This window comes from Halichoeres trimaculatus, unplaced genomic scaffold (assembly GCF_033239565.1).
Source record: "Halichoeres trimaculatus isolate MK-OKI-2021-1 unplaced genomic scaffold, fHalTri1.1 fHalTri1_scaffold_5, whole genome shotgun sequence".
Classification (NCBI taxonomy): domain Eukaryota; kingdom Metazoa; phylum Chordata; class Actinopteri; order Labriformes; family Labridae; genus Halichoeres; species Halichoeres trimaculatus.
The window spans coordinates 37,295,501-37,420,508 of NW_027437183.1; the positions used below are offsets into that span (position 1 = coordinate 37,295,501).

At 42.4% G+C, this 125,008-nt stretch overlaps 3 protein-coding genes across 4 annotated transcripts; 1 reads left to right on the plus strand and 2 right to left on the minus strand.

Moving 5' to 3' along the window:
* The first annotated feature begins 8,964 nt into the window (after window positions 1-8,964).
* pias2 (protein inhibitor of activated STAT, 2) lies at window positions 8,965-23,611 on the plus strand. 2 transcript variants are annotated; one of them, XM_074671063.1, is made up of 14 exons: window positions 8,965-9,067; window positions 9,822-10,003; window positions 11,316-11,403; window positions 11,479-11,529; window positions 12,330-12,420; window positions 12,493-12,627; window positions 12,715-12,820; window positions 14,070-14,143; window positions 15,284-15,444; window positions 18,768-18,901; window positions 19,043-19,232; window positions 19,317-19,453; window positions 19,533-19,570; window positions 21,336-23,611. In XM_074671063.1, the coding sequence occupies exons 1-14, from the start codon at window positions 9,027-9,029 to the stop codon at window positions 21,549-21,551; spliced, it is 1,644 nt and encodes a 547-aa protein (XP_074527164.1). In that variant the 5' UTR covers window positions 8,965-9,026; the 3' UTR covers window positions 21,552-23,611. The 2 variants fall into 2 exon arrangements, with proteins under 2 accessions (XP_074527164.1, XP_074527165.1); XM_074671064.1 differs by lacking the exon at window positions 8,965-9,067 and adding an exon at window positions 9,081-9,255.
* Window positions 23,612-40,585: 16,974 nt separating this feature from the next.
* Window positions 40,586-77,228, minus strand: arid3c (AT rich interactive domain 3C (BRIGHT-like)). The gene is made up of 7 exons (XM_074670609.1): window positions 76,689-77,228; window positions 68,501-68,573; window positions 60,092-60,275; window positions 57,425-57,669; window positions 48,832-49,101; window positions 45,244-45,333; window positions 40,586-42,720 (listed from the first exon to the last, which is right to left on the minus strand). Exons 1-7 carry the CDS (start codon window positions 77,211-77,213, stop codon window positions 42,554-42,556), a joined length of 1,554 nt encoding a protein of 517 aa, XP_074526710.1. The 5' UTR covers window positions 77,214-77,228; the 3' UTR covers window positions 40,586-42,553.
* Window positions 77,229-89,430: 12,202 nt separating this feature from the next.
* Window positions 89,431-119,104, minus strand: mamdc2a (MAM domain containing 2a). Its single transcript, XM_074670632.1, has 14 exons — window positions 118,811-119,104; window positions 117,846-117,971; window positions 102,716-102,966; window positions 100,162-100,246; window positions 99,721-99,840; window positions 96,001-96,257; window positions 94,485-94,578; window positions 94,050-94,196; window positions 93,694-93,959; window positions 93,411-93,507; window positions 93,177-93,323; window positions 92,851-93,104; window positions 89,990-90,074; window positions 89,431-89,844 (listed from the first exon to the last, which is right to left on the minus strand). Exons 1-14 carry the CDS (start codon window positions 118,836-118,838, stop codon window positions 89,783-89,785), a joined length of 2,019 nt encoding a protein of 672 aa, XP_074526733.1. The 5' UTR covers window positions 118,839-119,104; the 3' UTR covers window positions 89,431-89,782.
* Between the last annotated feature and the right edge of the window lie 5,904 nt (window positions 119,105-125,008).

Genomic DNA, 125,008 nt, shown 5'->3' on the forward strand with positions numbered 1-125,008 from the left:
CTGGGGAAGCTGAAGGTGCAACTTTCATGTATGAAGATGCAGAACTGTGTCATTGAGAGCAGTTTGCAAATGAGGGAAATTCTACTGATCTTTGAGAAAACTCCTCAGGAATTAACATTGGAGGAGATGGCTTGAGGGTGTAAAAACTTCATGACAGCTGGTCATTTTGTGATAAAGTGCTTGATGTTTTTGCTTTAAAAACCACTTTGTCAGAAGCAGGACAAGATTAGCTACCGTTTGATGTATTTTTTAAGATTCTACTGTGAATATTTCAGAAGTTATGACAATTCTTCCAGAGACAGCAGCAACCTGTCATCAGGAGTCGGTCGAGCTCTAGCTAACGATGATTGCACTCTAGGAAGCTGAGATTTTAGGGCAAAGTGGGAAAAGTTTATGTTGCTTAAATAGTGAAATCTCAAAAACAGTAAAAGATATTAAAGAGCAGACAAAAACCTAAAGAGTGGAAAGATAGCTGAATATTTTAAAGTTTAAATGAAATCTGTAAGAGGAAGTATGAGGAGGCTAGAACTTCTGAAAGTTGAAGGAGATTTTTCAAGAGAAGCTGAAGTTTCCAATGCATTTCAGATGGAGTATAATTTTCATAAAAAGCTGAATAATTCAAAAAGTTTAAGGGTTAAATACCACAAAAGTCATAGCATAAATCTCCAAAAGAAGCTGAATAGTTTGAAATTTGAATGGTGAAAATCAGACAAAATTTGAAGGAGTTTTAGCGAACCAAAAAACGTACGGAAGAATAAGAAGAAGAAAAAAAAGAAGAACTAGAGAAGTTGCATTTCCTTGCAGGAAATGCGTTGAAATGCTGAAGCTGAAGAAATGAAAATACTAGTGGAAAAAGCTGAAAATGTGAAACAAAACAGCTAAATACTGGAAAAAAGGATGAACGGAAAATTTGGAGTGTAGGAGGGAAGAGGAAGGGAACAAATAGTGAAGACAGAGTAAAGAAGGAGTAAAGAAAAAAGTTGAGGTAAAAGTGATGAAGAAGTAAAGAAGAAAGGCAGAAGAGAAAAAGTGAGAAAAGAGTAAAAGAAAAGTTGAGAGAAAGTGAAGAAAAAATAGCTAAGGAAAATGAAGTGAACACAAAGTGGATAAAGACAGTGGATACAGTGGAAAATATAAATAAGCCTATAAAAGTTAAAATTAATAAAAAAAATAAAAAAGAGAGAAAGATCAAACAGTGAAATCTCCAATAATGTAGAAGAAAGCAGAAATCCATGACTAATGTGTAAATAGCATAAAGGATAACAGGGCCAGTTTAATGTGTGAACAGAGTCTTAAGTCAAGGTCTGCAAAAGGTAGAAGCAGTTGAAGTTGAAGGAGTTTTAGTGGATCAGCAGATTATTTTAGTGTCTGCCTTTGCTGGTAAAATTGTTTCAATAAAGTTTAATGATTTAAAAGTTAAAAACGGCTATAGATGTGATGCAGAGCTGACAATGTGGAATTCAGAGAAGAAGGAGTGGCAGAAAAAAAGCACAGAGGTTAATGAAGCACTAATATTAGAAGAAGAAGTAGTAATTCAAAAAGAGAAATCAGGAATCTATGACTAATGTGTAAATAGCATAAAGGATAATAGGACCAGTTTAATGTGTAAACAGAATCTCAAATCAAAGTCTGCAGAGGGTGGCAGCAGTTGAAGTTGAAGGAGTTGCAGTGGACCAGAAGATTATTTTAGTGTCTGTCTTTGTTTGTAAAATTGTTTAAATAAAGTTTAAAAAGGGCTATAGATGTGAAGCAGAGCTGGAAATGTGGAATGGACAGAATAAGAATTACCAGAAATAGGAAAAAATACAGAGGTTTATGTAGCACTAATATTAGGAGAAGTAGTAGTAGTTTGACAAGTAAAAGCTGTGGAATAAATTGTATGAATAGTGGAGCATGAGGATTAAGTCAAAGGGGGAGGTATGGTATTTTAACTAACTGAAGTTGTGATGGAAATGTCACTGCATGTAAAGGTCTGGGATGTGTGAGGGACAGAAAGAGCACACACACACATGTGTGTCTTTGTTCCTGAATTTTTTGATGAGTTAGTATAAACAGCTGCATGAGATGAAAGGTTTAATAGATATAGTGGATGTAAATCATCCTAACAAAGTTGAAATAAAGGAATAAAAATAAGAGAAAGATCAAAAAGTGAAATCTTCAAAAATGTAGAAGAAAGCAGAAATCTATGACTAATGTGTAAATATGATTAAGGGTAATAGGACCAGTTTAATGTGTGAATGAGGTCTTTAGGTCAAAGTCTGCAGAAGGTTGAAGCAGTTGAAGTTGAAGGAGTTGCAGTGGATCAGAAGATTATTTCAGTCTCTGTTTTTGATGGTAAAACGTTTTTTAATAAAGTTGAATCATTTAAATGTAAAGAAAAAGGGTTAAGATGTGAACCAGAGCTGAAAATGTGGAATGGAGGGAAGAAGTAGGAGAAATAGGGGGGAAAAAAGTACAGAGATTAATGTAGCACTAGTAATAGAAGAAAAAGTAGCAGTTTTAGAATCATAAGGTGTGGGAAAAAGTTGTATGAATAGTGGAGCATGTAGATTAAGTCAAAGGGGGAGGTATGGTGTTATAAGTAACTGAAGTGCATGTGTGTCTTTGTTCCAGGATGTGTTGATGAGCTAGTATAAACAGCTGCATGAGATCAAAAGTTGTCAAGGAGACATGCTCGTTAGTCTGCAGCTGCAGAACTTTGCCCTGCTCATGTGTTACTCTGGGCATTTTGTGGTGAAGCAAGAGTCTGAATCTTCTGTCATCTTGCCAAAACCTTGAGGGCTAGAATAAAAATAAACACACCATAAGAACCACAAGATCCTGGGGAAGCTGAAGGTGCAACTTTCATGTATGAAGATGCAGAACTGTGTCATTGAGAGCAGTTTGCAAATGAGGGAAATTCCACTGATCTTTGAGAAAACTCCTCAGGAATTAACATTGGAGCAGATGGCTTCAGGGTGTAAAAACTTCATGACAGCTGGTCATTTTGTGATAAAGTGCTTGTTGTTTTTGCTTTAAAAGCCACTTTGTCAGAAGCAGCACAAGATAATGTACTGTTTGATGTATTTTTTAAGTTTCTACTGTAAATATTTCAGAAGTTATGACAATTTATTCAAAGACAGCAGCAACCTTTCTGCAAGAGTGTGTCGCACTCTAGCTAACGATGATTGCACTCTAGGAAGCTGAGATTTTAGGGTAAAGTGGGAAAAGTTTATGTTGCTCAAACAGTGAAATCTCAAAAACAGTAAAAGATATTAAAGAGCAGACAAAAACCTGAAGAGTGGAAAGATAGCTGAATATTTTAAAGTTTAAATGAAGTCTGTAAGAGGAAGTATGAGGAGGCTAGAACTTCTGAAAGTTGAAGGAAATTTTTCAAGAGAAGCTGAAGTTTCCAATGCATTTCAGATGGAGTATAATTTTCATAAAAAGCTGAATAATTCAAAAAGTTTATGGGTTAAATACCACAAGAGTCATAGCACGCTTCTCCAGAAGAAGCTGAATAGTTTAAAAGTTGAATGGTGAAAATCGGATAAAATTTGAAGGAGTTTTAGCGAACCAAAAAACGTACGGAAGAATAAGAAGAAGAAGAAAAAAAAGAATAAATTCACAGGAGAACAATATGTTGAAATGCTGAGTCAGCATTTCAACATAACTAGAGAAATTGCATTTCCTTGCAGGAAATGCGTTGAAATGCTGAGGCTGAAGAAGTGAAAATACTAGCGGAAAAAGCTGAAAATGTAAAAGAAAATAGCTAAATAGCTGAACAAAGTATGAACTTAAAATTTGGAGTGTAGAAGGAGAGAAGAGGAAGGGAGCAATAGTGAAGACAGAGTAAAGAAGGAGTTAAGAAAAACGGTGAGGTAAAAGTGATGTAGAAGTGAAGAAGAAAGGCAGAAGAGAAAAAATGAAATAGAAAGTAAAAGAAAAGTTGAGAGAAAGTGAAGAAAGAATAGGTAAGGAAAATGACAAAGCGAAGACAAAGTGGATAAAGACAGTGGATACAGTGGAAAATATAAATAAGCCTATAGAAGTTAAAAAATAAATAAAAAAAGAGAGAAAGATCAAACAGTGAAATCTCCAAAAACGTAGATGAAATCAGAAATCTATGACTAATGTGTAAATAGCATAAAGGATAATGGGGCCAGTTTAATGTGTGAACAGTCTAAGGTCAAAGTCTGCAGAAGGTAGAAGCAGTTAAAGTTGAAGGAGTTTTAGTGGATCAGCAGATTATTCAAGTGTCTGTCATTGCTGGTAAAATTGTTTAAATAAAGTTTAATGATTTAAAAGTTTAAAAAAGGCTATAGATGTGAAGCAGAGCTGAAAATGTGGAATGGACAGGATAACAATTAGCAGAAATAGGAAAAAAACAGAGGTTTATGCAGTACTAATAGTAGGAGAAGAAGCAGTAAAAGCTGTGGAATAAATTGTATGAATAGTGGAGCATGAGGATTAAGTCAAAGGGGGAGGTATGGTATTTTAAGTAACTGAAGTAGTGATGGAAATGTCACTGCATGCAAAGGTCTGGGATGTGTGAGGGACAGAAAGAGCACACTCACATGTGTGTCTTTGTTCCTGAATGTTTTGATGAGTTAGTATAAACAGCTGCATGAGATGAAAGGTTTAATAGATATAGTGGAAATGTAAATTATCCTAAAAGAGTTCAAATAAAATAATAAAAATAAGAGAAAGATCAAAAAGTGAAATCTTCAAAAATGTAGAAGAAAGCAGAAATCGATGACTAATGTGTTAATAGGATTAAGGGTAATAGGACCAGTTTAATGTGTGAATGAGGTCTTTAAGTCAAAGTCTGCAGAAGGTAGAAGCAGTTGAAGTTGAAGGAGTTGCAGTGGATCAGAAGATTTTTTCAGTCTCTGTTTTTGTTGGTAAAATGTTTTAAATAAAGTTTAATCATTTAAAAGTTTTTAAAAAAGGGGGTTAAGATGTGAACCAGAGCTGAAAATGTGGAATGGAGAGAAGAAGTAGGAGAAGTAGGGGACAAAACAGTACAGAGATTAATGTAGCACTAGTAATAGAAGAAAAAGTAGCAGTTTGAGAATAATAGGGTGTGGGAAAAGTTGTATGAATAGTGGAGCATGTAGATTTAGTCAAAGGGGGAGGTATGGTGTTATAAATAACTTTAGTACATGTGTGTCTTTGTTCCTGACTGTTTTGATGAGCTAGTACATACAGCTGTGTGAGATGACAGACTGTCAAGGAGACGAATGCTCGTTAAGTTGCAGCTGCAGAACTTTGCCCTGCTCATGTGTTACTCTGGGCATTTTGTGGTGAAGCAAGAGTCTGAATCTTCTGTCATCTTGCCAAAACCGTGAGGGCTACAATAAAAATAAACACATCATAAGAACCACAAGATCCCGGGGAAGCTGAAGGTGCAACTTTCATGTATGGAGATGCAGAACTGTGTCATTGAGAGCAGTTTGCAAATGAGGGAAATTCCACTGATCTTTGAGAAAACTCCTCAGGAATTAACATTGGAGGAGATGGCGTGAGGGTGTAAAAACTTCATGATAGCTGGTCATTTTGTGATAAAGTGCTTGATGTTTTTGCTTTAAAAACCACTTTGTCAGAAGCAGCACACGATTAGGTACCGTGTGATGTATTTTTTAAGTTTCTACTGTAAATATTTCAGAAGTTATGACAATTCTTTCAAAGACAGCAGCAACCCTTCTGCAAGAGTGTGTCGCACTCTAGCTAACGATGATTGCACTCTAGGAAGCTAAGATTTTAGGGCAAAGTGGGAAAAGTTTATGTTGCTTGAACATTGAAATCTCAAAAACAGTTAAAGATATTAAAGAGCAGACAAAGTCCTGAAGAGTGGAAAGATAGCTGAATATTTTAAAGTTTAAATGAAGTCTGTAAGTGGAAGTATGAGGAGGCTAGAACTTCTGAAAGTTGAAGGACATTTTTCAAGAGAAGCAGAAGTTTCCAATGCATTTCAGATGGAGAATAATTTTCATAAAAAGCTGAATAATTCAAAAAGTTTAAGGGTTACATATGAGAAGAGTCATAGCACGCATCTCCAGAAGAAGCTGAATAGTTTAAAATTTGAATGGTGAAAATCGGACAAAATTTGAAGGAGTTTTAGCGAACCAAAAAACGTACGGAAGAATAAGAAGAAGAAGAAGAAGAAAAAGAAGAATAAAGTCACAGGAGAACAATATGTTGAAATGCTGAGTCAGCATTTCAACATAACTAGAGAAATTGCATTTCCTTGCAGGAAATGCGTTGAAATGCTGAGGCTGAAGAAGTGAAAATACTAGTGGAAAAAGCTGAAAATGTGAAAGAAAACAGCTAAATAGTTGAACAAAGTATGAACTGAAAATTTGGAGTGTAGAAGGAGAGAAGAGGAAGGGAGAAATAGTGAAGACAGAGTAAAGAAGGAGTTAAGAAAAACGGTGAGGTAAAAGTGATGTAGAAGTGAAGAAGAAAGGCAGAAGAGAAAAAATGAAATAGAAAGTAAAAGAAAAGTTGAGAGAAAGAAAAGAAAGAATAGGTCAGGAAAATGATAAAGCGAAGACAAAGTGGATAAAGACAGTGGATACAGTGGAAAATATAAATAAGCCTATAGAAGTTAAAAAATAAAAATAAAAAAGAGAGAAAGATCAAACAGTGAAATCTCCAAAAACGTAGATGAAATCAGAAATCTATGACTAATGTGTAAATAGTATAAAGGATAATGGGGCCAGTTTAATGTGTGAACAGAGTCTCTAGTCAAAGTCTGCAAAATGTAGAAGCAGTTAAAGTTGAAGGAGTTTTAGTGGATCAGCAGATTATTCAAGTGTCTGTCATTGCTGGTAAAATTGTTTAAATAAAGTTTAATGATTTAAAAGTTTAAAAAAGGCTATAGATGTGAAGCAGAGCTGAAAATGTGGAATTGAGAGAATAAGAAGTAGCAGAAAAAAAAGTACAGAGGTTAATGTAGCACTAATATTAGGAGAAGAAGCAGTAAAAGCTGTGGAATAAATTGTATGAATAGCGGAGCATGAGGATTAAGTCAAAGGGGGAGGTATGGTATTTTAAGTAACTGAAGTAGTGATGGAAATGTCACTGCATGTAAAGGTCTGGGATGTGTGAGGGACAGAAAGAGCACACACACATGTGTGTCTTTGTTCCTGAATGTTTTGATGAGTTAGTATAAACAGCTGCATGAGATGAGAGGTTTAATAGATATAGTGGAAATGTAAATTATCCTAAAAGAGTTCAAATAAAAGAATAAATATAAGAGAAAGATCAAACAGTGAAAGCTTCAAAAATGTAGAAGAAAGCAGAAATCTATGACTAATGTGTAAATAGGATAAAGGATAATAGGACCAGTTTAATATGTGAATGAGGTCTTTAAGTCAAAGTCTGCAAAATGTAGAAGCAGTTGAAGTTGAAGGAGTTGCAGGGGATCCGAAGATTATTTCAGTCTCTGTTTTTGTTGGTAAAATGTTTTAAATAAAGTTTAATCATTTAAAAGTTTTTAAAAAAGGGGGTTAAGATGTGAGCCAGAGCTGAAAATGTGGAATGGAGAGAAGAAGTAGGAGAAATAGGGGAACAAACAGTACAGAGATTAATGTAGCACTAGTAATAGAAGAAAAAGTAGCAGTTTGAGAATTATAAGGTGTGGGAAAAAGTTGTATGAATAGTGGAGCATGTAGATTAATTCAAAGGGGGAGGTATGGTGTTATAAGTAACTGAAGTGCATGTGTGTCTTTGTTCCTGGATGTTTTGATTACTTAGTAAAAAACAGCTGCATGAGATCAAAGGTTGTCAAGGAGACAAATGCTCGTTAGTCTGCAGCTGCAGAACTTTGCCCTGCTCATGTGTTACTCTGGGCATTTTGTGGTGAAGCAAGAGTCTGAATCTTCTGTCATCTTGCCAAAACCGTGAGGGCTACAATAAAAATAAACACACCATAAGAACCACAAGATCCTGGGGAAGCTGAAGGTGCAACTTTCATGTATGAAGATGATGAACTGTGTCATTGAGAGCAGTTTGCAAATGAGGGGAATTCCACTGATCTTTGAGAAAACTCCTCAGGAATTAACATTGGAGCAGATGGCTTGAAGGTGTAAAAACCTCATGACAGCTGGTCATTTTGTGATAAAGTGCTTGATGTTTTTTGCTTTAAAAACCACTTTGTCAGAAGCAGGACAAGATTAGGTACAGTGTGATGTATTTTTTAAGATACTACTGTGAATATTTCAGAAGTTATGACAATTCTTCCAGAGACAGCAGCAACCTTTCTGCAAGAGTGTGTCGAGCTCTAGCTAACGATGATTGCACTCTAGGAAGCTGAGATTTTAGGGCAAAGTGGGAAAAGTTTATGTTGCTTGAACAGTGAAATCTCAAAAACAGTAAAAGATATTAAAGAGCAGATAAAAACCTGAAGAGTGGAAAGATAGCTGAATATTTTAAAGTTTAAATGAAGTCTGTAAGTGGAAGTATGAGGAGGCTAGAACTTCTGGAAGTTGAAGGAGATTTTTCAAGAGAAGCTGAAGTTTCCAATGCATTTCAGATGGGGAATAATTTTCATAAAAAGCTGAATAATTCAAAAAGTTTAAGGGTTATATACCACAAGAGTCATAGCACGCTTCTCCAGAAGAAGCTGAATAGTTTAAAATTTGAATGGTGAAAATCGGACAAAATTTGAAGGAGTTTTAGCGAACCAAAAAACGTACGGAAGAAGAAGAAGAAGAAGAAGAAGAAAAAGAAGAATAAAGTCACAGGAGAACAATATGTTGAAATGCTGAGTCAGCATTTCAACATAAAAAGGCGAAACGGGAGAGCATTAGGGGCTCGTGGCTTCGCCACGAGCCCCTCTCCTGCATAGCTTGCTATGCAGGAGAGGGGCTCGTTCGAAGCCCGAGCCCCTAATAAATTTTTTTGACACAGAAGAACATATGCTGTGAATGCATTACTGCATTCACAGCAACAAACCCATTCAACTGGAACCCCGTCTAGCTGTGCATAGATCACGTGATCTGAGGCAGCCGAGTGACCCGGATGTACTGTTCCTGGGCGGGATGATCGGAACACCAAGATGGCGGACAGAGAGGAGTTTAAGGTAGGAGGAATAAAAACAGATGTCAGACTGGCTTTAGCCACCGCGTAGACTGAAAGAGACACCTGTTAGAGAACAAACCGAAGAACTTGTGTATGTTAATGACCACAAAGCTCAGCCAGACATCTGCAGAACACAGGCTGAGAGTTTACTGGCGTTTGTTAGCTTCAGCGGCTAACAGCTAACAACAGGTCTGTGTCTGTCACTGACGGTCTGTGTTTCTGACATTAAATTAAAATAAGACTGCTTCTTCTAACACTTCACTGACATTCGTTTTGATTTAGAATGTTAGTGGGGTTCGCGTACCTCACAGCATCTGTGAGAGGCAGTAGACTTTATCAGCAGACAGAAGTTATTGCTCTGATATCACAACAACACTGTAAACACAGAGACCAGAGGAGGAGGAAGCAGAGTGAGAGAAGCTCCGAGAGCAGGTTCAGCCCGTCAGTCAGTGAGGGAGTGAGTGGTGTTCAGTGATGGGGACGTTTCGTCAAGTGTTCTCCTGGAAGATGATTTTTAGGGTCCTGCTTCTTCTCAGTCTGGCTGTCAGTTTGTGTTTATACAAACTGTTGGTGTAGGCAGTGCTTCCTGGCTGTTTGTTCCTGTTGGTATGATATGAGACCAGGTTTTTCTCTGAGCCTTAGGTGTCTGTGCTGAGAAGGCTCTGCAGGGGGTCCAGAGTCCCAGCTGTATGACAGTAAGCACATGAACCCTGTCCCCCTCTTTTCTGACCTCTGACCTCTGCTTTTGTGTACAGGAGTCAGCCGTGTAACTCTGCAGCCAGTGGACCCACGAAACAACCCCCCCGGTGCTACAGCAGACCCAGCATGAATCTCCAGCAGCCCACTCCCCTCATCCCCCCTGTCCACCCGGATGTGCAGATGAAGCCCCTCCCCTTCTATGATGTACTGGACGTCCTCATCAAGCCTTCCAGTCTGGGTCTGTGATGCTCTCTGTTTCTGCTGGTGTATATGTGGCTTAGACATGGACATGAGCCATGGAAAAAACAGAACCTGACATTATCACATCATGTTCTCCAAACCAAGACTCTTCATTAGTAGAGCTGTCAGGCAATTAAAAAAAATTAATCTAATTAATTACAGGATTTGTAATTAATTAATCTAATTAATCACATTTTAATCTCATATCTGCTTAAGGTCCCAAAATAAAGAATTTGAATTCCAGGACATTAAAATTACATTAAAAGACATTAAAAAACATTTAGAAATAAGGTGGGAATATATACAACACAATTTGAGGTACCCTGAGGCATAAGGAACACATTAAAAAGTGTTATGGTTCTATCTTTACAAAATCTACACAGTCCTGCACCTAAGATAAGCTGATTTGATTTTTAGGACGGTTTTTGCTTCTGTCACATTTTTACTCGATGTGGACTCAATTTTCAGTGCAATATGAACTTCTATACTTCTATGAGGTCAGGAGAACCAGGGCTAAAGGCTAAAAACTGTGAGGAACTATGTACAAAACACTTTTTTCAAGTCTTGGATCAAAGAAAAGTGAAGTATTTTCAGTTTTACATGCTCTGAACACACAAACTGTTGCTCATTGGTGCAGAGCAGCCCCAAGCTGAAACATGACACCAGGAAGATGGAAGGAAATTTCCAAAGAATTCTTTAGATTTAAATACAGGACAAATATGGACCATTCAGGGCTTGTTTGATGCAGTAAAAAGTGTAGAATTATCAGTTTTTTACAGAATTGAGCTAGAGCAAACGGTTGATTTTCCACAGATTTTCAAAAAGGACGTGTGAATAAACGAGATGTGGACGGCAGTCCCCCAAAAATCACTCTCGCTTCCCCCCCGGTTTAAAGCATGTTGCTGACGTCATGTGTGGTACATTCAGAGACCTTTGACGAGAGCACCACTTTTTCCTAACGGTTTGTAAATGCCATACATTTGAAAACAAGTGTGTCTTTGAACGCCCCGCGCGTGTGGATCCAGAACAATCTGCGTTATTTTTTATAACACGTTAATTTGCGGTGTGATTAATTAATCTAATTAACGCATTAAAATGACAGCCCTATTCATTAGTGTTCCTACACATTTCATTGGATTTAACAGCAGAACCAAAAAATGAACTTGTAGAGTTAGTTATGTACGAGTTTGTGTGTGTGTCAGAGGAATGGTGTTCCCAAACCAATACTGGACCCAGATATTTGTCAGTTAGTGCTCTGTATAATTGTCTTATGTCACTCTCAGCATGTGTGTTGTCGTGTTTTTTTTCAGGAGCGAGCACTGCACAAAGATACCACCAAGAAAAATACTTCATCTTTGCCTTGACGCCACAGCAAGTTCGAGAAGTCTGCATATCCAGGTAAGACTGGTTGGTCTCAGGCAAAGCACCTGTGTCTGTACTGATGGGGGAAATAAAAGAGGTTTCTGTTTACAGAGACTTCCTCCCAGGAGGCAGGAGGGACTACATGGTCCAGATCCAGCTCAGGTGAGTTTTCTGACCTGCTGAAAAGATAACAACCTGAAGAAGTTAAAACAAAGCTTTAAGTTCACACACAGGTATTTCTTCCTGTGTTTAAAGGGGCTGTGAGGAGTTCTAAGTGAACTCGAAAAAGTCTCCCTTCTAGATATATACCTGATGGTAATCCTCACTTTAACATGAGATTATCAGCACCAATATTAAAGGTCTAAGTCTCTATGAACACACCAAGCCAGCTGATAAAGTTTAGTGGTGAGAAGAGAGATATGTGTTTATCTCTACTGAAAATGATTTCTGTGATTAATTTTGTAGTGATGGTGGACACTGGAGCCTAACTGTTAGAAAAAGGACAGAAGAGCTGAAGAAAGAGAAACAGGAGAGAGATTTAAAAAATGTATAGACCGCTACTTAACTACATAAGAACTGACAGTGTTTACTTGTTGTCACATTAGTGTACAGATACGTTGAAGCACCGGCCTGCCGATAGCGCTACATAGAGCCATCTACTGCAATGTGTTTGCTTAATGTCACGTTTCAAATGGTAGGGCTATGTAACTGTACTGATAAATACCTTACCTTGAAGTGTGATCTGATCTCCATTTAATTCCAAAAAAACGCACGCCTCACTAAACGTAATTTATGACAGTGTGTGGGAGACTCGGGGCAAGAAGGTGGCAAGGCAGTCCAATTAAAATAGATCTTCCTCATAGTGTCCTGTCATGTTTTCAAAATCATCTGGTAAGGCATTTATAAGGTTTGATGGGATGATTCCTCTAAGGTTTTGAACAGCCTGTCTCTGTGTTGTCCAGGTTCTGTTTGTCAGAAACCAGCTGCCCTCAGGAGGACAACTACCCCAACAGTCTGTGTATAAAGGTCAATGGGAAGCTGTTTCCTTTACCAGTAAGTTCTTCAGTCCTCATGTCAAACACATGTCGAATGGCACAGACACTGATGGAGCTGTCACTCCCACAGGGTTACGCACCTCCACCTAAAAACGGCGTGGAGCAGAAGAGACCGGGTCGGCCTCTGAACATCACCTCGCTGGTCAGACTCTCCTCCGCCGTGCCAAACCAGATCTCAGTCACATGGGCTCCAGAGATCGGGAAAGTAAGGGCGAGTGTTTGATGAAATCCTTCTGTTTCCTCATGACGTCGCCCCTTCAGACTGAATTAGTGAGCTGTTCCATCTTTTCAGACCTACTCCATGTCAGTGTACCTGGTGAGGCAGCTGACGTCTCCTCTGCTCCTCCAGAGGCTGAGGATGAAGGGCATTAGGAACCCAGACCACTCCAGGGCTCTCAGTAAGTACACATACTCAGTGACCACACACAATGTTTCTCTGGGTGTGGATGTAATGACTGAATCACAGACTGTAGATTTGAGTAGAAATAACTGCTGTTTTCAGAAAGTGTTTAGAGGTCCTGCACAGAAGTCCTATTTACCACAGCAGGTGAGCTCACCTGGAGTACAAACTGGAGACTGTCCTTCATCTCAGAGGAAGTCCTCAGTGAATGGTGTCATATTTATCCTTTTACTCCTGATTCAACTTGAGACTGAGTTTTTCATGTGATCCCTTTAATTGTTTCAGAGACTCAACAGAAGACTTTAAGGAATGAGAATGTCTATTACAAAGATTCTCTTCAGCACTCAGCACATGTGAACAAAACTGTACCAAAGGCATCAACAAAAAGCTTCACAGAGAAAAGATGCACAGACCATGTAACAAACAAGTGTTGGCCATGAACTGAATAATTAATGGATACAGTCTGTACAATTTCATCTCTCAGTTCCTAAAACAGATTTTTGAAGCAAATCAGCTAGGACAGCCATATTGGAAGTGGCACAGGCTTTGAGTCTCCAGGCTAACAGCTATAGGGTGCCCTTCAGTCACATGAGCTGAGCTGTGCCTCTAATTTGGCAAACTAGGGATCGTAATATCCTCTTCTCCAGGGCTATTCAGTTAAAAATTTGGTTTGGTCAGATTTTCAGACAAAGATCATTAGCTGGGCTGCGCATTATTAGCAGCTAAGTTTAGCTGTTGTGGTCCTCTCCTGAAATGTGAAAGTCCTCTTAATGTAGTACAGCTCCGGTTGTAAGGCTCAGTCAAACTCTGAATTTTTAGCCGCCTCCTCATGAGATCCCACCGGGAAAATTTGTCTGAGACGTGCCATGTTTATCAGTGTGGTGTCCACGGAAATTATAATCTTTCAGTACTCACTCATTAGAGAGTTGGTTGTCAGACTTGGTGATAAAATAGATAAATACTTTTCAATCCATGCAGAATAAAAACTGATTTTCCTTGCTGGTTTTGGTTTTGGGGTTGAAGGTGACGTGCTGTTTTCACCTGTGTTGGCAGCTGCTTTCAGGCCGCATGTGGCCCGTCCACTTGAAAGTGGGCTGACGTGAGTGATAACAGGTTACTAAGATTAGAGAGGTCCCTGTGGTGTCTGTGCTCTGTGGTGCAGGTGTATGAAGGTGTGCTGATGTTTCTTTTCCTGTGTTTTTCATCAGAAAAGTCTGTAATCTTTGCTCTGCTCTCTGTGTTTACAGTCAAAGAGAAGCTGACAGCAGATCCAGACAGTGAGATCGCCACAACCAGCCTCAGAGTCTCCCTCATGTGTCCGGTAAGAGAACTGCAGTGTAGTTTGTGATGTTTGTGACTGTCTGATTCATAGACTGTATATAGAGTGGACAGCATCCGCCATTTATCATTGTATGGTTTTGAAGCCAAAATACCGCCGTCTCAGGCGCCACCATTGTAGCAGTTTGCAGCCAGAGTCTGCGCAGTTGAGACGATGAGGGATTCTGGGAGAATCTGAGTGGAGCTGAGTCACAAAAATAATAATAATAATTATTTTTTGTTTCAAGGGTCTAATCACTTCTTGACTCTACCTCCCGACATATTTTACAAACCCCGAAAAAAATACACGAGAACAGCAGCTGTCAGTCATCGTTAAACGTCATGTTAAGCCTCGTTTTTTAATCTTGAATAACTAATGAAAATGAAGCTTTTCAGAAGAAAAGAGGACCTTAATACAAGACAGCCAAATGATATCTTCAAATCACCACAACAATCAGACGTGAGAAACGTTTCTACGAGGTGTAATAATTTTTTAAAGTTTGACCACAGCCCATCTGGAATGGCTGGAGAGCCAGATTTTTTAACCTATACTGCAGCCAGCCACCAGGGGGAGCAGTTTTTGTGGGGACCTCACTTCGAGCCGAGCAAGCGGACGTCCATTTTTTTACAGTCTATGGTGTGATTGTATAGCATTTTCAGTCCAGTCAAAGTGTTTTACAAAGTTAGACACATTCATCCATTCACACCATGTTCTCACACTGACTGGTGACAGAGCTCTGACCACCGTTCAGGGCTCAGTGTCATGCTCAAAGGCACCCCTACATGTGGAACCCCAACCTTCTGAATGTGAGATTACCCACTGTGCTACTAAACCACAGTCACACTATTGTTGATTCTTTTCATAATGGCCACTGGGGGGCACCAGAGCCTAATAATAAACATCATCAGAGGACTGGAGAGTGGGAGCATCCAGCGCACAGCTCTTTGTCTGAGATAAATGACCTCACAAACAAGTCCAGATTGATATTTCACTTTCGCTAAGTGTGAGCCTTCATCACTAAGAGACTGACTGACTAAGTGTGGGTGTGTGTGTGTGTGTGTGTGTGTGTGTGTGTGTGTGTGTGTGTGTGTGTGTGTGTGTGTGTGTGTGTGTGTGTGTATGTGTGTATGTTTTGTCCTGCAGCTGGGTAAGATGAGGCTCACAGTGCCGTGCCGGGCGGTCACCTGCTCCCACCTGCAGTGCTTTGACGCTGCACTCTACCTGCAGATGAACGAGAAGAAGCCCACCTGGATCTGTCCTGTGTGTGACAAGAAGGCGGCGTACGAGAGCCTCATCATCGACGGGTCAGTTTCAAACTCAGACATGACTGAGATGATGAACCCTAAAACTGTGTTTCTGAGAAACCGATCCATTCTTATTGAACTGATGTCAACCTGACAGTCGTAAAGTGCAGGGACAACAGAGGAATGCAGGGCTTGAAGACCTCAGGCATAGTGCCGGAAATCCGGTGTAGACAAACCTGCCAGATTGTGAAATCCTGCAAGTCGGTCTGGCTGCCCTCCGTTGATTTCACTCGATCGAGTTCCGACTGAACCAGTCAGGAAAGAGAGGCGGGAGCTGCAGAGAGCAGCTCCCGCCTCTCTTTCACAAACAAGCAGCAGCGGCCCAAATCCGCTACGTCATACCGTGGCTTGATGCGTATTGGTCTATGATGAGTGTGACTGGCAGAACGATCGTCCAATATGGCACTGTCCGTCTAATTTGTCAGATAAATATGCTTCGTGAAGAGAGTAATTAATGACGGAGGCGGAGAGCAGAAGCGGAGTAGCAACCCCTTATAATGAAGCAGTGATATTGAGAGATGTTTTTGGACAACAAAGAAGCTTGGCTTCAGAGAGCAAGTTTACCACGTAATCGGGATACCCGCTCGAAAACTGCGCCGCCAGCGAGTCTGTAATCACGCAATCGGGCGCGCATGGATGTATTTTTCATCCATGCGAATTTCAGTAAAACCGTCACTCCTACTAGCGACTTCGGCGGGTTGAATTATTTAATTGTAGTTTTCTGAAACGGCATCTGAAATACTAAACCCATTGCAGTATGAGACTACGACACCACAACTCCCACGAGCACCGCCTGCACACAGTGTTTGCTCACTGGTCCCTTCGCAAAGTCTTCTACTGAGAGGCGCCCCAGACGCGCTGGTCTTCAGCCTTCGTCTCGGACACTGTGACAGCTCCCGGTGTTTAGCGCCTGATAACGTGTTTTAAAACTTCCTCGCGTCTTATTTGCTCTCTATGGTAAACGGATTCCGGGATTTAAGTCACAATCTAGCGCCAAATATTCCGTAACTTGTTAAAAGTGAGGACATTTATCAGACGGAGCTCATTTAAGCTCACAGTGCACCGTTCTCACCAGCAACACTCACCTTGAGCAGGGGAGGAGGAGAAGACAGGAGGACACGTAGAGAAGTGAAACTGATCATAGATATGAGAAGCCGTAGGAACAGTATTTAAACCTCCTAATAAACAAACATTTTAAAAGTTATATGTAAAAAGTTCACTCTGGAAATACTGTAAACAAACCAAATCATTCTAAATAAATGAAACTTATGGTCCAGTGTGACTTATGTAAGCCTACGTTATTTTCGTCTTCATGACGCATTTTTTTGACTGATACGACCTCAAAAAATGTATGATAGTACTACGAAGTGACTTGTAGTCCAGAAAGTATGGTACTAGTTTATTAGTGAAAAATTGCTGTTGTAAATAAATATTAAAGTAGACAGTGTTTCTAGAAAGCTTTTTCAGTTTAGTTTTTATTTTTTCAATTAATCTTCAACCTTCACAACTTTCATTGAATGCAATATTATGCTCCTCCTTTAATTACTTTGTTTCAATAGTCTGCATATTTTCATATTTAAGGAGCACAACCATTTCAAGCTGAATACCTGATTTAGGTAGTCTTTATTTGAGTGTGCACAGGGGTCATTTATATTTAAAAAGGTTTTAAATCTATTTCAGGTAAACTTTAGCATTTCATCATCCGCCTTGATCATATCAAACATAATTATCCAACAACAAAATTGTGGACCCTACCAGAAGCGATGGCCACAGGTACTTATGCTGTATCGCTGACTGACCGTTTGTGTGAACAAAAAAATTAGTGTTACTGTGTTAAATGTTGTTTTTATTATTATTATTATTATTATTATTATTATTATTATTATTATTATTATTATTATTAATAATAAAAACAATATTAAACGCAGTAAATACCCCCCCCCCGCTTTCAGGCACAGGATTTTTTCCTGCTTCAAGCCCTGGGAATGTAACCAAACAGTGGTGTGTGGTCAGAGGAGGCAGGGGAGGCAGTGCCTCCCCTAGGCTAACAAGAAAAAAAAAAAATATATATTTTTTTTTTTATAGAAAATGTTTTTTTTCCAGTTGTTCGTCTACAATTTGTCATAATTAAAAAATAAAAAAAGGAAATTTCTGATTTGTCAATAAGAGGGAGGCTAACAGAGGGGACAGACAGCGTCTCGGGCTGGCTTCATGCTTGTAATGTGCGTCGGAGGCAGAGACTCTGAGAGGGAGAGAGAGAGACTGTTTACTTGAAATCACAACGTTTTGCAGGTTCGCGCATGCGTACTAAGGTCTAACGCTGATTAACGTGGGCATCGATGAGGCACAGCGCTTCTCTGCCTCTGCAGGTTGTAATACCCCACCCTCTTTGAGGTCTCGCGATAGTTTGTTAGTGCAGACGTTTAATAGAGTATACCGAAAGTGCCTGGCCTGTGTTCTTGTGTTGTTGAGATACGGGTTATTTTTGTTCATATTTTGCTCTTTCTCCTGTGATGTAAATCCTGTAGAAATGCAGGTGAACATATGTTTTGGGTTTTAATTGGCATTTCGTCTTGTTGACTCCGGGACTTCAGTCTGTCTCCGAACCGTAGATGGGAAAGCTGAGTAACATTTATTTGCTTGCTGGTAACCGGTGTCTAGGAGTCCGGGCCAAAGTGAGGGAAAAGACTAAAGAGGAGGAAAAAAAGGTGCTCCTTGTGCACAACCGCACATTTATTGAGGAAACAAAGACCAAAATAATGTACTCCTGCCCCACACACACCATATTCACTCAGACCGTCTCTCACACACACACACACACACAAAAACACACGCGCGCACACACACACACTGTTCTACCGATGACCGTGTAGAATTCCAGTGACGTTTATCTTTTTTGATCACACTTTTTTCGCATACTGTCTTTTCAGTTTCAACTTTCGGTCACTTTTTTGGCGTGGAGGGGAGCATCTGGGGGGGAGGGGCTGGGTGTGTGATTTGCATATTATTTGCATTAGATTAATAATTAAATCTGCTCATCTTTAAAGTTTTGAACCAAGAACTTCAGAATTGTAATCCAGTTGCTAAATTTGTTCATCCTGTGGCAGTTGCATGTGATCTTTGGATGCTGAGGGTGTTTGTTCATTTGTTGTGTTCATGCATGTTAACATTGACATGAGAGGTTAAAATCTCTAAAGACTGATGGTCCTGAGAGCCTGTAAGAAGCTCAGTAGCACAGAGACAGGTCCACAGAGCTGGTCAGTGTTGACTCAGGGAGCTGGTCTGTTGCTGTGAAGGGGTTCATTGTTATTATTTTACTTCAGTTTGTTCCTGGAGATCCTGAACGACTGCTCGGACGTAGACGAAATAAAGTTCCAGGAGGACGGGACCTGGTGCCCCATGAGACCAAAGAAAGAGGCTGTGAAGGTGTCCTCTCAGTCCATCCCAAAAATAGAGAGTGAGTCAATCATTTGTCTCTCATACCTGCTGAGGAGTCGGCAGGTGTCGGTGGAGGCAGATTCTCCCTCCTTCAGTCAGGTGCTGACTGGGTATGGACAGGGCTAAGATCCAGCTCAGTGTTTTATCTTTTCTCTCTCAGCGTCTCCTCCTGTGCGTCAGTCCTCCATTGCCCCTCCTTCTGCTGAGCCCAGCTCCGCCAAGAAGGCTGACGTGATCGACCTGACCCTGGAGAGCTCGGACGATGACGACGATGAAGAGGGGGCTGACCCCCCGCTGAAGAAGCAGCGCTGCGTTTACATCTCCAAAACCGAAGAGATGCCCTCCAAGGGGTGAGTGGTCTTCACACACGATAGTGTACAGTCCCAGTGCTTTCAGAGACACCTTTCAGAACAGGGTTTGCTGTGTCCCTTCAGCGTGCTGACCTATCAGCCCACCGTGCGGGTCCCAAACGTCCAGGCTCTGGACCCATCCTACCTGACATCCACTCTTGCTGACTATGCAGTCCCCTTCCACCCATCCACATTGGCCACCATCCCAACAGACATGCAGAGTAAGTAAGGACGGAAAACAATGTCTGTGCGTCACAGTGTGGAGCTGTTATAACCTGCTTCCATGTCTTCTGTCTGCAGGTCTGGATTTGTTCTCCTTAATTCAAGCAGATCCCCAGGTAAGACTGTGAGGCCTAAACCTCAGCATGTTTAATCAGGTGTCCTCAGACTGAAGCAGGGGTACCAACAGCTAACAGCCTCCAGCTGTACTTTTATGGTACAGCCACACCAAACCCGGATTTGCGGCGTGGTTAGACACAAGGTCAATGCAAAGACGCGTTTAGATGCTGATTCACCTCGGCCGGCACGTTTGGGGCGTTAGACGCGGTGTGTTTAGGGCGTTTGGAGTGTTCGCGGGTTTGGGCAGCAGATGCAAATTCGCGTGGGGCTGTGCCGAGGCATTCAATCAGCGATGACATTCCCCCACAATGTCATTGATTTGATGACGTTGGGGGGGAACCGCCACCTGCTCCGGCTCAAACTCCGCCGGAAGATGGAGGAGAAAACAATCTGTGCGGTGTGTCATCCAGAGTTATACGATACGACGTGTGTACTCTACAGAGACCAGAAAAAAAGGAGCAGGCTTGGGTGAAAGTCGCTGAGGAGACAGGTTTCGAAGGTAAGTTCTGTAAACATTCGTTCCCAGCTGGATTTGCCTGCAAGGGTCATCACTGAGTCCGACTGTGTTTTCAGAGCAGAGGACTGAGCCATCAAAGCATCTAAAAGTAACCCTGAACTCTTAGTAAGAATATTGTTAGTTTTTCTGAACTAATGGGATGTTTTACAGACCCTGGTTTTATTTTAATCTTAGAAATAAAACTCAGCCCAGCTCCCAGCTGTGATACTCACTGTTACTGATACAGACCCTTAAAACACTCAACTGTCCGTCTGTCAGTCTGTGTGAGTGAGTCTGTGTCAGTCTGTTTCTGTCTGTCTGTTTAAAGGTGTCTGTGTTTGTTTGTCTGTGTATGTTGGCTCTGTATTCAGAAGCTCTTATGCCACGACCGCACCGCACGCGAACTTACAAATTTGAACGAGCGTCACGCCTGTAACACGCCACGTGAACGCGGAAGTCTGGACGCTGGACTATTTTGACAAGCTGAGGGGCTGACGCGCGTCACTGTGCTGGCAAAGTAGAGAGCCCGTTCATATAAAGACCGAAAGCCCAAAAGAGCATCTGAAAAACAATGAGCTGTGGGTTCAAAAGCATAACAGGAGAGTGTGTGAAAGCTTTGGAGATCACAATCAAGGCCTGCTGCCTCTCCCTGGTAATCCATTTCCACTGGCCCTGCCTGGCTGTTCCCTGTGACCTCATCCTTGAACCCCCGACCCATGTTCCCGGAGGTCTCCCTGGGGATAATGAAGGGGTGGAGGAAAGAGAGGAGCACAGAGAACTTCCATCTTTTCCCTGGCTCTGCCCCTGCCCCGCTCTTTCCTCCTCTCTATCAGGCTCAAAACTCCACTGAGGAAAACACAGTCGGACTCAGTGATGACCCGTGCAGGCAAATCCAGCTGGGAACGAATATGTACAGAACTTACCTTTAAAACCTGTCTCCTCAGAGACTTTCAACCAAACCTGCTCCTTTTTCCCGGTCTCTGTAGAGTACACACGTCGTATCATAAAACTCTGGATAATGACACACCGCACAGATTATTTTCTCCTCCATCTTCAAGTGGGGTTGGAGTCTGAGCAGGTGGTTTCCTTTTTTTTTGTCTGTAGCTGTTTGTAGCTCAGGGTGGTTCTGGTTAGTCAAGGTTAGTTTACCCAAACCTAATCCAGGATCTTAGAGTCCGTTTGTTAGCAGCCAGCCCCCGCTCCAGCTGTCTGTAGGGTGTTATGGCGTTCTTGTTCTGATCCTGGTCCTGGTCTTGTCTTCTCCTCAGCACTACCGGCCTCAGATGTTCCTGGACAATCTGACGGGCAGCATGCAGAGTGCAGCCAGCACCAGCTCAGCCCTGGTCTCCTCCTCCAGTGGACACTATGAGTCCAGCTCCCACGCTGCCTCCTCCCTGCACGAGACCCGGGTCATCACTGGGGGAGGAGGACCAGCAGGGGGCGGGACTGAAGGCAGTCATTCAGACATTATTTCGCTGGACTAAAACATTGCTCACTGGACCCCTCTGGACAGACTTCTGAGGGCTCTGTTAGTTCAGATTTGACCTGCAGGATGGGTGGAGGCTCTCAGATCAGACTACAGGAGCCCGGCTGTGGGCCACGTGGTCCCTCTGTCCTCTCTGCTGTGACGGGAGGAGGAACGGTTCAATGGGTTAGAGACTGGACAGGACTCTCATCTGTTCCTCTGCTGTAAAAAGCTCCACCAAGTCTCTGCTGGTCCTCAGGAGACCTCATCTGTCAAAACTGCAGAGACTCACTGCTGTGGGCCTCTGTCACCAAGGACGCTGTGCAGGAGGACAGACTTTCACCTCTGCAGGGCTATTTGTCAGGAGATGAACTCCTCTAAACCTTTTTTATCCTGGGGTTACATTTTTAAAACATTGAACTTTCTTTTTTATAATGTGGTGTGCTCTCACCTGCAGCTGACGACGAGGAAATGAAGAGCTGATGACCAGCAGGCAGAGCTGGACCTCATTGGTCCCCGGCTGGACAGAGTCTGATATGCAGTCACATCATTGGATGGTTCAGAAGCTGGACTTACCTTCTCGGTCCTTCTTTGTCTGTGAGACTGTGTAGGTCTCTGAGCTCCTGTCACTCTGCAGCATTCATCTGTCCATCCTCTGTTGCTGGGTCAGAACTCTACAGACAGCAGGTCCTGGGCTCAGTGGGTCTCAGCCTCTGGTTGGCTCTGTTAGCTGTCCGTTACTCCTCACTGTTACCGGGCAGAGTTTGTTTGATGCCAGCCTCTCATGTTCCTGTGTCATGTAGTCAGAGCAATAATGTTTCAGCCAGTGTGGTTTCAGATGAAGCTGTAAATGTCTTTCAAATACTCAGCCATGATCCCAGAATCCTCCTCTGTGATTGGCTGATCCATCAAACTGCTGACAGGCTAGATAGAAGGCCAAGAAGTCACCATGTTCTCCTATTTCAGAGACATGTTCTGGTTCGTAAATATATATATAGAGATATATACACAAAGCGTTAGTATGGGTCTGCAGACCACTCGCAAACTTCCTCTGACACATTTGACCAGCAGGGGGTGCTCCTCTGGATCCTGAGATTATGTGACTGATGGAGACCTTCACCTTTAGTTTCATTCATGCTGCCAAACACCTGACCTTCCACCAGTATCTGTGACCTTTGACCTCGCTGCTCTGGGCCCAGAGGAGCATAATGAGAGGCTATTATGATGATGATGATGATGCTCAATGCTCAGTCTCACAGTTATAGGAAACAACACACAGGGCAGCTATTTTCACATCTGTTCTTTCACTCTGTGAATGTGTGTGTGTGTGTTTGTGTGTGTCCATCAGAGCTCCATCTCAGGGACACACACACTCTACTGAGTCTGGTGGACACAGCACACACACACACACACACACACACACACACACACACACACACACACACACACACACACAGGTTAGGTGTGTGTTTGATGCAGACAGGTGTTTCCAGCTCCTGGTGGATCTTGTTTTTGGGGACTCCTGAGTTTCTTTGGGCAGGTTTTCAGTTTTCAGTCTCCTCTGGATTCTCTCTCATCATGTTTTTAAAACAAGCCCAAATTACAGATGGGCCACAGACGGCTGTTGGTTGTTTCTCAGCAGAGTTTTTATGACCAGTAACAAAAACCATTTTCACCCTTGAGTCAGTTCATCTGAAGTTTCTGTTTTGCACCGTCTGTTAGCTGCTGACCAGAGGGATCAATGACATGATCAGCCTTATGTTGAGTTCACAGACGTTCTTTAAGTCTCTGATCTAGACCGGCGACCAGGGTCAGACACCTCTTCATCTGTATCCTGGAGACTGAGTTCTGAAAACCTGACCAGTTCAACCAGAACCGCCTGCAGAACAGAATCCTGGACAGGTGGAAGTAAAACCATGTTTTTATGTCTCGGTGTTTGTTTTTTTTCACACTAACACACACACACAGATAACATGGCACTGTGTGGAACCAATGGAGTGTGTGTTTCTCTTTCTGTAAACTTTCAGCCGTGGCTCCATGTCTGTTTTTTATCATTAAATCTTTTCCTTTCTTATTCTACTTGAACCTGTCTCTCTCTGAAGTACTTCATAGATACACTCTTTCAGAAAATGAAGGGGATGACAATGATGATGATGATGATGATGATGTGTGAACTTGTCCCTAAGTGTTGACTGAAGGCTGACCAAACATCAGTTGTGAATCAAGCAACTGAACGATCTGTGAAAAACACCCCACAACCACTAACAGGAAGGGGAAGTAGACGTTTCAGACATGTCTAAACAGTGTGCCCAGTATAACCCGTCAGGCACCTAACCGCTTTATTTATAACGTATAACATTTAACATCCATATAACGGTCAATAGCTGTCTATAACAGTTCATTAACATCTATAACAGTCCAATAACAGCCAATAGCAGTCTATAACAGTCCATAAACATTTTTAACTGTCTATAACCATCCATATAACAGTCAATAACGGTCAATTAACATTGTTTTTTACAGTCTATAACAGTCCATATAACAGCCAATAACAAGCTATATAACAGTCTTTAACAGCCAATTACAGTCCATAACAGTCCTTAAAAATCTGTAAAAGTCCATATTAGTCCATATAACAGTGTATAAACATCTGTAACAATCTATATCAATCCATATAACAACCAATAACAGTCAATATTATAGGTTATGACGGTTTAGAACAGTCTATAATAGTCTATAAAGCAGCCAATAACTATGTGGACAGTCTATGAGAGTCCGAGTCGACGACAGTAAATCAACACTTCTATTTTAAATAGTCCTTTCATGTCTGCTGTTTGGTGTTTCATCAGATGAAATGAGAGCAATGAGGAACAGTAATCCACCAGGGGGCAGTCTGACCTCAGGCAGAGACCATTACACATGAGACATGCTGTATCAGTAAAGGAGAGAAACTCTAATTCTTTTGTTCTGACTCTTTAAATCTTTGAAACTTTCAGAAACACACCATGAAGAGTTTGATTGTGTTGCTGCCTTTATGCTTTAAGGTCACAGTCCTCCTCACGCTGAAACAGGCTGGATCTGACTCTGTCTGCTTCTTCAGAGAGCCTGCTGCTGCTGTTCAGAGTCAGTACCCACTCAGAGCTCTGCTCTCTGTGACTTTCAGAGAGCGTATCCCACAGTGACTCAGCGTCAGCTGCTGTTTCCACTCCCTGAAATGACCATCAGGCCAAATTAATCATTGTTCCGTCAACCTGTTCACTCAACCTGTCCGCTCAGGTGATGGAGGGGTGGAGCCCCTGAGTGTTACTGTGCGTGTGTGCTTGTGTGCATGTTGGTAGAGCTTAAATGGGGTAAAGTGGACCCTGGGAATGAAACAGGGCTGTCAGAAAACACCAGAGGACAGCTTTGACCTCACTCAGAGTGGACCAGGAAAAAAAACAGACGGTAAACCACACTCTGACTGCAGTGTGTGTATCAAGTGTGTGTGCAGGGGTCTCCATCACGTCACTTTTAAGTAACCAGTTGCTCGTAACCTCCTTTCCCGGTAGCTTTTTGAAGGGTTAACAAAACTGCATAAATTCAAAAACTTGACAGGACAAATTTGATTAGTCATTCAAAAAACCAACCTATATGTGTATCCAATCCAATTCATAGGGAACCTGCCCCTGAATGCTTACATCAGATAATTATTTGCCAGTCAGTTGTCAATCAAACATTTGCGCTGCAGTCAAGTTTCACGGGTCATAGGTGATGTGAGATGGTAGCAACCATGGCCGCAGCAGGTCCTCACAGCACTAAGAAGCAGAAAACTTACTGTTTTCAAGAGTGTGAGACAGTTTGTTGTTGGAATAGGAGGAGAGAGCACATCTCTCCAGTGTTAGTGTCTCTACACTGGTTACCATTAAAATCTAGAATAGAGTTTAAAATTCTTCTTCCGACTTACAAAGTGCTTAATATCATTGGGTCATCCTATCTTATTCGTCTAGGTCATTGCGTTCTAAGCATGCAGGCCTGCTCGTTGTACCTGTGTTCTCTAAAAGTAGTATGGGAGGTCGAGCCTTTAGTTATCAGGCTCCTCTTCTTTGGAATAACTCACCAGTTGAGATCCGGGGAGCAGACACAGTCTCAACCTTTGAGAGTAGACTTAAAACTTTTCTTTTTGATAAAGCCTATAGTTCGAGCTGGATCAGGTCTGAACCAGCTCTTAGTCATGCTGCTATAGGTTTAGACTGCCGTGGGGAAACTGACACACAGGGCTCCTGTTTCCCTCTCTGTCTGTCAGTCTAACTTCTAGTCTTAATGTCCTGTTATAGTTACTGACCATACACCTCTCTGGGAGGCTCTGAGTTTGTCTTGCAGATCCTCTGGATCAGTGATGTGCTCCTGTCAGACTCCAGTAGCTACGGCTTTGGACTGTTGCAGGGGATGGTCAGCTGCCGTGGACCCATGGTTTCACCTTAACCATCGCCACAACGCCAAACTTAAGACTATGTCTGCGTCTGTGTGTGTGTGTGTGTGTGTGTGTGTGTGTCCCTTCTCTCTATACTTTTCTCTCCCACTCTTTCTCCTCTATCTGTCTCTCTCCAACCCCAACACAGTTTTTCCTTGCCATTGTAACCTGCTAAATGCTGCAAAGTGCTGTAAACATGGTGGGTTAAAGGGGCCATATGCTGATCCCTGATTTAATACTTACATATAATATAATAAATTTGAAAACAAGACCTTTCACCCCCTGAATTTTCAAAAAAATGAGATATTGTATTTTTTCTGATATCCTAGAACGAGATTTGATGCCTCTGAAAATAGGTCATTGCCAGTTGGCCACAAGATTTCGACCTTCGTGACGACACGAGGATCCTTTCTTTTTATTGGAGTAATCTGATAAAGCAGCTCCTCCTCTGTGATGTCAGTTAGTCACACAACGGCCACCGAGGGATACACCCACCAAGAGCCGAGTATCCCCCCTCAGATGCTGGATGCAGGGACTCTGCTCTGCTGAGCAGCTCGGCTTTACATGTTGAATTAGCAGTTAAAACACTGTAGTTTTAGCAGACGTCTTCAGTGTTGTACCCGAACGCGTTCAAAGAACGTTCGTCGGCATAAAATGAGATACAAAGATGAATATGGTTTCAGCATTAACACAATTTGGTTCTACACAGGCTCTGTCAATAATGTTGACAAATTAGCTCGTAGCTTGCGGCAACGTTAAAAGAAAGAACTAAAAAATAACTAAATAATTCATTTTGGGGAAGCATGAACTTTAGTTCACAATTTTGAATTATGAACGATGAACTGAACTAGTTCATTTTAAAAGGTTTGAACTGAACTATGAACTAGTTCATATAGAAAGTGAACTTTCCCAACACTGGACGTCGTAATACTTGTGAGACTGTGATATTTGCATGCTTGTTCTGACATGCACTGTGAACCTGGACCATAATAATGCTGCGGTAATAACATAGTGACGAACTGACGGTAGAGGTGATCTTTAGACAACACTTTCAGCATGATGGATAAAACAGACAGAGAAAAGTGAAGGAGCAGGATGGAGCCCTGTTATAGAAATAGTTTATTGGTGAAGTCTGCCTATATTTCCACGTATAAACTATACATGTTACAGAGTCCTGACATGATCTGTGTTGAGGTGGATTTCCTTCCTCCTGAGCTGCAGAACCGTCCGGGTCTGACTCGGGGTCCAATACAAAAGGACGTATCCTACACTCTGCCATTTTATTACTGCTATAAATGCTTTACGGTGAAGTTTTGGCAAACAGCAAACTCGCTCGGTCTGCCCCATTCAATATGGCGATTTTGTAAATACTGCCATGCTGCAAAAACCGCCCCCTGACTCTACCCCCTCCGCCCCTCTGATAGAACTGACCAATCAGAGCACAAAGGGCTGTGACGTTGCGAGGTTACTGGAGGTCATTCTCCAAACGGAGCGTTTCAACGAGATCTTCAGAATGGCCTAAACTGAGGATATTGAGAACACTATTGTGGGGAAATGAAGGAACTAAATGACTTGTACTGAGGGCAGAAATGCTTTACAGGCATCCTAGTCTGGCATAGTGAAAAGGAGAAACAAGCGTGATATGCCCACTTTAAGATGAGATCAGACTCCTTATCTTGTCTTGATGTTGGGTTTCTGTTAATAAAATTTATTTACATTAATGGGTCTAGATCTGTTCATGTTTTTGTCAAGTGTCTTGCGCTAACGCTTGTTCTGGTTTGGCATGATACAAATAAAGATTGATTGATTGATTAACAAATGTAAACGATAAGTGTGTCTGTCAGTGAAAAGACTACCTCAAAGCCTGTTCTCATGTTTCCTACATCATCGCTCTTCCGATCAGTCTCCTTCCACCTCCCTCCTCTGAGCACCATCATTGCTTTGGGACATCCTTCAATATGGAAACTGAAAGTTCTCCTGGTGCTGGTCCTGATCCTGATCCCTCTAACTGATTCTACTTCCTGTTGGACATGAAAATATGAACTGGTGTTTTTCTGATCCCAGTCTAAACATGAACCAGCAGAGCATCAGAGAAATACAGCTCAATATACACACACTCACTCACACACACACACACACACACACACACACACACACACACACACACACACACACACACACACACACACACACACACTATTTGAGAGGTGTAGAAGATCCCAATTAGTGTTGTATGAAGCAGCAGATGTGTGTGACAGCCTTCACACTCTGCTGAATGGACTTCTTTCCTCTACTTTCATTGTCATCGAAACATGCCAACAGAAACACGCACACGCACACACGCACACACACACACACACACACACACACACACACACACACACACACAAACACACACACACACACACACACACACACACACACACACACACACACACACACACACACTCCTGGAGGTGTTTTCTAGCTGATAAAACCTTGAACTGATCAGAGGAAAGAAAACCTGACCCAGCAGCCTCTGTCCTCAGTACACACACTTCTGTTTATAGATTTACACACTCTGCTCTGACACTGCTGTCCTCACACACTAAAACACACTGAATACTCAATGAATACACACTGGAACACACTGAATACACACTGAGGCCGTGTCCACACGTAGCCAGGTATTTTCAAAAACAAGTACCCCTCCCCTCTTTTCTTTTTTTTTTTAAAACGCTTTTGACGACATGCAGCAGGCAAATCCACTAATGCCAGACCCATATGTGTCAGTGTTTTCTTGACATAAAACCTGTACCAGCTAACCAGAATGACCCCTGTTTTTCAGCTGTGACATTTGAGAACCAAAAACTTTGTTTCCCCGTGTCAATATGAAACCATGAAACCAGAGCTTTCCAAAATCCTCACTTTGGCCAGAGTTTAAAAAAAAAATGTTTTTAGTGACGTAGAGCTGCAGTTTTGTGTGGACAACAGGTGTAGACATTTAAAAAAAAATCTGGTTTCCCAAATATCCGGCTACATGTGGACATGGCCTTGTATACACTAAATACAGACACTGAATACAAACTAGAAACATACTAAAAACACATTAAAACACACACTCACAACTACACAATACACTATCACAACTACAAATAAATAAGAAAATATAACACTGAAACAAAACACACACAAACTAAAAATACACTAAAAAAACACAAAACACAATAAAACAAAAAGTTGAAACCAGCTGTATACACACTATAACACACTATACATTTAAACTGTTAATACACACTTCAAAACACTAAATACACACTAAAAACACACTCTGTAACACACTAGATACACAAAAAAATAACACTGTAAACACACACTTCAAAACACTAAATACACACTTAAAACACACACACACAAACACACACACACACACACACACACACACACACACACACACACACACACACACACACACACACACACACACACACACACAAACACACACAGGTTCAAGAGCAATAACTTCAGTCTTCTCCGAGTTCAGCAGTAAGAAGTTTCTGCTCATCCAGGAGATTCCATCACTCTTTCGACTTCTGAGGAAGATCTCTTCGAAACCCAGGAAGACATCAATGAAACGAGGACACTGCGAAAAGACTCCATGCCTGAAGCTGATCCAGCCGTGCCAGAGACCCCGCTCTCAGCTGCGCCAGGGCCATCCAGCAACGGACATACTCCACCGACTCGTCACATTATATCCTCTGTGGTCCACATGCCGCCAGGTTCGTCTCTCAATAGGATTCAGTGTTATGGTTCTGACGAAGAATCCACACCATCTCTCAGCCCCCCTCCTTCTCCCTGTTATCAACAGTGGCTCCACCGGTTCCTCAGCCCCCAGTGCAGACAGCTTTTTCATCAGTCTTCCCCTCAAATAGTGGGTTTGACAAGAAAAGCAGACCCATAATGCGTCAAGCAGGTTGTGCCATTTGCAATAATTTTAACGAGTCAGGGTGCAGTAAGTCTCAGTGTCGTTTCCTCCATGTTTGCTCCTTTTGCGGGGGCAGCCATGCCCGCTTGGCCTGTCCTCACAACCCCCGTGACAACTCAGAAACAAGTTAAGAACCTATCCTCACCCATCAATCTTTCAGCACTAGCTACAGCACTTAAAAATCATCCAGACCAAACCCTTGTGCAGTTCTTAATCCACAATTTCAAGTTTGGCTTCCATCCAGGGCTTTCAGTTATGCCTTCCGTCTCTTATGAATGCCGCAATCTCCTTTCAGCCATCACTGATCCTGATTCCGTAGATAGCCTGCTCAAAAAAGAAATCAATAATGGTTTCATGATTGGCCCATTCTCCACCCCTCCTTTTCCAACATTCCGCATCAGTCCCATCAGCATTGCAACGAGGAAATACTCTGGGAAGAAGCGCATTATTATCGATCTATCTGCACCACACTGTACTACAGTACCTAGTATCAACAGCCTGATTCCTAGCGAGGACTACTCCTTTAACTATGCAACAATTAATCATGCCATCTCACTAATCAAACTTGCCGGGAAAGGTTCCTGGCTCTCAAAAGCAGACATCTCCAATACTTTCAAGGTTCTCCCTCTTCATCCTGATTTCTGGCCATTCTTTGGTGTCAAGTGGAGAGGCGCTTACTACTTTGCAGTGAGGCTCACTTTTGGTTGCAAGTCCAGCCCTAAGCTTTTTGATACTTTTGCAGAAGCTCTTTGCTGGATTCTGTCAAACGTTCACAAGCTACCCTTCTTAGTTCATCTCTTAGATGACTTTTTAGTCATAACCCCCCCCTCATCACCGCCCTTCCGGGCTGACCACACTGACCGCTGTCTTTTTAGGATCTCGGGGTTCCTTTGTCAGCAGAGAAGACACAGGGGCCTTCCACATTATTTGAGTTTCTAGGCATCACTCTGGACACTAACCTGTCCCAAGCCACACTCCCATCGGACAAGCTCAAACGCATCTGTCTTCTAATCTCTAACTTTCTCCTCGCATCGAGCTGCACCAAACGTCAACTCTTCTCTCTTCTTGGCCATCTCAATTTTGCCATGCGAATCATCCCCCAAGGTAGAGCTTTCATTTCCCACCTCCTGTCCATCGCCTCTTCTGTTCCGTCTCTTTTGACTTCAGTTTCTCTCGACCGTCCAAGCCGAGCAGAACTACATTTTTGGCTGATCCTACTGGCTAACTGGAATGAAATTTCCTTCTTCTATGAGACTCAACCAACCCTTTCAGCTGACATCCATCTGTTTACAGATGCGGCTCCTTCTGTCGGTTTTGGGGGTTACTATAATGGAAGATGGTTTGCAGGAGAATGGACCCCCGAGTTTAACAGCAGTTGTCAGCCAGGATCTTCTGCCTTCTTTGAAATCTATCCCATCGTCATAGCAGCCATTCTCTGGGGTCATGAATGGTCCTGCAAGTCCATCCTCATTCATTCCGACAACCTTGCAGCTGTAGACATCATAAACAAAGGTCGTTCTAATGCTCCCTCTATCATGCCCTTCATCCGTCGTCTTACTTGGCATTCATTCACACATCATTACATCCTCCAAGCAGTTCACATTCCTGGTCATTCTAATGCAATAGCTGACGCACTCTCTCGATTCTCCTTCCAGAAGTTCAGAAGCTTGGCCCCATCTGCAGACAAGCACCCAACTCCAGTTCCTCCATATTTGGCACTGATATTCACCCTTTAAATCCAGCTCTCTTTCCCCTGCTAATTGAGTACCGTAATTACATCATAAACAGTCTTTCTCAAACAACTCTGTCTTCCTACTGGTCAGCATGGACATGCTTTCGCAACTTTCATCTTCGGTACCACATACCTTTCCCGTCCTTCGACCTCATTCCCATGACCAGTTTCATAACCTTTGCACATTCCTGTCTTAAAATCACAACCCAGACCATTAAAGTCTATCTCAGCAGCATCAGTTTCTTCTCCAAACTCCTTAACCTAGGTCAAGCTCACAACCACCATCAAGTAACCTCGCTTCTTAAGGGGCTCTTGCGTCAAGAGCCTGCTCAAATGCCTCGCTGCCTCCCACTCACCTTTGATATTCTTTCCACATGCATTCATACCATTCAGTCACGTTACACTAATCGTTTCGTCACGCAAACTCTAGAAGCCATGTTCATCCTCGCAGTCTTTGGTTTCCTGAGATGCTCCTAATTCACTACTTCTACCCTCCGCTTCGATCCTCTTCGACACCCATGCATTTCAGATCTGTCTCCCTTCTCATCAGATACCATGGTTTTCTACCTTAAAAGATCAAAAACAAACCAGTTCAGTAACCCTACTCTGATCTTTTATTTCGACACCCATGCACCCGTCAATCCTGTCATTACACTCTCAAACTTCCTGCAGGTTAGGAAATCCCAATGCAAATCCCTAGAGGAACCTCTTTTTGTCTCTGAATCCGGTCAAGTCGCCACACGTTTCTGGTTTCACCTTCACCTCCGTCAGGTTCTATCTCAGTCAGGCATCTCCCCCACACACTACTCAGGACATTCTTTCAGAATCGGAGCCGCCACTTCAGCCGCACGCAGCGGCATTCCAGAACGCGTTATTCAAATCATGGGCCACTGGTCTTCACAAACATATCACCGTTACATTTGTTCCGATCTGAAAGATCTTAAATCAGCACAAGCTCGCTTCAAATGATTTATTCTCACTGTTTTGGGGGGTCTGTCATGCCCGGGAGCTACGGCGGACTACCTTTTAGAGTTTCCCCACAGCGTCACTTCATTAATTTACCCAATTCTAAATAAACCGTTTAAACACATTGTTGATGTGTGGTCCTTGCTAGTGAAGTGGAGCTCATAGCTGAGTTTCAGGAGCAGGACCACACCTCAACCTCACCCCTTCCAGTATTTAAACCCTCCTAACCTTTCATGTCCTGTTTGTTCTCGCTTCATACAGCCTCCCTCCCTCCTCTTTTCTCTTAATCATCTTCTTCTTCATTCATAGGGCCATAAAAGGGGGGTCCGTCGTGCCCGGGAGCTACAGCAGACCTCCTTTCGGAGTTTCCCCACAACGTCACTTCATTAATTTACGCAATTCTAAATAAACTGTTAAAACGCATTGTTGATGTGTGGTCCTTGCTAGTGAAAACATATTGAAAACAATGAAACACACTGAAACATATTGAAAACAATGATACACACAAGAACACATTAAAACACTGAAACACACTGAAACACTTCAAAACACATTAAAACACTGAAACACATCCAAGCACACTGAAACACGCTGGAACACACTGGGACATATTAAAAACACATTCAAACACACTGAAACACATTTAAACACACTGAAACACATTCAAACACACTGAAACACATTCAAACACACTGAAACACATTCAAACACATTTTTACATGGAAAAAGGCTTTTTGTGGAGCTGTTGTTGACTCTATTTACATATATACTGGAATCTCCTCACAGTGCACTGGCATGGTCACATGACACCCCAACTACACCTCCTGCCCCCCATAGCCCCCCATGGAAAATGTTTCAGATCTCCACTGGGCTAACCTCTGATCGGACTAAAAAGAAAGTGCTAAAAAAAACTCTGGGGATACTTTTATTGTTCGTATTTGATGACGTGAAATTGTTCTCAGTGTGAGAGAATGGGGTTTGCTCAGCCGTTAGCCGTTCTTTCATGAAAACGTCTGTGCTTCAAGTTTTCAAAAGGATCAGTGATTGGACATAAGAAGGAGAGGAGGAGCATTTCAATGAATTGGTATTTTCAGCAGATTAAACCCCAAGCTTCAGGTCTGGTATCTCAGGTGAGGGTGTTCGCTGGTAGCTTAACTTCAGAGCTTAAGCTCAGGGATCAGAGACTGGTGTTCCTACACACATCTGTCCACTGTCACAGGATGTGATCCTGTGTTTTCACATGTTCAGCCCTCAGCTTGGACTCCTCTCTGTGTTAATCTGTCTGTAGATGGAAGGTAGCGCAGCTACACAGTGAGGGAATGAGCCTCCTCCCTCTGAGTTCACGCTGACAGCAGACACAGGGAGGAATCCTTGGTAAATATTACACTCTTTCTGAATTTTCTACCAAAGATGTGTTCAGTTAGCACCATGCTAAGCTAACCTGAGGGCTCTGGCTGAATCTTCTTCTAAAGATGTGTTCAGTTAGCACCATGCTAAGCTAACCTAAGGGTTCTGTCTGAATCTTCTACTAAAGATGTGTTCAGTTAGCACCATGCTAAGCTAACTTTAGAGTTCTGTCAGCAGCTCTGAGTGTGCAGGTGTGTGTGCTGTAGTTGCTAATTGGTATTGACTGGCAGCGGTAAGTCCTTCAAATCAGTGGTGCAAATCCCCCCTGACAGATGAGGTGATTTTATCCTGGAGCTGGGGTCAAAGGTCATCACCAGATCAATGAGAGGGAGAGAGAGAGAGACTGCAGCTCTGGATGTCTGCTGAGTTAGAGAGAGAGAGCTGACAAGGACGTTCTATGTGAGGAGGATGATCTGCCTGATACCATAAACTAGAGACCGATCAGGAGTAACAAAAGTTCATGTGGCCAGCTGATTGATGGACAACACACACACACACACACACACACACACACACACACACACACACACACACACACACACACACACACACACACACACACACACACACACACACAACACACACAGGTCCAAGAGCAATAACTTCAGTCTTCTCCGAGTTCAGCAGTAAGAAGTTTCTGCTCATCCAGGTCCTCAGGTCTTTGAGGCATGCTTCAAGTTCAGATAAGTGGTTGGCTTCTTCTTCTGTGATGATCATCAGTGTTAAAGCAGCACTAAGATGGAAAAACATAGCACAGAGAGGAGACCACTGTCTGAAGACAAAAGTATATGGTTGGATTATAATCTGTCATTCTGACGAATGTATTATTAATCATAAGCTGGTGTTCTGACTCATATATAGATCACAATGTGGTGTTCTGTGTGGATCAATATCTGGCATTCTGACTGATGATTGGATCATAATTTGGGGTTGTGATAAATGTTTGAATCATTATCTGGCATTCTGACTGATGTCCAGATCATATTTTGGTGTTCTGACTGATGATTGAATTGTATTTTGGTGTCCTGACTAATGTTTGGATCATAATCTGGCATTCTGACTGATTTTTGGATCATATCTGGCGTTCTGAGTGATGATTGAATTGTATTCTGGTGTCTTGATGGCTGTTTGGATCATAATTTGGCGTTCTGACAGATGTTTGGGTTATAATCTGGCGTTCTCAACTAAATTTTAACCTTACTAGTAGAGCACATTTTAAACAACTGGAGATTACCAAAGTGCTGTTGCACAAATCAGCACAAATGACAAGATACAATACTAAGATACAACAAAACATAAAACCAGAGCAGACATCTAAATAACAAAATAGAATAAGATAAAGTAAAATTAGATTCAAATTAGGCCATATGTCTATAAACTTTGATTTAAATCCAGAGAGAACAGGTGAGTCTTGAGAGAAGTTTTAAATCCATTATTGACCCTGTGGAGTGGATATTCAAGGACAGGTTGTTCCACTGCTGGGAGACACAAAAGCTCTGTCACCTTTAGGTTTTGGATCTGGTTTTAGGGAGAGAGTTGCAATAATCCAGTCTTGTGTTGATAAAAACATGAATTACAGTCTTAAGATCTCTAAATGGCAGGTACCTCTTCACTTAAGATATAATCCTCCAAAGATAAGAGCAGGTTTTGATGACTGAGCTAACATGGCACAGCAGATGATGGAGCGAGGGGCCCCAGAAAAACCAGCTGGTGGACCTGCTGGACCACATCCAAACATTATGACTGATGTACTGATTATAATCTGGAGTTCTATCTGATGTTTGGATTATAATCTGTAGTTCTGATTGTTGTGCTGTCACACTGAGCTCAGATGAATAGGAATGGACAGTCAGGGCCCAGTCTTGGTGGTTCTCTGGGTCTGCCTCAGCTCCATCAGCCCGCTCCATCAGCCTGCTCCTGCAGATTGATGTCTCACCTTATTTTATTGTAGTGTTATTGATCAGCAGGGCGCTTGTCAGTGGTGCATAAAATTAACACAGTGTTATAGGGCCATGGATTTCTGTCAGCGCCTGACAAGATAAGCCATTATTGGACGCCTGCTGCTAATTTGTTTGTGTTTATTCAGAAGTATAAAGTAACGTTCAGCCACAAGAAGTCTATTAGCTGCAGATCCTGCACACACTAATCTCTGCTGCTGCTAATTACATCAGCTTTTCAGCCTTAATTAACCAATCTTTAGCCCATTTTACTGCTTTATGCTGCTCTTACACACTCCACCTCAGTCCCAGCGCCGCGTTCTGCTGAACTGCTTCAGCCGTCACTTTTTTACAGAGTAGATGTGCTCTCTGAAAGACCACGCTCTCTGAAAGACCAGGCTGGGCTGGTTTCATAAACTGTTTGTGATTCATGGTCTCTGACTCTGAGGGATCAGGAAAACTGCTGGTGATCAGGATTACCGTGTGGACTGTAGACACAGCCCAGGTGTTCATCATCACACTGTCATGTTAATCTGATCTGACCTATGGGCGGGGAATGCATGAATTGATGAATGAGTAATGAATAAACTTAAGGTCTCACTGTCGTCTTGTTGGTAAACACAAGCAGTAGCTACTAAAAATAAATAATAGTAAATATATACCTAATTATTGTGGTGAAGTAAACTGTCCACACTTGGTCTGAACTCTCTGTGACTGGCTCCTGGATTTCTGGACTGGCTGGTCCCAGACTGTCAGAATTAGTATCATTAGAACATTGGCACTCCACAGGGGTGCGTCCTCAGCCCCATCCTCTACACCCTGTTCACCCACGACTAAGTCTCCTCCCACAAAGTCAACTTGTTCCTGAAGTTCACGGATGACTCTGCAGTGATAGGACGGATCACTGGAGGGGACGATGCGGCCTACAGGAGGGAGGTGGCCAGCCTGGTGTCATGTTGACAACCTCACCCTCAACACGGACTGTTCACACTGCAACCCTAATCTGATTTTGTCATGTGGTCTAATCTTTTGTCTGGGGTGAAATCACATGAGACATGTGTTTATATAATAATAAAACATGAGTTTTTGAAATGAGATTTTCCAGCTGTGTTTCATTTTGTAAAGGATCTGAGGTGTTCTGCTACCTGTGTATGTGTGTGTGTGTGTGTGTGTGTGTGTGTGTGTGTGTGTGTGTGTGTGTGTGTGTGTGTGTGTGTGTGTGTGTGTGTGTGTGTGTGTGATCTGATCTGATGACCTTTGACCTTTGACCTTGTATGATTCTGCTGGCCCAGTGTTCTCTGATCATGTTTAATGTCTATGATCCATCCAAATGGTCTTTTGTTCTGTGTGGTTCTGGTTCCTGGGCTCCACCCACTGGTGCAGGGGTCAGCGCTGCTCAAGAAGGTCACCAGGTTCCAGTTCCCTCCAGGTACTCCTGCTTCCTCCAAGTCCACAAACATGCTCATTGGGTTACATGGTGATTTCAATTGCCTGTGTGTGTGTGTGTTTTTCTTTTTTCTTTTTTTTTTCTTTTTTTTTTGTGTGTGTGTATCTTAGTAGTGCCTGATTTGTTGGTCACACCTGTTAACAGGGAATGATGATGCCAGCTACTGTAACTGAATTGTAGTGTGTTCCATTTGTACTCAGAAATCGAAATTCAGAGGGAAATTTCAACTGGAACGCCCCCTGAAGACAGAATTTCCTACTGGAGAGTCAGCAAATCTACACCACCCCTAGTTTACAATCAAAGATGGCTGCCCCAGGTGTAAACAGTAATTCCGCTCCTGTTATATTCTGTTTATTCAAGAATTTCGGAGAAATCAGCTGTAAACATAGAATTATTCGATATTTATATATAGAAATATTTTCTGTTATGGCAAGTTTTCCTGACTTGGGGACTGGAACGCCTTAACTTGGAGATGACATCATTCCCGCTCCCAGGGGCGTATTTAGTTGTTTGGGGGCCCAAGGCAAACCCAGTCAATGGGGCCCTCCATGTCCATTTTACTCATCTTCCTCAGAGCTAGACTGGCCTTCCCTGGGTCCACCGTCTCTTTCCCAGAATCAAGGCATGAGACAGTGCTAATCTTGTACATGGTAACTTAACACAACTAAATGCATTTCCTCAAGTTCTGTACTTTAGTTTGATTTTGAAAAAAAGTGAATACATAATTTAGTCCACTTTGTCCTGGATTTGAAATCTTTTATGGTCAATTGACAACTTATTTGTCCCACAGTGGGGAATTTACAGAGTAACAGTAACAAACAAGAAAGTATGAAGTGAAAAACATTACAATAAGAAATATTGAAAAAAATAATTTAGTAAAGAAAAAATATGTAAATATCAAGCACAACATAAAACTGCAAAAAAAGATCTACTGAAAGAGGTGATATTTACAGTTACCATACTTTTTGTTACTTTTATTTTAAAGTTAATGTATTTTTATTTGACCCCCTGTCCAGTGAGTTATGTTTCCAAAAAAGAGATTTTGTACAATAATGTTTATCACCAACTCAAAAAGTTTGATTTTGAGAAAATGATCCTATTTCCTGGGCTAGATAAAGTCCTTAAAATCCTAAAAGTCTGATATGTTTATCTCAGATCTCAGAGCAACATTGTTTTTATTTCCCACTTGGTTGAAAATAAGAAAAAAAATGAGAAAAAAGTATTTTTTACCAATTTCTTCCTGAATCAAATTTTTAGATATGCTGTAACATGAAATAGCCCATTGAATAAGAAGGGAGGGGGGGTACCCAAAACCATCATTAAAGATTAAGCCTTTTGATGTATTTTGAACAAGGGCGTAGGTTTGCATAGGGACGGTAGGGACATAACACTACCAACTTTTCAGGAGGCACAAATTGTCCCCACCAAATTTTAAGCAACTTTTTGCATTTTATTATGAGTTCAGTTTTATAGGGAATTTAGATTGTCTTCCCATATGTTGTAAGGATAGAATTGACCCTACCGTTATTAACTTAAATTTACCCCTTTTCACTCGCTGAATGTGCCGGTCCATTTTTTTTCCTCAAACGCACGTTAGGTTGGCTATGGACTCCGCCCCCGACACACACACACGCACACTCACTCAGCCCCGACAGAAAAACGTGTCGACTCAACAACATGCCGCCTCCGAGGAGGGATATTAGAAGTTTTTTCAGCCAGCAGCAGCCACTGTAAGTAATGTAAAAAGACGTCAATGTTGTGGAGGTGGGGAACACGTACCACTAAATTTGCTATTGAAAGTCCGACCTGCATCAGAGTTAGCATACTGCGCATGCGCAGTACTCTCTGTAGAGCCGACTCCTTTCTTTGAGAGGCAAGCGTAAACAAAGTCTTCCTCAGTTCAGAGGTCAGTACAGCCACACAGCGCTGTCTGGAGTGACACAGACTTCAGCAGATCATCGATATCAACCCGGAGCGGACCATGATGGAATATTGGTGAAAAACACAAGTTTTTGGACGATTAATGCAGTTTTAGGAGCGGTGCTGTCTATGAGTTTGGCTGTGCTTGTGGACAAAAGCAGTAGTGTTTTACCTGAAGGAAGGCTCCATTTTTATCTTTTTTTGTTATTCTCTGTCTAAGACGTTTTTTCAGTTATATTTAATTTATTTATAAGACAGACAATGTTGAGTGGTCTTGAGACAAATGTTGTTGTTTTTTTTTGCATTCAGTTAAGAGATTATTAACAAGTTTGTATTGTGTATGTGAATATAATTTTGAGTTATGTTCAAATATTGCAATTTAAATTTGCTAATAAAATCCAGACATTTATTCTGGAAGTTTTCAAAATTTTTTCTTTAGTAGTTTTTGAAAATAAAGGTTTGAATCGAAAGGTGTGTCAGGTGAACCAATACACATGAAAGTTAGTATAAGTCAATATAGATTTATTTTGCATTGATCATTTAGCCTACCAATTAATTAGGTTCATATTAGTGAGAAATGTAGCCCTGACCCCTGTTCACCCAATCTGTTTGGTCTTATTAATGTCCCGTCCCCAGCAAAAAGTGTTGCATGCAGGTTATGCTGTTATATTGTCCCTACCAATGTTGAGACCAAACCTACGCCCTTGATTTTGAAGCATGTGAAGTAAAATTTAGAAAAAAGAAGTGCTTTCAGTTGAAGAGAACTTCATAAATCAGTTTTTAAGAGATGCTTTGGGGGCCCTTGGGAATCTTGGGGCCCCAGGCAACTGCCTGTGATTGCCTATTTGTAGCTACGCCCCTGCCTGCTCCCCACTTCCCTCTGATGTAAATGAAACACAGCATTATTCTATCTGTGATGCATCATGGAAGTTGTAGTTCCTGTCTCATCCTCTTTTCAGTACTTTCTGTTTTGTGTTCTACGTTTAAAGCTTCGTTTCCTGCAGAGTCATTCATTTCACACAGATTCAGCCTACGCAGAGGGAGCATGAGGAGGAAGTGGACTTTATTTCAGGATCAAAGGATCAGTGTTTGAGTTTCTCTGAGACATAGAATGGTGATGATACCAGCACAGATTTGTTACATCATGAGCCTGCTTCAGTTCACCTGTCCTCAGGTCCTCAGGTGTGGTTGGTGTTCCTCCTGCAGACTGTCTGATCACTAAAAACACATTTCAAGTACACACTGAACCAGAGAAACCAACCACCTTCAACATCTCCTCTGATTGACCAAGGATTGTCCTCTGAAGCATGATTGTGTTTTTACAAGTGTACACACCATCTATACACACAGCCACACGATATATCACCACCACCACCATCATCATTACAGGTACATCACCTGGAGGGAAAGAGGGGGAGGCATCTGACCATCAGCTGAGAACAACCTGCAGGAGAACCTGACTGAGAGCAGGCAGCAGCTCTGGCACACCTCAGAAGACAGACCAGGTGTCCACCAGGTCCACTCAGCTACAAGTGGACATCCAAACTGTCCTCTGGTTTCAGCTCCTCCACAGAGTGAACACACCCTGCAGAGCAGAGGAGCTGAACCCAGCAGCTGGTTCTCTCCAGGTCACAAAAACCTCTCCTGGCCATGGTGGTGCTGAGGTGAACCTCTGTTTGGACTCTGAACAGGTCAGGACCTGACCTGACCCCTGCAGACTGACTGGCCTCTCATCAAAGCTGTGATTGGTGTACTGAGCTGCTGTCTCCTCCAGGTGTCTGTCCCCCCTCTGATGGCTGTTCCGTTGTGCTGGCACAACACCAAACATAAAGAAGCACACTGAGTTTCTAGAATCATCCACAGGGTTGTCCCATGGAAAGCATTACAGTCTGATACAAACAAGTTATGGTAGCAAACATCACAAGCACTCTGACTTCAAGGTGGAGCATGCTGGTTGGCACAGTCTGTAAGAAATGAGGTAGATGTGTCCTTCTTTGGTAGGATCCTACGAAACATGACAAAGTAACCCACTGTCACATGACTGAACAACAAAACAATGAGCTCTTACCAGGTACACAGTGAGGTATACAATGAGGTTTAGAATGAGGTATATCTAGGTTCATACAGGGACTATATACAGGGGGCTGCTGAGGTATCTGCTCACTGCAGGCACAGGCTGGAGCTCCTGCTCTGCTCCTGCTCTGCTCCTGCTCTGCTCCTGCTCTGCTCCTGCTCTGCTCCTGCTCTGCTCCTGCTCTGCTCCTGCTCTGCTCCTGCTCTGCTCCTGCTCTTCAAGGTCACATTTGAACATAAACACTAAATAAATCTGACAGAGAGAGAAAGAGCCAACATCTTCATGCTGAATCTGTGTGTGTGTGTGTGTGTGTGTGTGTGTGTGTGTGTGTGTGTGTGTGTGTGTGTGTGTGTGTGTGTGTGTGTGTGTATTTTACCATCCTAATGCCTGATTCACACTTCCTGTCAAATGTAAATCCATGAAACTGTTTTATGACTGGGTTTGTTCTCTGTCTCTCTGTCTGTCTTCCCATTTGTCTGTGACTCTGCCTGCCTGTTAATCTGTCCATCTGCCTGCCCGCCTGTCTGTCTGTCTGTTCATCTGCCTGTCTGCCCGTCTGTCTGTCTGTCTGTCTGTCTGTGACTCTGCTTTACTGTCTGTCTGCCAGTCTGTCTGTCTGCCTGCTCGTTTTACTTGAGCGTCTTTGTCTCTTCTTATTCTGTTCTATGATCTTTGTCTCTTTGTTTCTCTCTGTCTCTGTCTCTCTGTCTCTCTGTGTCTTTGTCTGTGTTTGTGTCACTGTGTCTGTGACTCTGTGTCTCTGTGACTGTCTGTCTGTGTGTGTCTTTGTCTCTGTGACTCTGTGTTTCTGTGTCTCCTTGTCTTTTTGTCTTTGGCTTTGATTTGTGGCTTTGCTTTTGGAGCTGGGGTCTTCTTCTTTGGTCTAAGCTGTTTGAGTCTAAGGTGTGTGTCTGGGTGCCTAGAGGATCAGCGGACTCATCTTTGGATTAAACACAGAGTGGACACTCTGCGTGGACTTGTTTGAGGACTGAAACACAACACAGACACACAGTCACCCTCAAACACATGGAGATAGGGGGGCGGGGTCATTTAATCAGAGGATGGATGGAGAGGAGACCAGCAGCAGTCTGCCTCCCTACTGGATGTGGGAGGGGCGTGGGGGCTCAGGGGGAGGAGTTTCTGTGGCGTGAGGAGGAGGAAGATGATGAAGAGGAGGAAGAGGAAGGCTGGAACTGAGAGGGACTGCCCTTTCCCTGAGTGTGACAGCTGCTGTGTCTCCCACGATGTCCCGTCATAGCTGCCACTGCCGCCTGACCTGAGAACAGCACACCTGAGGAGGTCAGAGGTCAGAGTGTGAGAAAGCAGAAAAATGTGAATCAGCTTTCCCAGACATCTTTTTTATTCAGAACACTGACAGTATTTCACTTTGCACACAGAAACAAAAACAAGTAGCATTAGGATAACCAGCCCCCATGGCCATGCGTCTTCAGCACTGTATCATATCTTCTGGGTTCCTCTTCCCTCTCAGTTTCAAAACGCCATCGCAAAGAAAATAGCAGTCCATACTATGTAGAGCACAGAAAGCAGGTCCATGCAATGCAAAACACAGACAGCTGGTCAGTGCCATGTGAAGCACAGACAGCTGGTCAGTGCCATGTGAAACACAGAAAGCTAGTCAGTGCCATGTGAAGCACAGACAGCTGGTCAGTGCCATGAAGTACACAGACAGCTGGTGAATGTCATGTGGTACACAGACAGCTGGTAAGTGCCATGTGACGCACAGACAGCTGGTCAGAGCCATGAAGTACACAGACAGCTGGTCAGTGCCATGTGAAACACAGAAAGCTGGTCAGTGCCATGTGAAGCACAGACAGCTGGTCAGTGCCATGTGACGCATAGACAGCTGGACAGTGCATTGTGAATCACATACAGCTGGTGAGTGCCATGTGAAGCACAGACAGCTGGTCAGGCATGTAAAGCACAAACAGCTGGTCGGTGCCGAGTGAAGCACAGACAGCTGGTCAGTGCCATGTGAAGCACAGAAAGCTGGTCAGTGCCATGTGACACATAGACAGCTGAGCAGTGCAGTGTGAATCACATACAGCTTGTCAGTGCCGAGTGCAGCACAGACAGCTGGTAAGTGCCATGTGACGCACGGATAGCTGGTTAGTGCCAAGTGCAGCACAGAAAGCTGGTCAGTGCCATATGAAGCATAGACAGCTGGCCAGTGCTATATGAAGCACAGACAGCTGGTCAGTGCCATTTGATGCACAGACAGCTGGTAATTGCTGAGTGCAGCACAGACAGCTGGTCAGTGCCATATGAAGCACAGACAGCTGGTCAGTGCCATGTGAAGCACAGAAAGCTGGTCAGTGCCATGTGAAGCATAGACAGCTGGTCAGTGCCATGTAATGCACAGACAGCTGGTAAGTGCCGAGTGCAGCACAGACAGCTGGTCAGTGCCATATGAGGCACAGACAGCTGGTCAGTGCCACGTGAAGCACAGACAGCTGGTCAGTTTCATGTGAAGCATAGACAGCTGGTCAGTGCAGTGTGAATCACAGACAGCTGGTCAGTGCCATATGAAACACACACAGTGTGTGTATCTGGTCATCATCTCAATGTGCAGCAGGAGCTAATATTCACTGCTTTGCCTGCATTGTCACAGTTACACAACAAAATGTAATAGAGTGTGTTTTTTTCTTTAAGTGCGGTTAAATAGAATGTCAGGATTTCCGTCCTTTAGCAAAAATGACAACCATGTTTTGTCTTTTTTTTATGGGATCAATCTCAGGGCCGTTTTTAGCTTGCTTAAATTTGCATTTTATCACATTGACTTAAATTAAGTTAACATTGACAAATGTAAATCAATTTCGCTGAGTGAATTCAGTAATTTATCTTGACTTTGTTGTAAATGAGTTAAACTAACTTGTTTCAGTTATATTGTGGGGATGAAATAAGTTTTAGTTGGGGCTACAAAAATGTATTGGATGGAAATCCTGCACACAATTTACTTGAGTCCATCCAATGACTTAACTTATTGAGTCCCTTGCAAACAGTATGCATCTCAGACGTATGGTCCCAGATGTGCGGTCCTGAACCTGCAGTCCCTGGGTCTGCAGACGCAAAGCACTCGTTGAGTTTGATGAGTTTGGAGTTTCTCTGAGTGTGAGGGAAGGATCTAAATCCACATCAACACCTTCATTATATCACTTATACTCCTCCAGCATCATTCTGCTGACCTCAGCTCTGTGACTAAACTGTATAATTCTGTGTGTGAGTGAATGCGTGTGCGCATGCTGCTGTGCGCTTTGCAGAGCCTCTCAGATAAACTCTGATTACAGTTATTTTAGTTGACGTGAGCCCTTTGGAGTGGAGGATGAAAACTAACCCTGAACTAAGAAATAAACGCTGATCATGTGACTAATGATGGTGATGATGATGATGATATAAAGTTGGTGTGTGGTCATCTGCAGCAGTGTGTGACATATCAGACAGAATAAAGTGAGTGTGTGGATGAGGACTAACCACTCTGTCAGACAGAGTGTGATGTGAAGTGATGGTCCGCAGGCTTACACCCCGACACAGAGGTCTGTGTTAAAGCAGAGGCAGTAATTACCTCCACATACACACACACACTCACACACATAAGACAATAAGCCTCATCGACCTGGGCTCCACAGGCCCAATTTTGAGATATTTAACTTTTTTAACTCTATTGGACTGCCACTTCATTACGATGGATTTTATAGCAAAGACATCAAATTGCGAGGAGGACTAAGCACCAGGGTGCTGCTATAACTTATTGAATTTCCTGCCCGCAATTACATCAGCAAACGGCCCCTCTATTTACCTGTGTAGACAACTCCATTTATTTCTATTGACATGTTGATGCTGCTAATGCCGCTGGTAGACAGGTTCAATGCGGCCTCTTGTCTATCATCTGTCAGGAGAGGAGCAGAGAGGAAAACTCAATATAAGCATTTAGAGCGGGAACACAAGGACCAGGATCGGTGAGAGTCTGCAGAGTGACAGGACGAGGAGAAAGAGCTGTCAGACACATACACACACACACACACACACACGAACATACAGAGACAGGATGAGGAGAATAAGCTGTCAGAGACGTTACACACACACAGGTCACTTATAGATGAATACAGCACAGCTGGTGAGCTACAGAGAATAAAACTGATGGCTCACACGCGTGCACACACACACTCACACACACAGAGAAAAAAAACACTCAGACCTAGTTCCTGTCTCTAGTCTGAGTAGTTTCAACCAATCAGGTGTCAGCAGGCTCTGGTGTCTCCTGGATAAACAGTCTGTACGGAGAGCAACAGCAGGAGGAACACATCTGAGGAGGATTCACCTGAGGTCGACTCTAGTGGACACTCCGGGAACTGCAGTTAGTTTGAACATGGAGCTCTGTGGGTCCTGACTGGTTGCTTCTGCTAGATCAGATTTTGAGTCTGGGACAGAGCATGTAGGCGGAGTGTAGGTGTGAGTGAGTGGGGAGCAGAGTGGCCGACTTTTGATGGAAGTGCAAAGCAGGATTTTTTTCTATGAATGGGGGGGGGTGGTCCTGCTCAATTTTCAGTTGTTTCCGCTCACAGCAAGAGTCTGATGCACACCCACATCTTGGCTAAAATCTATTCAGGTACAGTCTCTGAGTATAAATATTTTATTACCTCCTCTATTGAGGGTCTAAAGGCTGATATATGCTTGATGCGTCCGCGGGGTCTGTGTGGCTTTGCTCGGACGAATGAGTCATCTTCACACCAAGGTCTTTTGCACCTGGTAAATTTCCACACCCCGCAAACTCAAAATTTTTTAACCATGCCGGACGGAGGTGTGCGGACAAGATGGCAGAAGAACAGGATCCCCTCGTGGTCAAAGTGCATAAATACATGCATCCTGTATGACTCTCTACACAGAGATCACCATGATAACCGAGTGGTCAATAATTCATGGTGTGTAGGCCTGTCACAATAACAAATTTTGCCAGATGATAATTTTCCAAAATATTATTGCTGATAAACGATATTATTATCAATATTATTTTGATTTTCTTATTCATTTTTTCATTGATGTAATTATGATAAATGGGATAATAAAGTGAGTACACCATATCAAAAGCAAGAAACTTTAATTTCTTAAGAGTATTTAACTGTAATTAAAAGGTCAGGATCTTTTAAATAAAATAAATTAAACAAAAAATATAATAAATTTAACAAACAAGAAAGAGAAAAAAATACAATGAAAATGAAATGGACTCTCTTTTAGAAAAAAATACATGTCAATGAAAATAATTATACTAATCAACAACAATAAAACATAGACCCTGTCTCTAAAGAAAAAATGGAACTCCAAAAAAAAAAAACCCAACAACAATAAAAACTCTAGCCTAAATAAAAGGGAGTTTATACAGTTCCTGAATTGTTTGTAACATGTACTTTTTCCCAGTCAATCCGTACTGTCTGTCAAACATTTTGAACATTTCTGGCTTCCAACCGTATTGAAGGGCTGCATTTCTTTGGCGATGTATCTGTCTTTGAGCGCCAACCATTTGGCGCTTTTATTTCTATTTACTTTGCAGACCAAAAGCCTCAGTAAGAGCTGATTGTCAAAGAATAAGGCTCCGCTGCACCTCCCCTTCTTCTTCTTCATCGCCACTATTTTCAAACAAATGCGACATATCAGCTGGTTGGTGTTCATGAGCTCACACTTTGTTCATTCTGATAAAAAACAAAATGTTCCCACACTGGGACTGTGGCAGGCGGCTTAAGAACCGTATCTTTCGTGCCATCACTCATATTAGCGTGTGTTTTCTCCTTACCCCTCAGGACGCTCGCTTCAGCTCTTTCTGTGTGTACGTGCGAGCAGCCCTGTCTTCACCCCAAAGATCGCATTTTTGACAGATGCTCACTCCGCTATAAATCCGCTAAATCCGCTATAGAACCTATGCACCCTGATGTTAGGAAAGATAGACGTAGTGAGCCATCTTCTCATTCAGCCTCTTTGGTCAAAAGAGAGGAGGAAAACAAACATGCATGCACCTGTCAGTTTATCGAGGCTGGCAAACTTACCGAGGACGTTTTTATTTATCGTTCGGTTAATCGATTTATGGATTATCGTGACAGGCTTAATGGCGTGAAATTGCGGTCAGTCTTGGCAGAGAAGAGGAATTGGTTCAAAGAACCTGGAAAAATCTCCGGGACAGATATGTAAATGTGTAAACAAAGGCAAACTTCTTCAACTCTCGTTTAGTACTCTGGTGGACGAACATTTGTAAAATGCCGCCCCTGCAGTTTGGGAATGGACACCAACAGATGCCATGTGGGTGTTAAAAGCCTCACGCGTTCTCTCACGCAGATCTTTTTCATTTCTGTGTGTCACATTTGCCCTGAAAGCATAACAGCCTTAAGGCTTCAAATAAATATAAGTCAAATATGCAGGCACACATCTTTGGGGTAAGTGTGGAGTGGAGGTGCAATCTTGGCTGAGCCCTGAGCGGTAATGGGCAGAGTTGCATGGTGGGACTTAAAGAAGGGAGCGATGGAGGCGGGCACCTCGGGGAGCAGGTAGCTGTAATTCCTGCCGCTCCACTGTGCTCACGTGCTCTGGTCTGGGACCCTGTCTCTGTGTGGACTCCTTCTGTTATTGTGCTGTTTTAGATCTGTGTCAGTCAGCTGGTCGCTCCTCCTTCTCCTCCTTCTCCTCCTCTTCCTCCGGACTGGGCCAAACCGTACTCAGACAGATGGAGCCTGTTTACACACCTCTCTCTGCTGTGATTCAAATGTGACGTTTATCCACCCTGAGCCCATGATTACAGGTGATCACACAGGTGTGGAAAACAGTTATCTTCTGTGTGTGTGTGTGTGTGTGTGTGTGTGTGTGTGTTTCATCAGGTGTCAGAGCGGTTATCAGGACTAATCTGAGTGTGCAGTGATGCAGACAGAGTGATATCAGACTCCGCTCTCAGCCCTCTCACTCTTCTTTAGCCGCTATCATTAGTAGTCATGTGACTGATGGCGTGTCATCACCACGCTGTCTGCACACACACACACACACATTTTTACTCATGACGAGCTGCCGCCTGCTTTTTAACATCTGTGAGCTCTAAATGACACCAAAGAGATGAACTATGTGACCAATGTGTTTCTCTCACACACACACACACACACACACACACACACACACACACACACACACACACACACACACACACACACACACACACACTGTGATTAAAGTGTGATAGCAGGCAGACACAATATAAGCCTCACATCTAAGTGACAATCAGATACCTCTGTGAAATCAGACCAGACTGCTAAAAGATATTGCATAATAACAATGATAATAATAATTATAATAATGATGATAATAATGATAATAACAAGGCTGATGAAGTGGAGCTAGGTGTGTGACCTCTGACCTCTGTTGTGTAGTTTGATGTTCAGGGGCAGGCTGGAGGCCATGGCCAGCAGGTTGTGCTGCAGAGCGTGCTGCATCATCCTCTGGTGCTCCTCCATCATCATCATCTTCTTCTGTGGTGGTTCTCCACCCTCCAGCTTCTCCCTCAGCTGCTCCAGAGCCGCTGCCTGCACTGCTGCTGCCGCATGAGCGGCCGCCGCTGCTCGCTGACCACTGGGTGACAAAGGGAGGGCCCCTCTGCTTGGCAGACAGCCTGAGATCATGGGCTCCTCTGGAGGAGGTGAAGAGAGAGAAGGAGGGAGAAAAGATTTATGTGTAAATCCATCAGCATCAGCCCCGACTCTGAGTCATGTGACAAAGCTGAGCAGGTAATTCATGTCTAAAGATCTTCATCAGGCTTCAAATCCAAAAAACTGTCCATAAACAAAGGAAGGGATCCAGAAAAACAACACACAGGAACAGATCCAGAGCAACAAAACACAGGAACAGATCCAGAGCAACAAAACACAGAAACAGATCCAGAGCAACAAAACACAGAAACAGATTCAGAGCAAAAAAACACAGGAATAGATCCAGAGCAACAAAACACAGGAGCAGATCCAGAGCAACAAAACACAGGAATAGATTCAGAACAACAAAACACAGGAAAAGATCCAGAGCAACAAAACACAGGAACAGATTCAGAACAACAAAACACAGGAATAGATCCAGAGCAACAAAACACAGGAACAGATTCAGAACAACAAAACACAGGAAAAGATCCAGAGCAACAAAACACAGGAACAGATTCAGAACAACAAAACACAGGAATAGATTCAGAACAACAAAACACAGGAAAAGATCCAGAGCAACAAAACACAGAAACAGATTCAGAACAACTAAACTCAGGAATAGATCCAACACAACAACATTGTGGAACAGATCCAGGGCCCTGTTCTACGAAGCAGGATTATGCCTAGTGAGGTAGCTTTGAGGATAGGTTCCGAAGGTCCTGTTCTACGACATGGGATCACTCCTCAGCGAGGCGAGTCTCCATGGCAACACACGCTGAACGGCTAACCTGCTCCGGGGCAGGTTAGGTTCCAGATTGAACTCTCGGACTATAAAAACCCCGCCCACTGACCAATGAGCCCTCACGAAAATAGGCTTGTCCGTTCTTAGAGGATCCCGTGGACATCGGAGCCCGACCCACTCTCTTTTTCTGATGACCACCTTTATGAAAGTTACCGGTTTTCCAGGGAGGGGTTGGTAGTATATGACACTTTCTACAGGTAGTTAAAGGGAATGAAGAACTCTCATTGCCGTAATAAGATCTTCAATGCCACCACTTCTGTTCCATGACAATATTTTATCGCCCGTATTAAAATTGTGACAGGAATTCATGTAGGGCTCATGTGGGCTACATATCACAAAAAATGTAAACACGATAGGAATGAACAAATGAATCAATTCATCTAAGAAATAAATTAGGTATGGTGCATGTTACAGTAAAAGTGCATGGTGAACAGTTCTATTTCAGGATTATAATGGCACAAAAGATCTTTTTTGCACTACACTTACGCATTTAGACTGTCAGCAATTTTCTGCCAGCACTCCTTCTGTGCTTTAGCAGCAGTGACGGTGTTGCTTTTAACGTTAATTACATGTTTCACCTCGTCATACTTCCTCATGATCACCTTCTGCTCCTCCTGTGTGAAGTATGCGGTCCTTCTCTCTCCGGCCTGCTTTGACGCTCCAGACTGCTCCATGTTCGTGATTGGTCAGATGCAGCGGGCTCCGCCATATATGCGTGCACGCGCTCATTGCAAAGCTGGATCCACTTATGAGGTTGATAACCAGCGTCTTGAAACCGTGTAGCCAGACCGCCGGCTACCGCACTCAGTTCAGCGAGGTAGCTCCAAGGTTATCTCGCTAGACTGAACTTGCTTCGTAGAATAGGGCCCTGAACAACAAAAAACTGAACACAGGAGCAGATCCAGAACAACTTCAACTTCAACTTTATTTTATTTGTATGGCACTTTTCATGCTTCTGCAACACAAAGTGCCTCACAGAGGATAAAAACAAAAGGGAAGACCAAAAAAACAAAACAAACAAAGACAAAGGAATACCATTAAAACCCCAAACCTCCCACCCCCACAAATATACCCACTGAACACGGTAACACCCACGCACATACATAGACATACATACCGGCACACACAAACATACACGCACACACACACACACACGCGCACACACACACACACGCACACACACACACACACACATAGACAGGCTGTTGATGAGGAGACATGGCTGGGCACCAAGATCTGAGGTGAGGAAAAAGCTACCTTTGGGGGCTGCGCACACCGGGAGGGGCCATGGCCCGTGGCTGAAAGGGGCGCCACCACAGGGACCACCCCAGCCCAGGCAGACAGGTGGCTCCACACCAAGGTGTAGAGCTCACTAGCCACCAGGGCCGGAGCCATCCATGGGACAGCGCCCCAATCAGTGGGCCAAAAACAGCTCCCGGTGTGGCAGACCCCCAGGAGGAAACACTGGAAAACCGAGGGACTAAAATAGTAGAATGAGATAAAAGGTCTAGAAGCTAAAACTGAAGGAATAAAACAGTAGAGATTAAATAAATCTTTATCCTAACATAAACATCAAACAACATTGAAATGAAACAACATAATAGAACAGGATAAACTAATCTAATAAATAGATAAATAAATAAATAAATAAATAAATAAATAAATAAATAAATAAATAAACAAAACAGAATTAATAATAATAGCATAAAGTAGAGTAATAATAAAAAAGTGTAAAAATAGGGGTAAGCATAAAAAGAGGTTAATCTAGTTAGTTAAAAGCCTGATTAAAAAGATGGGTCTTGAGCCTCTTTTTAAAAATATCAACATTCTCTGCGCCCCTGAGGCTCTCCGGGAGGCTATTCCACAATCGGGGACCATAATAATAGAATGCCGCCTCCCCGTGAGTTTTAGTTCTTACTTGTGGTATTGTTAAAAGGCCAGCACCGGAGGACCTCAGGGTCCGCGAGGGTTGATAGGGTAAAAGTATTTCAGATAGATAAGATGGGCCAAGACCGTTAAGACACTTAAAAACTAATAAGAGAACCTTAAAATCGATCCTGAAACGCACGGGGAGCCAATGCAGCGATTTTAAAACAGGCGTAATGTGCTCCCGCCCTCTGGTCCTCGTCAGCACTCGTGCGGCTGAGTTTTGCAATAATTGTAAATTGTGTATGTTCTTTTTGGGAAGACCAGAGAGCAGGGCATTACAATAGTCTAAACGACAGGAGATAAAAGCATGCATTAGCACCTCCGTGCTGGCCTGAGAGAGAAACGGGCGGACTCTGGCTATATTCTTAAGATGGTAGAAACCCATCTTCGTTATGTTTTTAATGTGTGGAATAAAAGTGAGCTCAGAGTCCAAAATCACGCCCAAGTTTTTTACAGATTTTGAGGATTTAAAATCCTGTAACTTAGGTAAGAGTTTCTCTCTCTGGCCTTCAGGACCAATAACTAAAACCTCTGTTTTGTCCTGGTTGAGCTGTAGGAAATTAGCTGCCATCCATGACTTGATGTCTAAAATGCAGTTAAAAAGGGCATCAATTGGCCCTGTATCATCAGGAGACACGGCAATGTACAGTTGCGTATCATCAGCATAGCTATGGAAGCTGATGCCGTGCCTCCTGATGATGTCCCCAAGGGGTAGCATGTATAGATTAAAAAGAGTTGGACCTAAAATTGACCCTTGGGGAACCCCACACTCTATCTTATGGGTTCCTGAGGAACATGTATCCATACTTACAAAGAAACTTCGATCAGTCAGGTAGGACGTGAACCAGTTAAGAACAGTACCAGAGAGGCCGACCACATTCCTCAGTCTATTTAATAAAATGTGATGGTCTACTGTATCGAAGGCGGCGGTTAGATCCAGTAGAACCAACACTGTGAGTTTTTGGTTATCTAAATTACATCTGGTGTCATTTAAAATCTTTAAAAGTGCTGTCTCTGTACTGTGGTTCATCCTAAAACCAGACTGATGAGTCTCCAGAATATGTTTTAAGTTAAGAAATTCATTTACTTGGTTAAAAACAAGTTTTTCTAAAATTTTACTTAAAAATGGTAAGTTGGATACAGGCCGGTAATTATTTAAAACATTTGGATCTAAATCATTCTTCTTCAGAAGGGGCTTCACCACCGCCGTTTTAAAGGAGGTGGGGAAGACACCAGTCTGAAGAGAGCAGTTCACCAAATATAACAGCTGTTCCTCAAAGAATCCATAGAGTGTTTTAAAAAACGGTGTGGGAATTGAATCTAAAAGGCAGGTTGTGGGCTTTACCTGGGAGAAAACTCGACCAAAACACTGGAGCAGATCCAGAACAACAAAACACAGGAACAGATCCAGAACAACAAAACACAGGAACAGATCCAGAACACTAAATAACTGGAACAGATCCAGAACAACAAAACTTAGAAACAGATTTAATACAGCAAAACTTTTGAACAGATCCAGAACAATTAAATCTTGGCTTAATCAGAATTAGAACAACATAACACAGGAACAGATCCAGAACAAAAAAAAATAATAATAAACCTCTGGAACAGATATCAGAACATCTTAACTCAGGAATAGATCCAGAACAACAAAACTAAGAAATAGGTCCAGAAGAACAGAAGTCAGGAACAGATCCAAAACAACAAAAAACAGGATCGGATCCAGAATAACCAAACTCCGGATCCGATCCAGAACAAACTCTCCTACCTTCTCTCAACCATTTTCTCTGACCTCTAGTTCTATGAATAAAGCACATTTTATGCAGGTCCCTTTGTCAGCAAAGGAGGACGAGGAATTACCTAACATCTGACACTTCAAGCAGCATGGGGAAGGGGGGGAGAACCTGAGGGAGAAGACACAGCAGGAGCTACGGAGCTAAGAGGTTGACAGAAGCAACAGTAGTCTGAACCATTGCTAAAGATCTCACCCTAGTGGAAATAAAGAGTGTTTGATGTGAACTACTGCAGATTGGTGGAATATTAGGTTTAGAAAAAGGGAGTGAAAGTGGAACTACGGAGAAAGAGTGAGAGGTAACAACAGCAGAGAGCTGCAGACAAAGTTTGAGATCAGATTGGATTAGCCCTGCTGAAGAAACGAAGCCAACTGTGATGAGCTGGTATGGCTTTTTTTCACACCAGCAGAAGATTTGTTGTTTATTCAGGTCTATTCTAACTGTGAAATAGATCAATAGGCTGCTGCATGTATGAAAAAAGCACAGCTAACCCTAAAAACCTCTGAGAAAAAGTTCTTGAGCTGTTTTTGTTGTATTAGAAATCCTTAATAACCAAAGTTTGACCACTACAGAGGTGCAATTTTCAAGGTAGTGTCTGTTGGAGCTTGATATGTAACAATAACCTAAAACTAAATTTTAAAAAATATATCATAAGACCTGAAATGTCATAACTGGCCGATAATGTAACAAAATTCTGAGCCCAAACGTAATAATTTTCTGCCTGAATGTAACAACCCTTGACATTCAGTTTATTGAAAAGTAACTTGGAGTTGTATAACTATTGATCTTTAACACTCTGAATTCGCCTGAACAGAGGCCTGTGTGTGAACCCTCTGATGTTGTCCCTCGTTTCAATCGTTTTAATGGGGGGCGTCGGTGGCGCAGTTGGAGAATGCGCTTGGTCGGTGATCAGAAGGTTGCAGATTCAAGCCCAGCTCTGGGCGACACATGGCGATGTGTCCTTGGGCAAGACACTTCACCTCTAGTTGCTCCCACTGCTGGGTGTGACTGTGTTGGATGTACTGATGGATAGCTGTCATAGTAAAGATTGGATCCATCAATGTGTGAATGTGAGAGCAAATGGGTGTGGATGGGTAAGTGTGACCTGAGGTGTAAAGCAGCTTTGAGTAGTCCATGACTAGAAAAGTGCTATATAAGCTCAAGTCCATTTACCATTTACCCATTGCATCCTCTATAGATGTTTCTGAGTATAAAAGTGGCATTTAACTTAACCAAACAAAACTAGATTCATAATTTTCAGCACTTCAGAAGATGATGGGAGATAACACTGACACTTGAAACTGCTTGCCTGGTTGAAATGTTGTTGGCAGCACAGAGTGTAAACGTGTTTCTGCGCCCACTTCAAGCAAGGACCGTCACAGAGGATGATGGGAACAAGGTGGTGGCAGTGTTGTTTCATGAAAAGAGAACTGATTCACTTCACTCTTTGTGCTACAACCTTAAAAAGGAAATCATAATCCCCAAATCCCCTGATACCCACAAACGTCTGTTGTCTGTCGCCAACTGCGACCAAACACCACTGCCAAAGACTTCACTTCAGACCATGGTGCAGGTTGGGAAGGGAGGTGACATGACCAAAGTGAACTGGGGATGGAAACTGGAGGACAACTGGTTTCTGTGCTGCCCCAGAGTTGATCCACTGTAGTTGCACAACTGTCTGCCAAACACAAGGTGCAGTAGCAGGGCATATAAACTATCATGCATCTCTGCTTGTGGACCATGTCGGGCATTGTGAGAATGATTATAATTAATCTCTATGAAAGGATGAGTGACAACCAGTGTTGGGCAAGCTACTTAAAAATAGTAATTAGTTATAGTTACTCGTTACTTTCCTAAAAAGTCATGAAGTAGTAACTCAATTACTCCTTTATAAATGTAATTAGTTACCAGGGCAGGTAATTATTGCATTACTTTTTGCTCACAAACACACTCAGATTAAATCTGCAGCTCCTGTCCTGTGTCTGGCTGAGTGATCCAGGTCAGGTAGACCTGCCAACTCTCCTGATTCAGAGGGGATTCTCCAGCTTTTTAACCCTGTCTCTCACGCCACTCTCGACTTGTAATTTCCCCAGATTACCCCCTTATTTATTTAAGTCTGGTCCTGTCATCTCTGACATTTTTTCAAGTCAAAACAAGTTGGCTACTTGTGCCTTACATTCAAACCTGGAAAAGCATCCACCCCTCTCCCTGGAGTTGGTTTGATCCAAAGACGCTGCAGGAGATCCTCTCTGACTGCAGGTTACACAGACACACACAGGTAGCTGTGAGATATTTGTTGATGAAAAGTTGACTTTAGCATCAGCTCTTTGTTAAAGACGTGTCAACATGATTGTTCTCATCATTACTTGTGTGTCTGACTCTTTTCCCCACATTTTATTTGCAGCTCCTCTCAGATTTCAGACTACTTTATTTATCCCAAGGGGGAACAAAATTTCAGTTTCATCTCTTCCAGAAACGTACAATGACAGTGACATACACATGGGAAGACAGGAAGGGGGGTGCCAGCGTGCCCAGCACCACATCTTAATGGATGTGAAAAAAGTACATGAGATAAGAAGAGGCCTGGCTGAGTGAGCCACGTCAGATAAAAAGTAACCCGTCTCATTTCATGGTGACGGTAATTAAAAGTAATTAATTTGTTTTCCCGTTGCTGGAAAAAATTAACAGCGTTAGTGATGCCATAGTTTTAACACTAAACCAGAATAAGAGAAAACAACTAAAAGACATAGAAAAAAAGATGTGGATGATAAAAACAAACATTTTTAAAAGGCAAAAAAATGCATTATTTAAGAATATATTAAAAAGTTAAAAAAGGGGGGTTAGCGGTACTGAGCCTCCATGTGATAGCCCTGTTTAGACTAATTTTACGGAACCTCGCAGTTCTAATAAATTTATTCTTTACTGAATCAAAGAACAGTCATGAACCACAGAAACCACCAATACTCAACAAAACCGTATGGGAAAGGTGAAGTATGTGATGACTTCAGGGATATTACCAGGCCAAAACATGCATCAGGCACCAGTTTTCCTGGTCTGGGAGGAAAACAAAGGCCTAACGGTCATTTTTAGGACCTGATGGCCACCATTTTGGAGTCAAACTTTGATGAACTTTTAGTTTGTTTTAAATTAATCTGGTACTACTGTAAACACCGAGAAACCTTTTGTTACAGCTTTTTGGGGCCAATCTATATTTGGAGCTGCCTATGAAGGGACTGGAGTAAACCCTGTGGAGGACCCGGTCTTGGACCAACCTCTCAAAACAGCTGGTTTACAGATGGTTTTAGAATCTGGGTCCAAATAACTTAAATAGAGATTTAAACATCTAATTCTGGGATCACTCTGGGCATGTCTGCTGACTCTATGAGCTTTTAACGCCCTTCAAATTAAAACTTTTGAAAAACTCTCAAAGACGGATGCATTCAGCATGAGGCCCCTCAGGAGCACAATCATTACGTACACTCTGTACAGACCCCCCCCCCCCCCCCCCCCCCCCCCCCCCCCCCCCCCCCCCCCCCCCCCCCCCCCGATGGAAACTCACAGCTCTGTTCACTTGGAGACCCACAGCTTATAACACTGACATGTCCACAGTCTGAGACCTGCTGGTCCTAAAGTAGAAACACTACATGTCCTGCTGCCAGTAGAGGGGGCTGTAACAGTGATCAAATGTCATCTAATCTCATGAGATCACTTCCTGTATGTTGGTGAATTGTGAGTACGGGGCATGGCCCCGCCCCCTCTGGCTGCTTTACAGATGCTGCTGAGTTCTTTGTGTCTTACCTTTCTTGATGACGGGCACCTGGGCCATGTGGCTGCTGTTATGTAGTGGCACAGGAAGGTGGGACAGGTGTATCTTCGGAGGAGACAGCAGGGTGGGCGTGCCCACGGGAGAGTAATTAAAGATGGCCGACCCGTAGCTCTGACGGCGGCCTTCACGACGATTACTGTCGATAGCTGCTTGAAGCTCACCAGGAGAGGACAAGCCCCGCTTCTCACACTCGTAGGGATACAGGTACTTCATATACCTGCAGAGGGAGAGAAACCTTTGATATGGGTTCAGTGCTGGAGGAGAGGGAACTCATCAATGAAGGTACAGGAAGGTCATAGAAACTGAGCACAGGAAGTAAGGCAGGTTGAGTGTGTAGGGTTATATCTCTGCTGTATTGTTCCTTCTTGGTTATTAACCTCCTCCTAAAGCAAAACCTGATGGTTTCTCTTTGAATGATAACATAAGTCAGAATCATGGATTTGTGGGAGGAGCAGCTGAGCTCAGTTTGTGGGTTGGACCCATGAAATAGTGTCAGATCTTCTCTGCCCAGACTGTGGGGATAAAAGACTGTTGCCTGGAGCAGAGCCTCGTCTCTGTGTCTCTCTGCATTGAGAGCGCCTCTGGTGATGATGAGCCTTTTTCAGCGAGGAGTCCGAGCCCACACCTTCACTCTGCCTCCACCCAAAGACGTGCTACCAGCTAAGGGGTCTCACACAGTTTCACACTTTGACCCCACAATCCAGTGAGTATAGGAAATATGTAGACCTATCCCTGACACTAAGGTTCCTGCACATGTTCATGTTCTGGTGCACCTGTTACAGGAAGTGCAAACAAGCCAAGTCATGGCAGACCTCCTGGTAGCCCAATGGGGCCAGAGTGGCTGTGTGGGTAGAGAGCCGTCAGCTTTACCATCCTTCAAACCTATACTGCAGATCTACAGGGGACAGCCTATGGTCTGGAAGGGCTCACTGGAATGGACTGGACATGTCAGTCTTAAAAGAAACCATTGAGTGTGTTGTCAAACTCATTACTTTTGTTTTTAATCTGTCTTTACAGTCTGGTGTATTTCCTGAAAAGATGAAGATTGCAAAAGTGATCCCTATCCACAAGGCTGGTGATAAACAGGAATTCACAAATTATAGGCCTATTTCTATATTGTCACAGTTTTCTAAGATACTGGAGAAGTTATTCCATAAAAGACTATATAATTATATAGAGAAACATAATTTACTATGTGAAGAACAATATGGCTTTCGACCCAATAGGACCACTACTTTAGCTATAGTAGATTTAGTTGAAAAAATATCTAATGCAATTGATAATAAACAATACACTGTTGGAGTGTTTTTAGATCTAATTAAGCTTTTGATACTGTTAACCATGAAATATTACTTGCAAAACTGTACAGATATGGAATTAGAGGTGTGGCCTTGTCTTGGATAGGGAGTTACTTGAAAAACCAATCTCAGTATGTCCACATTAATGGCACAGATTCACAAATGCTGACAGTGACCTGCGGTCTCCTACAGGGGTCAGTGTTGGGCCCTTTGTTATTTATTATGTATATTAATGATTTATGTTTAGTTTCAAAAGTAGTATATTTTATACTATTTGCCGATGACACTAACATACTCTGTAGTGGGCCAAATTTAGATACATTGATAGAAACAGTTGGAAAAGAACTAAGTATGGTAAAGAAATGGTTTGATTCAAATAAATTAACTTTAAATCTACATAAAACAAAATTTCAAATTTCCGGACATCATATGACTGATGTGGACAAAAACTAGTAATAAATGACACTGAGATAGAAGAAGTAAAAGAAATAAAATTTCTTGGAATAATTATACAAAGTAAACTTAGTTGGAAACCTCACATAAACCATATTAAAGCAAAGTTATGCAAATCACTAGGAATAATTTCAAAAGTCAAAGAGGGCAGCAGCCCGAACCAAGGGTCAACAGCAACAGCAGAATGAAGCCCAGATTCCACCAAGTGATTCAGTTTGGTTCGTCTTGGCACAGCACACATTTTGTTGCGATTCCACTGACTAATCCCAGACAGATTCTCAACTAACCAAAACAAACCAATCCCCTTTTTGAGTCCCTTCTGTTGGGGTGACAGACTGAACCAATCCAATCCTTTTTTTATAACAAAGAGCCACGTGTCAATCACAAAAAAGAAAAATTGCTGGATGTCTTCCATCGTGAACACTGTTCTTTGTTTACTGTGCTGTGTTTTTTTCTATTTCATTGGATGTAGCAGGGTACACTGTGTCGCGCTGGTATGGCGTTAAGCCATTATGCAACTGGTCTGGCTTACCACGAGGGGGCATGGTTGGCTGTGGAGACCAAACAGGACCAGGCTTATCTCAGCCAAAACGTACTGATCTAAACCAAACTGCTTGGTGGAAACGGGGCTACAGATGTTTGGCATTAGCAGATTTTTTTTAATTGGCCTCAGCTGCTCCTCCCACTGATCCATGATCCTGACTCATGCTATTTCTCCATTTAAAGTGAAACCAACTGGTTTTCAGTGTAGAGACAGCCATGGCTCTGTCCTCAGGTGAGTCCCTGTGAGGGGACTGCTCTCCTCTAACTCTGACAGAAACACATCACACTCGGATCTCGTCTGAGGGATCTGAAGGGTCTGAAGGGTCTGAAGGGTCTGGGTCTCACTGTGTTCTGAGGGTGAAGGCGGCGCTGGTGATGGAGGTTGGCAGGTGGAGGCCTTTGGTGATCTCTCTCCATATTTTCTTATTGATGACTTCCACTAAGCCTCCTTTTTCAGTCACCAGCTTGTAGAGCGTGTACAGATCCAGCACCTGCTTGGCCATGATAGGAATCCGATTCACCGGAGTCCCTGCAGAAAGCAAACACAATATCCACAATCAATCCCATTAACTGTGTTCCTGCATCAATGCACGCACACACACATACACACACACACACACACACACACACACACACACATTTGAGCCATTTATCTGCAGGACACAGATGTCTGACAGGTCTGACGCAGGATCAGAGTTTAACATGAATACACTGAGAGTGTGAGGGGACAAAGTTTAGAGCTGCTCCAAGACAACCGCCCCCCCCACACACACACACAGATCAGCACACACTCACTTACACACACTAACACAGGCTTACAGAGAAAAGGCCGAGGCCTGATATCACAGAGTGATAATGAAAGTTTAGTATGAGACAGTCAGAGTGTTTAAAGTGTCCTGACTGATGCCCCCCACCCCCACCCCCACCCTGATTAGCAGAATAACACCTCCTCTCTGATTAGTGCTGCCTCCTCCTCCTGCTCCTGTTTAAAGCTGCTCTTTGTGAACACGTCTTTGACCCTGAGATAATTAACCTGCATTTTGCTGATAGAGTTCCATTGTGCCCATTGGATTTACCATAATAGAGATCAATATGTGCAGAAATATAGTGCAAACAGCAGCAGAGGGCCCATACAGTGAAGGCTGGGGGGACGGGGGGTGAGGAAGAGTCTGAGGAGGTAAAAAGTCATCAATTAAAGGCAGTAATTACGGCTTCATTCTGCTGCACTGGCACCTGAACAGATGAGACACTATTAAAACTAAAGATTGATCCTCACGTCTACAGGAGACTGAGAGAAAACTGCTGCTGAAGAGAAACAATGAAGACAGAGGGAGGAGGAGAGAGAGGAGGAGGGGAGGGGGGAGGAGGGGGATGCACAGGCCTTCGAAGGCCCAAGCACAAGAAACTAAAAGAACTAAAAAGATGCATCTGTCCAGTGACACTGAGCAGAATGATGCCCGGTGGGTGTTTCCTGGATGACTCTCTGAAGGACTGGAGACAGCTCTGTGCCACGGGTCTTCAGTACCCCTCCCTGGATGCCATCTGGTCCAGCAGCCTTGCCTGGTTTGCCTCGGCTAGGCTGCTGGCAGGGGACGTCAACAGTGAATGGAGCAGAGTGTGTTGGCTCAGGAATAGGGATGGTTTCTAGTTGTGTTTGTGGCCTTAAGGTCTTTAGCAGATGATGCTGAATCAGAAAACAAAGATAGCTTGGGTTTGGGGTCAAACCCAGGAAGTGATCTAACATGAGTTCCTGTTTCTTTTTATTTGAGCTTGGTCCGACCAGTGGGTATGAATTAATCTATGACTCTAAGGGAAACTCTCTACCTGGTTTCATGCTAGGAACATATCTTTAGGGACAATTCATAAAGGATCTGACTAGTCACAACAGGTGAACTGCTGAAACGTGTAGACCAAACCTACTGCAGAGTGTAGACCAAACCTACTGCAGAATGTAAAATGTGCCTACTCAAGGGTGTAGACCAAACCTACTGCAGAGAGTAGAACAAACCTATGTTAGGGTGTAGACCAAACCTACTGCAAAGAGTAGAACAAACCTATTGAAGAATGTTAAATGTACCTATGTCAGGGTGTAGACCAAACCTACAGCAGAGAGCAGAACATACCTATGTCAGGGTGTAGACCAAACCTACAGCAGAGAGTAGAACATACCTATGTCAGGGTGTAGACCAAACCTACTGCAGAATGTAAAATGTGCCTACTCAAGGGTGTAGACCAAACCTACTGCAGAGAGTAGAACAAACCTATGTTAGGGTGTAGACCAAACCTACAGCAGAGATTAAAACAAACCTATGTTAGGGTGTAGACCAAACCTACTGCAAAGAGTAGAACAAACCTATTAAAATGTTAAATGTACCTATGTCAGGGTGTAGACCAAACCTACAGCAGAGAGTAGAACATACCTATGTCAGGGTGTAGACCAAACCTACAGCAGAGAGCAGAACATACCTATGTCAGGGTGTAGACCAAACCTACAGCAGAGAGTAGAACATACCTTTGTCAGGGTGTAGACCAAACCTACTGCAGAGAGTAGAACATACCTACTTTGGGAGTAGACCAAGCCTACTGGAATGTGTAGACTAAACCTACAACAGAGACTAGATCAAACCAACTGTAAAGTTTGGACCATACATCCTGGAGAGAGTAGATTTAACCCACAGCATTGTGAACACCAAACCTACTGCAACAGTAGATCAAACCAACTGCAGACCATGTAAACACTACCTTCTTCACAGTGTAGACCAAACTCACTTCAGAGTGAAGACAAAAGCTACTGCAAAAAGTAAACAAACCTTCTGCAGAGAGTAGCCCAAACTGACTGCACTGTATAGAACAAACCTACTTTAGTGTGTAGACCAAACATACTGAGGACTAAAGATCAAACCTAAAACAGAGGGTTGACCAAACCTACTGCAGAGTGTAGACATGACGCACTGTAGAAAGTAGACCTATCCCACTGCACTGTATAGAACAGACCTAGAGCAGAGAAAAGTCCAAACTTACAGCAGACTGTAGACAAAACCTACTGCTGAGTGTAGACCAAACCTACTGCTGAGTGTAGACCAAACCTACTGTAGTGGGTAGATCAAACCTACTGCTGAGTGTAGACCAAACCTACTATAGTGGGTGGATCAAACCTACTGCTAATTGTAGACAAAACCCACTGTAGTGGGTAGATCAAACCTACTGCTGAGTGCAGACCAAACCTTCTGAAGAGAGAAGCCAAAACTGACTGCACTGTATAGAACAAACCTACTGTAGCGGGTGGATCAAACCTACTGTTAATTGTAGACCAAACCTACTGTAGTGGGTGAATCAAACCTACTGCTGAGTGTAGACCAAACCTACTGCTGAGTGTAAACCAAACCTTCTGCAGAGAGAAGCCCAAACTGACTGCACTGTTAGAACAAACCCACTGTAGTGGGTAGATCAAACCTACTGTGGTGGGTAGACCAAACCCACTGTAGTGGGTAGATCAAACCTACTGCTGAGTGTAGACCAAACCTTCTGCAGAGACTAGCCCAAACCTACTGCTGAGTGTAGACCAAACCTACTGCTGAGTGTAGACCAAACCTACTGCTGAGTGTAGACCAAACATATGGCAGAAGGTAGACCAAACCTACTGCTGGGTGTAGATCAAACCTACTGTAGTGGTTAGATCAAACCTACTGCAGAGTGTAGACCAAACCTACTATAAAGAGTAGACCTGACCTTTGGGACATTCTTCATTTTTCATCTTTCTACGTTGTGATAATTGTCTCAAACCATGTCTGTTGACCATGGTTCTATGGCAGACAGAGAGATTGTATCCCCTCGCCCCTTCTCTTCCTCCTTCCCCTCCTCTTCCTGCCCAGCTTCATCATTATCTCTGTGATAAACAGACTGCTGCTGATCTATAAAACTATTATTTCAGCTCGGGCTCTTTCAAAGCAGCGCCTGACACAGTCTGCAGCCCTTGTGTCACGCAGACATCCTCTAAAAGCAAGACATATGTGCTTTCAATATGTGTGTGTGTGTGTGTGTGTGTGTGTGTGTGTGTGTGTTTCTGTAAAAGAGAAAGATGAATAAAGAAAAATAGGCGTGGCTCTTTTGTCAGCACTAATTGCCTCATCAGCTCATAGATCACAGTGACAAAAAGAAGGAGGATGAGGACGACGACGATTGGGAGGAAGAAGAAGAGGAGAATGTTCAAGAGGAGGAGAGGGCGGTGGAAGTCAATCACCCTTTTCTGAGCCTGGTTTAATTCTGATGTGTCCACTTTGCCGCTCTGGGCAATTAACAGGATTAGGATTACTCCTCCTCCTCATTGGGCCCTTCCTTCCAGATTATCACAGATGAAGAAATGATACCTGCAGGAGCTCATGACATGAGAATCAACATTTCTTCAGGTTCCTTAAGCAAGTGTGAGACTGTGGAGCATTAAGCCAATGACTGGAGGAGCAGGGTTTATTGTTGTTAAGATCTGAAATCTGTGAAGAGCTAGCTGCCCCCGCTCTGTGTGAGCTCTGTCTCTGAACAGAGGATTCATGGTCACACAGATCGAACTGCTCCACATTTCAAACTCACTCTGCAACCGTCTCTTCACTGTCCACTCAGAGTGTGGAATAATTCAGAGGACAAAAAGTGTGTGTGTGTGTGTGTGTGTGTGTGTGTGTGTGTGTGTGTGTGTGTGTGTGTGTGTGTGTGTGTGTGTGTGTGTGTGTGTGTGTGTGTGTGGTGCAGTCATCAGAGCAGACAAAGAAGTGATGGTTCCTTTGTGCTCTGATGAATGCTCCGTGTGATTTACTGACTCTCTTTATTAAATGATGATTATCTCTCAGAGCAGGCTTCGTCAGCTCTTCCTGTCTCTCTCTCTCTCACACACACACACACTCAAGCGTTGAGCGGTGAGGGTTTCCAGCAAAAAATGTGCGCTGCTCACCGCTAAACGCTTGATGCTCGAGTTGAAATAATTGAACTTTTTGAGTGAGCGAGCGTCTTGACGTGCTGGGACAGCCTATCAGCATGGAGATCGTCACCAAAGGACAGGCGATCCGCAGCTGGAATGGAGCGCCTGTAGTTGGTATCCAGACGGGAGATCCTGGGACCAACCCTGGATAGCAGGTCTTTAAACTGGGCAACAGTCAGCCTGAAGTACCGCTGGAACCGGCCGTCGTCCAGCTCCTGCAAGAGACAATGGAGCTCACACCATCTCCGTAGGGGAGCATGCATCCAGTACCGACGTCGGCGCCTAGCCTGCAGCTGACTTCTCGACAGCAGGTACAGAGCAGTGATGGTGGTGATCGGAGCCATGTTCGACGATGAAATGATGATGGCGGACTTTTCGTGCAACAAAGCCGCGGCGAGCTGTGAGCGTTTTTTGCATATGTGTACCAGCGTCGAAACTCGAGTGTCTAGCGCAGCGCGATTTCACTCGACGCGCGAATACAGTCGCTCTCAACGCTTTCGGTGGGTACTCAACGTAACGTGCCGTGGGAACGTGCGAGTCTGGACGCTGCCTCTCCCTGGTAATCCACCTCCACTGGCCCTGCCAGGCTGTTCCCTACGATCTCACCCTCGACCCCCCGACCCATGTTCCCGGAGGTCTCCCTGGGGATAATGAAGGGGTGGAGGAAAGAGAGGAGCACAGAGAACTTCCATCTTTGCCCTGGCTCTGCCCCTGCCCCGCTCCTTCCTCCTCTCTATCAGGCCCAAAACTCCTCTGAGGAAAACAGTCAGACTCAGTGATGACCCGTGCAGGCAAATCCAGCGGGAAACAAGTATTTACAGAACTTACCTTCAAAACCTGTCTCCTTAGAGACTTTCACCCAGCCTGCTCCTTTTTTCCCGGTCTCTGTGGAGTACACACCTCGTATCGTATAACTCTGGATGATGACACACCCAACAGATTATTTTCTCCTCCATCTTCCGGCGGGGTTGGAGTCAGAGCAGGTGGAGGTTCCCCCGCAACGTCATCAAATCAATGACATCGTGGGGGAATGTCATGGCTGATTGGCTGCTGCAGCACAGCCTTCACGTGAATTTGCATCGAAAGTTCAACATTTTCAACTCGAGTGTAGAGGCGTCTGACGCCCCAAACGAGCCGATGCTCCAAATGCGCCAATGCCCTTAGCGCCGCGCCAAATGTGTCCAAACGCCGTCTGGGGCAGATTGGCTTCCAAACGCGTCTTTTCATTGACTATGTATGTAATCTCGACGTAAATTTGCATCTGGTGTGGCAGAACCACAAGAAAAGTAAAGCCTTCTAGGGGTGTCACATTGTGATATCCTTCATAGTACTTACATTTCTTTATTTACATTAACATTAGCGCTATATTTATCACAGCTTGAGTTTTAAAAGAAAACGATGACTTACTTTTACAACTTTTTAGTGTCCATTAGGATAACTGTCCTCTTAACTTCCGTAGTGACTGCACTTCTGTTGCGTTGTGGCTTTTGCATTCGTGTTGTGGTCTTTGTATTTGTGTTGTTGCTTTTGTAAATGGACTGACACCTATTGGACTAGAGCCACAAACTTTTCTTTACCTTCACATTCACCTTTACAGTGAATTAAATTCTATACATAGTTAAAAAATAAAGAATAATTTTCTAAAAAAGAGGTTTTTTAATTTATGAAACAGTAGATCTAAAAAAAAAACAGAACACTAAATTTGTGAACATTCATATGATAATGTCGCTAAACTCATCCTTTTTACTTGTTTGCTAATTGCCACATATCAAGCATGTTTATTATGCAAGCACATCTGCAGTTAAATGAATCCATCCTCGTAGAATAAAAATCTGTATTGGTGGTTGGAGTTAGTGGGCTGTTGATGTTGTAGGAGTTAAGTAGAGCTGTGGCAGGCTTAATTGACACAATGTTAATCCTGTTGATTATTAACTTATTTACAATATGTCAATCATTAAAACCCTCTGTAAGAAAATTGATAATTCTTTATTTCCATAAAATTTTCAAAAGCTACAGGGAGCCACTGCAAGTGAGTCAAAGAGCCACATGAGGCTCCAAAGCCGAGGGATGAAGACCCCTGGGTATGATTCTGAAAAAGTTATTGAGGACAGACATTGGTATGACTCTAGGAGAGTTAATGAGAACAGACACACAGAAATGATTGTAGAACAGTAAATGTGGACAGACACAGGTATTACTCTCAGGGGCATATTTAGTGGTTTGGGGGCCCAAGGCAAACCCAGTCAATGGGGCCCTCCATGTCCTTGTAACTCATCTTCCTCAGAGCTAGACTGGCCTTCCCTGGGTCCACTGTCTCTTTCCCAGAATCATGAGACAGTGCTAATATTGTACATGGTAACTTAACACAACTAAATGCATTTCCTCAAGTTCTGTACTTTAGTTTGATTTTGAAAAAAGTGAATACATAATTTAGTCCACTTTGTCCTGGATTTGAAATCTTTTATGGTCAATTGACAGCTTATTTGTCCCACAGTGGGGAATTTACAGAGTAACAGTAACAAACAAGAAAGTATGAAGTGAAAAACATTACAATAGGTAAATATTGAAAAAAATAATTTAGTAAAGAAAAATATGTAAATATCGAGCACAACATAAAACTGGAAAAAATCTACTGAAAGAGGTGATATTTACAGTTACCATACTTTCTGGTACTATTATTTTAAAGTTAATGTATTTATATTTGACCCCCTGTCCAGTGAGTTATGTTTCCAAAAAAGAGATTTTGTACAATAATGTTTATCACCGACTCAAAAAGTTTGATTTAGAGAAAATGATCCTGTTTCCTGGGCTAGAGAAAGTCCTTAAAATCCTAAAAGTCTTATATGTTTATCTCAGATCTCAGATCAACATTGTTTTTATTTTCTTCCTGAATCAAATTTTCAGATGTGTTGTAACATGGAATAGCCCATTGAATAAGCAGGGAGGGGAGTACCCAAAACCATCATTAAAGATTAAGCCTTTTGATGTATTTTGAAGCATGTGAAGTAAGATTTAGAAAAAAAGAAATGCTTTCAATTGAAGAGAACTTCATAAATCAGTTTTTAAGAGATGCTTTGGGGGCCCCTGGGAATCTTGGCCCCAGGCAACTGCCTGTATTTGCCTAATTGTAGCTACGCCCCTGATTACTCTAGAGGAGTAATGGAGGATGGATACATAGGTGTGACTCTAAAAGAGTAAATGAGGACAGACACACAGGAAAGACTGTAGAGGAGTAAATGAGGACAGACAGGTGTGACACTAGAAGAGTCAATGAGGACAGACACAGGTATGTTTCTAGAATAGTTAATGAAGGCAGGCACAGTACTGATTGGAGAAAGGTCTTCTGATTTTGATTGACTTTTAAATTTACTGATTTTTTAGTGTTTGTCAAACAGAAATGTGAAGTTATCCTCTAGTTGGAGCGTCTCTGCTAATCTTAATAACCACATGAAGACACAATGTGAAGCAACATTCCTCTTCCTTTCATTAAGAACTGAAATGAAATACGTCACACCTCAGACAGACACTCACACAGACTCAGAACACAGAGGTATGGAAAACACACAAAGCACTACAGACACTGGTCACAACAGACCAGGTGAAGGTTCAGGTATGTCACACACATTCAGATTGTTCCCCCAGGGCATGAGGTATTTCACACTGAGGACTGTGATGTTAGTGTGTGTGTAATAGAGAGGGTCTATGCTCTGAAAGCTGAGGATACAGAGCGTGTCCAGAGTGTGTGAGGTCTCCTCCATCAGACGCTGCTGTGCTGAATGTCCTCTCACCTCGTTTCTGCATGAAGCTGAAGAGGTCATCCAGAAACTCCTTTCGCTTCTCATCCTCATCCAGCTCGTACAACTGAAACACAGACAACACACCAGTTAGTCAATGTGTGTGTGTGTGTGTGTGTGTGTGTGTGTGTGTGTGTGTGTGTGTGTGTGTGTGTGTGTGTGTGTGTGTGTGTGTGTGTGTGTGTGTGTGTGTGTGTGTTTGTGTGTGTGAGTATGTGTGTGTGAGTGTGTGTGTGACTGATCAGTACAGGGTGTGATGAAGCAGACTTCCTCTCCCTGAAACTAAATTTAGTTTTAGCCACCAGATGTTTTTCTGTCTTTTTGATTTTTTTTTTTCTTTGGCCAGCAAAACATGTAACAAAAGGTCAGTAAATGCACATTTCTGTAAGGGGTAGAAGGGGAGGTACATGTAAGACACTGGTCTTACATGTACCTCCCCTTCTACCCCTGGGATGATGTGTCTTGCATGACGTGTTGAAAAGGCAACGGCAGGTCTAATTGTTGAGGAAGTGTTGGGGTTTTGGGTAGGCTGTAAAGAGCTGTCAGTGGGTCAGCTATGATGGGGTATAAAAGATCTTGTTGAGAGTTTTAAAAATGGCTGCCCAAAAGTCATTTAGTCGAGGGCAGGTCCAGAACATATGCACATGATTGGCAGGAGCTTGTTGGCATCAGCTACACTTGTTTCTGGTGTAGGCTGTACTGACGTCATCAAGCTCTGCTCGAGCCTGATAACGAGCCATTCATTTGAATCAGGTGTGCTGGAGTGGGGTAACATCTAAGGCCCCGTTTACATGACGCAGAAAACGGTCGATTCCGCAAACATTTCGTTGCGTTTTGGCCTTCCGTTTAGACGAGACCACGTTGCGTTTTCAGTGAAAACGCAAACTTTTGAAAACGCTCCCCAGAGTGGAAAGATCTGAATCCGCTCCTCCATCCAGCTTCGTGTAAACACAGAGCTGAGCTTCTCAGGGTGAAACGCTGACGTCACCGCATGCGCACTCGCAGTTTCAGGTAAAGGCTCCGCGCTCAGCCACATTTCCAGTTGAGCCAGTAGGTGGCGGTAATGCGCGTTATGGTTGGATTGCCGACCGTCTCACACAACAAAACGGCAGAAAAAGAAAGAACAGAAGAGGAGACTTGTCCTCCTGGAGCCGTATGAACGCGGATTGTTTTCACGCCGTCCTCATGTAAACGTGGGTGGCTTTTGAAAACGCAAAGGAAGACTCGTTGCAGGAGTCTCCGTGTAAACGGGGCCTACAACATGCAGGGCAGGGGGTCCCCAGGACAAGGGTTGAGTACTCAACCGTTGGTACTGTTGAGTACTCAACGGTACCAATTTTCAGTACTTTTTTGTGTTTATGTGCTAAAAAACATCATTTTCTTAAAAATAATTAGATATAAACGTTTTTCAATTTAATGTATTTATTCTTCAATGTATAACCTTGCAATGTTGTAATCATGTCTAGCATAGAAAATTGCCTACTCTTCCACTTCCTCACTGTCACAAGGGTGAATTGAGGTACCTAAACATGGTAGTTTTTGATTTCCTCTAAATAAAATGTATTATTATTAGTATTAAAAGTACCAGATTTAGTATCCATCCTTATAATGAGAACATCGCTCATTTACATGACAGTCTATTTGTCTGGCATTTTGGAAACTGTACAGTTATATATAACTGTAATACATATAGACACAGGACAACACAACAGTTATATATAACTGTTATACATACATATATATATATATATATATATATATATATATATATATATATATATATATATATATATATATATATATATATATATATATATATATATATAGTTACTGTTGCCTTTCTATCAGCTCCAACCAGTCTGTCCATTCTCCTCTGACCTCTGGCATCAACAAGACGTTTTTTCCCACAGAACTGCTGCTCACTGGATATTTTCTCTATTTGGGACCATTCTCTGTAAACCCTAGAGATGATTGATGGTTAAAATCCCAGTAGATCAGCAGTTTCTGAAATACTCAGACCAGCCCGTCTGGCACAAACAACTACGCCAAGTTCAAAGTTCCTTAAATCACCTTTCTCCCCCGTTCTGATGCTCAGTTTGAACTGTAGCAGATCCTTTCGACCTGGTTGACCGTGTCTACATGCCTAAATGCATTGAGTTGCTGCCATGTGATTGGCTGAAACTTGGGTTGACGAGCAGTTGGACAGGTGTGCCTAATAAAATGGACTGTGAGTGTCTTTGCTTCTCTCTGTCTCTCTCTGTCTCGCATGCACAGTACTCTCTGGAGAGCTGACTCCTTTCTTTGAGGGACAAACGTAAACAAAGTCTTTGTCAGTTCAGAGGTCATTACAGCCACACAGCGCTGTCTGACTGCAGCAGAGCACTAACCTGGAGCGGACATTGATGGAATATTGGTCAAAAACATGAGTTTTTGGATGATTAATGCAGTTTTAGGAGCGGCGCTGTCTATGCCCCGATGGATCCCATTATACGGATGTCCGCTGCACGATTTTGGATCTAAATATCTCCCGAAGCACTGCTTGGATCAGGAAAACCTTCTTGGTGAGTATTTTGTTCTACTTCATTCTATAAATAGTGTAAAAGCTGTATAAACCGAACTTATCCTTTAAAAGGGGCATTTACAGTGGGAGGGAGTGCAGTGTTAGTGGGGCACAGATTTATATAAGGCAACCAATTTTACTGTGACAGTTCCATCAGCCCTGACCCGGAAGAGATAGCGAGTAGTTGCTCATAATAATAATAATAATAATAAATTGTATTTATATAGCGCTTTTCAGGAACTCAAAGACACTTTACAACTGTTAAAATCAATACAAGCAATGAACAGAAGTCAAACAGAAGTCAAACAGAACAAAACAAAACAAAACAACAGTACAATCACAAATTAAAAGCTAATCTAAAAAGGTGAGTTTTTAACAGAAATTTAAATAAAGAATAGTCGGAGCAGTTTTGGATTTGCGTGGGGAGGGAGTTCCAGAGAGTGGGGGCAGCTATGGAAAATGCTCTGTCCCCCCAGGTTCGGTGCTTGGTTCTGTGAGGGGGAGACAGGAGGTTGGTGTGTGAGGAACGGAGGTTACGGGAGGGAATGTGGTGGTGGAGGAGCTCAGTGAGGTAGGAACGGGCCTGGTGGTGGAGGGCTTTATGGGCGAGGAGGAGAATTTTAAACTGTATGCGGAAGGGGACGGGAAGCCAATGGAGATGTTGGAGGACTGGAGTGATGTGGTCACGGGAGCGGGTGCAGGTGAGGAGGCCTGCAGCAGAGTTTTGAATGTACTGTAGTTTATGGCCACCGTTCAATCTACTGGTGGTAATAAAAAGAACTCCGCTTAAATAGTAATATTTTGGTAGCTCTATTTGCAGTCAACTTAAAAATAACGATTGTGGCGGTTCATTTGTAACTCTAGTTTAACTACTAATCTAGGAGGAGTAGTGCCGTTACACTACTCGTTCCTATCAAAAGTAATTTAACTACTTGTAACGTTTGTTACTTGTAGTTATATACCCAACTCTGTATATATATATATATATATATATATATATATATATATATATATATATATATATATATATATATATATATATATATGTATATGTATATATATACACACACGTGTGTGTGTGTGTGTGTGTGTGTGTGTGTGTGTGTAGTCTGTTTTCAGACCATAGACTGTATAAAACATGGATGTAGTCTCCCTGACGTTACCTGTCTGTTACTGAACCGGAAAATGAAGCACATGAGCTAGGCGCCTGTCTGTCACCTGACCCTGAGCTGTGCCTCTGATTGGTTGAGCTCGCGATCTTAATATCCCCTGAGCGGCCAAGTAAGAAAAAATTTCACTCCCCCGTACAGTGGGTGCCCATGGCAAAATCAGTGGCTCAGACAGGAGACGTTTTTTGAACCAGGCTGTAAATAGGTTAATTTCTGCTTTGAGAAACAGCAGATTTTAGCACTTCAGCACTGTCTCATATTCTTAGACCGGAGGTTGCCGCTTGTTTCAGACACTACATCATCCTGTCTCTGCTTCTGCTCAGTTTTATGTTTATGCTGATGTTCATTTAAATCCTCAGAATCTAGAGCTGAACAATCACAGCAGGATATATGTGTGTGTGTGTGTGTGTGTGTGTGTGTGTGTGTGTGTGTGTGTGTGTGTGTGTGTGTGTGTGTGTGTGTGTGTGTGTGTGTGTGTTCCTGTATTGGTCATGTCAGGGAGGCTTTTAGAAATGTGTTAGTGTGTTCACAGTGATGTGGCCCTCGCTAACAGACCACCTTAATCAATAGGAGACAGAGAGATGACCTTTGGACTCAGTGGGGGCCCATGGACAGGGCCCCTGAGATAATAACAGATCATTGAGAAGTGTATTAGCTTTCACTAATATAACAGGAGCAGAGCAGGTCAGCACTCTGGAGGAGTCAGAGGGAGGAGCATTAATAAGGGGGGCAGCAGGAGGTCCACACAGAAGAGTAAAAACAAAAAAACACAGCCAAGACTGTCAGTGTTTGTGTTCACGACCAGCTCCTCCATGCCCTTCATGAGTATCAGGGTGAGGACTACGAGCTGACAGTCATTCAGGATTGTCACTGTGGAGCTCTTGGGGGTGGGAAGGAATGATGCAGTCTTCAGGTAGGTCACTTAACACCTTAGGCAGCTGGTTAGAACGTTGTCGGGACCTGTGGCTTTGTGAGAGTTAATCCTTAAAGGGTCCTCCTCAGATCTGCACTGGTCACACTGATGGGCGTGTTCTCTGATGGTGGTGGGGTCTTTGAAGCAGGCATAGAACCTGTTGAAGGCATCAGGCAGGGGGTCCTTAGGGCACTGTGCATCTTTAGTGTTCCAGTTAGTGATAAACTTCAGGTAAAGTAACTCTGGATCTATCAGGTGTGTGTGGCTTTGGCCCTCCTGATCCTTGCAGTCAGCTCTCTCCTGGCTGCTGTGAGTGCCGATGTGTCGCCCTCCCTGACGATAGTATCCTTACCTCAGCAGTGTCCTCACCTCTGCATTCAGCCTGGGTTCCTGATTTGGGGACGCAGAGAGACCTAGGTGGGGCTCTGTATGCATCTACATATGTTGGTATTGACACAGTCCAGAGTGTTCTCTCCTGGTGTGGGTGTGTGTGTGTGGGTGTGTGTGGGTGTGTGTGGGTGTGTGTGGGTGTGTGTGGGTGTGTGTGGGTGTGTGTGGGTATGGGGACATGCTTCAATCTGGGTAAAATGTCTCTCAGGTCAATGTGGTTGACGTCTCCTGAGACCAGGTAGAAGGACTCCAGGTGCTTGTTCGGCAGTGAGCTAATGGTGCTGTGTGCTGTGTGCTATTAGCATTAGCACCCAGCAGGATATAAATAACAGTGACAAACACAGCTGTAAACTCAGGAGGCAGATGATGTGGACGACATCTAATGGTCAGATGATCCATGTCCTTCGAGCAGCAGCTTCTAGAGACCAGGACCATCATAAAGACCAGGGCCACTTCGAAGACTGGAACCATAACCAAGACCAGGACCACAAAAAAGACCAGGACCACCATGAAAACCAGAAATACAAGGAATGCCCTCAGGAAAAGGAAGCTGGGGATGTGTGTTTCAGACCGGCTGTCAGCTGTAAATAGGTCTTTGAGAATGAGGTGATGACTTTGTTTTTCAAGGTGAACTTCAGACTGAGTGTGTCCTGACCTCATGGTCCTTCATGGGTCTTGGTTTTGACTTGATAAACTCTGCTGTAGCATCAGGTTTTTGTGATATGGAAAATGAGACAGAGAATAATGTCATGTCTGAACTTTCTGTACCACTCAGTGAACAAATCTTAAAAAACAACCACATTATTAAAGCTATCATTTATATATATTTATATATTAAAAATATATCTAAGTTTGCTTTTCATGGAGCTGTAGAGGTTAAAGGTCATGTTAAAGGTACTGAAATGATTAATCATTGTTTTCATTATCACAGGCCTGTGTAGACTTTTTTATCCACAGCAGATCAGAAACAAGCTGTCATTTGCTGTCGTCAGGAATTGTTTTTTTCTATTTTGCAGGTGGCTGAGAAATATGTTTCTTTAGTTTTTTACTGTTGAAATCTTGTATTTTATTGAATTAAAATGAGCGAAACCGTCCTACATCACTGTCAGCTGAGCTGCTTTCTGAATGTCAACGTCAGCATCTGTCATCAAACATCCGTCCAAAACTGAAATACATTCATCAACATGACTCTGCCTTTCTCTCATTACTACTTCAGTGATGGAGTCATAGAGGTCCTGTTCCAGTGTCAGAGGGTTCTTCCGCTGCCTGACCCAAAACCTGATCCATTCAGAGCTCACAGTGATTCAGCATCCTCGTTAATATCACTATATTAATAATTAGTACCTCTATAAAGAGTCAATAAATAGTTTATTTATTGTCTTCAGTCTCGCACAAACACTCGCGCGCACACACACACACACACACACACACACACACACACACACACACACTTACTCTATGATATTATGATTATGATCATCTATGTTATTATAGAAAAAACAGCAAAAATCATTATGTAATTAATATATTTAATATTAAAGTCTTAATGATGCTACAGAAATAAAGTTTGAAATCTCACACACACTGACCTCATGACACAGAATATAAAAAAATAAAAAAATAATAATAACAATAAATTTAGTTTTATAGAATAAATTATGATGCAGAGATAAAGTTTTGTTTAAGACACACACACACACACACACACACACACACACACACACACACACACACACACACACACACACACACAAAAGTGTTTGTGTGATAGGGGGATAATTAACATATTTAAAAAGAGATAACTATAATAAGGTTTGGTTTGATGGATCATGTGATTGTGTGTGATCCTTTTTTCAATCCCTTGTCCTGACTGTAGGCAGGTCTGTCCTTAGTCCAATCCTCATTTCCGAACTCTCTCTTTCATTTCTCCATATATATATATATATATATATATATATATATATATATATATATATATATATATATATGATCATTTATAATATAATAACAACTTCTTCTGTTTTTATTATTTATTCATAAATGTATCTGAATATTTTTTCATTTAATTAAAAAAAAAACACCTGCCGTCTGTAATTTCATTCAACATTATGTGTGTGTCTGAATATAATGAATACAATAATAACACTGAGTGTCTGTATAAAGTTTCACACGTGGCACATTAAGGATAATGATAACAACCTTCTATGATCAGCGTCCTGTGGTTAATGTAGTGGAAATAATTGACTGTGATATCATATAGATCACTTAAATATATTGGTCAACGTTTTTAACAACTATCCTGATTTTACTGATCATCATTCGTCAGAGTACTGATGAATTAATCCTCTCATGTTAAATATTACACTTCTGTGTTACTAAAGTAACATCTCTACAATCTGTAAGATCTGTAACAGCAGAGGAGTTAATCTGATCCTATAACACATATTACACATTGAAATATAAATTTAACCTTACTCTTCTAAGTGAGTATGACTATATTTATGAATTAAAGTATTAACTCTTAGTATGTTTATCAACTACAAAACCAACAATAATTGTGTTTTTAAACTTTATTTAAAAAAAAATGTAGCAGTCATTGTAAACTGGAACATGAACTGTAACTGTTTAAAAAAAAAAACACCAGGTCTTAGTGTGATTGTATACAGTAAAATGACTAACTTCCATGATAAACTATAAATTAAACCTTTACCATAATTAAAACTATCACATGAACTATTGAATTGATAATTTCAACTTTTTATATAACTTTTTTACAACGATCTCCAGAACAAAGTATTTCCATAGTAAGCTAATAATGATAGAATTATCTGAAACTAAAGAACGGAGTAAAAAAAAAAACTAAATGTAGAAATAAAAACATAGGCAAGTATGATTCAGTTAATATTCATAATCCGAGTACAACTCTGACTAAACAAATGTGTTTGTGTTTTAGTGTGTTTTGTGTTTTAGTGTGTGTTAGTGTTTTACTTTGAGTTTCAGATTTTGTTTTAGTTTCTGTTCGAGTTCTAGTTTGCGGTGGAAGGATCAAGACGCTTCCGAGCACACTTTGGTTATTATAAAGAGGTATGAGCACACCGAAGTCCTGCAGGTCTTTAGGGGTCTGTGGGGTCTGTGGGGTCGCGGTCCTACCTGTTTAAACTGCTCCTCGTAGGTCCACTCGTGGTGCTGGTTCTGAGTCTGGTTTTGGCTGTGGAGGTTAGGAGAGTCCGCCCGGCGGCTCTGGTGGAAAGCGGGCGGGATTCGGGTGAGGAGGTGCAGCGGGGTCCCCTGCAGAGAGGGCTGCCTCAGTGTAAAGTGGTCCGCGTCCTCATCCTCGTCTTCATCAAGCGGGTCCTGCTCGTCAGGCTCCTCTTCCTCATCCTCCCGGTCCACCCGCTCCTCCCGTTCAGCTCTGGAGCCGCTGAGTTCCTCCGCGTCTCCGCGGACTTCCAGGGGAGGTAGAGTCAGTCCGGGAACAGGCGCGGACCCTCCGCCGGTCAGAGCGCCTCTCATGGCCGCCTGATAGTGCCTAAAAGCCAGCGCCTGCTGCTGGATCTGAGACTCCACCATGGACCGGAGCTCCTTCTCCGCCTCCGCCTGCCGCAGTTTCTCCTCCAGGGCGAGCCGCGCCGCCTGCTGCCGCTGCAGGTTCTCCATCACCGCCTCCAGCTTCATCCCGCCGGCCGCCGACTGGCTCTGAGAGCCGGCGAAAGAACCGTGAGAGGCAGCGGGGGGAGCCGGGAGAGGGAGGCTGCTGGAGGAGAAGGGGGCTGACTGGAAGAGGAGGAGAAGTGATCATTACACACTGGTACAGACACACGCGCGCGTGTGTGTACACGCACGCACACACACACAGAGACGGACACACACACACACAAACCCACTCCTGACAAAAGTTATGATGAACCTGACATTAACATGCCTGACTCTAATTTGGCTTCCACAAACTCACCCTGAAGTTGGACTAAACTCTTACACTGTTCAACAAACCCAGAAGAAATCAGATACCACTCTAACCCAGGTAACCCGGATCGTTAGTCCGATCCAAAGTGACTCCAGACTTTGATCCCGAGATCAGGAGGAGAGCTAATCCGGATTCTAACAAAGTCTCACCAGCGCAGACTTCGCAGAGACGCTCGTGTGATCCACCATGCTGCTCTGAGTCCGACTGTTACAACCTGAACACACAGAGTCAGAGACCTGCAGCTCACACACACACACACACACACACACACACACACACACACACACACACACACACACACACACACACACACACACACACACATTGTGTGTGTTTCTGCAACAAGTGTTAGATGTACAGAGAATGACCTCTGCAGGCAGGAGAGCACACCTCCACTCAACTCTAAGTGTGTGTGTGTGTGTGCGTGCGTGCGTGTGTGTGTGTGTGTGTGTGTGTGTGTGTGTGTGTGTTTGTGTGCGTGCGTGCGTGTGTGTGTGTGTGTGTGTGCGCGCGCAAGTATGTGTGTACTGATTATTAATCTCTGTCTTACTCTCTAATCCGTCTGTAATAATAATTATAATAATAATAGTAGCAATAATAACAATAATAACCAATTTATCAATTATTAATCAATAATTTAATTTATCTATGTATCTATTTACTCTTTTTATAGGTGCAGGAGAAAAATGATTATGATATTGAAACCTGCAGCTGTCTATTTGAAGAAACTAGTAACACATCATCACCTTCGCCTGCAGACATGTCCTGTTTAACTACTTACATACTCAGTGACTGTGCCATGCCCACTGAATAACTGTGATGGATTAGTATCTTGTATCTGTGAAGACAGACCACCCCACTGTTATAAAAAATAATAATAAAAAAGATAATAATAATCAAATCACTTAGTGTCAGGATTTCTTGTTTTATTGTTTTTTAAATCAAGGATTTCCCCCCCCCTTTTTTTCAATTTTAAACCCTTAATTTCAGTCCTTGTTTATTTGATGGGTCAGAAAAAAGGTCCTGCTTTTCTCCAGCAGCAAGTGAGATGTTTTTCTTTTACTACCCAGTAACATGACGTCAGATCCGCTGTAAAAAGCCCAAAAACTCACATGTGACGTGCACTGGGAAAATACAGCTCCTGATATAGCCTATAGACATCATCATCATCATCATCATCATCATCATCATCATCATCATCATCATCATCATCATCATTATCATCATCATAGTCAGTCATTTATTTTTTTTAACATGGAGTGGTGTTAAACAAGATTAAAAACAAATGCAACATAACAAAATATCAAGGGGCTTCACAGTGGGGCAACAGTTAGTGCTGCAGCCTCACAGCAAGAAGGTCACCGGTTTGATTCCCAGCTTGGCCGGTGGGCCTTTCTGTGTGGAGTTTGCATGTTCTCCCTGTGCATGCCTGGGTTCTCTCTTGGTCCTCCAGCTTCCTCCCACAGTCCAAAAACATGCTCACCAGGTTAATTGATCACTCTAAATTGTCTGTAGGTGTGAGTGTGTGAGTGAATGGTTGTCTGCCTCTATGTGTCAGCCCTGCCATTGGCTGGCGACCAGTCCAGGGTGTACCCCGCCTCTTGCCCAATGACAGCTGGGATAGGCTCCAGCCACCCGGAACCCTGAACAGGATAAGCGGTTCAGAAAACGAATGAATGAATGAATTAAATATAAAAGAAATACTATTTAAATCAAAAGAGCACCCCAAAGATGATAAAAAACGAACCCTAGCCCTATTATTTCACTTTTAGAGTAATACACTTCAGTAGGAAGTAATTTATCATACATTTAATGAAAAATAACACTGACAATTATTTTAAGTTGAACAAAATTCAACAAAAAAAGAAAGTTTAAAATATATGTGAATAAGTTTACCATCATTAACTGAGCCTGCTCTGATTTCACTGCCGCATCGGAGATCACCAGATTACACTGTGAACATTAAAGATTACACCTGTAAGTGTAAGGACACAGTTTCACTGTGAAAAAATCCAAATAATAATCTAGAGTAAATTCATTAACCATCATCTGTAGATTCATCCTATCATTTGTAATCATCTGTAGTTTCATCCTGCCATAAATAATCATCTGTAGATTCATCATGTTGTTTATCAGCTGAAAACTCATCCTGTCACTGTTTATCTTAAAAATGTATCCTGTCATTTATAATCAATCAATCAATCAATCTTTATTTGTATAGTGCAAATCATAACAAATGTTATCTCAAGACACTTAACAAAAACATTTACAGGTCTAGACCCGTAAATGTAAATAAAATTTTCATTAGTAGAAACCCAACATCAAGACAAGTTAAGGAGTCTTACCTTATCTTAATCCATACACATCATCATCATCATCTGTAGATTTATTCTGTAATTAATCAGCTGTAGATTTTTCCTGTCACTTATGAGCTGTAGATTCATCCTGTCATAAATAATCATCTTTAGATTCATTCTGTTGATAATCAAGTGTAAAATCATTCTGTCACTGATTATCTGAAAATATATCCTGTCATTTATAATCAGCTGTGGATTCATCCTGTCATCAAGCAGCTGTAGATCTGTCCTGTCGTTCATCAGTTGTAGATTCATCCCGTCATCAAGCAGCTATAGATTGATTATGTCACTTATAAACTCTGGATTCATTCTGTCATCAATCAATTAGTAGACTCATCCTGTGATTACAAAGCTGTAAATTTATACGGGTATCAATCAACTGTAGATTCTTCCTGTCATTAATCAGCTGTAGATTATTCCTGTCATCAGTTAGCAGAAGCTTTTCCTGTCATTAATAAACTGCAGGTTAGGTCTGCCATTAACCAGCTATAGATTATCTTGTGATTACTAAACTGTAGATTTATCCTGTTATCAACAAACTAAAGATTCCTCCCGTCATTAATCAGCTGTAAATTCATCCTGTCATTGTTTATCTCAAAATGTTGAAAAGTAAAGTCATTCTGTCATTAATCAACAGTAGTTTCATTCTGTCATTAATCAGCTGTAGATTCATCCTCTCATTAATCAGCTGTAGAATCATCCTGTAATTAATCAGCTGTAGATTCATTCTGTTATTAATCGACTGTAGATTCATCCTCTCATTAATCAGCTGTAGATTCATTCTGTCATTAATCAGCTGTAGATTCATTCTCTCATTAATCAGCTGTGGATTAATCCTCTCATTGATCAGCTGTAGATTCATTCTGTCATTGATAAGCTGTAGATTCATCCTCTCATTAATCAGCTGTGGATTCATTCTGTCATTAATCAGCTGTAGATTCATTCTGTCATTAATCAGCTGTAGATTCATTCTCTCATTAATCAGCTGTGGATTAATCCTCTCATTGATCAGCTGTAGATTCATTCTGTCATTGATAAGCTGTAGATTCATCCTCTCATTAATCAGCTGTGGATTCATTCTGTCATTAATCAGCTGTAGATTCATCCTCTCATTAATCAGCTGTAGATTCATCCTCTCATTAATCAGCTGTAGATTCATCCTCTCATTCATCAGCTGTAGATTCATTCTGTCATTGATCAGCGGTTGATTCATTCTGTCATTAATAAGCTGTAGATTCATCCTCTCATTAATCAGCTGTAGATTCATTCTGTCATTAATCAGCTGTAGATTCATCCTCTCATTAATCAGCTGTAGATTCATCCTCTCATTAATCAGCTGTAGATTCATTCTGTCATTAATCATCTGTAGGTTCATTCTGTCATTAATCAGCTGTAGATTCATTCTGTCATTAATCAGCTGTAGATTCATCCTCTCATTAATCAGCTGTAGATTCATTCTGTCATTAATCATCTGTAGGTTCATTCTGTCATTAATCAGCTGTAGATTCATTCTGTCATTAATCAGCTGTAGATTCATTCTGTCATTAATCATCTGTAGGTTCATTCTGTCATTAATCAGCTGTAGATTCATCCTCTCATTAATCAGCTGTAGATTCATCCTCTCATTAATCAGCTGTAGATTCATCCTCTCATTAATCAGCTGTAGATTCATCCTCTCATTAATCAGCTGTAGATTCATCCTCTCATTAATCAGCTGTAGATTCATCCTCTCATTAATCAGCTGTAGATTCATCCTCTCATTGATCAGCTGTACAGTATTCTGGTACTAATCAGCTGACCTTTGTTCTGATTTTTTTTGGGCATTCTTTTGGATTTTAAACAACTCTATCCATATATGAGTCATAGAGCTGTGTAGCTTTACCCTGAGCATGTGGACAGCTCCATCTAGTGTTCACCAGGGGAACAACACTGTTCCCTCCACACGTGGTTGTATTCAAGCTGCACTACTTCAGGTCTCTGTGTCTGCCTCACTTTTTTATTAAAGGGTAATGTCCTAGGTCTGCACTACATGCATTGTTTGGTGTCTTGCGCTGAGCATGGGGGATGGATTTACAGAGGTCTGCAGAGTTTGGTGTTTAACCCATTTTGTAAAGTCTTGTTTAGACTTCACAACCCTAGACAGAAATGGGTTTTATAACAGAGTTTAATCTGAAGCCATATTGGGATTGGGATGTCTGGTTTGAGGAATTTTAGAGAGTTAAGTTTTGAGCAAGTTAAAAACAATTTCTAAGCAAATTAATTCAGGTTTTGGACAAATTCAATTTCAGGTTATATGTTCCAAATCCAGTTTCTAAGGGCACAAATCTCAGCCCATAATGTCCTCTTTAATGTCCTCACTGCTGAAGCATCTGTGTGAATGGTGTGTCTGGGGCTGTGGGGTAACTTCCATTCACAGCAAAGAAAATTTGATTCATCAGGTTTTTAAGCATGAATCTGAGACCTTTAAAGGTTGACATTTTTACCACACTCCATAAACATCAGTGTGAGTGACAGCACTACAAACAGTCCTGGTTCTGAAAACATGGAGAGGGGTTTAGCCCAGGTGCATTGGATGATGAGGGGAGACCATAGTGATCACTTTGATCAGGGGCAGAGGTTCAACAAGTCCCAGTGATGGAGACAGTGTCCTGAGAAGCAGCGCTGTCTTACACTCCCCGAGTCAAGTGTTTTAGATCACATGACATCCTCTCATTATTGTTGTGAGCTCAGACAGGTTAAGCCTCACCTGAGCTCCCACTCCTCTTCATCCTGGTCCTTGTTCTAATCTCTCCATGAAGTCTGGATCCCTGGGGTTGACCTGGATGTGGGAGTGGTGTTCTGGAGATTCAGATGAGGGCAGATCAATCCGGTCTTGGAGAGGCTGACCCCTCCATCCTGTCTATGATTAACCTCCGGGGATCATCCACTAATCAATCGATGGCTGCACCGCTGTCGCATACTGACCACTTCCTCTAACCATGGAGGATAATGAGTTTGTTTCTGTCTGAGGGGCTTCAGCTGTTCAATAATTTATTTTACTTCTTTGTTCTGACCAGGAGAGAGACACAGGGAAAGACAGACAGTCAGTTCATCCTGCACCCAGGGATCAACTGCTCCTGTCTGACTCTCACCCTCAGTTTGAAGTGTCCTCAGAGTGGTGACACCTGAGCTGGTCTTGTCCAGTGATCATCTCTGTAGGTCTGTAGGGTTAATGGAGACTCTCATGGCCTACCAGGTTCTATTTTTGTGGGCCCCCTTTTCCACTTCAAGGCTCTTATCACAGTCACTCTTCCCATGAAAACCAACTTGTATTGATGAAGGACTTCTCATGGGTTTCAACTTCCCAGATCTTTTCTTCTTCTTTTTCCCACTCCCTTCTCTTCAAAGGTTGGCCACCTGAGGAACAATTAATACAAATAAACAGATTAATGTCTATTGAGAAACAAAGCTCTATAAACACCCATGGTGCTGTATATGTGACGAAAAATGAACCTTCAGGGTTAAGAGGATTACCTGACCACACTCCAAGGCATGGACAGTGAATAAGAAGATTCTCAATTAGCCAGACTATGTTATGTTAGACATCACTGTATCGCTTTATATTAAGGTCCTGTAATAAGCATTAATAAGAACTTTGTAAGTACTTAAAAGATGCTTATTCACATTATTATTTGTTTATAAGACTAAATAACTGCTTAATAAGTGTTTAATAAGGTCACTGTAAGGGTAAATTGTGAGGCCCCACAGGTTAGATTTAGGCATGGGCCCCTGAATGGTTAGGTTTAGGGGAAGGGCTGGGGTAGGGCTCATGAGAGACAAAAGCAGAAGACAAAAAACAAAGAGGGTTGGGGTTAGGTTCCATATAGCTTATAGATTAAGTTGTCTTGTAGTTACTATTACAATGCGTAAAAGCATTACCGACATCACTGACACGTTTACCTTTTCAACCCCAAACATGGAAGAGAAAACTTACTGGTATTAAGACATTATAGTTTCAAGCAAATTTTTGAGCAAACTTCTCTTGTTCCATTGGCAATTTTTTTTTTACTTGTTACAATCAATTCAGGCCTTATTTTTGTCTTTAAATAACTTAAAACAAGACATTTTTTTCTGGACTGACCAGTTAAATGAGGCTCATATCAAGTATAATCAGACAATTTTTACTTAAAATAAGATAAAAACATTTGATAAGATTTCAGTTTTTTGCACAGCAGTGCTATAAAACAAACTCAGACATTACATTGACCTTATGAGATCATTAAGATAAAATAAAAATGGGTTTTAAGAAGTGTTTTAAAAGTGGACAGTGAAGGGGCCTCTCCAATGTGCAGGTGAAGACTGTTCCACAATCGGGGAGCAACATTAGAGAAGACCCTGTCCCCTCTGAGCTTCTTCCTGGACCTCGGTACCTGCAGAAGCAGCTGGTCAGCTGACCTGAGGGACCGAGAGGGCAAGTAGGGCTGAAGAAGCTCAGAGAGGTAAGGAGGGGCAAGAACATTTAAACATTTAAAAACAAACATAAGAATTTTTAAATCAACTCTCAAAGCCACAGGCAGCCAGTGAATTGAGCCAGTACTGGGCTGATGTGCTCTCTTTTTCTTGTACCGGTTAAAAGTCGTGCAGCGGCGTTCTGGACCAGCTGCAGACAGGAGAGCAGGGACTGACTCACTCCAACATAAAGTGCGTTGCAGTAATCCAAACGTGATGAGATAAAAGCATGGATCACTGTTTCAAAGTGCTGCCTAGACATAAAAGATTTGACCTTTGCCAACTGCCTTAAGTGATAAAAACAAGACTTAACAACAGTTTTAATTTGGCTGTCTAGTTTAAAATTACTGTCCAATTTAAAACCCAGATTGGTAACAGTTGATTTAAAATAAACTGTCAAGGGTCCAAGATCAACAGAGTTGGGCTCACAGGGGCCACTTGGTCCAAACACCATAACCTCTGTTTTCTTGTTATCCACAAGGCTCACAGCTTGTACTGTTACCTCCATTGGGCTGGATGTGACCTGCCCTCTGATAACAGGAAAATACAGGACTTATATGACAGAAGAAGACTCCAAATAGAATTAAAAAGAATCAAATCAATTTTTAGATGACTCTTACCTTCTTACTCTGACTCACATGTTACCTCAGTATGACCTTTTTCATATTCTCTAGGATTGGGATTGGGATGGAAAAAGGAGAATGACTGGTTCTAAAAGCAAAACACTATTCTTTGGTTCTGCTCCAAACACAGAGGGATTGTATTATGCATTTGGGATGTATAATTTTAAGAACCACACAAAGATGTATAAATAGAGGGTACCCTAAGGATCAGTGCTGATGCCATCCAGGGTCTTGTCCTTGAATTCTGCCAGGTGTCCCTGGTCCACAGCCATGAGCTCTCTACGAATCTCAGCAGGTTGAAGGGTTCCCTCAGGGGGTCTGTCGAACTGTTGATGCACTCGTATGTCATGACCTGGAGAAACTCCATATGTTCACCGTTTGCTAACAAGCAGATCCAATGTGTGCTGCACTGCTGGGGTCAAAAGCACAGGAACCTTTCCTCCTCTGCTCCCTCTTACCTCTACCCTCCAGAAGTGTTGGCACAGTCTCTTTTCTAGACCTGAGAGGGCTAGATTCACATCTTCCAGAGTGCCTGGTGGAGTTTGAGACACATACACATAGAGGAGCATTTTTGACACCTCTTCTGCTCTTCTTCCCCTAATATGGTCAAATTGACCTGTGTTCTCTGTGTCCAGGTCTGGGTTGATGACTCTGTGGACAACGCATTGTGAATATGTTTCTCATCTAGATCAGAGTGTGGACACCTTTTTGTGAGAGGCAGCACCAAAGGGGCGTTCCAGCTGGATTCAGCAGTGGGTGCTCACAGACCTTGGTTTCATCGTCACATCCTGCCACCTGTTTTACTGTTTGCACAACATGCATGAAATCTGCAGGTCTGATGTGATCTGGAATGGTTTTCCTGGCGCCTAACACCATACTTCCCAGCTCCCTCCGTTTCTGTGGAATATACTCGTGTTTGCCAGCATCATACCCCAGCCTGTTACACAGATGCTCCCCGTTTTCCATGATACAGGCCTCAGATTTGATTGCAGAAGAAACTGTATCTTGCTCCAAGTTAACAGTTTCCACAAGCTTTTCAGTTGGCAGAAGAGCAGCAAATCCACACAGGGCTTGAATACAGGTTTTTCCAGATTTAGTTAGACTACTAGGCCTGAACCTGCATGTTGTTCATGTGCCGCCAAAGAATTTTCTTGGCTACAAAAGGCTTGACAACAGGCACAGAGCAGGAAACTTTGAGTCTCAGAATCCTTTTGCTGTTTCCTTTGTGGAACAAAATCTCAGATACCAGAGTTTAACACTTAAACACTATATGCAAAGTTAAAAAAAAAAAAAAAAAAACAGGGCTCCCGTGTCTCTGCTTCCACTCTGTGTGGATGACAGACCACTCCTGCTTTGTGTTTTAGAATGGGATCCACTGCCTAAATGTTGCCCTCTGCATATCACACCAGAGCTGCTTTACTTTCTCGCCGGCTAGCATCCTCTGTTGAATACCTGCTTTGAATAACTACTCCTCACTTGTGCTTTAGGTACACATCCTTTTGTGATGTCATTCAGCTTCTTCAAGTGCAGTCTTTAGAGCGTACCATCTTCTTGTTTGGCTGACTTAATAACTCCACTGCTTTTAAGAGTGTAATAAGAATATAATAGAGTATTAAAAGTGGAGCTAAGCATTGACCCTTGAAATATCTAAACAAAACAAAAATAAACAAAGTGACACAATACTTCCAAGGTTGTTCAGGTTTCATGGTACAGTTGTTCAGGCTGTTTTGATTTAGTTTCTAGGCTGTCGTAGTTAAATTTTACACACGGTTGTTTAGTTGTTCAGACTGTCACTGTATAGTTGTTCAGGTTGCTCTGTAACAGTCATTCAGGCTGTAGTGGTACAGTTGTCCAGGCACTTGTTGTAGAGTGGTTCAGACTGATGTGGTACAGTCACTTTGGCTGTTATGGTTCAGTTGTTAGGCTGTTGCATTACAGTTGTTCAGGTTGTTATTGTACAGTTGTTTAGGCAGTTGTGTTACATTTGTTCAGGCTGTTGTGTTAGATTTGCTCAGGCATTTGTGGTGTAGTTGTTTAGGTTGTTGTGATACAGTTGTTCAGGATGTTGTGGTTTATTTGTTTACCTATAACCTATTCTTGCCTTCTTGTTCATTTGACCACTGATAAGTGGTCAAATGAACAAGTATGTGTATAACATCTTCCTGCAGGCTCATAGTGTTCATGATGTGGTACTGCCCTCTGCTGGATCAGACTGTCATTGCAGTCGCCTAGTTGTGCAGTAAGCTTTGCCTACCTGTGTGTGTGTGTGTGTGTGTGTGTGTGTGTGTGTGTGTGTGTGTGTGTGTGTGTGTGTGTTTCGGCAGAGCTCTTAAATTCAGTCTTCAGATGGAAGTGAGCATCAGTTTTAGTCAGAGTGTTTTTTGCTGCTGTATTCAGTCTGAAGTCTTCTTGGTGCACCCTTCAGCAACTTCTCTTTTCAAACTTACCCAGTCAATGATCAGTAACAGACTTAAAAGTTGTAGCATTTCACACTTGAATGAATGAAGCACATCGGCTATAGTGGCCATATTAGTAGTGGCAAGGGCTTAGGGTACAGCTATAGGGCAACTGTCGGTCACGTGACCCAAAGCTGTGCCTCTCATTGGGGGAGCTCGTGATCTTAATATCCTCTGAACAGCTGAGTTAGAAAAAAATTCACCCCCCTACATTGGGTTCCGGTAGTAAAATTAGCGACTCAGACAGGAGATGGTTTTTTGAACCAGGCTGTAAATAGGTTAATTTCTGCTTTGAAAATGGCTTTTTTGGCTTGGTGTGTATGTGACATCCAGCCAGCCTCAAGCGAACACTCCAGAAACAGCAGATTTTAGCACTTCCGCATTGTCTCATATTCTTAGACCAGAGGTTGCCGCTTGGTCCTGGTCAAGAGTGACAGGTGTCTGACAGACAAGAGAAGACATTTAAACACATGAAAGTACAGAAAGACTGTCCAAGTCAACTAAAGTCATCATTACATCACACAAAGCACTGCAGCCCAACATGTCTGCTCCCAACAGATCAACATCACCTTAAAGTCCCTCACTTAGACCCGTTCATTCAGCTTCAGCCCTGTGTGTCAGCCGTTCCTAATAACAGGTTTAAGGTTGATTTATGACTAAGGAAACATCAGTGTCTGAATCCACAGGCTGTTAGAAAAGAACCAACCAACACGTTCAAACAGCAGGTCAGTGCTGAGAGAGAGCTTTACAGTCAGTGTTAACCTCGTAGCTCCAGAGTATACGCTCGGAGAGGAGGCATGCATTCATAAAACATCAATATCGTCATGTAGCAGGAACAGCACAGAAGAGTATTAGGGCCACCTGTGAGACAAATAAAATTAGAGGGGTCAGAATTTCCTTTTTTCACCATGCCCTTCGAGAAAAAAGTCGAAATGTCAAGAATAAAGTCGAAATGTCGAGAATAAAGTCGGAATATAATAGCAAGAATAAAGTCAAAATAGGCTGTCGAGAATAAAGTCAGAATAGAATGTCCAGAATAAAATGAAATAGGATGTTGATGTAGCTTCAGATGCTTTAGTGTTGACTACTTGGATTATTTTAGGTTGAACAACAAGATTTATGATATGATAACGAATGATAAAGTCCTCACGCAGTTGCAAAACTCCAGGAACTTTTTACTTTACACTCCATGTTACAGCATGCATCTCTGTCGTTCTCCTCACTGGATTTATCGAGAACTGGGACGGAACAAAGGAGACATCGACTTTTTTCTAGACATTGAATGTTAATTTTTTTTTTCTCGACATTGTATGTAGACTTTATTCTTGACATCATATTTTGACTTTTTTCTCGACATCCTATTTCAACTTTATTCTGACATTATATTCTGACTTAATTCTTGACATGTTGACTTTTTTCTCAACATGACAACTTTTTTCTCAACATTTTGACTTTTTTCCTTGGCATTTCGACTTTTTTCTTTATTTTTCTCACGGGTGGCCCTAATACTTTTCCTAAGGAACAGAGATGTGTCTGAGAGCTCCCTCTGATGGACTGGAAGGAATGGCAGGAGTTAATTCTGAAAAAAACACCAGAGCTGAAAGAGCTAAAAAAGTTAATGGAGCCAACAGAGCTAAGAAAGCTATCAGAGCTTAAAGAGAGTCAGAGCTAACAGAGTTACAGAGCCAGCAGAGCTATCAGAGTTAGTTTGTATTGTAGAGAGCTTCAGAGCTTCAAAGCTTCAGAGAAAACAAAGCTCAAAGAGCTAAAAGAGTTAACAGAGCTACAGTGACATCAGTGCAATCAGAGCTATTTTCTAACAGAGCTAACAGAGCTTATAGGGCTATCAGGGCTGTCAGAGACAGATTTTATGAAACTATGATGAAGCCTCTAATGACTCCACTTTGAACAACCATGCCTTGGCTTACTCAGCGTGTACTCAGTGTGTGAGTGTGTATGTGTGTGTTGAGAAATAAAGGAAAATTAAGTATTTTAAAGGTCTTTAATAAAATGTGTAAACTCATCATGAACAGAGTCTGTCAGGGTTCAGGAGATGAAAGTGATGATGATGATGATGATGATGATGATAGATGGAGACGCTGGTGCTTCTCTCAGCAGTCAGCTGGTCCATGATATGTATCTGATGGTCAGAGTGTGTTCTGAGGGGTCTGAGTCAGTCCAGCCCTGTTGATGGTCCCTGATAGTGGATCATCAGAGAGTGTCTACGTTACTGTTAATACAGGATTCAGGGTTACTGATAAGTTCCAGTCTTACTCTGCTGTCAGGAAAAAAACAGCAGGAAGGAATCACGTTGCTCTACGGAGGTGTAAATTGTCGGGCTTCATCATGAGAGTGTTCATTTCTCGATCTGGTTAAAATCCTCGGAGGATCCTGAGAACGGAGCAACGTCAGTGAGATCTGCAGGGACATCAAGAGAAGTTAAAAACCCTTTGATTCAGCCGTGAGGATCAGCTTTCAGTTACTCCACTGCTGTCCTCTCTATAAACAGTAAGCTTGAGCCTGCTGCCAACAGACACACAGTGATAACAGCTGGTGGTCTTACCTGTACAGGGCCCCCTCTGAAAACTGATGTCATCTAAAGCGATGTCGCTGCGGAGCGACGGCCCCCTGATAGCTTCAAATATGATCTGAACAGAACACACAGGACAGTTAGAACTTACACACACACACACACACACACACACACACACACAAACACACACTGAGCGGGACAGAGGTCATTCTGACACATTTCCACTGAAACCCTGAAAGACATGATCCAGCTGGGCTCCATGAGGCTGGGAGGAAGGGTTTAAGATGTGACTGAGAAGCCAGATGGAGGAAACAAACCCCATACTGGAGAGAGCGTTTACAACCTACGTCATTACAAAGATGAGCACACACTCTGGAAACATTTAGCTCCAGTCAATCAGATGAGTAATCCTTCTTTATACTCTGAAACAAACTCTGAGCAGCATAATACTTAATTAAAAAAAAATATATATTTAAAGGGACAGATCACATTTACAAATGTTTCAGCACATCATCCAAGCAAACATGCCAGAGTTAGCCATAAGGCTAATTTTCATCATGGATAGGAGTCCAGCTGCAGACCTCCACTCTCAGCCAAGGCTCCACTCTGAGACCTCCGTGGTCAGAAGGAAGTGGCATCAGGATGTAAAGTAAAACAAACAACAACAAAAAAAACATTGAAAAACAAACATTGAAAACAAAACAAAACAAAAAAAACAAACAGCATTTTATTGAGCTGACAAAGATTTAAAATTAAAAAAAATTGAAATTGGTCGATGGATCTGGATATTTCTGTCCATAATTAATGATAAGTAAAAAATTGCACAGCTGGCGTCGATTTATTGTTTTGTTATACGTTATTGACTGAAGTAAGATATCTAGTGTCTTGAAGTGGTAATAGCAATAATTTGAGCCCATAGCCTGCATGTACGTTTTATTTTAATTTCTTGTTGGAAAGCATCTGACTGTAAATATTTTAACATGTAGAGTTTTGAGTAACAGAGACCAACTGTTTCTGGGATGAAAGTTGAAATTCTGGTTTAAAACCAAAACTGAGGTATCAATATATGCTAACTGCTAGCATATGAATGCAATTCACTATATACGTTAGCATCAAGCTAGAGCTATTTTTTCCCCATATTGCTTTTGGTTTATAAGAAGTATGTATAACATGTATAACATGTAAAACATGTTGAATGTATTTAATAGGAATCTCTTGTGAGTGAGTAATGCATGTTTCTTTGTGAGTTCAGTTCCTCAGTCAAGTGGTTAATCCTGAATCAGAGTTTTCTTGGGGTACAGTTTTTGGTAACACTTTATTTTGAGGTCCTGTAATAAGCATTAATACGACCTTTGTAAGTTCTTATAGGATGCTTATTAACATTATTTGTTTATAAGACTATATAACTGCTTAATAAGTGTTTAATAAGGCTATTGTAATAGTTACAACAAGACAACTTAATCTATAAGGTATATGGAACCTAACCCTTACCCTAACCCTCTTTGTTTTTTGTCTTCTGCTTTTGTCTCTCATGAGCCCTACCCCAGCCCTTCCCCTAAACCTAACCATTCAGGGCCCCATGCCTAAACCTAACCTGTGGGGCCTAACCCTTATAATGACCTCATTAAACACTTATTAAGCAGTAATATAGTCTTATAAACAAATAATGATGTTAATAAGCATCTTATAAGTACTTACAAAGTTCTTACTAATGCTTATTACAGGACCTTAATATAAAGCGATACCCAGTTTTTTAATTGCTAAGCTAAGATAGCTGGGGTTTAAAACAAATGAGGAAATAAAAAATTAGATCATTACACCAAACGTGGTGCTCACCAAATTAGTTGTGTTATTAAAGACATGGGGTTTATACGGTTCCTTTTTTTTAAATGTAATATATTAAGGAATCGCGTTAACCAAGGTGGTCAAACACATAAAAATTAGATGTGTCTACCCAACGTAACTATGTAGGCAACTTTTATTTTGAAAATTCTACTTCATATCCTGACGTCACTTCCTTCTGACAATGGGGGAGTGGAGCCCCCAAGAGAGTCGGCTGAGAGTGGAGGTCTGCAGCTGGACTGTCTTCTTCAAAACAGCATTAAAATCAGATACAATCAGTTGCAGTGGTCTCACCTTTTTACAGAGAGCAGAGAAGGATTTAAAGAGCTGCTCAGAGATAAAGGGACATTCCTGGAGTTTAACAACACAAAAGGTTCCCTCCTAATGCCTGATCCAACATTCAAATATACGATATCACATCAATGAACATGGCAGGAAAAGTGTCAACCCCTCTCCCTCGGCATGTCTGTCATTGATCATTTAATCTGCCAGCTGAGTGAAATGATGGTGAAGACACTATAAGTAGCCTGGACGGATGAAAAAAAACCCAGAAAATCAATCATTCTGCCCTCCGCCCCCGAAAAAATAGTAATGGAGGATAAAAGTTTTGGGGTGAGTGTGAAAACATGATTGAAATAACATGGGATCATTTAATTTTTAACATACGTCAGTTTGGGACAAAACATGGACTCATTGTACAAAGGCCTTTGCGAAGACCTAGGTATGGTCTGGTCTGCATTTTTTATTGAATGTCACAGGGTTATGTCTCTCTGTTGTTTGACAAAGATCCAGAGTTATTTTTCTTCTTCTGTGTGTGTGTGTGTGTGTGTGTGTGTGTGTGTGTGAGGTTTCTTAGTAAAGCTTGTGCTTGATTAGGGTGAACCTCTACAATTGTCTCGACAAACCATTGTACCTCTGTTATTCCAAGGCCAGCCTCTAATGGACAGATAAGGAACTGCATATGGAACACTTCATCCACTTTCTTCTACAGACAGCTGAAATTGTAACATGGGACAGCTGTGTGTGTGTGTGTGTGTGTGTGTGTGTACCTGGTGTCTGTCTGCACAGGTGTAGTCCACCTTGGCTCTGATCCAGCTGATGCTCTGTTCTCCTCGTCTCCTCCACAGCAGGGTCTCTGTGCCTGCGTCCCTTAGGAGCACGCTCAGTATGCCTGTCCCTGAGCCGTACATGTGGAAGAAGAAGACCAGGCACTGAGGGGACGAGGAGCCCCGCAGGTCAGAGGTCGAGAGGCGGGCCTTATGACCGGGGCGCATGAGAGACGCCTCGATGTACATGAAGTAACCTTCAGAAGGATGACAGGGTCATCATCACACACTGATGTCACCAATACACACACACACACACACACACTCACCCAGCCCTGTGGTGTGGTCCCCTCGGGGGCCAGTGTAGGAGGTTGGGGTGTGTCCTCGGACTCTCAGCCAATCAGCTTTGTCCTTAGTCCTTTCCTGGATGAATCCACAGACTCCTCCCTCAAAGTCACAGTGGGTGGGGAGGGGGGCTGTTTGGGGGGAGCAGAGCACATTCAGGATCAGGTCTTTACAGTCCTCTACTGTTCACTTCCTGTGTCTTTCAGAAAAACACCTACCTGTGTGCACCTGACAGTTCCCCAGGCGGACTGTGATGTCATCAATGGCTACCAGACCGCACTCCCACATGTTCTTACAGATGCTGACAAAGACCAGCTGACACACACACACACACACACACACACACACACACACACACACACACACACACACACACACACACACACACACACACACACACACACACACACACACATACACACACACACACATACAAACAGTGGCTGTAAACAGTGATCAGGACCACACTCCTCACTGGGTTGGCTCAGGCACACTGCTCACCTTGGAGGCCATGGGCTTCAGGTAAGTGATCTCCACCTGGGTCCACACACCTCTGGGGGACTCAGTCAGACTCCAGACCTTCTCCTGGGCCACGTTGTTCTCGTCGTAGATGTAGAGGAGCAGAGCGTTGTCCACGCTCCTGAAGCCCTGCAGCAGGTAGAAGAACTTCACACAGTACCTGTGGTTGCCTGGCAACAAGGGGCCGTGGAGACGGCCCACATACCCTGTCCTCAAGGTGAAGGGGGCGTTGGTCAGCAGGAAACTACCTGTGACAGGATGGGGGGTGGGGTTCAGACTCAAATTGTATATGCGTGTGTGTGTGTGTGTGTGTGTGTGTGTGTGTGTGTGTGTAGGACCTGTCCCCGTGGTGTGGTCACCCGTCCTGTACAGGTTAGCCTTCAGTGCCGCTCGTCTCCACCCGGAGCTGTCCACTCTCTCCTGATAGTACAGACACATCCCACTGTCAAAGTCACAGTCAGCCATCGAGGGGTCAAAGGTCGGCTCTGAAAACACACACACACACACACACACACACACACACACACACACACACACACACACACACACACACACACACACACACACACACACACACACACACAGTCATACTCAGCTCATAGATGTCAAAGAAAGCAAAGTGTGTTTAACCATGTCTCCGAGGTCATTTCTGGGCCAAGCTCCTGTCTGTCAGATGTTGTGAAATTGTGTGTGTGTGTGTGTGTGTGTGTGTGTGTGTGTGTGTGTGTGTGTGTGTGTGTGTGTGTGTGTGTGTGTGTTTCAGACTATCTCACCTGTGTCAGTGTGACAGAACTCAGGTGAGAATGTGATGTCATCTATGGCCACGTATCCTCCTTTGGCACTGTTAAAGGCTGCCTCAAAAACCAGCTGTTACAGCACACACACATACACACACAGAATTATTGATACACACAGGCTGCTAAAGGTCTGTCATGATGGATCATACACACTCAGACGTTACATCACAAACTCATTCTCTCAGAGTCTCTGTGGAAAAATCCTGACTGAACTAAGGCAATGACCCAGATACACAGTTTACAAGAGTTTCTACACACACACACACACACACACACACACACACTCACACACTTGCATAACTGTGGCTGAAGCTCAGTAAGCCCTGTTGTGATGTGAGCGTGGAGACACCCTGTTCTCCTGAGATCTGCAGGCTCAGAGGAAACAGCCTTCATGAATCATCTCAGTATATAAACCTTCGTCTGAGACTAATGACACTTCTACAGGATACACACACCACAGTCAGAGTGAAAGAGAGAAAATAACCTCTGCAGTACACACACACACACAGACCACAGAGCGGTGTGTGTCAGACAGGAGGGGTCAGTCTGTAGGTGCAGCCCTGAGTGGTTTAGAGAAAGTGGTGTTTAAGCCTCTCAGACTGAGAGCAGCTCACAGTTTATTTACACACAGCAGCTCTGTCATCTACCACACACACTTTGATCCTTCAGCCCGCTTCAGTGCTAGGAAGTGACTTACACCAGAGGGTACAGGAACTTCAACTTCTTGCTAAAACATCCCAAGAACTGCATAGTTCATGTAGACCCCAAGCCAAATTCAGCCCGTTGACACGGAGAGAAAAAGACAGAAGTAATGTTGAGCTCTGCAGTTAGCCTGTTAGCACTGATGATCTTCAGCCTGTGCTGCTTTTGATCAGGGTTGTTGACGAGCTCCAGATACAAAGCTGTCTAAAGCATGAAAACGGCAGAGATGAAGCCGTGTTTGAGCTTCAAAAGGAGCTGTTGATTGAGGACTCGAAGCGGGATGTAAACAGCATTAAATCACCATTACATCCTGATCTGATGAGGAGATTACGACACATATATCAACGCATATCAAACTAAACTAGGACGACTTCCACAGGACTTCTTCTGTGTTTCAACAACTGTTATAAACCGGGTCTCCACTGACACATCCAGCTGAAGGTCTCCAGTTTACAGGGTCACTCTTTAAACTGGAACACTGGGGGCTGACAGAGACACATTCACGCTATCAGGCTCAAAGAAGACCATTGTTCAAGAGTTACTAAACCAAGTCCATCACAGCCAGCCAGTCACAGACCACGTCCTCCAAAACTCCCAGACCTCTGAAAAGTACTACCCCCAAGGCAGAGCCTATTCTAAGGGGGAAATTTGTTGTAGTTTTAGGTAGTCCCCACTAACCCTGGGCCTTCAGCTCTCAGTAGCTGTATGGGGTTAAAGTTGTCTCTATTATTTTTTTTTTACAGTTGTGTGTAGTTGTATGTAGTTGTATGTAGTTGTTGTAGTCCCTGACCTCGAGGGGTTTTGGAGCCTTGATGTCCACACTGACATAAGTCCAGCCGGCTGTAAAGTAGACATCTGGTTTCCAGATGTCCTCGTAGTGTCCCTGATGGTCTCTGGTGAAGACAGAGAATATGTTTCCTGTTTCTTGGTCTCTGTGGTAGAAGAAGGACAGACAGCCCGACATTGGCACTGTCGTCATGGGAGATGACAGCTTTGCCACTTCCTGGAAGTGTTTGGCATAGACCGAGTCCACATACATGAAGTGACCTGCAAGAAATTACAACCATTATTATAACAATGTCAATAATTACTGAAGACACCGTAGGATTTTTGCAGGAAAGGCTGGAATGTTGAGAAGCTGAGGCTGAAAGCAGAAAATGAGAGAAGTGAAAGCAGACATACAAAGGTGTGTGTCTTATTTCCTGAATGTTTCCAATAGTTACTCAAAACAGCTGCATGGTTTCCATGGTGATGGAACCTCTCCATTCATTTTAATTTGACCCAGTGTTATACACTGTCACAGTGTTATATACAGCCACACTGTTATACGCAGTCACAGTTTTATAAATAGTCACATACTTATATACAGTCACAGAGTTATGAAATGTCACAATGTTTTATATAGTCACAGCGTTGTATACAGTCCTGGTGTTATATAAGTCACAGTCTGATAAACAGTCACAGGGTTGTATACAGTAAGAGTCTGATTAATAGCAACAGTGTTATATATAGTCACAGTGTTATAAACAGTCACAGTGTTATATGAACAGTCACATACTTATATACAGTCACAGAGTTAGGAAATGTCACAATGTTATATATAGTCACAGTGTTATATACAGTCCCTGTGTTATAAAAGTCACAGTCTAATAAACAGTCACAGGGTTGAATACAGTCAGAGCCTGATTAATAGCAACAGTGTTATATATAGTCACAGTGTTATAAACAGTCACAGTGTTATTTATAGTCACAGTCTGAAAAACACACAGTGTTATGTTCAGTCACAGTGTTATATGCAGTCATAGTATTTTAAACAATCAAAGTGTTACATACAGTCCCTGTGTTATATACAGTAAGATTGTTGCAAATGTTATACACATCTTCAGTGTTATACATGGTTGAAGTGTTATTTATTGACAAAGTTATATACAGTCACAGTTGTAAACAGTTACACTGGTATTAATAGTCACAGTGTTATATATAGTTACATTGTAACACACAGTCACAGTCTAATAAACAGTGTTTGTGGTATATACAATCACAGTTTTATATATTTTTAAAGTAGTATATACAGTCACAGAGGGTCACAGTCACAGCGTGTCTGTCTCTTTAAGTCCAGTCTTGTCTTACAGTGGATCCTAAACTCTAAGATTATCACCTCTCTAATTACACACTGAAGCTCCACAACTATCAATCCTGTGACCTGAGTTTCAGCCTCAGCACCCACAGAGCTGTTTGCATGTGGAACGTGGAGGACTTGAAGAAGGTGGAGATTGAGCTCTCAGTAGAGAGGTGTAAAGTTCACTGATTTGATATTGACCTGAATTCATCCTGAATCCTAACCCTGCTCACAGATCTCTCCTCCGGATCGATAGGAAATAATTAATTTGAATACTAGAGATGACACATGATGAATGGAATAAATTGCATCCAGAATTTTAATCTGCTGTGGCACCAGTTAAAGTGTAGTTGGTCAATGATACCAGAAGTTTAACTGAGCCCTCTATTTAAAGTTCAGAGTCATAACATCCTTTAAGGAAATACTGCTAAGAACGGTCGAAGTGAAATTTACCTGGAGAGACAGCTCTAATGAGGCCACAACGGGTCACATGATGGAAGTGGATTACTGCTAACTCAGGTCATAGAGCAGTAAACTAATAATGAAAAGGTCATTGGTTCTACACAATGGACTCATGTATCACAATACCATTACTGAACAGAACTATGACTCGTTGATCTGGAACACATGTCCTAAAACTGCAGAGCTGGTCCTCTAAGTCTACAATCCATGCTACACGGGATGTATTCAAGGTATGAAACTCAGGGGCAACGCTCACATTAAATGACTGAAGAGTTTTTGACTGTCTTCTATGTTCTGAAGCATTATTTAAGCAGCGTTTAACTCAACAATACTAAAAAACTCTTTTCAAGAGTTTCCTGCTGGCCAAGACAGATAGTTTAGTTACAGAGCAGTAGAAAGTATTCACACCCCCTGACTTTAGTTATATTACAGCCTGACCAAGGTTAAAATAGTTTTGGATTTGTCATTATAGTTTAGTTTAAGTTAGTTTTGACATTTTTTTTGTCCATTGTAGTTTAGTTTTAGTTAGTTTTGACATTTTTTTCCATTACAGTTTAGTTTTAATTAGTTTTAGAGCAGGCATTCTAGTTTTATTTGGTTTTAATTTTTGCAACAAGGCTTAGTTTTAGTTTAGTTGTAGTTTAGTTTTAGTTTTTTCATACCGTATTAACCAGGTTATTGGTTATTTAAGGATTGAAAAGGTCAGAGTAAATATTTTGTAATACTGTTTATTTTCAAGTCCAACATAGTGCTCACTGCTCAGTCAATGCTGATACTGAACTGTTGGCTGCTGCCTTAAACACAAGAAAATAATTTCAACTTAATATAAAAATATAAACATAAATTATATAAAATAATGTTAAAATGAATTAAATAAAAATAATAAAAACATAAATTATATAAAACAATATAATATGAGCTTTAATAATTAGAAACTTGGACTCTGTAACAATAAAGTCAGACTCACATGAAAAACTATGACAGATGCTCTAATTCATTGCTCCTCTACGTTTTGTCACAGCACAGCACACAGCCAGTCAGTGCAGTGAACAAGCACGTCCGAGTACGTCGCTGTGATGGTGCTGTACGGCGCTGACAACTGCCAAAAACTGTCGTAAAATTGGTTGGGCAAATGTGTCGGATTAATTTAAATCCTAAAGGCTATTAATGTTGTCAAAAACTATAACTAAGGACATTTTGTCTATCATTTCAGTTAGTTTCAGTTAGCTTTGTGAACACAAGATACAGTTTTAGTTTACTTATCATTTTTGTTTTCTTTTCTAGTTTTTATTAGTTTAAGTTAAATGCAATGTATTTTAAATCTTAGTTTTCCTTTTTAGTTTCATTTTAGTTAACTATTATAACCTTGAGCCTGACTCTACAACCCATGAAATGATATGTTCTGTATAATAATCTACACTCAGTGCGCAATAACAACCAAGTACCAAAGCAGTTACACATCTAAAGTACTGTCACTCAACCTAGTTAAGGCATGATCATTGTTCTTTACACTCTAAAAATCTATTAGAACCAGAATTGATAAGGGGACTAAGAAGCTGAACCACTAAGAACTCAAACCCTGCTCCCACAAAGGAGGTACTCAGTGAGGATTTCTGAGATGATGCCTGAGATGATCTCTGAAATACCAACACCTGGTAGAAAGTGTAAGATGCTGCCTGATAACATGCAAATTTGCTTAATTTAAAGATAAACAACAGTTCTGAATTTATGGAACACATAACTACTCACCCAGTCATGTTGAGGAGGGACTAATATTCAACACAAAACATGCTCACATGGGGTATGTAAGTGCGTGTGTGTCTCTGGCTCCCTCTCTCCATTGGTGTGAGTGTGTGTGTGTGTGTGTGTGTGTGTGTGTGTGTGTGTGTGTGTGTGTGTGTGTGTGTGTGTGTGTGTGTGTGTGTGTACCTCTGTTGGTGGTGGTGTTGTCCTCCCTGTCTCTGGTCAGACTTCCTCCTACGTACCAGTTAACATTTGGGTTCCAGCTGTTGCTGTAACCACACAGGTGATGCTCCTCAAAGTTACACTCTGCACACACAGGAACAAAAAGACAACTCACATTTAAAAGGTTAAAGCAATCAGGCCATCTAAACACACACATGGAAGGAGTGTTTTCATTAGTTCATATGATATCATGTTATAATCAGGATATTTTCAGGACATGATCAGATTATTTCAAAGCAACAATCAGTTTTTCAGGTTATTTTAGGGCTATGGTATTTTTAAGGTCGTTACCAGTTTATTTGTAAGTTATATTCAGATTTTTTAGGTTATGATTGGGTGATTCTTCTGTTATAAATCAAGTTATATTAAGCTAAATGCTGTCTGTGTGTGCCATGTCACTCTGACCTAAGCAGTATCCAGGTACAATATGGATTTCAAAAATGGCTACGCTGTTTCCTGATCCTTGTTCTGGTCTTCCTGTTAGCAAGATCTGCGAGAGAAAAAAAGCAAAGACAGAGAGAGTTAGGGGGGACTCTGCAAGGAGATACAAGAGTAAGGTAGTGGGAGAGTTTTTGCAAAGGGGTCATTCCAGAGTGAAGCCCCTCAGGAAAACTGACAGAGTCCTGACAGACAGTCTAAAAAAGCTGAAGGCCCTCAGTCATAATCCTCTGCAGGCTGGTCTCGTTCTAAGACTGCCGGAGTGGAACCAGTTGGTGATGGTGGACCAGGTCATTTCTTACTGTATGGCTGCATGTCTGTAAGAGTGCATGACTGTATGACAGTATGGCTGAATGACTGTATGACTGTATGACACTATGACAGTATGACTGTATGGCTGTATGACAGTATGACATTATGACAGTATGACAGTATGACAGTATGGCTGTATGGCTGTATGACAATATGACAGTATGACAGTATGACTGTATGACTGTATAGCTGTATGGCTGTATGACAGTAGTACAGTATGGCTGTATGACAGTATGACAGTATGACTGTATGACTGTATGGCTGTATGACGATATGACAGTAAGACAGTATGGCTGTATGACAGTATGACAGTATGACTGTATGACTGTATGGCTGTATGACGATATGACAGTAAGACAGTATGGCTGTATGACAGTATGACAGTGTGGCAGTATGACAGTGTGGCTGTCTGGCTGTATGACAATATGACAGTATGACAGTAATGCTGTATGACCATATAGCTTGGCTGTATGACAGTAGTACAGTATGGCTGTATGACAGTATGACTGTATGATAGTATGACAGTATAACAGTATAACAGTATTACAGTATTACAGAATGGCTGTATGATAGTATGACAGTATGACAGTATGACTGTATGGCTGTATGGCTGTATGACAGTTTGACAGTATGGCTGTATGACAGTATTACTGTATGGCTGTATGACAGTATGGCTGTATGACAGTATTACTGTATGGCTGTATGACAGTATGGCTGTATGACAGTATGACTGTATGATAGTATGACAGTATGATAGTGTGACAGTATAACAGTATGACAGTATTGCAATATGGCTGTATGACAGTATGACTGTAAGATTGTATGACAGTATGATAGTATGACAGTATTACAGTATGGCTGTATGACAGTAAGACTGTATGGCTGTATGACAATATGACAGTAAGACAGTATGGCTGTATGACAGTAAGACTGTATGACAGTATGACAGTGTGGCTGTCTGGCTGTATGACAATATGACAGTATGACAGTATGGCTGTATGACCGTATAGCTTGGCTGTATGACAGTAGTTCAGTATGGCTGTATGACAGTATGACTGTATGATAGTATGACTGTATGATAGTATGACAGTATAACAGTATTACAGTATTACAGAATGGCTGTATGATAGTATGACAGTATGATAGTATGGCTGTATGGCTGTATGACAGTATGACAGTATGGCTGTATGGCTGTATGACAGTATGACAGAATGGCTGTATGACAGTATTACTGTATGGCTGTATGACAGTATGGCTGTATGATAGTATGACAGTATGATAGTGTGACAGTATAACAGTATGATAGTGTGACAGTATAACAGTATGACAGTATTACAATATGGCTGTATGACAGTATGACTGTATGATAGTATGACTGTATGATAGTATGACAGTATAACAGTATTACAGTATTACAGAATGGCTGTATGATAGTATGACAGTATGATAGTATGGCTGTATGGCTGTATGGCTGTATGACAGTATGACAGTATGGCTGTATGACAGTATTACTGTATGATAGTATGACAGTATAACAGTATTAGAGTATTACAAAATGGCTGTATGATAGTATGACAGTATGATAGTATGGCTGTATGGCTGTATGACAGTATGACAGTATGGCTGTATGACAGTATTACTGTATGGCTGTATGACAGTATGGCTGTATGACAGTATGACTGTACGATTGTATGACAGTATGATAGTATGACAGTATATCAGTATGGCTGTATGACAGAATGACTGTATGATAGTATGACAGGTTGATAGTATGACAGTATAACAGTATGGCTGTATGACAGTATATCAGTATGGCTGTATGACTGTATGACTGAATGATAGTATGACAGGTTGATAGTATGACAGTATAACAGTATGGCTGTATGGCTTTGTGGCTTCTTGCTCTTTGTCAGTAGCTTGTTGTGTCTTTACCATTGTGTGTTGGTTTCTCTGTGTGTCTTTTGCTCTGTATCTGAAGCTCTGATATCTGTTGCTAGGTGTGTGTTTACTATTGTGTGTTTGTAGCTCTGTGTATATATAGCTCTCTTCAATTGTGTTTATGTTCTTGTATGTCCCTTTAGCTCTGTAGACCTGTGTGTTGGGACTCTGTTTGGGTGTAGCTCTGTTGCTGTGTAGCTATGTGTGTCTGTCTGTATCTCTGTGTGTTTGTATCTCTGTGTGTCCACTGCTCTGTGTCTGTAGATAGTACCTGGACTGGCTTGGTGCCGTTGGGCATGTCGAGGCTGGAGATGAGCCAGCTGTCAGAGGCTCTGCTGGAGGACCACAGCAGGTAGTCAAAGTTGTCAGAGTCTGGTCTTAGGTGGATCTGCAGAGATCCTCGTCCTGTGATTTGGTACACCAGACGCACACAACTCCATTCCCGATAGTCCAGAACTGGACTCACCAGAACTGCAGGGTCATGGTCCTGATGGAGTTCTGAATCCACGGAGATCAGATGACCTGAAGACAGAGATTTTAGTCATGAAGGTGAAGCAAAACGAGGATCTGCCAGGTTTCTGTTCCACGAAGAGAACTAAAGACAATCAGGATTAAAACGGATCTGGTCCTGCTGGTTCTGTATGTTCAATGAAATTACAACAACAACAACAATAATAATAATAGTAATGATAATAATAATAATAATAATAATAATAATAATAATAATAATAATAATAATAATAATAATAATAATAATAATAATAATAATAACAGAGTGTATGGGCTCTGTGGTGCTGACTCTAAACTGATTGGAGCTGGTGAAACTCCAGAGTTGATAACCTTCTAATGAGCCAGCCAGTGTTTCTGGTTACAATTAAATATTTTCGCATGCTTCAGACTAAACTGTTCAACATGTTTGACATCACATGTTCACATTTAGAGTGAGTCTCTGAACCAATCAGGACTCTGGTGACTCTAACTGTTTTTATGACATCATTCTGGGATTGAGTGAAAGAGAGAAGAAATGCTCATTAGAAGACTGACCTCAGATCTACCTAACGGAGACTTAACCCATTACTCACCCACAGAAACTCTTTACTCACCCACAGAAACCTCTTACTCACCCACATAAATTGACCCCTGCAGATGATGTGGATTATGGGCCTGACATAAACTGAATCTTTCACAATGAGTGTGATATTTAAGTTTAAACAGCTGACACGGATACGCATCATGTCCCAGTTATAAAACGGACACCTGGTGGATACCTTGAGTAAAATAATCCATCTCCTTCCTCAAGACAAATCACCATCAGGCCTAAAGGTAGACCTAAAGACAGACCTGAAGGCAGACCCAAAGGTAGACTTGAAGAAACACCTGAAGAATGACCTAGAGGAAAACCTGAAGGTAGATCTGAAAAAGACCTTGAGGTAGACAAGAACAGAAAAAACACCTGAAGATAGGCCTGAAGGTAGTCTCTGATTACATCTGTGTTCACAGATCTGAGGACTATACTGAATCTGGGTCACTGGGCTAGTCTGAAATAAAACCAGACCAGATTATTTTTTCTACATAAAGACCAGCTCATTGTTTGAGTTTATAGCTCCAATGATCATTCAAGTAAAGGTACCCCTGAATATTTAGAGTTTAAAGACACTGAGGATACTTTGAGTTTAATGATATGTTTGCAAAGTTATTTCACAGATAAGGAGGATAACCTGAAGTTTCAGACTGGAGGTTCTCTGGAGGTTCTCTGAGATCACAGACCTGAGGATTATCCTTCTGGATATACAGACCCAGCATTTTGAGCCGGTTACAGTCACTCACAGCTGTTAATAACAGCACTCAGACTGGACTATGTTCAAACTGGACTACATTTGGACTGGACTACATTTGTATTGTACCACATTTAGACTAGCTTAGCAAGAAACACTGCACTGCTGTCCACCTGATATTACAGACCTGCTATCAGACTGACAGTCTCACCTAAGTCAGAGGCTAGATGCACTGAGCATGCTCAGAAATAAGAGGAAGCTCTTACTTATTAATTTCCTGCTTCTGATCCTCTCTGACATTATTTAGAGTCACATGAAAGTTCAGCTGAGGCTCAGGAGAGTTCACACACACACACACACACACACACACACACACACACACACACACACACACACACACACACACACACACACCAAACACACACACGCGCAGAAAGTAAGGCACACTGACCCACCCAGGGTTTGTTTTACTCACAGAGTCCATTTACAACTTCTACAGTGTTTATAGAGTTTAAAAGCGTCTTAAATCATCTGTGTGTGTTTGTGCGTGTGTGTGTGTGTGTGTGTGTGTGTGTGTGTGTGTGTGTGTGTGTGTGTGTGTGTGTGTGTGTGTGTGTGTGTGTGTGTGTGTTTGGAAAGGATGGAGCTTTCTGTGTGATCCTTATTTGGTCATGAGCTGTTGATGGAGGGCATAGATCCAGATGGACCCAGATGGATCCAGGTGCAGGGCCCTGATGCTGCTCTCAGACGAATGTCCGATCAGTGTACAGTCACAGTGAGAACAGTGAGCACCCCTGAGGTTTGACAGGTAGCTCATCAGTCACATGGTGTTCAGGTCACTCAGGGAGAAATGAAGTTGTCTAATTCACTGGAAGAGAAAGACCCTCTTTATTCAAATACCTGTCTACCTGTCTCTCCTGAGTCTGACTGTAAGTGGATCAGAGAATCAGACCGCTGTTGGCTAAAGTGTTTGACTGTAGCCAGAGAGGCAAAGAGAAGAGTGACAGTGACTAAAAGATAGTTCACTTTTTTTTTTTCACTACAAAGTAACACAGACTGCTTCACTCTGCTTTAACGTCCACAGACTGTGAAACACTCTGCTTTAATGTCCACAGACTGTGAAACACTCTGCTTTAATGTCCACAGACTGTTTCACTCTGCTTTGACGTCCACAGACTGTTTCACTCTGCTTTAATGTCCACAGACTGTTTCACTCTGCTTTAATGTCCACAGACTGTGAAACACTCTGCTTTAATGTCCACAGACTGTTTCACTCTGCTTTAATGTCCACAGACTGTTTAACTCTGCTTTAACGTCCACAGACTGTTTCACTCTGCTTTAATGTCCACAGACTGTTTCACTCTGCTTTATCGTCCACAGACTGTTTCACTCTGCTTTATCGTCCACAGACTGTTTCACTCTGCTTTAATGTCCACAGACTGTTTAACTCTGCTTTAACGTCCACAGACTGTTTCACTCTGCTTTAATGTCCACAGACTGTTTCACTCTGCTTTAATGTCCACAGACTGTTTAACTCTGCTTTAACGTCCACAGACTGTTTCACTCTGCTATAATGTCCACAGACTGTTTCACTCGTTTAATGTCCACGGACTGTGAAACACTCTGCTTTAACATCCACAGACTGTTTCACTCTGCTTTAAGGTCCACAGACTGTTTCACTCTGCTTTAATGTCCACAGACTGTGAAACACTCTGCTTTAATGTCCACAGACTGTTTCACTCTGCTTTAATGTCCACAGACTGTTTCACTCTGCTTTAATGTCCACAGACTGTTTCACTCTGCTTTAATGTCCACAGACTGTTTCACTCTGCTTTAATGTCCACAGACTGTTTCACTCTGCTTTAATGTCCACAGACTGTGAAACACTCTGCTTTAATGTCCACAGACTGTTTCACTCTGCTTTAATGTCCACAGACTGTAAAACACTCTGCTGTAATGTCCACAGACTGTTTCACTCTGCTTTAACGTCCACAGACTGTTTCACTCTGCTTTAACGTCCACAGACTGTTTGAGTCTGCTTTAATGTCCACAGACTGTTTCACTCTGCTTTAATGTCCACAGACTGTTTCACTCTGCTTTAATGTCCACAGACTGTTTCACTCTGCTTTAATGTCCACAGACTGTTTCACTCTGCTTTAATGTCCACAGACTGTTTCACTCTGCTTTAACGTCCACAGACTGTTTCACTCTGCTTTAATGTCCACAGACTGTTTCACTCTGCTTTAACGTCCACAGACTGTTTCACTCTGCTTCAATGTCCACAGACTGTTTCACTCTGCTTTAATTTCCACAGACTGTTTCACTCTGCTTTAATGTCCACAGACTGTGAAACACTCTGCTTTAATGTCCACAGACTGTTTCACTCTGCTTTAATGTCCACAGACTGTGAAACACTCTGCTTTAATGTCCACAGACTGTTTCACTCTGCTTTAATGTCCACAGACTGTGAAACACTCTGCTTTAATGTCCACAGACTGTGAAGCATCTGCTTTAATGTCCACAGACTGTTTCACTCTGCTTTAACGTCCACAGACTGTTTCACTCTGCTTTAACGTCCACAGACTGTTTCACTCTGCTTTAATGTCCACAGACTGTTTCACTCGTTAAATGTCCACAGACTGTGAAACACTCTGCTTTAATGTCCACAGACTGTTTCACTCTGCTTTAATGTCCACAGACTGTTTCACTCTGCTTTAATGTCCACAGACTGTTTCACTCTGCTTTAATGTCCACAGACTGTTTCACTCTGCTTTAATGTCCACAGACTGTGAAACACTCTGCTTTAATGTCCACAGACTGTGAAACACTCTGCTTTAATGTCCACAGACTGTTTCACTCTGCTTTAATGTCCACAGACTGTTTCACTCTGCTTTAATGTCCACAGACTGTTTCACTCTGCTTTAATGTCCACAGACTGTTTCACTCTGCTTTAATGTCCACAGACTGTTTCACTCTGCTTTAATGTCCACAGACTGTTTCACTCTGCTTTAATGTCCACAGACTGTTTCACTCTGCTTTAATGTCCACAGACTGTTTCACTCTGCTTTAACATCCACAGACTGTTTCACTCTGCTTTAATGTCCACAGACTGTTTCACTCTGCTTTAACATCCACAGACTGTTTCACTCTGCTTTAATGTCCACAGACTGTGAAACACTCTGCTTTAATGTCCACAGACTGTTTCACTCTGCTTTAACGTCCACAGACTGTTTCACTCTGCTTTAATGTCCACAGACTGTTTTACTCTGCTTTAATGTCCACAGACTGTTTCACTCGTTTAATGTCCACAGACTGTGAAACACTCTGCTTTAATGTCCACAGACTGTGAAACACTCTGCCTTAATGTCCACAGACTGTTTCACTCTGCTTTAATGTCCACAGACTGTGAAACACTCTGCTTTAATGTCCACAGACTGTTTCACTCTACTTTAATGTCCACAGACTGTGAAACACTATGCTTTAATGTCCACAGACTGTTTCACTCTGCTTTAATGTCCACAGACTGTGAAACACTCTGCTTTAACGTCCACAGACTGTTTCACTCTGCTTTAATGTCCACAGACTGTTTCACTCTGCTTTAATGTCCACAGACTGTTTCACTCTGCTTTAACGTCCACAGACTGTTTCACTCTGCTTTAATGTCCACAGACTGTTTCACTCTGCTTTAATGTCCACAGACTGTTTCACTCTGCTTTAATGTCCACAGACTGTTTCACTCTGCTTTAATGTCCACAGACTGTTTCACTCTGCTTTAACGTCCACAGACTGTTTCACTCTGCTTTAATGTCCACAGACTGTTTCACTCGTTTAATGTCCACAGACTGTGAAACACTCTGCTTTAATGTCCACAGACTGTTTCACTCTGCTTTAATGTCCACAGACTGTTTCACTCTGCTTTAATGTCCACAGACTGTTTCACTCTGCTTTAATGTCCACAGACTGTTTCACTCTGCTTTAATGTCCACATACTGTTTCACTCTGCTTTAATGTCCACAGACTGTTTCACTCTGCTTTAATGTCCACAGACTGTGAAACACTCTGCTTTAATGTCCACAGACTGTGAAACACTCTGCTTTAATGTCCACAGACTGTTTCACTCTGCTTTAATGTCCACAGACTGTGAAACACTCTGCTTTAATGTCCACAGACTGTGAAACACTCTGCTTTAATGTCCACAGACTGTGAAACACTCTGCTTAAATGTCCACAGACTGTTTCACTCTGCTTTAATGTCCATAGACTGTTTCACTCTGCTTTTATGTCCACAGACTGTTTCACTCTGCTTTAACGTCCACAGACTGTGAAACACTCTGCTTTAATGTCCACAGACTGTTTCACTCTGCTTTAATGTCCACAGACTGTTTCACTCTGCTTTAATGTCCACAGACTGTTTAACTCTGCTTTAATGTCCACAGACTGTTTCACTCTGCTTCAATGTCCACAGACTGTTTCACTCTACTTTAATGTCCACAGACTGTTTCACTCTGCTTTAATGTCCACAGACTGTTTCACTCTGCTTTAATGTCCACAGACTGTTTCACTCTGCTTTAATGTCCACAGACTGTTTCACTCTGCTTTAATGTCCACAGACTGTTTCACTCTGCTTTAACGTCCACAGACTGTTTCACTCTGCTTTAATGTCCACAGACTGTTTCACTCCGCTTTAATGTCCACAGACTGTTTCACTCTGCTTTAATGTCCACAGACTGTTTCACTCTGCTTTAATGTCCACAGACTGTTTCACTCTGCTTTAATGTCCACAGACTGTTTCACTCTGCTTTAATGTCCACAGACTGTGAAACACTCTGCTTTAATGTCCACAGACTGTTTCACTCTACTTTAATGTCCACAGACTGTGAAACACTCTGCTTTAATGTCCACAGACTGTTTCACTCTGCTTTAATGTCCACAGACTGTGAAACACTCTGCTTTAATGTCCACAGACTGTTTCACTCTGCTTTAATGTCCACAGACTGTTTCACTCTGCTTTAACGTCCACAGACTGTTTCACTCTGCTTTAATGTCCACAGACTGTTTCACTCTGCTTTAACGTCCACAGACTGTTTCACTCTGCTTTAATGTCCACAGACTGTTTCACTCTGCTTTAATGTCCACAGACTGTGAAACACTCTGCTTTAATGTCCACAGACTGTTTCACTCTGCTTTAATGTCCACAGACTGTTTCACTCTGCTTTAATGTCCACAGACTGTTTCACTCTGCTTTAACGTCCACAGACTGTTTCACTCTGCTTTAATGTCCACAGACTGTTTCACTCTGCCTTAATGCCACAGACTGTTTTACTCTGCTTTAATGTCCACAGAGTGTTTCACTCTGCTTTAATGTCCACAGACTGTTTCACTCTGCTTTAACGTCCACAGACTGTTTCACTCTGCTTAAATGTCCACAGACTGTGAAACACTCTGCTTTAATGTCCACAGACTGTGAAACACTCTGCTTTAATGTCCACAGACTGTTTCACTCTGCTTTAACGTCCACAGACTGTTTCACTCTGCTTTAATGTCCACAGACTGTGAAACACTCTGCTTTAATGTCCACAGACTGTTTCACTCTGCTTTAACGTCCACAGACTGTGAAACACTCTGCTTTAATGTCCACAGACTGTTTCACTCTGCTTCAATGTCCACAGACTGTTTCACTCTGCTTTAATGTCCACAGACTGTTTCACTCTGCTTTAATGTCCACAGACTGTTTCACTCTGCTTTAATGTCCACAGACTGTTTCACTCTGCTTTAATGTCCACAGACTGTTTCACTCTGCTTTAATGTCCACAGACTGTGAAACACTCTGCTTTAATGTCCACAGACTGTTTAACTCTGCTTTTATGTCCACAGACTGTTTCACTCTGCTTTAACATCCACACATTGTTTCACTCTGCTTTAACGTCCACAGACTGTTTCACTCTGCTTTAACGTCCACAGACTGTTTCACTCTGCTTTAATGTCCACAGACTGTTTCACTCTGCTTTAATGTCCACAGAGTGTTTCACTCTGCTTTAATGTCCACATACTGTTTCACTCTGCTTTAATGTCCACAGGCTGTTTCACTCTGCTTTAACGTCCACAGACTGTTTCACTCTGCTTTAATGTCCACAGACTGTTTCACTCTGCTTTAATGTCCACAGACTGTTTCACTCTACTTTAATGTCCACAGACTATTCACTCTGCTTTAACATCCACAGACTGTTTCACTCTGCTTTAATGTCCACAGACTGTTTAACTCTGCTTCAAATGTCCACAGACTGTGAAACACTCTGCTTTAAATGTCCACAGACTGTTTCACTCTGCTTTAATGTCCACATACTGTTTCACTCTGCTTTAATGTCCACAGGCTGTTTCACTCTGATTTAATGTCCACAGACTGTTTCACTCTGCTTTAATGTCCACAGGCTGTTTCACTCTGCTTTAATGTCCACAGACTGTTTCACTCTGCTTTAATGTCCACAGACTGTTTCACTCTGCTTTAATGTCCACAGACTGTTTCACTCTGCTTTAATGTCCACAGACTGTTTCACTCTGCTTTAATGTCCACAGACTGTTTCACTCTGCTTTATCGTCCACAGACTGTTTTACTCTGCTTTATCGTCCACAGACTGTGAAACACTCTGCTAAATGTCCACAGACTGTTTCACTCTGCTTAATGTCCACAGACTGTTTCACTCTGCTTTAATGTCCACAGACTGTTTCACTCTGCTTTAATGTCCACAGACTGTTTCACTCTGCTTTAATGTCCACAGACTGTTTCACTCTGCTTTAATGTCCACAGACTGTTTCACTCTGCTTTAATGTCCACAGACTGTTTCACTCTGCTTTAATGTCCACAGACTGTTTCACTCTGCTTTAATGTCCACAGACTGTTTCACTCTGCTTTAACGTCCACAGACTGTTTCACTCTGCTTTAATGTCCACAGACTGTTTCACTCTGCTTTAATGTCCACAGACTGTTTCACTCTGCTTTAATGTCCACAGACTGTTTCACTCTGCTTTAATGTCCACAGACTGTTTCACTCTGCTTTAATGTCCACAGACTGTTTCACTCTGCTTTAACGTCCACAGACTGTTTCACTCTGCTTTAATGTCCACAGACTGTTTCACTCTGCTTTAATGTCCACAGACTGTTTCACTCTGCTTTAATGTCCACAGACTGTTTCACTCTGCTTTAATGTCCACAGACTGTTTCACTCTGAAGCCAAAAACACTTTAAGGAACACCCTGTACCCCTTTCATCTTTCTTCTGCTCCCCTGACTCTTAACAAGAATTCATCCACCTTTCTCCTGCTCCCTGTCCCCTTCTTTCCTCTCTGCTGTCACACCTCCTGCAGTAGTTTTTTCTCTATGCAGACATTCAGTCATGTTCCTCTTCTTTCTTCCTGTTGCCTTGTTTCCTCTTTCTTCATTTCCTCTTTCTTCTTCTTCCTCCTTCTCTACTCCTGTTCTTTCTTTTTCCTCCAATCCTCCTTTTCTCTGTATTCTCCCTCCCATCCCCTCCTCTCCTTTGTTCTTTCACCTTCTCTCCTCTGTTCTTTCTTCTCCTCTCCTTCCTCTCCTCCTCCCCTCTTACATCTCAGTCAGTGTATTTCTGTCTCTTGGTTTTAACCACCAGCTTGCCTTCAGGATTTTTCTCCTTTTTGGAGCAGCCCACATTTTCCTGTCTCCATGGTAACCAAACATAAACACTGCTGTGGTCCGTCTCAGTCTTTTTTTTGTCGGTCTACTTTCTGTTGGTGGTGGAGGGGAGAGAGAACCTGTGAGCCTGGCTTGCAGAAGAGACCATGCTGCAGCTCCACACACACACATGAACACACACAAATACACCCCCTCTTTAAGTTAACAATAGAAAATGAACTGAGTGATGGCAGCTAGTCTGTGGAAACAATAAAGCCCTTTCAAAATAAGAGCCTGTTAAATCAGCCAGATCAGCCATCACCATCTACATCAGATCAGCCATCACCATCTACATCAGACCAGACATCACCATCTACATCAGACCAGACATCACCATCTACATCAGACCAGACATCACCATCTACATCAGATCAGACATCACCATCTACATCAGACCAGACATCACCATCTACATCAGATCAGACATCACCATCTACATCAGACCAGACATCACCATCTACATCAGATCAGACATCACCATCTACATCAGATCAGTCATCACCATCTACATCAGACCAGACATCACTATCTACATCAGATCAGCTATTACCACCTACTTCCAGCAGATGCTTCCACACATGACTGCTTTGCGTTAGAAACACCAATCAGGTTTAAGCATGATAATGCAGGCGGTGAGCTTACCTGTCTTTAACCGCATCAAAAGAGTCAGAAGAGGAAGAGTGAGGATGAAAGCTGGAATCAACACAGGAGGGGTAGGACAACATGCTCAAAATCAAAAGGAACCAAACCTTTCAAATAAAAATTGTGTTTTCTCCTGGAAGGAACTCAACATGGACACACACACACACACACACACACACACACACACACACACACACACACACACACACACACACACACACACAAACACACACTGAGCAGATATTGGAGATTGTCACAGATGTGCCGGTGGGTTAGTGTTGAAGGCCCTGTGGAAACAGCTGTCACTTCTTCCTGGCAGGTTTCTTGTAGTGATGTGGTGTTGGCTGACTCTAGCTGATGTTTCCTCTGTTTTAATTACAGACAGATACATTCTTTGAAAAGCTAACCTCTTATTTCTGTGACTGTATAAAAACACAAAAGGTTCCCCACAGTGACGAAAATTATGAGATCCTTCACTTTCTCTACCAGCGTTGGTATCCCTTATATATCCTTAAATATCCTCCAATTTCCTCATATATCCTCATATTATGTACCCTTATATTTCCTAATCGGTGTTGCTACAGTTACCTTGAAAAAAGTAATCTGATCACTGATTGCTGATTACTCCTTTCAAAAGTAACTCAGTTATTTTACAGATTACTTAGTTTTAAAAGTAACTAAGTTGGATTACAAGTTACTTTATTAGTTACATTCAGCAGCTGCCAACATCTGCAGCTGCATGATCTGGCAAAATTGTGGGATTGCGATCACAATGATTAATAATAATGAGTCTGCGGGCTCTAATTTCGTGGCGCAGCACAGGGGGCGCAAGCCTGGTGCACCCTGCGCAGTGTTAATTTCGTGTGGCGCACCGCCGTCCGCTGCCAATTTGACAATTTGGTAGACCGTCTGCGCAGAGATGGGTGTGACTGCGCGCCAGGGGCAGTTGACGGCGCACCAGGGGGAGGTGTCAGCAGATTCATGTTGGTGCAGTGACAATTTCGTGCCGAAAACAGTTCAGAAAATGCGCTGAAAGCTCGCCAGCTCCAACCTGGTCTATCCTCGGCGCAAAGCGGAGCGCACCCTCCACAGCTGTAATTTAGTGACAGACGCACATGTGCGCACATGTCCTCAAAGCCTCAGAGGCAGGTTTCCAGAGTGTCAGGCACATTTTAATGCAATAAACAATCACAGCAAGCACTATTTAATGTAACCATCTGAACCAGCATATACATTTATATCTATATTCACTGTCCCATCACATCTGATGTCAGATTAAAGCCGTTTGTCATAATGGAAAGTTAACCTGACGGCAGCTGGAAGTTTAATGCACATCTTACAATTAAACAATAAACAGCCTTGACATCTGATACTGAGTATATATCTGGTTCTCTCATTTCATTTAGCTCAAAGAAAAGAGGGAGAGAAAAGACGAAGATAAAAGAGACAAAATAAATGTATGTCACTCAGGATTTACCTGTGACTTCCCATATTTCTCTGTTTTAGTCTTTATTTTTAACTTGATCTAAAAAGATGGAGTACATTATTGTAAGGAGGATGAGGTGGAAACACTAGGAGAGTATACAGTATATCACCAAAGGTTCTGCTATTTGGTGATGACAAACCAGGAGTACAGGTGGATCAAAAGTATTCTGAATGGATAAGCCAGCTGTGTAAATGTCTCTTCATTTTGTACTCCTATTAATGACAAAGGAACAGATCAAATCTGTCCCGGGATTTGGCCCACAAGGTGACCTGTTTCGTGTCCTCCAATGTCCATCCTCCTGCTGCAGGGACAGCGGCTCTGACCGTCTCCGCTATCGGCTCTTTCCAGCACACTGTTTCCGCGGTGCTGGGGATCACTCAGACCAATCAGACGCTGCGCCTTGGCCGCAGGGCATTTCAAGGCGAGGAGAGACGCTCATTTGATTGGTGAAAACAGCGCTCGGCTGTGTTAAACCCACTCACGGCTTTTCTCCTCCCTCTCTGCCATTTACACGGAGGGAGGCATGGACGGGCACCTCTGCGCCTTGACTGAGCCTCTCTTGGCACTGCAGAAAACTTGCAAAGTGCGCCGGTCACGCCCTGTCCGCGCGGCAAAGGCAGGCGCAGGGCAGGTGCGCCTGCGCTTGCGCCTGGTCTACGAAATTAGAGCCCAATGAGTCTATGTGTTTTGTTTTAAAGGAACATGCAGAGATTATTGGTGGTTGTGAAATGTGTACTTTACAATTAAAAAACAAAAATATTCATTTCATACATTCTTAATTTCAAAATACAACTAAAGAAAGCTTTTACAGTTCTATTTTTGTTGAACTGTTCATTTAAATTTTAGATTAAAATTATATTTTAAAATGCTATGATTTAGTCCAGTTTGGTTTTTATCAGTTTCATTTTTTGTTAAAGCTGTAGTCTCTTGATCCTGTATTTGTAATACAAACAAGCAAAAATAAACCTTATTAGAGAGTCAGCTCACATAACCCTCAGTACCCTACTCAGGACACCCCAGACTAAAAAGTCTGGGCACACCCCTGCTTGTCACTGGGTGCCTTGTTGTAGCCTACGTTATGTTGCTCTGCTCCTCAGCGGATGGATTTGAGATAAACAAAGGGTTCAGCTCTTGGAATAGAGGGAGTTACAGTGAAAGACAGGACTCACCTTTCCCCAGGTAAAAGTCAAACAACTTTAAGTGTTTATGGCCGAAGTACGCTTATCTGTCTCAAATTGATTCCTAAATGTTTCAGTCAAAGATCATAAGCAAACTGCCAGAGCAGAGTGAACAACGAACCTTAATACTGTCATCTTTAGCTGACACAAACTCAAAACAGTGACTGTGTTTCCAGCTTGAAAACGCACAACCCTCCCTCCTTCCACTGTTGTTTGTGTCACTGGCTGCATGTGAGTTGTCCTCGTGCTGAAAACCTGACTTGTCGAAAGCGCAAGTCCCGTCACTCCCCAAGACACAAGAAAAAAGCAGATATATTTTTTTAACCAAGAAAAATGAAAAAAACTGTAACGCACAGTGACTTGGATAGGTAACTGTAATCTGACTACTGATTTGGAAATAGTGACGTGTTACACTACTTGTTACTGAAAAAAGTGCTCAAATTTGAGTGACGCGTTACTAAGTGACTAAGTAACCTGTTATCAGCATCACTGTTGCTGATATATTTATATTCAGGGTCTGAGCCCAACAGCAGGTGCAGTGAAGGCCTATCCTGAGGATTATTCTTTGTTTTTCCTCCCACGTGTCAAATTTTGTGCCTTCAGTCTGAGATCAACGTGAACACACCTAGCCACAAAATTCAGTCACAGAAAAAAGTTAATGCCTCCAGTGTTTTTCGTTAAGGGAGAAAATCACAGCACCTCCAGCTACTTTGAGCTCCAGGCCTCATTTTTTTGTGTGTAACTATCAAACTCTGATCAACATGGTGAAATCCAAAAAGGAAGTTAGGAAATTAGAGGTCATTTCAGGGCATATCAGGCCATATTAGGACATTTCTGGTTATTTCAGGTCATATCAGGTCACCCCATGTTTTTCTGAAGCCCTGCATGTAGAATCACTGTGTGGTCTTTCAGATAAATTTCTTTTAGCTCCATCCCAAACGCTGAACAAATCCCAAAAAGCTTTTAAGCCTGAAATTGATGGTTCCATTAAAACACATCAGAAACTTTGAGCATTGGATCATTTTGGTACCACTGATCCACTAATGGAGGTCATGCTTTATATCAAAGATAGCTTCTGTTCCTGTACTTGGTGTCTGTATACAGACAGCACATATGACAGTTTTTCAGAGATAAAAATGTCTGGAAGAAGACTCTAAGGTCGGATAAGTCCAGGTCCAGCTTCCTCTTCCTCCTGCTAATGTATAGGGACGCTGAAAGCCAGGCCAAGTTTTGTCTCCAGCAGGTATAGGAACTACTAACAGCATGGTGAAGGCAGGATCAGGGTTTGGGGATCAATGAGGGCTGCTGCTGTTGGCCCTCTTACTGTCTGGCTCACTGAGCTCTGACAAGAGCTGAGCCATTCTCCAAACCCACACGCTCCCTTCTGCACGTGCTCTGTCCTAGCAAGGTCCAAACCGGATGTTTCAACAGGATGATGCCCCTCATCACATCCAGGACCAGGAAAACTTAGCTGAAAAAGCCCAGGATCCAGGTCTTAGAGTGGCTAGCTTATTCCCCGGCCACAAGCCACATTAGAAATCTGTGGTGTATTATCTAAAGGTCTAAAGAGTAAACCAAAGAATTTAGGAGAATTCAAATGGTAATTCAAGAAGAATGGGGCAAGATGAGCCCTTAGCAGGGTGAAAGGCTGAAGGGGGACATAAAAGACATAATAAGAGCTTGACTGTGTGCTAATGGCAGGACCACGAAATATGAATCCAATGATTTGAAGTTTTTCTTCAGCTTCGACACATCCCGTTATTTGTTGACTTAAAACTGAAAAAGAACCAACATACTGAATTTGTCAAGCTAAGTTCTGATAGTTTCTCTTGTAAACAACACACACACACACACACACACACACACACACACACACACACACACACACACACACACACACAAACACACAGGAACATAGGATATATATATATATATATATATATATATATATATATATATATATATATATATATATATATATATATATATATATATCCTATGTTATGTTATGTTGTGCACTATTTTATGAACCAGGTGATTATGAAAAAGATTATGAAAAGTTATCCAACAGGCTATATATCAGTTTATGAATCTGGTTATATACCAGGGTATAAACCATGTTATAGACATATTATATTGTATTTTTTATAGCAGGCTGTACACTTTTGGTTCCAGATTAGACCATATTAATATCAGGTGCATAACAGTTTATCAGGTATTACATATAAGGTTTGTTTATCAGGTAGTATTTCATCTTATATGGGACACATTTCATGTTATAGATCAGATTATATATATATCAGTTTATATTTCAGGTTTTATATCAGGTTATTGATCAATTCTAAATCTCCAAATTTTATAGATCAGGTTATGTAGATCAGGTTATTCATTAGATCATATTTATCAGATTATATTCACAAGATTATAATTATCAGGTGTTATATATTAGAATATACATATCACGTTATGCATCTGTATGTATATGTATATATAAAGAGAGAGAGAGAGAGAGAGAGAGACAGACAGATAGATAAGGTTATAGATCAGTTATAGATCAGGTTATATAAATGCAGACCCTGAATCTGATAGGCAGAGGGTCAGGGACCTGAATCTGTACCTTCCTCGTTCATGCTCCAGCTCCTGGTCTCAGGGTCTGATGTGTATCCACATGAGTCCAGCTCGAAGCTGCACGAGCCAGGCAGGAGGTTCTCCTGGGCCTGCACCAGTCCACACAGAAGGAGCACTATGGACAGAAACCAAATCCACATCAGGCAAAGACGGATAGAAGACCAAGAAAAGAGAGACGCCCTATCAGACAGACTCCTTTTCAAAAAATTACCCCACCAGACGGAGACCTGATCAGACAGAAACCTGATCAGGCAGAAACCTGATCAGAAAGAAACCCATATTAGACACTGATGAGCATCATTTAGAGACTGTATCACATGGAGACCCATATCAGAAAAAGACTCCTATCTTACAGGACCCCTACCAGCAAAGACCCCCATCTGATAGAGACCTGCATCACACAGAACCCCCAGCAGAAAGAGACCCTCAGACAGAGACCTGCATTATACAGAGACCATATCACATGGGAACCCCTATCAGAAAAAGACCCCCATCATTTCAAGGCCCATCTTAGTGACCCCTTTTAGAAACCCATGGCTGATCAGAAGGAGACTCCTATAAAGATTCATCTGAGACTTGTACCAGGTTTGAGATGGGCATCATACAGAGTCCTGAACTAGACTGAGTCCCACATCAGACAGGGATAGGCCCTGACAGAAACCCTCATCTTACAAGACCTGCATCAAAGACCCGTATCTGACTGGTGCGCTCTGTGTTGATCTTCACAGTGTTTCCAAGGTTCAGAGACTCTTGGGATGAGGAAGGAGGAGGGGAGGAGAGGAGGAAGAGGAGGAAAGAGAGAAGGAGAGGAGGACGTGCTCTGATGGATGTTGGATTCGGGTTGTAAACTCCGCGCAGTAAACTCTCCTGGAGTTAAAGACTAAAGTAAAGTTGGGGTCCAGGATCCGGGACCGTCCTCATGCTCACACACAGACAGAAACAGTGTGAACTCACCGCGCACAGAGATGAAACCTCTGCTCATCGTGTCGCTGCTCTCTGTCTCTGTCCGTCTGTCTCTGTCCGTGTTCGTCCCTCTCTGTCTCTCTGTCTGCCCGTGTCTCCGTGCAGTTCCCTGATTTTTTCCACTCGGATCCACGAACAGCTTCAGAGTCTGCAGAATTCCTTCCACATGAACCCGGTCTGTCAGCGGGGGAGGTCTGAGGAGGTCTGATCCGGGAGGATTCGCTAGTGTCCGGGGTGGGAGGAGGCCCAGGTCAGCAGCTCCTCTCCGCCTCCAGCTGCTCCTCAGCCCGGGCACGGAGGATGCAGGGCCGCTCCCAGGCTGGCGGGGCGTGGGGGGACCGCCCCTCAACACACACACACACACACACACACACACACACACACACACACACACACACACACACACACACACACACACACACACACACACACACACACACACACACACACACACACACGGCCACTGATCATGTGTGTGTAGAGGTGTTTGGTTGGCAGTGAAAAGTCTGGATTATACTCCATCGTGGCATTGATGGAATTCTCTACGTTAGGTCCTGTAGACACTTGGACCTGTAGACCTGTGAACCCTCCTTATCCTGAACAGCTCCTCCTCCAATACCTGATGACCACCCTACAAACCCTGTGATTGGTCTGTTCAGCAGGACTGTGTTGTTTTTCTGGATTTAAAACAATTAAAATCACTGCACACTTCCTCCCCTCCTGGTTGTCTCCTGGTCTGCTCTCCTCCTGGTCCTGGTTTCCTCCTTGTCCCTACCATTATCGGTCTCTGTAAATATCTCATGTATAATAAATAAGGTAACACACTCAGAGCTTGTGTAATGTGTGTAATGCTGTGTTCCATTTGTACTCAGAACTGGGAAGTCGGGAGTTGGAATGATGTCATCTCTGAGTTCAGTGTTCCAGTTGCCAAGTCGGAAAAACTTGCCTTAACAGCAGTATTTCTGTATATAAATAGTACACACACACAGCTGATGTATTGCAACAAACACTAGTCAGAGATTCTGAAAAAAAGAGAATCTAACAGGAGCTTAATTACTGATTACACCCGAACTCGGAAATTCCACTGGGGACTTGGGGGTAGTGTGGGTGCTCCGACTTACAAGTTGGAAAATTTCGACGTTGGGGGGCATTCCAACGGGGCATTCCTACTCGGAACTTGGAAATCCTGACTTCCAAGTACAAAGGGAATGCAGCATAAGAGCAGAAATAGTGTGAGACAAACCATCTGAAGATCACACTGACCACACTGCTCCCCTGTGTTTAGGAGGAGTACTGCAGAGGTATGTGGAACACATGGCTGAACAGACTGCTGTTAGCTCTCTGTGGTGGTGCTACTGACACTCTGAACCTTCAGTACTTCAATTACACACACACACACACACACACACACACACACACACACACACACACACACACACACACACACACACACACACACACACACACACACACACACACACACACACACACACACACACACACTCCCATGATTGACTTTGAACCCACCTGGTTTCCATGGAAACTGTGATGATTGTAAACTGTAAACACGTCATACTCACAAAAAGTACAAAAACTCATCTTCCAAGGTGAAACCATCCCATCTCTACCTCCTTTAAACCAGTAAGGGGTACTAACAAGTTGTGGTTGGTGAATCAGATTCAGCACTGACTTAGAGCCAAAGTTCACCTAAAAGGGACTGGGCTCCACACCCCTCACATAGCATGGGGCGAGTAATAATTGGAGTATATGGAGTAATAAAAAGCTTTAGCGATACAGTCAGGCCATCACAGCCTTCAGGGCCTCAGGCTCTGATGGATCAGCAGCCTTCAAATGCTGGGGAGTGGCACTTGTCAAAAAGTGAGCAGACGTATGTGTGGTAGGTTATTTCTTTGCCGTATCGATGCTTCTTGGTTATAAATCTCCTGTTGCACAGCCTGTTTGTTTCTCTTTGAACGGAGAAATAACTTTAGTCAGGATTCTGAATTTGTGAGAGGAGCAGCAGAGCTCAGTTTGTGGGTTAGACCCATGAAAAACGTGCTGGATCTTCTTTGCCAGTGCCAAACAGCTTATTCTACTGTGAGTGGCTCCTGTTTGAACTTCTGGTTCCCTCATGTGCTGACAATCAGGTGCCAATCAGGAAAAACAGGCTGCTTATCTATTTACAGCAGTTCTGTTTGCCAGAGTCAAAGGGTGCTGTGGTCAGCCTCTCTACTTCTCTTAAATGTAGACTTTCACTGTAGCAAGGGTGTTTCCATTAAATACTGGACAATTATTGCACAGTTTGTGTATTTCTGTGTGCTGTCAATGAAGTTCTGTGTAGAGCCCTTGTAGTGCTATGTACAGTTTGTGTACAGTTTGTGTACAGCTTTTGTTGTTTTGCGTACAGTTTGTGTATATATTTTAGAGTTCGATTAAAAGTTTTCAGAGTTCTGTGTGTAGTTTTTGAAGTTCATTGTACATTTTTTGTGGAGTTCAAAACAGTCTCGACTACAGAGCTTATAAAGCGCTTTTCTAGTCATGGACTACTCAAAGCTGCTTTACAACGCAGGTCCCACTTACCCATCCTCACCCATTCGCCCCAAATTCACTCACTGAAGGATCCAATCTTTACTATGTCAGCTATCCATCAGTATGTCTAACACAGTCACGCCCTTTCACACGCCACTGACACAGCAGTGGGAGCAACTAGAGGTTAAGTGTCTTGCCCAAGGACACATCGGCATGTGTCGCCCGGAGCTTGGCTTGAACCTTCAACCTTCCGATCACTGACCAAGCGCATTCTCCAACTGCGCCATCGACGTGTGGTTGGTTTTGAGGGGTGATAATGATAATGATGATGATAGTGCTGTGTGATGATGATGAAAATGATGATGATGATTATAGTATAGTACATTATAATATAGTATAGTAGTACGACGACGACAACGACCATGTTGATTATATTACTGAGGGGCAATGATGATGATGATGATAATGATGATGATGATGATAAAGAAAGCATTGAGCGATAATGATAATTATGATGATGATGATGATGATGATGATTATAGTACTGAGGGACGATGATAATGTTGATGATGGTGATGATGATGATGGTGATGATAATGATGATGATGGAAATAGCATTGGGGGATAGTGATGATAATGATGATCTTGATGTTGATTGAACTGAGGGATGATGATCATGATGGCGATAATGATAATAGTACTGGGGGATGATGGTAATACTGATGATGATGGCGATGATGAAGATGATGGTGGTGATGATGGTAATACTGATGATGATGGCGATGATGAAGATGATGGTGGTGATGATGATGATGATGATGATGATGATGATGATAGTATTGAGGGATGATGATGATGATCTTGATGTTGATAGTACTGAGGGATGATGATGATCTTGATGATAGTACTGAGGGATGATGATGATGGTGATCTTGATGTTGATAGTACTGAGGGTTGATGTTGATGATGATGATGATGATGATGATGATGATGATAATGAAGATGAAGATGACTCTTAGCCTTAGCAGATAGCCACATCCCTCTTTGAGCTCAGTGAAGTGAAGAATGGTTTGTACGCCTTTGTCTCTTTTTATAGCATCAGATAAAGAGGTCCTGCTATCTCAGACACATCAGATCATCTCCAGGCTGAGAGCGGAAACACTCTGCTCCCTCTTTTATTCTTGATTTCCTGTTTTTAGATGAGGATGATTTTTCAGGGGATGAGGCATTAATGTGAAATCTCTGTGAGCCTGCAGGACAAACTGAGAGCTGAGAGCCTCTCTGTATAAACAGACATCTGGTTACTGTTATTTCCAAAAACGTCACAATCATCAATCTGCTTCTGTTTACTGCAAAGCACACAGACTGAGAGCGTGATGTAACTCTGAGTCAAGTCAGGACAGCAGGTTAGCATCATCTCATGTCAGAGGACAACACTTTTAGAGCTCCCCCTGCTGGCATACTGCTGTATAACTCATAAACCTGCCTCCTGCGTGTTAACAGATGTGCCACATTCTCAACACAAATTCAGCTCAGAAACATGTGTCTGACCATAAAGTTAGTTCTTCTGATGCTGACTGATGTCACAAAGTTTGTCGTCATACAAAGTTCATATGAATTAGTTTTTAGATGAAACAGCTAGCACATCATGACTGACAGCTGTCTGGACCAATATGGCTACAGCAGCCTTGAGAGCTCCAGAATTTCAGGCTACCAGAGAGGTGGACCAGAACCAGAATGAAAACACTATCAGTATGGGAGCTTAGAGGGGCCAAGAGAAGCTGAAAGAGGCCTAGAAAGGCTAAAAGATGCTAAGAGAGGCTTAAAAAGGCAAGATGGGCCAAAACAGGCAAAGGCTGGCTAAAACTCTGTTTCCACCAGGCAGTCCGGTCTAGAACAGTACAGTTCAGCCAGCCAGATGCTAATAGCCTCATCAGCTACGTAGTAGCGTGATGCCATAGCAGCAACACAGAGTACCCTGCTAATAAATCCAATGAAAAGAAAACAAAACGTGACACAGTAATCAAAGAGCAAGGATGGAAGACATCCAGCAATACGTCTTCTTTGTAATCGCCATGTGGCTAGTAGTTTAGTCAAAGGAAACCACTTAAAATGTGTGCCATACTGAGACGAACCGAACCGAACCCCTTGGTGGAAACAGGGCTGAAGAGAGGCCAAGAGAGGCTAGAAGTGGCTAAGGCCTGTTTACACTACATAATTTTACCCTGAGATGCAAAAAAATACAGTGAAAAAAATCGGTGTTAACACAGAAACGCTGAGGGACTGAAAATGCTGTAGTCAGCATGCCAGGCCTGTAGTGGCACTATGGCTGTCTTGTCCAGAAATGGTCTTTGGTAGATCTCCACTGAAGTAGAGTTGAGTTAAAACACAGCAAACAATCCTCTAAGAGAGGCTAAAAGATGCTAAAAGAGGCTAAAAATGGCTAAAAGAGGCAAAGTGTGAACACTTGAACAGCCTCTCTCTGCTGATGCAGCTCTGCTTCACATCCTCCAGTCAAAGAAGAAGAAGAAAAGTTCTTGTTAACTCTGTAACCAGGTGTGTCTGCTCCAGCACAGACTGAAACCAAAAGGGTCTGAATATCATTCACAGATCATACACACACCAGGGTCAGGACTGCCTGAACTTCGAGGAGCTGGTCAGTCAGTCAGGTCGTCACACACCGGCTGTAGAGGGGGCTGGGTTCATGAGGTGGCCTCAGTGTGGGTTAGTTTTTCTTTCTGTTTGGGGTTTCACTCAGCAGTTTTGTTTGAGTTCAGAAAATTTAAATTACACACTGTTTTTATTGAATCAAAACACTTTTATTGCAGTGGCAGATGGTTTCTAATCTGGGCGGCAGGCACATTTTATTTAACGAGCTGTCACGTGGTTTAATTTCCTGCAGCATGGTTCACTTTGCAGTCATGGTTTTATTTAAGAGTATTACTAACCTTTGGTTTGTGTTTGAGCTCTGACAGAAGGCTGTCTGCTTCTTCAAGATGCTGTACCCACAGGAAGAGACCATCAAACGGGAAGGAAGGAGAAGCTTGGACTCTGTTTGTTGGTAAAGACATTTAGTTTTTTTCTGTGAATAGTTTTGATAATTTGATGGTGTTTGTTAGATATTTACTTTGCAGCCACCTTAGTTTCCCTTTTGTGTTTGTGTTGAACTTTGGCTTTTTAACCGCCTACGTGTCTGACTTGGTCAGGTCTGTCTATAAGTTGAAGCTTTAGTCCTTTGTGCTGAGTTGACCTCTTTTGAGTTTGGGGTTGAATCATTTTCAACTTTCTCAAGTTTAATATATTTGTTTTTAGGTTTTAGTAAAGGACAAGATCTTTTTTATTCCCACACCTTCGTCCTTTGCCTGACTGCCTGGTCCCTTTCACTGAACTTAAGGTGTTACACGGACACTCAAACAGTAACACTAATACTGGATCAGTTCATAGTTCATTAGCGGCTGCTAAGAGCACACACACACACAAACACACACACACACACACACACACACACACACACACACACACACACACACACACACACACACACACACACACACACACACACACACAGACACACACACACACACACAAAACTCTTAAAATCACTGCAGGACCAACAAGACTTGAACAATGTGTAAACAGGCTCTCCCCAGCTGAGACTCC

Excerpts from the sequence above, each read along its gene's own strand:
- pias2 (XM_074671063.1), top strand. The coding sequence starts at position 9,027 with ATGATCGGAACACCAAGATGGCGGACAGAGAGGAGTTTAAG. Across the intron at positions 12,628-12,714 it reads GGGCTCCAGAGATCGGGAAA|ACCTACTCCATGTCAGTGTA; the intron begins GTAAGGGCGAGT and ends CCATCTTTTCAG. Across the intron at positions 19,233-19,316 it reads GAAGAGATGCCCTCCAAGGG|CGTGCTGACCTATCAGCCCA; the intron begins GTGAGTGGTCTT and ends GTGTCCCTTCAG.
- arid3c (XM_074670609.1), bottom strand. The coding sequence starts at position 77,213 with ATGAAGCTGGAGGCGGTGATGGAGAACCTGCAGCGGCAGCAGGCGGCG. Across the intron at positions 60,276-68,500 it reads CAGCTTCATGCAGAAACGAG|GGACTCCGGTGAATCGGATT; the intron begins GTGAGAGGACAT and ends TGCTTTCTGCAG. Across the intron at positions 49,102-57,424 it reads GGTGCCCGTCATCAAGAAAG|AGGAGCCCATGATCTCAGGC; the intron begins GTAAGACACAAA and ends CACCTCCTCCAG.
- mamdc2a (XM_074670632.1), bottom strand. The coding sequence starts at position 118,838 with ATGAGCAGAGGTTTCATCTCTGTGCGCG. Across the intron at positions 93,960-94,049 it reads TGACCACACCACGGGGACAG|GTAGTTTCCTGCTGACCAAC; the intron begins GTCCTACACACA and ends ATCCTGTCACAG. Across the intron at positions 93,324-93,410 it reads GAACTGTCAGGTGCACACAG|CCCCCCTCCCCACCCACTGT; the intron begins GTAGGTGTTTTT and ends CCCCCCAAACAG.